Source organism: Blastocystis hominis, assembly GCF_000151665.1.
Source record: "Blastocystis hominis, Singapore isolate B (sub-type 7) whole genome shotgun sequence assembly, scaffold_11".
Lineage (NCBI taxonomy): Eukaryota > Bigyra > Opalinata > Blastocystidae > Blastocystis > Blastocystis hominis.
In genome coordinates this window covers 74,719-205,320 of record NW_013171818.1, presented here as the reverse complement: position 1 = coordinate 205,320, position 130,602 = coordinate 74,719, and the positions used below count along the sequence as shown (strand labels likewise).

Here is a 130,602-nt window from a genome sequence, read left to right as displayed (position 1 = left end):
ATGTAGAAATTTTGTTTCTTCTCTCCAAACGAAATAGTCTTAGGAATGGAAGTGGAACAAAGTGGAAAGCTGTGCGATTGAATCTCCTCTAGAAAAATCAAACGTTATCGTAATCGAAATCGGCACTTATGAGTCTCGTTTCGGTTTTGCTGGAGATGAGCAAACACAAGTTGTTTGGTAGTGGATTGCGTTAGTCTCTAGGTAAACCTTCCATCCAACATTGTAACATATACAAAAGGAAGACCCAAGTCTTCCTCGTCCGACATTCAAACAACGACAATCGCAGGAGAGTCAAGACCTTGGAGGTATTTGAATGTGCTATTTACAAGTGTTAGATATCAAGATTCCATCGTCTCTCCTCTCGTTCGCGATCTAACAAGTATTTCTAAACGTATTCTCTCTATCGACTAGTTTGCAACTGGGGAGGCGTCGAACAGCTCGTGACCCTTGCACTCCAAGATTGGCTCTGTGTGAACCCCGACGAAAACCCCGTTCTCCTCATCGAGCCTCCCATCGTCAAGCTCTCCCGTCGTCAAAAGTGCCCTTTCCTCCCTCCCCTCCCTCTCTAGATTCAGCGAACTTTTCTTTGAGAAATTCCAAATTCCCTCCCTTTTAATGTTCAAAGACGCAGCCCTCACCTGCTTCTCCCGCGGTCGCACCGTCGCCATGGTCGTCGATATTGGAGAGCATTTCACGCGTTGCTGCGGCGTTATCGATGGTTTTGTCGATCGTGAAAATGTCGTGATGCAGCGATTTGGTGCGCACCGAATTCGATCCCTCGCCCTCCAAAAGTGCATTATCCCCGCGATTCACGGTCACGAAATGAAACTCCCGGGATGTGTGCGATTTTGTGTTTTGGGGTTCAGCGTAGCCGCCGCTGTCGGAGGATGGAAAAGTTTGTTTGTTCGATTCGATTGCACGCGATGTGTGCGAAAAAATGTGCCTATTTTTGGAATTCCTATAATCGAGGTGTTTTGTGTCGGAAAATCCTTATCAATCTGCGCTGGACGTCGCTTCGGTTCCTTCGGTTTCTTCTGGTTCCACGGTTTCCACGAAATCATCAAAAGCGACCTCATTTACGCTTCCTGATGGCCATTCTGTCCATTTTCCATGCTCCTTTTCACATAGATCTCGATAGGCAGCGATCTAAACACAATTCCAGAGCTTTTATTCACTCCAACGCCTCTAGGCGATCCATCATTGAAATCTCTCCAACTGTTCGTAGCGGATCAGTAAGCGTTCTAGCGGGCTATTAGACAGGTTAACACGATGTAGCGGCGACACAACACGCGATCTAGGCAATTCTGTGTTGCTGTGTGGCGGCGTTGCAGGAATGAAAGGACTGGCGACGCGATTAAATCGAGAGTTGGAGGTGATGTCAAACGGAGTCGATTTTATTATGTGGCTTGGGACGTAGGCTGCACGGTTGGCTCCCTTGCCCGAAAACGAGAACCGATCAAGCGCTTTTTTGGGAGGTAGTTTACTAGCTTCGTTAAGTTCCTTTTCGGGTTTTTAAACGAATTTTATAATGTGAGGCGTAGAATTTACAGTATCAAAAGCGGAGTATGAGGAAGTTGGATTGGATGCAGTTGACAAAAAATGCCCTTATTTCTGTTTGTTGGATGAAACGCCCTCGTTGTCATCATGAGATTTACGACGTCGTCGTGCACTACTTTGTCAAAAAATATATTCATTTCTCTAAATTTTGAATAATGGCAAAGGAAAACTCGCCTATTTCGAATTGTTATCTTTGGGGAGTTTGCTAATCTTGTAGTCTACTTGATCCTTTACAATACTGCCTGCATGCTGGGATGGTTCTACCTCTGGGTTCTTCAGTATCAGTTCTATACCACGGGGTTTGCTTTTGACAAACACGTCATCACTAGATCGGGCGATTTCTGGGGTTTAATTGGAACTCCTTTGAAGTGGGTGCAAACTGCTGCCGTTTTAGAAATTGTTCACTCCATGCTGGGTTTGGTCCGTTCTCCTGTCATGACGACCGCTCTCCAAGGTATATTTTTATATTCTCCCCTTTTCTAATTTACAGTTTTCTCCCGTGTCATGCTTGTCTGGGGATATGCTAATCTCTGCCCTGCTGCGCAGCAAGCGTGGTCGATTCGCCTCATGGTCCTCAGGTACCTCCATAATCCTTATATAAATCACAACCAGCTGGTCTCTCGTGGAGGTGCCTCGCTACATGTTCTACCTTTTCAAGCTTCTGGGTCTGCAGATGCCGACCTGGCTTTTGTTCCTCCGCTACAATCTGTTCTATGTGTTGTACCCGACCGGAATCACGGGCGAAATGCTGACCATGTGGAAGTCGCTTCCTTTCTTGAAGCAAACGGAAGTTTGGTCTATTCGTCTGCCCAATACGTGGAACTTCGCGTTCAGCTATTACGTTTATACGATTATTCTGTTGCTGATTTATGTGCCTTGTAAGAATTTTTGGGGAAAGGAAGTGATGAATAGTGGGACCGTTCATGATTAAGAATATGATTCGACAGCGCCAAAAGAATGTAGGAGAGAGGGAAAGGAGAGTGTGATGTGTAGTGGGTGGAGGCGAGAAAGCAGAAGAGTGAATAAGCGGTTGTTTGTAAATTGTCTTTTTGCTTGTTTGTTGCTACATGAGATATTTGTTGTTACCAATATTTCGTCTAGTAGTAGGATAGGATGATTTATACTGGAGCATAATGTACTATATAATAATAAAGGAATAATAATATAAAACACAACTCCTCAGCAAAATTAACTTTGGAAGATGAACGCTCCTGATCCGTCGCTTGCTGTCCATCTTGACGTGGGCATGAAGAAGTAGAGACCATTGTGCAATCAATTATTGCGTGTAGAATCACCCAGATCGTCGAAACCAAAATGAATAATTCCTGCAAATATATTATCGAAGTTGAAGATCACACGTTGGGAAATATTATGCGAATGTACGATGGTTGTGTGTTTTCGTGAATACGTAGGGATATGATCGAAGACCCGAATGTAAAGTTTGTGGGATACCGCGTTCCTCATCCGTTGAGCACTTGCATCGAGATGAGAGTCGTTTTCGTGAAATTCGTTTCCCTTGTAGGTTCAAACAACAGGACCGAAATATCCGCCTGCAAAAGCCATGACTGAGAGTTGCAACCGCCTAATTCAACTGTGCCATGATCTGAGTAATGATATCGCAGTACGTTTCGAATTCGCTCCGTATAATCGTAGAACTACGAGCAGAAGAGCCAGAAAGAGACCGAAGACCATGTATTTTTCCCTGTTTGTTCGAGTCTCTCACAAACACAACAAACTAGCAAAGGCAACATTCGTTTCGGCACGCGATTCGTGTTCAAATGCGACATTTCCGCTTCTCGTTCCACCACTTCCTCACTTCTCCGCATCACCACACACAGCCACATGATGAGCACCACGAGACACACCACACTCAGCAACGCGAGTCCCAGCATCCACTCCTCTCGATTATTCACTAAACAGAACGTCAGTGTCAGCTTCTGCGCTCCCCCTGCGTTCCGGACCTCCACTTCCACCTCCACGACGCTTCGACTCTCTCGATACTCGCCTTCGAACACGCCGCTCTCGTTATGGAAGACGAGTCCCGCGGGAATGTCGCTGGCGGTGAAGAGGAGCTCGACGCCGAGCACGGAGGGCGCGAGCGAGACATGGCGATGGCGCGGGATGTAGAAGAGCGAGGCAGCGTAGCGGAAGCTGGCGGGCGCTTTGGGCATGCAGAGGTCGAGGGACTCGGTCCAGGCGCCCGCGTCGCAGAAGCGGAGCAGACGGCCCTCGTAGAGCGAGGGACAGCCGAAGTCCTTCCAGTGCCCGCTGGGCGTGCGAGAAGAGGATTGGGATTGGGATTGAGAATCCATCGAATTGAAGGATGATGATTTGATGGATGATTTGATGGATGATTTGGATTGTGGAGTCGTTGAAGGCTCTCTGGACCTCATCGAATTGGCTGCTGCTGCTGCTGCTGCTGGCTTCATGGATGGTTGGGACGGTCGATTCATCGCCCGCTTTCCATCCTCCTTCCCCTCGCTTTCCCCTTTTTCTTCCACCATTTCCACCATTTCCACCATTTCCACCATTTCCACACTTCTCTCCTCAGGATCCTCGCAAAACCCGTCCAGCCGCACGGCCTGGGCTTCCAGCTCGGCCACCTCCACGCTCTGCTTGAAGTCCGTCTGCTCCAGCCGGATCCGCAGCATCGAGAACACGCCATCGTTATAGAAATCGAAGCACTGCCGCTGTCCGAACGCCACCTTCTCGAACGCCACCTCCTTCGTCATCAGCAGCTCCCTCCACTCCACCGTTTCCCCGTTTCCACGATTTCCTCCCAGCACGGTCATCCAGTGAGGGTCCGCTCCCGCGTGATTGCTCGCAAACACGCACACCCTCGACACGTACTCGTACCGCTTTTCCTCCCAATCGATCTCGACCGTCACCGCCGCTTCTTCAAACCCCGCATAATCGTAGTACTCTCCGTCTACCGCCAGCGCCGCATCGTGTCCCGCCATCGCCGCCGCGCTCGCTCGCACCACGCCTCCCAGCGGTCTGAACGACTCGTCCCGCAGCAGCGTCGCCCACAGATCGAACACAGAACCGCGGGGAACCGACTCATGCACCTCCACCGCCAGAACCGCGGGGTCGGTCGAGAGCCCCACGAACTGCAGCGGGAGAACCGCGGAAACCGTCTCCGGCTGCGCGAACTCCCGCAGCGGGAGCGTGTCTTTGGAGAGGTTCCCCGCGGGGAGGCGGTGGCGCAGGAGCTCCCGACCGGCGAGATAGAGCGCGAATCCCCCGCGGACGACGATCTGGACCTCGATGGCGACGTAGGGCAGGAGGTCGAGAGCGTGGGATCCCACGTCGAGGAGGGTCTTGTAGTACTGCGTGCGCGCGGTCGGGGAGGCGGGGAAGGCGCCGGGGCGAGCGGCGGGCCAGGGCTCGTGGAGAGGGTCGAGGACGCGGAACCAGGCGGGCGGAGGCTCGGCGGAGGCGTCGAAGGAGAAGTGCCAGAGCGATCCGCGGGGGAGGAGAAGCCCAGCGTGGAAAGGAATGCGCGGAGAGGAGAAGCCTGGGTTGAAGAAGCCGTGCGCCAGGGACACGCCGTCGGTAGCGAGCGTGAAGGTGGTGGAGAGGAAGCCGGCGTTGCTGGCGTCGGCGAATTGGAGGAGGTAGTCCCCGCGGGGGAGGCAGAAGGCGCGGGAGAAGGAGGGACTGGCGGTGGTGGAGGAGACGAGCGTCTCGGAAAGGAGCTGGGCGTCCGCGGACCAGAGCGAGAAGGAGAGAAAGGCCTGCACGTTCTCGATGTGCTCTAGCGAGACGGTCACGAGGGACGACGGCGCCGCGCAGACAGACGGCACCAGCGTGATCGCTGTGGTCCAGCGAGTGGAGTCGGCGTCCGCCTGCACAACCACGCGGAACGGACGCACCGAAGCCACCGAGGAGGCCAAAGAAGAGGCCAAAGAAGAGGTCAAAGAAGAATCCTTAGAAGAATCCTTAGAAGAATCCTTAGAAGAATCCTTAGAAGAATCCACAGAAGAATCCACAGAAGAATCCCCAGAGGAAGAGAGGGGCAGCTGGGAAGTGCCGAAGAACCGGCCGTTCCCCGAGTCCAGGAAAATCCCCGCGGGTAATGGGGAGCTGGTGAGAAAGGACGTGTAGAACCCGCCGGGCGTGTCGATGCGCGGGAAGTCGACGCCCAAAACGAACTCGACGGTGTCCCGCGGGTAGGCGAAGGGCGGCCGCTCCACGCGGTCGAAGGCCAGAGTCCGCACCTGGAGCTCGGCAATGCTCACCTCGGTCTGCCAGGCATTGCCGAAAAAGAGGAACTCGATGGCGATCAGCACGCGGCTCTGCATCGCGCGGTCGGTCACCGGGAAGCAGCGCTTCTCGCCGCGGTGCGCGAACCACACGGCGCTCTGCGTCTGCAGCGCGCGCCAGGCGAGATCGGCGCTCTGCACGCGGACTTTCCACCCCGTAGGCGCGGTCTCCAGCTCGCTAGGCGACGCGGTGAGGCAGTAAGCACTGATACCCATAGCCAGAGAGGACTGGAAGCTGGCCTTGAGCACGGCGAAGCCGTTCTCCAGTTTCCCTTTCCAGAGCGTGGAGGGGTCGCCGTCGATCGCGAGAAGCGGGTAGAAGTCGGGGAGCGACGAGGACGCGCTCATCGAGACCAGCTCTCCGCCCACCCAGAGCGGCTCGCGGCTGAGCACGGCGCGGAGCAGTACACTCTGCACGGCGCTGGGCTGCGTCCAGCCTCGCACTAGCCGGAGGGCGAGAAGATTGCGACCGTCGCGCAGACGGTCGGCGGAGATCCGGACGGTGACGACGCTCTGCGGACTGCAGACGCGGTCGAAGAGGTACGCGCCGTTCAGCGCGGCCCAGACCGTGCCGGTGTGCGCTAGCAGCAGGTCGACGGCCTCGAGCTCGCGCTTGGCGACGTCGAACCAGCCGCGGAGATGGAAGGTCCCTGCGTACTCGAGGCTTTCCATGGAGACTCTGTGCCACCGCCAGTCCTCCTCGAAGTCCTCCTCGAACCAGCTGCAGTCCACCTTGCTGTCTCCGTTCAGACTCCACTCGCTCGTCCGCGACAGCAGCGGACTCGATGCGAACCGGAACGTCGCGCACTCGTCCACGCCGAACGCAGACGCCTCGCTCGACCACTCCGTCGCGCACACGTCGAACCCAAGCTGCGCCAGCGTGCTCCACGCGCGCGTCGACGTGCGGAACGCCTCATGTGAACGCACCGTCAAGCGGCCTGTCCGCGAAGCCGCGCCATCCGCGCGGAGACGACGCTGAATCGCGAACTGCCGACCCGGCGGAAGGCAGAAAAACCGCGAAACCTGGAGCGTCGAGGGACCGCAGTCCACGCCTCTGCCCTCTCCAATGACGATTTCTTCTTCGTTGATGGCGGTTTCATTGGTGGTTGGGAGGAGGACGAGTTTCCACTGTTCGGTTCCACTGTTCAGATGGCTGATCTGCGCGATCTCGAGCAGCATCGAGTCCGTCGGGCAGCGTTCGAACGTGATCGTCAGGTTCACGCGCGCGACTTCCCGCGTGATTCGGTCGCGCGCTTCGATGCGATACACCGCGCTCGACGGCTCGGAGACCACGCCTTCGATCTCTCCTGTGACGCGGTCGAGGGAGATTCCCGCGGGGAGGCCGGGTTCGACGGCGAAGTCCTGGAATCCTGGGGAGATGGGCGCGATATCGACGGTGTCGTAGAAGCAGAGGAAGGAATAGGAAGACTTGGAGTAGCGAAGAATGGGCTGAGGAGGAGAAGAAGAAGCGAAGAATTGGATCTCGGCGAGCCAGATTTCGTGGGATGCGCCGACTAGGAATGAGAGATGGGGAGAAAGAGGGACGGAAGTCGAGGCGGTAGCGCTGATAGGAGGAGGCGTGCGTGTTCATGGCGAATCGGAGAGTGTGGGTGCCGCCCTGCCACAGAGCGTCGCTCCGCTCGTCCAAGAGATCGCAGAGCCAGCCGTCATTCGAAGAAGACGACGAGGAAGTGAGGGGTGATGCATTGGATGAATGGTTCGATGAGGAATGGATGGATGAGTCTCTCAGAGAATTGCTGGAGGAAGAGTTTGATGGGTCATTCAATGGATTGCTGGATGAATTGCTAATTGAAGAGTTCGATGAATTGCTCGATGAATGATCCAATGAAGAGTTCGATGAATTGTTGGCTGAATGATTCATTGAAGAGTTCGATGAATTGCCTGATGGGTCAATGAATGGCGACTTCGCTGATTCACTCCGCAGCTTTCCGGCTGAATGATTCAAAGAAACCTTCGCCACGTCCTTCAACGAACTGCCAGAAGAACCATTCAACGCCTTCCTCCCTGCTTCCTTCCTTGTCTTCCTTCGCACACCATCCACCCCCTTCTTCTCTCCCTCCGCCTCCCTCACGCATCCTCGCACCTGCCACCGCACCGGATCGAACTCCTTCTGCCTCCCCGACGTGATCGCGTACCCGTTCACGTACTCGAATCTACGCCTCATCGCCTCGCTCCGCATCCTCTACCGATTCGCCTCGAACGTCACCACGAACTCCGTCGTGTCGCCGATCGACTTCCAGAACGACACGCGACTCCCGTCCCACGCCTTCTCCAACGGATTGCTGTAATAATCGCGGTTATGCAGACTCGACACCACGGACTCACCAAGACGGTTCGAGGTCTCGGGAATCGCCACCAGCGTCAGATCGAAGTGGTCGGCGATTGGCTGCGTCACGGCGGAATCTGATTGGACGGCGAGGGTGATCGTGGATTGCAGCCAATGGATGGGGATGGAGTACTGAAAACAACGATTGGGCGATTGGAATTGCGTTGAATTATCGTAGTTTCCTGTAGAAGAAGAAGAAGAAGAATCGGTATTGTTAGAAGAGACATGATCATCATCATGCGATCTCGTGTTGGACAGCGTGGTATTCAGACGCTCGAAGATCGCTCTCCCGTTAAGAAAGAGCGAAGAAACGTCGCGCGAGGCGACACAAAACATAGCAGAGCCAGAAGTTTGAAAGGATGAAGTATTCACTGTGACCGAAAAGCGGTAATAGCGAGACCCAGAGTACAGGGGGAACTCGGTTTGCTTGACTAGCCAGGCACGATCGTCGAAGTCTGGCTGTGTCCAGTCCGATGAAACGGGACCATCAGAAAACTTCCAGCTTTGATTCGGGAGAATAAGGATATGTGCTGCACATAAAAAATAAAAAGCAACAAAACTTACGAAAAAAATAAAAAACTTGGTTCCCCCCAAAATCGCAAGTTCCTCGCAACAGCTCTATCCTCTGCAATGTACTTATCACGAAGTAAGAACCCTCTTCCCAGCTACTTCGAAGACTAATTCGTTATCCACGCTAACACAGAATCTACCTATCACTCACAACAACGTGATAAGGTTTTGGACTCAGGCAAAGTGTTGTAACATAGTATGTATTATCTTTCCCGTATCCGTTTATAGTGAAAACAGTTTCTGCAGACTCCACTTCAAGAATTGTCAGCACCTGGGACGCTGGATTCGATTTAAATAAAATAAATAGATTGTAAGGATTCTCTCTAGGACTGCAACACAAAACAACTCCTGCAATTCAATCTCAATTCAAAAAACTCACCTAGAAAGAGAAGAAATGTGCGCACCCATTTATTCATTCACTATGATACAAAAAACAAGAAAATATGTAGCAAGAATACGCATTGTTCAAGACAAAACACATCGAGGAGTTTCAGTTTTGAAAGTCGTTGTGTAAACATCAAATAAACGCACTTTCTCAGCTTCCCAGATAGCGCATCATACACAGACAAAACGAGAGAATGAGTGAAACAAACAAAAGGTGTGAGAAGTTACTAATCTATGAGCTTTCGCAGTAAGCATGGCTTCCTTGATAAAAAACTTAAACCTGAGCTTCATAAGATTGTATGCTATCATTGCACACAGGACTCAAGTCAATAACTCGACTTTTAGAGGGATAAGCGCTTTCGACTGGCTGATAGGAGGATTGGGCCTGTGCATAAGATCCTTTGCACATCCTGTCAGAGGTAAGGATCTTAAGCGGGCTGTGTAATAACTTAGCTACGTAAATTTCACTTCCAAATGAACCAGCTTCAAACTGCTTCACTGGGATCCATACAGAGTAAGGGACAGGAAAAGCTCTGTCAGATACACTAGTATGTTCACTACTAAAGGACTGGGACACAATCTGCACTTGATACGACGACCCACTGGGCGATAGGCATGGTTTCTGAGTGGGTGATGGTGATGGTGATATGGAAGAGGGAATATTAGTAGTGTTCCTTTGTGTTTCACTACCCCTTCCTGAATTCAAAAGAAGACTTTCTTGGAGCCTCCTCTTCTTATCTACGCCCTTACAGCCTCAAACGAACACATTACCATAATAACGTTTCATTTGGTTTTCGCGACATGTACTGCAAATAATACATATCCCCATGTTATTTTTGCTAATAAAGTTACGAATGGGCTTGGTCCGATGACACTGTCGACAGACCTTAGCATTGGTGCTCGAGAGCATCGTAGAGTTAATCGGATAAATTCTCATAATTTGGGTCAACTAATTGCATAAAAAAATGAAGATTACAAATACCTCAAATATTTTCCACACTTCGTTCTTTTTGATTGGTGGTTCCCGTTGAAAGATCCAGTAGAGCGAAAAATCTTGCCTTTTAAGATAGAGAACACATTATTAAAGGTTGAGAGGGACTTCCAAATGGTGCTACGGGTAGAGAAAATTCAAAGACACTATTCTACGGCGGGTGGCCTTTCTTCCAGTAAATTCTATTTTTATTTCAATGAAAAAAACAACCCATAACCCAGAAACTAACTACGTAACCTTGCTCACGCTTTAACACTCCGACTTCATTCCCTCCTAATCGTCCAAATCAAAATCAAAATCATCAGACGCACACCCTCAAACCGCCTTCATCAACGACGACTCGTTTGCAGAACTTCCCAATTGGGAGGTGTTATGTGTGTCTGTACCGTCTGTCAAACCGAAAGAATCTGACTGGCTTTCGCCAACCACCACGATCGCAGAGCTCGTGCTGCTCAAAGCCTTATTTGTGTCGTCATTACTCATCTGCTCCGCTCCATCCGATTCTTTTTCTACTTGTTTTCTTTCGATTTCTTCACACTTTTCAATCAATTCGCTCTTGGAAGACTGCCAGGTTTCGTAGGGAATCTCATTCGACAGAATCTATCGATAAGGAGAAGGGTACGAAACTAAAAACATATTGAGCATGAGAAGGTTTCAATTGGTTGATTTCTTCTGAGGGGTAGTTCAGGTTGGCCAGCTCTTGCTTCATGCTGTTTGTAATCTATTCATGAACAGAATGCACTTCACACACCATAAAGGCAACCCGAGCAGCATCCATCACTCTTTCTCCGTTTACAAGCCGATCCCATGCATTTTGAATCTTATACTTTGACTTTGCGTAGGTAGATAGGGTCATAACATAGAAACGACTGTTTTGGCGAAGGCAACTGGAATATTGATTGAATGCCGACTAGGATCGATGGAGACCAGAGTAGCCTACACGAAACACAGAACACTCTGCAGAAGAAAACGAATGCCACAATTCACGGTCAAAAGTCGTTCGTTTCCATACAGCCACCTGTCCTTTCGCTAGTAGTTTCACCAGTTTAGCAGTGCAACGAAACATGGCAAGAAGAAAGAGAAACTATAAAGAAAACAAGCTAACGCAATTGCACAGAAACGCGCAGCGCTCCGTTTGTGAACAAACAAGCAAAAAGTAAAAGAACATTCAGGGCTCCTCGACCTTCGGACCTTCCCAGATTCTGTACTCTACACAATGACACAATTCGAGAATGCTCCACGATAATAATCCTCAATCAGCGAGAGTTCATCGTTGGCTTGTTCCACCAACTCCTCCACTTGACCACAGCCAATAATTCGCTCGATTGTCTTGATCTGGAAATGATTTTAAAAACTCAAAAAGAAAATACATCTTCATTTTGTTCAACTACGTTCTTTCTATATTTGGTAAACGCCTCCACATTCTTTCTATATTCGGTGTTCGCAGGGATCTTCTAAAAATTAGCTGCGCATTCCAAACGCCTTCCCACCTTCACATTTTCCAGTGTTTTATCATACAGTTCAATCAGCACCGATCGGGCATTGGGAATCACGGGAACTCCGACGAGTCCGGTCGTTCGCTTCAGTGTAGTACAAAGAACCCTCGAGACAAACATTCTAAAAGACATTAGATTACAAACTCGATGACCAAATCAAAAATACCTTACCCTCCAAAAATAGCAGAATAGTTAAGGAGAAAATCGATAGAAAATGAATGGCAAAAATACGATCTATTTTTGAATTAGGAATAAACATGAGTAGTTTTTGCTTATTAGTATCAACAAACGATTAAGAAGGGTATGATTGGGTAATAGGATTCGGATACGACACTAAGGATCGTACTAACAACCAAAATAACTGCAATACAATGTTATGAATTTTGTCGATTCTATTTGTGAACATTACAAGAGAGTAGATTCCATCACATAATCTTCTACCAATGAGTAGTAAACAGATTGGAGAGGTGCAAGATCAGCTATATAAAGAGATGTACGAGAAATTCGTACAGCTGATAGCCGAATTAACGAACTTGGTTGATGAGTCTCAAAGAAAGATAGTTGAATATAAATCGAATCTAGAAACGAGCGTCATTCCACAATCAGTAGAGATTCGTCTGGATAATACCGTTTAGTTAGTTGACGAGTTTCTTGAACAGCGGCGTGTGCTAATCAACGGCATTGTGAAGAAGGTGGAAGAAGCGAATTGCTTTTTCCCGATCATTGATTTTGTCGATGTGTGTCTCCCTGTGTTTCTTGTGATTTCAATAGAAAGCCTTGGACGAGGTGGAGTCTTCTCTGAACCGTTTTGAAGAGCAATGCACAACAGTATTCAATACATGTCAAGATCGTCGTCCCAAGAAGGGTTTTTCGCTCTTCGTACATCTCTCTTGCCTTTTTTCACTCCCAGAATAAGAAGGAGCAGTCGGGCACGGACGTTCCTCCCCCGATCTGGGTGCATCCGGACTACATCTTCAACGCGGACGCGATGATCACGCAAATGAAGCAAATCCGCGACATCAGCGAGGCCGGTATGCATTCCCGCCTCCACGACGCTTCGCCTGTTTGTTCGAACAAACAAATCGCGCAACAAACAACCCCTTCTTTCTTTCTTTCTTTCTTTCTTCTTTCTCGCCGCCTTCTACCCTTCCAACTCCGACATCGATCGCGATTGCGACTGTTCGTCCTCCGCCTCGCCTCCCTGCCCTTCTCTCTGCCCTTCTCTCTGCATCTCCAGCACTCTGCGCAGCGTGCAAATGATCCCCGGGCCGCTCATCCCTTCCTCCACCCACAGGAGGAACTTGGCTTGCTGCAGCGGCGTGAGCACGCTGAGAATGCCCTTCATCTGCTCGTGCATCGATTCGATGTTGTCTTTCATCTTCTTCTGCACGCTGTCCACGATGTCCAGGATCGACGAGATGTTCTCCTGCTGACGCAGCAGACCCCCGCGACTCCCCACAATCCGCTTCTTCTGCTCGTCTGAGAGCTAGATTTCAGATTTTTGGGTAGAACACGAACATGCATTACCGATGTCAGCAAGTTCCAGATTCCGCCTCCGTACTTCATCTGATTCAATTTCTCGTCGTAAAACTCGTCTTCCTGACCCATAGACCACAAACACATCTTCGTCATCTAATCATCATCATCATCCTCTCCTCCGCCTCTCTCTTCCTACCTGTGTCGGCAGCAGCAGCATCTTCAGCTGCTCCAAATACAGCTGGCACGCCGCGCTGCGCTCCTGCCCGTACTCGCTCCACAGCCGATAGTACTCCTTGATCTCGCGCAGAATGCTCGCTTCGTCGTGCGCCTCGATGCCCTGCTTCAGTCGCTGCAGAAAGGCTGCGTGCTCCTCCTCGCTCTGCTTGCTCTGGAACATTTGGCTGCTCATGTTCTCCAATTGCTGACGAAGCTTCCCGTTCTCCTCGCGCAGCTGCAGGATCTACAGAGAATCACTCGAGTTCGAATGAATTGAAAGTACTTCTTCCTGGATCGCTGCTTTCCGCTCCTTCTTGCGACGACGACAATTCTTGGCGATCTCTCGATTCTTCGCGAGGCGCCGTTGGCGCTTGGCGGACGCCTCGTCCTCGTATTCCTCGTCTACCGGCGTGGAGGTCACGGAATAATCGGGCTCTCGTTTCAGGGGGTGGATCGGCTCCAGGGATGGGAGATTCGAAAAAATATCAGATTGCCCAGCGGAAGAAGTGTCAAAAAAGCTTGGGGCACCTGACATCGAAATAGAACCCTCAGACAGCGTTTCTGGCTTTGTGGAACTATTCAAAACGGGGCTAGGCAACGCCATCAAGTCCAAGGAATCCTTTCGGAAAGGACTTTTCGATCCAACAAAAGGGGACGGCGGCAACAGATTCGGCGGAAAAAACGGAGAGCCGCTATTGAAACCAATAGCATCAAATTCAGGATTCGCTGGAAATGGAAGGGTGTCTTCCTCTATTCGATGACGCCCCGAATGTGAATGAACCTGGCTTCCCAGAATCTACTGGAAATGTCGAATCTAGATTGGATGTTTGAGGAACTAATTCTGTTGCCATCATCAACCATGACCCAACTTCTGAAACATCATCAACGAATTAACTATAATCACCTTTATCAAATAAATTTGGTCCATGGCTCCCATCTCTCCCGGACACATATGAGAGCATGGAATCAAGTTTATTCGCCCCTGCATTATTCATTGCAAAGAGAGGCGTACGGGTAAAACAATGACGTCATCACAAAAACGAAAACGTCCTGACGAAATAGATCGGATTTCTGGAATTGCAGATATTTGGGTCTAATTTGAGTTTTTTCTATTATTTGAAGTACGGATGAAATGGAAGATGGAAAGGGAATGAAAATCAGAGAGCAGTGTATTTGAAATTGAAGAGATTAGTATTTATTGTCTAAGGGTTGTATTACCTTATTTGGGGTTGTGGATCTACTGTTTTGAGTAAGTCAAAGGATACGGTTGAAATATGTGCAAAATTGGTTGTGAAGGTTATATTTGTATAGTGATGGAAATTCGAGTTTTTATGACTTGAATTGGAATGAAGAAGTATATTTGTGAAGAATAGAATTGTTTTCTATTATATAAATTTGCTATTACTTGTCTACATGGATGAACTATATTGCTCTGTATGATGTGCAATGAGCAATGCAGAGAATGGTGAATAGAAGTGTATCGAGAGTGCTTATGCTCTAATTTGAATCACAGCAATTGATTTTTATTTTTATTTGATAGCCAGGACGTGATACAGAGACACAACAGTTTGATGGTATACATAAGAAAGTGTTGTTTGTAGCTGCTATTGCAATTAAGCGCACACACCCTAAAAAATATGTATTCTTATCTTCGAGCAATAAGAAGAAAAAAGGCGGGAAACGAAATCTATTCTATAGTGGTGCAACTCTCTCATATATGTATGTTATCAGACACCTTGTAAAAGATGATTATTCGAAAGGATATTATGATTGTTGTAAAGTATAATGTGATAAAAAAAACAACAGATCAAGAGTGTTAAGTAGGGGAGCAAGCCAACAATACGAATACACGATCATTGTGAGAAAAGCAAAGCTTGAGTTACAAATGCCTCTGCATTTATCCTTCACTACATATTCAAGTTGTATAGAAATATCTATCAATAGAATAGGTTTAAAACGGATTACTCAAATAGCGTATGGATCGAACTTTCACAAAGGAGTTCGGAAGAGATAATTTGCTTAGAATTGGATCACCTATACATAGAAAATACAATTGTCTTCAAATATACTCAGGTGTGACTTTACATACATACTTCGCAAATTCATTTTAAGAAATAAAAGTTGTTTGATATGGAAGGTCTAGATTCAATTAAAAACACGATTTCATTCATACTACGCATAGTTCATCAGCATGATTCATCATAAGATCTTGCAACTCATGCCATATTACCTAAGATAATGGACTGTAATGATAAAATATCAACATCCATCATTACAGTCGAATTCATTCAATAGATTCGAATATAGTTGATGGGGAATTACAAAATACATAATCACCTATTGCTATTATGTGTAGATTTGGAAGATCTAATCATTCAAATACGCAATATCATGTTATTTCTTACCTCGGATCACAAGTGAACTAGAATAGAAATCCTAAGAGTCTTTTCCAATTGTGCCAATTTGAATGGATTGTAATTGTGGTAGATTCTTCAATACAAAGTCACCTGCAAAATCACTGAGACGGAATTCGCCCATTTGAATGAATTCCAATGATCCACAATTCAATATGTAGAAAAAGCCCGAATGATAGTATGTTAGGTTAGGATTATTCTGCAATTGTGATAATAATCTTATTCTTTATCTAATAGAGACTTAACAGAATGAGTGGATAAATTGTTTCCTATGTTGATTCTTTTCAATCGATTCAGTCCATCGATTTTTACTCTTTTTACCTTTCTAAAACAAGCATCGCCAATTTTGATCGATTTTAGCCATTCATATTTGTTCAAATTCTATGCCTTCATATCATTACAACAATTTGAACCTATTACTATCTCTTTCACTTTCAAATCCATTTCATTTAATTCAGAATGATTGTAAATTTCAATTTATATGACAATAATACGCACAATTAGCTCACTAAACATTTCAACTGGATTCTCTTTTTTCTATACATTCCGAAAATATCACTCATTCCATTCACATACCAACCTTCATACTAATCGATCCCTTCTTTGTTTTTTAACACAATTTCCCATTCACTTTCACGAATTGCTGTTCCACTGGCTTCATCAAGCAAATATCCCGTTTTCTTTTGTACATATTAACCATTCTCATCATTGTTTTCAGCATATTCGATCATTTGGTTATTATCAACATCAAATTCACAATTTCTTCGAATCAATTTGTCTTTCGACCAATATCCTTCAATCTTCTGTTTACCATCATTTTCTATATCATATTCGATTCCATAACCATCTCGATTCATTTCTTCATCAAATCCACCTCGATAGATCACCATATCATCATCATAATCATTCTCACACTTACTTCGAATTATCATGATTAATCCTTCTTTACTATTTTCGATTATTCTCCGATCTCCATCATTTCCAACAATCGAATCCCAGTTTTCTCTTTGTAATGCTTTACCATTCTCATATTCTATTATTCCACCTATTCGTTTACCATTTTTCATCAACCATGCAAGAATCAAAATTCCACGATTGAATAATTGACATCGACCTTCAACTTTACCCTCTTTCATTTCACTCAACAAATATTTATTCGAATGGTTTCCTTGATATGGGGTCGCTTCATTTTCCACTCCTTAATCGAAGTGATCTTCTTTTGAGAGGCAACGTAAGTAGTAGGGGAATGACGGGAAACACGCGAAAATCCATTTCCTACCAAATAACCGCGGCAACCCGTTTTTTGTTATTTTCGGCCATTTCCTGCCATTGCCTGCCTGGCCACCTCGATGGCCACGACGTGAAACACGCGGAAATCCATTTCCTACCAAATAACCGCGGCAACCCATTTCCACCATTTTCTGCCATTGCCTGCCTGGCTACCGTATTGTCCATAACAAGAAACACGCGGAACTCAATGGCTGCCAATTTCGGCAAATTTCTGCAATGTTAACCTGACTTCCATTGTAGGCCATGGTATCCATGGATGTCCAAAGTGAAAGATTGCTTCCTTTACTTCAGTCTATAATGCCCGAATGCAAGTGTGTGTATGTTGTCGTCCAAGATCCATCTCTTGTTGTCCGTGCAAGTCATGAGTGTCTTGGTCTGCTCCTTCGTGCTGATATTGAAGGCCTGGTTGTTGATACGCTTGAAAGTACCTTCGATCACTGCATCTTCCTTCTTCTCTGCCTCGAGGACACGCTTGTACAGCTCGATGTTCTTCACGCTCATTCTCTCACCATCGATTACCACATTGCGAGGAACTCCCTTCGCTGCGTTATGCACTACATGCTTCTCGTCAATCAAACAGTACATCTTTGGTCTAAGACCCACGAATTCAGTGATGCGATGCCCGTTATGCTCATCCTTGAATATGGGTCCCGGCAACTTCTTGTTGAAGTTGAGGAATGATTCCAATGAAGGGAACTTTCTCTTGTCCACTTCATGCTCGTAGTATTTTACGAGTTCTCCGTAGAAGTAGCTCGTATTATCGAGTTCAGAGAAGTCGAATGATTTGTACATATCGCACATTTTGTGGACGATGTTACCACGGTCGTTCAACTGCACGATGAGTGAGTCCGTGTCCTGTCCCAACAACTCTACACTGTTGAATGTCGTCTTGAGCACGTTGTAGTAGAAATCGTAGATGATGTGTTTGGACATGTCGAGAATGGCGAACCCGATGAAGAATGGCTTCTCCACTCTGCGCACCGGTGTGTTCAGCTTAATGCCGATCAGATTCTCGGAATACATGGTGGTTCCTGCGATCATGTCGTATCCATGCTTCTGAATGATTGCCTCACGTTCATTCCATGTGCTAGCGAACTTCACCTTCATTCGCTTCAGTCCAGTCTCCACGAATTTTCCATAGGTGGAGTTTGCTAACAGCTTATACAGGTTCTTCTCCACAGTAGTCTTGGACTTGGCTCGTTTTTCACTCAGCATGTTGACGTATTCGAAGATGAAGGGTGCTTGTTTGAAACGGATGATGCGGTGGATGTGCGTGACGTGATAACCCTGTTGAAGACCCAATTGATGCAGAGAGTAGTGTACGAGATATTTGCGTCGAGGTACAAGATCACAAATGAGTTTCGGTGTATTCACCTCTTTCACTTTGTCCACAATGTCGTTCTTCGCTGCGTACTTCTTGATTCCATCGGAGTACATACCCGCCTTCTGTACGGGGAAGAATGGTAAGTCATTGAATTTATCATGGAGTTCCACTGGTGCCTCGATGTCGCACTCGATGAAGAACCCATACTTGCCGAACGTATTGAGTGATTGCACCCATTCATTCGGATCACGGTTGATCCTTTCCATTACTTCTCGTCGTTCGGGTACACCCACTAATTCGTAAGGCATCATTCTGTGCATGGCTCCACCATACAGGTTGTTGGCGTCGAGGTAGTAGATGGATGATTGCTCTCCGTTGTTGGCGGTGCTGTCAAGGTCGACTTTGGCATGCCTTTTCACGATCTGTGTGATGCCTCCTCGCAGGTTTTTGAGTAGACGCATGAAGTCATCGATCTCATTTGTCTCCATCAATCGAATTCCCTTGCTCTCATAGAACTCACCCATGCGGTTCAAGAACACTTTCACGAGTTGTTTCTCCTCAAGTCCCTCATTCGCGTTGATGCGCATGATGTACTGAGCCCATTTCCTTGCGAGGGTCATGAGGCTACTCTCGCTATGATCGCCCTCCATTGTGACCTTTAAGAAGAGCGAATAGGCCATTTGTGGTGCTGTGATGTAGTGCATCGGATCAACACCGAATGCCTTCAGTGTGGTAACGCGGAAGTGCTCGAATGCATCAGCCATGAGAGTTACATCGAGTACATTGTACAACTCGTAGTACTCACCCCATGTCTTGATATCGAAGATCTTCCACAGTTTCACCATGTGATCATATTCGCCTTGGGGCATCATTTCTCCCTTCATATCATCAATGCATTGTTCACGAGAAGGAATGGTGGTATTGTTCAATGTGTCGTACGATTTGATGAGACTGTAAAACATGGGTTCTTTCCGTGTCAACAGATCGATGTACTCGTCATTCCATTGCTTACCTCGTGATTCACAGTACTTGCGTAGTTGTTGTTTGGTGTGCACGTACAAATCGAGGTTGCCTCCGAGTGTCTGTGCGACGATGGATCTGAGAGGACTGCTGATGAGCTTCAACGAGTCCTTGAATTGAATACCATTGTATTCGATCTGCATCTCCTTGTCTTCAGTGGTTGGAATGACATCCAAGGAGTCACTAGAGGTTGAATGAGCTGCGATGAGTTTCATGATGAATGTGAAGTCGTAGTGAGATCCATTGTGGAAGTATACGGGTAAACGATAGTTCTTCTTGTTGAATGAGAGTTGTAGATTGCACTTGGTACAACAGGTGCAGATGTACTGCCCTGCTTCGAAGTTGCATATCCCTCCATTCCCTGTGGTGTATTCACCTGTCACATGTGCATGATGTCGTACTTTGTCGTTATCCAGTTTCTTGTGACAGAAGGGACACACGGTTGTTGCACGAAAGTCCCTCTCGATACTCGGAGAGTTCTCGAGTGGTAATTCATCGAAGAGATACTCTTTCACTCTGCTCTGCAATTGTGTGAGATAGTCCATGAAAGGGCGAAGATCCTCTTCACTCTCATGTGGTGCATGGAAGACTCGCAGTTGGCTGTCAATGGCTGGAATGCGTGACACGGCTAGACATGATAGCATGATTGGCTTGTGTTTGTTCTTGTCATCAATGGCTGACTCGAAGTCAGCGTACACGACGACCGGTGCTGGCATTTCATATCGCTGGTTGGTGAAACGTAACCGAGTCTCATTGGTTGACAAATCGTACTGATCGCTCTCATTGACGAGTTCACGATGTACTTGTACTTCGTGATCATGAACGGCTTTGCGAGATCCGAAGAAGTCGTCACAGAACCTGCACTTCACGTTTCTCGAAAGGTTTTCATTCTTCGCATCACTTCGTCGTGTCACACGATGCTTGAAATCATTCAAGTCCTTGATGTACAAGAAATGCTTTGGGGTGCCCTCAGGTAGATTCAGATCGTTCAAGATGCAGAGGGAGAGAGGAAGCTTCGTTCCCTTACCTTTGTACACGACATCGCATGTGAATAAATCGAATTGTTCCTTCGACTTATCGATGTACCCAGGTAAGAGTGTGACCTCGAATACATTGAGCGATACTTTCAACAATGCCTCCAATGCGGCGAATTTCTCTTCACTCGCATCGAAGGGTGTATTGTCACGAATGCCCATCGTCTCCTCTACTTCGTGAATGGTCACTCCGAATACCTTGTTCTTCTCAGGGTGCTTCCACCACTTGTTGTACACGGTTGCATCGCCAATCTTGCAATTCGCGACGATCTTGTGCCCACCTTCACTGGCCAGAATGAGACACCGCTGCAGGCATCGGTTGTCATCGAAATCCGGGTTGAGCGCTGTGCGTCCGATGACGTACGGTGTGTGCTGCTTGTACCCCACGAATGTACGTAGTGGGAACATCTCAATGTGGAAGCCGATCCAACCAGCGTATACAAAACCACTTCCCTCTGTCTCTTGTTCCTCTACGGCATTTCGGTACCACTTCAGGTACTCCTCGATCCAATCATCGATGCGATCTCGTTGAACGATGCGAAGGTGTCCCAATCGATCATCGGTGAGGTTGAGGATCTTGGGATCTCCATCATGTGTCCACATGAGGTTGTATGCCATGATGGTGATGAAGCACTGATTGTACTCGCGCATACCATTGAGGATGTACTTCTTCAAGACTTCATTGAATTCATTTGTCTCATCGAATATGAGGTTGATCGGTTCCACTTCCTCATCGCTCTTCTCACCCGGTAGTCGAACCCACAACCTGTTGTCAAAATCGTTGTTGAGACGGAAGTCCTTCTTGGTTCGTTTCTCTTTCACCCATTCCTTGTACATATCTCCTTGCACGGTGTGATAATACGTGAGTGCATACCCGAGAGTTGAATCGATCACATCACTCAATCGTCCCTGTGATACCTTGCGATCGAATCGTTCATATGCCTTATTGCGTCTCATTTCACGTCTCTTCTCCACGGTGTTCAGGTAACCGGGTAAGTGACGTTGTCGCTTCTCACCGAACTTGTGCCCATCCCACTCGTACTCGAGGTACCGCTCGTTCCATGCCTTGCTTCCCACGACGAGATACTTGCGCTTTCCAGCAGGATCACGCACTCGTTTGCGTGACGGACGTTTCGGAGGCTCAGGGAAACTATCACTGTCATCATAGTGTTTCTCAACTTCACGTTTACGCAACCCACGTTTTGAGGGTGCGAAAAAGGCGATATATTCATCGGGTATATTTAATCCAAACACCTTTCTCGAGAGATAGGCTCTCGTGTCAGGAATGGTCTGATCGGTGAACGTATCGCCGATCATGTAGTACTTGGCGGCCAATCGTTTCCAGGTCGGTCCACCGATTTTGATTTGTTTTCCAGTCTCAGGGTTGATAGTATATCCTACGCGTTGTGAACTCATTTATATAAGGGTCACAAAATCTTTAAGTGGTGATACACGTATGACCAAAGTGAAATAGTTAGGAGCTTGGCTTCCTCCTTGAGCTACCGAAGGCATCCCTAGAATGGGAAAATGGCATGACCATCCGCATCGTACTCGAATTCATCGATGTCGTAGAACTCGGATTCCGATGAATCAGAATCACTAGAATTGGGGTCAGCGAATGCAATGCTAATGTCTGGATCATTATCGTATGCCTCAGCTTCTTCTTTGGTCATTTTCACCCATTGTCCTTTTACGCGTCTGTAGTTGTCATGGAGTAACTCGTAGTATGCTGTGCCACCAATAATCATGGAGCGATTGCTGGGAGAAAGCATTCTCGACTTGGGAACATATTTCGTCGTATCTGGTGGTAAAGGTGTATCGTACAAGCGATTCAATTTCTCGTCGTACTTGTATCCACGCTTGAGAAGGTTCCAGAAGCGAACTCCGTTGATTTGAATTTCTCGTCCTGTGTTGGGGTTCAAAGTGTGAGTAGGTCTATTCATTTATATATTTATATATTTATATTTTCTCTTTTAACCCTAGATGCTTCCCTAAATGAAGTACAAGAAAACAGAGAACAACACATGGTCTTCCCTGGTACGCACTTGTGAGGACGAGAATATCGAACTCGCCGACATCATCATTCACACCAAGTATCCGATCAATTCCGAGCGTCTATTCGGCTTCAGTGTTTGCACTCCGCAAGCAAATGTGAACTGTGGTTTGATATTGCACGACTATGATTGCATGGAGATGACGTTGGATGAAACTCGTCCACCCTTGTTTACCGAGGATGAATGGGAGTATCTATTGCCTCAATTGAAATCCAACGGTTTGCTCGGTGTGCCTCTGAATATTTTCGGACGGGAACAGCAAACCTATCCTTATGTCGTACCTGTGGTAACCGAGAATCGTGCTGTTTACTTCTTCTCCAACTACTATGTACGCGTGGTCTTCAAGGTGGTGGATGATGAAGTGCCTCCCGAGTTGTCCGATCTGTTCATCGATGATGGTGCGTGTCTGAAGGGTGTGTACGTTCGTGCATATCAAAGACAAAGTAAATAAAAAGTAAATGTCGTACATTTTCAGCAGCAATGGAAACAACTACACGTTCAAGAAGCTCGACAACATGCTCATCAACATGCCAGAGAAGGACGGTCATCATGTATTAATTCGAGAGACAGTGGATGGTGTTCCTCAGTACTCGTGGGGTAGTACTCCTTCCTACATCGTGAAAGCGAACGAAGCATTTGTCTTCGAGTACACACCAGAAACTACCGAATCATTCAATGGCGAATGGGGTGGTGATGGTATGCCGCCTATGCCGTCCGGATCGTACCTGATAACCACGACTGTCATAACGTACCTTCCTGAAGACATGTTCAACGATTGCACGTCAATCGAATCGGTGGTTGAAAAGGGTTATCGAGTGCTAGTCACGTTTGACAACACGCCTATCCTAGACAGACCGTACATCGATACATTGAATAGTCTTGTGTCTCATACTGGTTATGCTGTTGTGAATGTTGGGGGAAGCGTTGCTTCCCCCTACAACTCTCCTGTCCTTCGTACGTATTCGAATCTTCCTATCATGCTTCTAGGTGGTGTGAAGAGCATCACGATCGTTTTCGAACATTTAGGCGACGTTGTTTCTGACTCCTCGTAATGGGTCGATGTGACCTTGCTGCATCTCGCAATGCATTGGGTTCCTTTCGACTCTTGGATCGCGTGACTGGAGGTGCTGGCTGTGGTTTGCATTTGCTTGCCAGGAGTTCCCAATGATAGCACTTCTGCTTGCTACCGCTTTCCATATTCTTCACTTCGTACATCAATGGCATGAATCGATCGTCAATGTCAACAACTTCATACAAGTCCTGAGACCATTTGCTGGTCAATGATCGCTTTTCCAGAACGCGAGGTCTTCGTGTCACTCGAACATAATCACCCACATCGAATTGAGGTGTTGTGTCCTTCGCTGTCATGTTGGATGGTTCTGTCTTCTCCGTGTACAAGATGTTGTTGTTCCAAATGTCAGTGGGTGCATATCCGATGTCTCTGTTCTTCCTTGCATTGTGTCTACGAACGGCACCATCGATCAAGTCGAACCACACACCTTTCGATTGATTGAATGGAACCATGATGTCTTCCTTGATATCTCGAATTGCTCGTTCGGCTAGTACTGCTTTATTCGCTGAATCCATGTGATACATGGTGATATCATACTTGTCCAAGATGTTGGTACGAAAGATCGCATTGGTGAACTCGGTACCTCGATCAGAGCAAATATGCTTTGGTGGTCCGTATGTCTGAATGATGTCCTTCATCGCATGCGTGACTTCTGTGGCACTCTTGCTTTTCAATCGCCGAGCCATCAGGTATTTCGAATATCCATCAATGCACACAAGGACATACTTGTATCCACGATTCTTGTGGAATCCTGTACTCTTCTGTCTGCCCAACACTTCCTGAATCCATTTGTCTTGTTTGGAAGAGAAATCGATGAGATCGATGAAGTATATGTTTCTCTTGAATGAACTGATGATCACTCGAGTTGCACCTTTTCGCTTGGCTGGTTTCCGTAGTTCCTTGATTTCATTCATAAATGAACCGCTTTATTCAATGGCTGAAAAGTGCATGGAAATGGATGAGTGGAAGAAAGAACCACAAGCTAGTGGTTGACTCGAAATGCAAGGACAGATGTCACTGCCTATGCGTGTACAACGAGAAGAATGGATCCGATGACGACAGTGGGAGTGATATATCGATCAGTCCGACAGAGATTAAAGTGAAATGAGGGATGCCTAAATAGATTTAAATAATGTAAACATAAATAGAAATACAAATGAACTGTTGGATGAATGATGAACGTCTTGATATCACACGTAAATACGTGCATGATATGATTAATTCATTTGTTGAGGACCCAAAAGGTACAAATTATCATAATGAGTATAATCCTCCTTATATGATGATAAATTCACCCGATCTTCAACATCTTCTTGTGAAATCATGTTATGATGATAAATACATAGTGAAGTATGGGGGACAAAGTGGGGCGACAAAGTCGCCCCGGGAAGCCGAAGGCTTCCCACAAAGTCCCGCCGGGGAAGCGAAGCTTCCCCGAAACATTGCTGAACTCCGTGCTTTCAATGAGAATATCTATGATATCGAAGGTCATCGTGTGATGACATTAGGTGGTGATATAATTATCATTGATATCGATGGTGTTGCATTTGATCAACTCGAATGTGTATCGGGTAAACGATTACCGCCAAAGTAAAAGACTGGAAGCTATGGTTTCCAAGTCGCCCTTATTTCACTTTGTCCCTTAAAGTTCTACAATCGTGACTTGGAAGTTCGAGTATAAGTGCGAGATAGTTGTATCACCACTGCGTGTCACAACGAGTTGTAATCCACCATCTTTTAACGGTGAAAATATAGATGTGCCAGAGACGTTCATTGTTGGGGTCGGGTTGTCAAGTGTTGTCTTCAGCAACGTTGCTTGAGACGTAGTGATTACCAAGGTCGGCGTGTCTGTAAAGCCTACGAGTGCCTGTTCGTAGTTACCACACTTGAGACTCAAATCGATCGTGACCAGATACTTGCTGTTCGAAGATAACGTGAGATCTTCCGTCAAGTTCGAATTGTCTGATCCGAGTATCTCGGATACGACGGTGTGACCACTACCAGACCAAGAGTACGTGAACGTCTTGGAGAACTTGGTAGGCTGTGGCTCGAAGGATATTCCACTGCTAGTCACGTTCAGCAAGTACGATCCTGAGTTGGACGGGATGGTCAATTTGCTCACACCCGTTCCATAATTGATCACGATACATTGTTCTTCATTCGTACATCCAAGAATATCTTTATAGATTACATTGGAGTCAAGGATGCTCGTTGTGGGTACTTCAGTATTTGTCTCGTTCTTGAAGACGAAGTAGCCAGAAGAGTTATTCATCGCAGGCACGTTCACACCGAATGCACTATTGCCCTTGTAAGCAATGAGACACAGGTTCGTCGACTGCACGCCGAGGCAATCGTGGAATAGAGTTGAGGCGTTCATTGTCTCGAATGTGTACTGAATTCCGAAAGCCCCAGCCTCTACTCCTTTCAGGATGTACGTCCCGGACTGATCTGGCAGGAACAGATCTGTACGAGTGCTCGTTGTCGAGTTCCAGTTGGCAATCGCGTACTTGTTCGATGTGGTACCGAGACCGATAGCCGTGTTGATCGTAGTCGCACTGAATAACAAGAACGAAGGATTGCCATCTTCGTCCATGTTCAGCACGTACTTGCCACTACTCGGCAGATCGAGTTCACCGAAGGTGCTATTGCTGGTAAAGTATGGAATCGTACCTTGAGTGGCAATGGTGATTGCCTGACTGTTGCTGCCTTTGAAGTACGAATTGTCGAGCGTGGTGAACTCTTCAGGCTGCTCAGGTACTACGGCACCCGAATCAACCCAGGTGAAGTCGTTGTTGTAATTGCTGAGCACGAAGGTGCCATTCCCACTTGGTAGTGGGAAGGTCTTGAATGCTCCATTATGGTAGTACTGGAGACCATTCGTCATCTCCTTGCGTTTGAACACTCCATTCTGGAGATATACAAGTTTCTCTGCTGTGCTTGACATTTATACTAGGGAGGAAACTTCGTTTCCTCCCGGGGGAGCCGCAGGCTCCCCTTGATTACTTTGTGGAGAAAATATTTCCTCCCTGTAGTAAATGGCAACTACAATTCCTCCTGTGCATAACTACGAATCGCAGATTGTGTTCAGCAATCAGTCCAATAACATCAAGTCGACCGATGTGATCAATTGGACGATCGCACCATCCGGTGATGACGTGTACTTCAATCTGTACAAGTCTCGAATGACGTTCAAGCTCAAGATCACCGGGTTGGCAAATAATGCAACAGGTTCACCCAAGGATATCTATGTTCCAGTGAAGAAGAACATGTCGGGCATTGTGAACAACACGAAGGTCACATACACCTATTGGAATGGTGAGAACTTGGCGTCCTTGCCTCTGAGTGCAGACAATGAGAACATCGGTCAGATCCGGTCACTCTTAAATGCGCTCACGGACAACAAGCACAACAATGTGGTGAACGAGGGACTGAAGGAACTGTCCTACATCTACTACGATGACCGTGACTACGATACAACCGATAAAACCGCGAGAACTGCGGCCATCCTGGGTCGACCTTATGGCGGGAAGTTATTCTACAACATGCTCAAGTTCGTACAGCCACCTGGATCGACCACGGCGTACACGACGATCAATGTGAACTTTGCAGACATCTTCGAAGGTTGTTCTCAGGAACGATTCATCAATCTCACGCAGATGGATGCTCAGATCTATCCCACGAACGACGATGCATACTTCTACATCGATGCTGGCAAAATCAATACCGCTACAAGTCCGGACGCTGTTCCATCAGCCACGGCTTTCACCGGTGTATACTTCGATACATGCACGCTTTGGTATCACAGTTACAAGACGAGCGATGATTCGACCTTCGATCCTGAAGACACTCAGTTGGTGAAGAACCAGATCATGACCAAGACGTTCCGCATTCCTTCTGGCCAGAACTTCATCGATGATCGTGTGCTGGTCAACTTCCCCGTCAAGATGATGTTCATGATGTTCACGGACGACAATGGCGATTTCTCGACTCTCAAGGACATTCGATTCAAACGTATCTCATTGAACATCGCTGGTGAACAGAAGCGTATCATCAATGTGGACAACACGAACACACCTGATGGAATTGATCACACGTTCTTCGAATGGATGGACTATCTTTGCAATAGTCGTTCCGACGAGTACGACACGCTGTTGACGTACAAGACCTGGTTGAATCAGTTCCGCATCTTCGCCTTCCCGTTGGCCGAGTGGTTCCCGATGCGAGCATCGAATCAGATCCAGTTTGAAATCGAGTTGGAAGAGGATGTTGCAGCGACGATCCAGATGCACCTCATCATGATCCGTGCCAACACTGTGGGAGCGTAGGGGAGCCGCAGGTTTGTATGGTAACTAATATCACTTAAAGATTTCAAAACATAAATATAAATAGATATGAGCAACAAGATTCAGGTTTTCGATCTTTCCAATGCTTCCGATGTGTCTCTCACTTCGAATGGATTCAAGAAAGAAGGCGAATCGGCTAAGTATGTCTGCAAGATCACCGATGCTACCATTGTTTTCGTGGGTGACAACTCGAAGTTCGAAACAGACAAGAAGAAGCAATTCAACACTATCACCATCACACTTCCCAAGGAGCAATCGGAAGAGTTCAAAAGAATTCTTGATGAGACGAAGAGAGATAGTCGATCGTACAGTGAATACGAAGGTGAGATCCAGTTCAAAGTGAAATTGAGTCCGAACACGAAGATCGTGAATAACGACAAGAAACCGATCAAGATCGATCTACGAAATGTACCCTGTACTGATCTTCGTGAATACAAGGACGCAACGATCGATATCGTAGTAACTGGTACGAGCAATGAATTTGAGGGCAAAAATGGTGATACGAGGGGCAACGAAGTTGCCCCGGGGGAAGGCAAAGCCTCCCCCCGTCTGTTTTCGTACATATCACTCACGGCAACTCAAATCAAGATCAAGAGTATGAATAGTGTCTTCGATTGCGATTTCTTGTAAGAGGTATGTGTGATAGATTCCTTTTCACTTTGGGCATCGCGGATGTCGTGATAACCAAAGTAAATAGGGGCAACTGCGTTGCCCCGGGAAGCCTTCGGCTTCCCACGAAGTTCCTCCCTAATAAATGGAAGATAGTCCGTACATTCCCAACATAGACACTACACTACTCTCGATCAAGAACCGAATAAGACGATTTAACCATCGATGTCCGTATAACAACAAACGATTGACGAGAAGAACAGAAAATACGCTCAATCAAGCCGAAGTAATGCAGGATACCATCAAACAACGGATGGAGAATGAAACCGATGAGGAGAAGAGCAAGCAATATGCCAAAATACTGCGAGAACTAGCCGACTACATCCAACCAGAGCAAACCATTGACGAGCAGTTGCAAGACCTTCGACAAAACAAGGAGAGCATGGGCATTATGAAGTTCGATTGGGAACTTGATTGCCAGGACACATTCCTCAATCAATTCACACTCATCATTGCTCCTTCCAAGTCGGGCAAGTCGTTCCTCATCAATCAGTTGTGCTACGAGATACCTCACTCATTCGACAAGATCTGCTTCTTCATGGGAAAGGTCAGCTATGAAAACAAGTGTCCACAAGTGCTCAAACATGTCGCCAACAAAGCAGGCATCAAGACACAATGGATCAATACGGACAGCGAAGTACGCCCTGAATTCACGGATAGCGAGGACGTCGCGTACAAACAATTGAATGACGATGGATCAAGTGTGGCAATCTACAATGACACCACATACCCCTCGATCTACATCTTCGACGATTTATATACGAAGCCGAACGATCACTGGGTGGTGAACTTCATGGACACCATGGCTTGCATGAGTCGACATCGGAAGACCAGTTGTTTCATTGCATTTCAAGGATTCTCTCGATTGAGCAACAAGATCCTGGATAATGCCACTCGAATCTTCTTGTACTACGATATCCTTGGACGAGAGGATCTGTGGCGCAAAATGAAGATACCACCACCGAGTAATCTATCCGAGGTACTTCGTGATATCCAGATGGGCATGCACACACGATGGTACTACCTGGATGACGATTCGCTGGTCGAGTACGTCCCATACGAGCTGAGTAGCAAACAACAAGCAATCAACAAGATGCGATCGAAGTTACCGAAGGCATTGAGTGATGAACGAAAACGCAAAGAAGTGGAAGAGAAACAACGACAAGTGCAGCAACTCGAAGAGGAACTTGGACGCACTTCCGACAATAAGAAGACCAAAGTGAATAAGGCGCGCACGTACAATCTCTTGGACATCAAAGAAGCCGTTGAAATCAAACCACAGGACTACAGCAAAGCCATCAACACCAAGGAATTCCAGTTCGTACAGAAACCGAGAGATGGAACACAGAACTACACGAGCGACACTTCTACCAAGCAGAAGAAAGGTAAGGGACTGCGTTCCAAGTACGATTTGACATAACCGTGATGGCCAAAGTGAAAAAGGATCGACCATGTTTACTTTGGGCTAACCATCCAAGTCACTTCGCCAACCAAGGCCAACACGAGCCTGCTTTGCTTCTTTCTCTATTTCTGGAATAATGTCAAATCTCTCTTTTTCCCATACATCCATTGGAATCGTATAATGAGTCTTACGTACCTTTTTCCCACCATACTTCTTACACAAGTCTAAAAGGATTTTATCGATCTCGTCTTTGAACGTGAAACCATTCGGTATGTCTTTCACTCTATACACACATACACGTCCCTCTCTATCCATTTTGGAACATGTACTCTTCCATTTATCTGATTTAACATGTTGTGAATAGATGTGCACATTATCATCATTTTCAACGATAATGTACGTTATGAAAAAGTACCATTGTTGACCTACTTTATTTGGCACACGGCGATCCTTCAATTCCTTGTTCTCATGGGTCAGCTCTTCGTTTGCCTTTCGAAGGTAGTCATTGTCCTCCTGTCGAAGACGTGTTAGGAATCTAAGCACATCGCAGGCAAATGCAGGATCTGCCCACATAAGGCAAGCATGGAGCAGTTCCTCGCATACTATGTAACCCTTGTTTGTACCGACAGACGATGATGTCGTGATGTATTGAATCACGTCGCAAATGTCAAACTTGTCGTTTTGGGTGCCATTTGACGGTAGGTCGGAATTCCGACCTACTGTAGATTGACCGTTTTTGGCACTATTTTCACCTTCAGACCGTAGGCTGGAATTCCAGCCTACGCTTTTTGCCATATGTTCGATCAGTTCTTGGGTCTGCTTGTTTTGTAGGTAATTCTTGAATAGCTTGTTTGTACCGTGCTTCTCGTTGTACTGTCTCAACAGATCAGAGACAAGGTACATGCGAATACCATTATCAAGACACATTCGAATCTTGTAGTCGTAGAAGTCAATCTCTTCGAATTTCATTTCTATTTGTATTTATGTATTGAACTCTTTTAAGTACAATAGTTACAGTAAGGGACACTACGTGCCCCCGGGGAAGCGAAGCTTCCCCTTACACCCTCTGGATAGCTGGGTCAACAGCGTCGTGCGTGTACAAGTGAAGGAGTGCCAGGTAGCCACAGTTGTTGGCAAAGATCGACTGGTATTTCACTTTGTTCACACGGAATACACGGTTCGTACCTGTCAACGGGAAGTCATTCATCTCGCCAAAGCTGTCCTGGTAGTTCAGTGTTCCGTCGTCTTCACGGAAGCAAGAAACAAAGTGACCGAGCTTACCACCGTCTTCAAAGGGTATCCAGATGATGCAATTCGCAGGTTCTTTGTACTCTTTGGCCAGTCTCTTGTACTTGTCCAATTCCATCACATCGAAGTCGGGTATCTCGAGTTGCTTGGCCAGTTTTCGAACTTCATCGAAAGTCATTGGTTCAGCATCCACATTCATGTAGCCGTGGGTGTAGAGCTTCCTCAGTACGGAGGAAGCTTTGCTGTCCCTCAGTACACTCTCCTTCGGATCACTGACTTCTCTATCTTGTTCTCGTTCTGTGGAAGGGCTGTGAGGATGCGATTCTTTTTTTTCGTCTGGACTTCAATTGCTTGTGTCTCGTTATCCAGGTCAGAAATATCGTAGCCAGTGCCAGCTTTGCTTTCCTTTCCCTGAATCTGGTTTGCCACATCGCTCACCGTACCCTTCGCCATGTCACCTATCACATTCGCGAGCTGCCTCACGGTGTCCGATCCTGTCTTGTTGCTCACATAGTTCACACCCTTGTTGATCGCGTTATTCGCAGCATTCGTGCCAGCATTGACCAGAATATCGGTGATGGGTTTTAACTTGTCGGCATTGTTGTCGTACCAACCTTTGATCTTGTTCCAGGCATTCTTGAAGAACGTGCCAACACGACTTGAACCGGCGTACAAGGCTCCACCTCGGACTTCGATGTTTTTACTTTGTCGTTCGATGGCTTTCATGGTCTTCAACACGTCGTCGTAATCGCTAGGGTTGATTCCATTGAGGAACACAGCAGAAGCACCGCCGAATTTCAGCGCGCCACCCTCCTTACCCTTCACTAGCTCTTTGAGACTCGAGATGATCTGTGGAGCCATCTGAATGAGCGCTGGGATGATCGTGGCAGCGATGGTACCAAGTGCTCCGCCTTTCTTGAGTCCGGTTAGCTCGTTCATCAATTGTGCTTCATTGAAGGCTAGTGCTCCAGCGGATTTAGAGTCTGTCTGACATGCACCACCTTCCTTGAAAGCAATGGCTCCACCGGTGTCCTTGGTCGCCCCATTGAAAGCAATAGCACCAGCTGTTTTCGTCTTACTAGCTCGTTTTGGTGTTCGCTTTCGTGATCGCTTTGATTGCACTGGTGCTTCGAGTTCCTTGTGTAGATTCAATGTCTTGCGTCGATCCACAATCGTTCCACTATCCTGTTCTCGGAAATCGGGTTCGCCATAAAAGGCAGATATATCAACAGTGAATGGAATTGCCATTTATGTATGGGGAAATCGTAGATTTCCCCGGGGGCACGAAGTGCCCCATGCCTACAAAGTGAAAAGAAGATCAAAGATATATTCATTAGCCATTGAAACCTTGTGTAACGAACATATCCTTGATCGTATTATATGTATTTTGCAGATATTGCTCGAATTGTTGATCCACATTGACAGCAAACCGTTTGATCTTGTTTTTCATGTAGTCCAAATAATCAGGAGTTAGGTCCTTACTATTAGCTACTCGTATGAAGAAACTCATCAGTTCGGGGTCTTCATTTCGATCACGATAAGCCCTGAAGAGACGTGAGAATCCAAGGTCATTTGCGAATTGAGCGAAAACAGGATTGTTGAAATTGCGAGCAAGCAAACTTGAGAAAGCAATGAAATCTTCGCGAGTATCATCGCTTTCCCAACTATCCTTGGTGGAATTAGAATCTTTACTTTCATACGCGTCAATCAAGGCTGCAGCTCGATTCACTTGATCGATTGCTTGAGGTGTGAAACTAGCATTTACACTTTCAGATTGACGACCGTCCAGTACAATCACAGGTTGAATTTGTGGCTGATTCCGGAAATATTCATATGATTGCCAAATGGCATCCATTAAGTTCTGGATTCCTCTCATATTCTGCTGATACAATTGTTGATATAATTGTTCCCGGGACAGCTGAGTATCAGCAAAATGATTACTCATTGTAGTAATCAGCTGACCAGTTTGAGCATGTCCATCAACAACTGCATTACCAACATTTGTCAACAGGTTGTTAGTTTGAGTCTGATTGTCAGTGAGTTGGCTACTCATGGAATTGAATCCATTTGTCAACAGGTTACCAGTTTTAGTCTGTCCGTTTTCAAGTTGATTAACAATTGCACCCGTAGAATCTTTGATTAACTTGGTTGTTAGAGCTTGTCCTTGTTCATATTGGTTGCCCAGAGCATTCGTGCCATCCAATAGTTGTTTCCTAGTTGCCTTTCCCTCTTCTGCAACCGCATTACCAAGAGCTATCAGATTCTGATTCGTAGTCTGCAATTCATTGGACACGTTTTGAATCAAAGGTGTGAATGTATTGAATGATTCAACCAACCGTTTGTTGATTTTATCATATGCTTTTGCCAACTCAGCAGATACAAATTGCTGAATGAAGCTGTTTCGCTCTAGCCATTGTTTCAAGAAATCATTGTACTGCGCCTTCATGAACTCTGTCAATCCATCGATTCGCATTTCACTTTGGGTTGGAATCAATGCTTGGATATCAGCAATTGCAGGAGGATCAGGTTTGTTTTCAATTCCTTGGAGACGAGCTTCGACTCCTTGCAGATATCTATTACTCTCCTCAATCACAGACTTCTGTTGATTTACCAAGTCACCAATTTTCTGGATCAACTTGTCGTCTCCTGTTGCAATGCTTGTTGCCACTTCAGCATACTTATCACTCAACGACTTGATTCCATCGTTCGTATTTGTCAATTTAGAATTAACCTCTGCCAACAAGTACACCATCATAGGATAACCTGTCTTCTTATCTTCTAAGAAGTTGATTCGTTGTGCTACTTTGTTGATTGCTCCATGAATGTTAACAAGGTTCACCTGGATATCGAAGCTGTTCATCACAGTAATCACTTCATCCAACTTGGCGATAATGGGCGACACATCCATCTGTTGTACGATTTCACTCGTTACATTCAGAGGTTGTACTTCGGGTTTGACCATCCATCGACCACGTTCAACACGACCTTCAGCTACCAAGTCTTTGTATTTCGGGCCACCTCGTTTCGCAGAGTGTGTCACACCTTTAACATAAACTGTACTATTGTCGTCATTCCACAGCAGTGACTGCTCGATCTGGATCACCTTGTGCTGTCACATCGTCTCGCAAGCCAGCAAAATCATTGATAATCGTTGCATTCTGTTGAGCAAATGTGTTAATGCTTTCTCCCATTTGTTGAGCTGCATTCGATATGGTTTCAGCAGCATTCTTCATTTCGTTGATGCTGGTTCCAAGATCACCAGTTATATTCACGATTTGTGCATCGCCAACCTGTGATCTCTGGTAGCGGATACGATAGGGTGATACTGGCTCATATCCAAATGGATTATCAAAGATAGCTCGTTTCTCCATATCAGATAACTCGTGATTCACAGACTGGACAATGATCTTGTTGAACTTATTGTCAATTTTAGCATTGTAGACCACGTTGTCCTCGAATGAGTACAACAGCATGTTCTCATTATCAATTCGCTGCATTTGATATCCACGCATGTCCGAGACGGATACACGACGACGTTCAGCAGGTGAGAGATTCATGTATGAATCAAACAAGGTTCGCTTCTGTCGCCATTGTTCGCTTCTCATTCGTTGTTGATTGAATTCACTTTCAACGACTTTATCGAAATATCGATTCAACATCTTGTCCATCATGTTTCTCGATTTCACTTTGTGTGGTTTGAATCGAATGATTGGAATTGTAGCAACGTATTCATCCATTTACTATGGGAGGAACAAAGTTCCTCCCGGGGAGACCAACAGTCTCCCCTACTTTACTTTGGTGTAACAAGATATCGTGAATGAGATGTAGACATTCGAATTCAATGAGATCGGACGGTCATTCGCATCTGTCAGCACCCAATCAATGTAGTCCAGGTTCGATTGTTCAATCACATCGATTGATAGGTTGTCCCAGGTGATCATGTTGTTCAGTCCCATCGATACATGAATCAGGTTATCGATCAACGGACTCTTCAGACCGAATGTTTGAGCATTGATACTACTGTACACTCGGATCACACTCATGCTGTTCGTGATGTCGTAGGGTTCACTCGCTACCATACCTGCCTCAACGATACCTTCCAACTTGAGGATACTCGTGTAATCAGATGCGCCACTAAGGTCAACAGCGGTCGCCACATCACTGTTCAAGTGTGCTCGGTTGACATCGTCTACCTGGATGGAATCGGCTATCGCACGGCATAACTCGGTAATCGAGTAGTAACCAGGACCGACGTTGTACACCATTTCAAACCCTGACAACATTTGAACCTTCACGACATTTATTGCACGAATGTTCCAGAGAGACGTTGTATCGATCTTGCACGTAATCGAAGTGATCTTGTACACAAGGTCACGGGGCATGATCACTGTGTTGAACGTTTCATGGTATCGTTCGTTGTTCTTCGGAATTACTGTATTGTGGTTAATCACACTTACCGGTAGTGCACGATTATGACTCATTTACTTTGGAGAACATGGAAGTGAATGCACACCGTAATCGGCATTGGTAAGGCAATCGTTGCACCGGTCTTATCGGTCAACGAGAATGACCATTTGCGACTTTTGGGTACCACGACATTCATGTGTGCATTCTCTGTGTACTCCTCGTTCAGTATAACCAACGGAGACTGTCGTCGTTCTTGCATGTTGTTCACTCGATCAAGGACAAGACAGGTGCCAGTCGAGACACTCGATCGATTACCATGTCACTTCGAATCAGGTAGTTACTCGTGAATTCATGTTCGTACGTTCGAGCAATGTTGAACACTAGATTCATTTATTGACTACGGTAAAACCGATTAGCAGGTACACGTTCCCAATGAACGATAGCGGGTCACCATTTTCGTCCTTCAATTCGTACACGATGCGATCAAGCAATTCAGAACATGGTACCAACATGCGATTCTTGTAGAAGTAATTCTTGTACAAGCTGTCTATCGGGACATTCGCAAGCAGTGGTATCGTCTTGCTTTTCACGATGTTGCAATACAGCTGTATGTTCGATAGACCGTTCGTGATATCGACAGGATACTCGGCAACCATTGGACCATAGTTGGCATAGTACACACCATCGTCGAAAGGGATACGCCATGTATGCGATTGCGATCCTGAAGCGGGAACTATGGTTCCCAGGTTACCACTCAACGAGAACACGTAGTCCGCGTGAATGTAGTACCCATCTGACTCAGCTTTCCATCGTATGTCCAGTGCAGCCGAGTCAAAACACTGGTTCAAGCGCCATATCATGTCAGCCTGTGTCAGTCGTGATGGTATGGTCCACTTGTGCTTCACCGTGTCATCCGTGTACGCGATATCTGTCTCAGCAACACTATCGTCTAGTGTCATCATTCCGTACGGGAAGCGAATCGTCTTGATAGTCGTGTATGACTGAGGTTGTTCCCAGTCAAGGAAGGTAGTCGACGTGAACGAAGGAGATGCGACAAATTGGGACGACTTCATTGTCCCTGGGAATCTTTGATTTCCCACATATGCAACGCGTGTCGGCTGTATGAATGCTATAGTCATTTCACGATTCGTGAACGTATACCCATTGATCATATTCGCCGCCGTCAGTCCGTCGATGTTTGCCATCGCAAACTCGTATGGCGATGTCAACTCGGGCATCTTGACGTACCAATTTCTATAAAATGTGAATTCGATTCTACGAGTTATACCTGGAGTCACTGGAATGATTGGATTGTCATTGGATATCACTACCATCGAAGGATGTTCATTACTTCGATGTGCTAAGACTATAAGACCTCCATTTTCCTCTTGATCAAAGATTCGATATCCATCGATTGCATTGAAACCTTTAGCAATCATCTGCTCAATTGCTAAAGCAGTTTATACACCTCGTGGTATTGTCACATCCACTGTCTTGTCGTAACCTTCGAATTTAACGACGAGATGTGTGGTGTCTACGAATACCCTGCTGTGATGTACACAATCCTTGGAATACCAGGGACCGATCGAGGAGCCATTAATTACCAACTCGGGCGTATTACCAGATGTGATACTCAATTCCAGTTCTGGTGCGTAATTCTTCGCAGTCCATGACATAGTATCTCCGTTGTTTTTCACTGTCTATACAATTGCTTCTTGATGAGATGGTGGGATGTCACGAATCTCAGCATATCGAGCACTGAATTAATGAAACATGAGGTCATCAAGGAATTCATGTTGAGCGATGTAGTCGTGTCCTCAGTAATGTAGAAGGTTCCAGAATCGAACAATGAACCATCGCTATTCGTCATCGTGTATGTCGCGAGAAGTTTGATCACGAATCGATAGTTCGAGGTACGCAATTTCCAGTCATACACAACATGTGATGGATCGAGGTATGCATGACCACCAAGACCTTGATCATTCGTCGCATCGGGTGGGGAATCACTGTTCGCAGGATCGAATTGAGACTCCACGGGACGTTCGATGCACAAATTGTGAGTCGATGGAGACAGTTTGAACCATGGAGTCCAACCAAAACCATCGATCGTCGTGTCAACACTGGATCGATCGAAATACCAACTGTTGGATTGATCATTGAAGCGAACATGATCATCCTCGATCGTCATGGATATGAGTGGAAGCACTTTCACCATATCGACACCGACAGCCTCGATATACTCAAAGAACGTGTAGTATCCAGTAGGCATTGTTAGCACGTGCGAGTCCCTGCTGTCAGTAACAACCACGTGATTACACGAGGACGACAGGTAGTAGCGCTTCGGGTTATCCACTCCTTTCACCAAGATGTCCGATTCGAATCCGAGGATCGACCTGATCTCTGGTGCATTCGTGAAATCAATCATGTAGAAGTGATCTACCGTGATGTGGAACGCATTCTCACCGCTATACACCAATTCGAACAGGGCATCACTTGCATTCAGCTTTGCAATGATCGTTTCGATGTCGTATGCACCGCGTGGTATCGCGATCTCTTGAATCATAGCGCCAGCATTGATTAGCACCACTTGATCAGTCGGCACATTGTGCAACACGAAGTCCGTATACAACGACACAGACGAGATGTAGCACTGGTCGAACGAGAGAGAATTGTCCAGCTTCACTTCCTTCTTCGTGGTATTACCGAACACTTCGATCATGGAGAACTGGTTTGCAGAGGCAATCGATGAAGGCACTTCCTCCATCACGTCCTCAATCGTCAACTGGAGTTCGAATTCGCCGTTCAGTCGCATCATCTTGCCATCCATATCGCGGAACACGAACATCAATTGATCAAACCGAGTGATCATTGGAATGCACACGTCTTCCACACTTCGCACGTAGTCAACCGTTGGATCGTCAATGATCATCGTGGTGAGCAGGTTGTTGTTCTGGTTCGCAATCTTCAGGTCCGATGATCGCACGATCGTCGAGTAGACCTGGATCACTTGTCGATTTCGCGTGATATCAATCACGTTCGATCCACTGAACGAAGCAGGTAGAATGACAGTTCGTCCATCGAAGCCGAGGATCTCACGAATGTCAGGTGCATCTGTGAAATCAATTGTGTGTGGAGACTGAATCCAGATACAACCGAACGACGAGGCATTCGTGGATATCGAGAATGTAGTATCGGTCATGGTATTAAGGATGGCAATGATCTCACTGATCGTGTAAAAACCAGCAAAGATTGTTACCTTCTCATTCTTCGAATTCGTGACAATGTTCGTCGTGTCCACGTTGTTGAACATAGCCTGGGCATCCTTGGGTCGAAACAGGACAGTCATAGAAGTGATGTAAGGATTCTTGTACTTGTAAGGGTTGATCCAAGTGAATGAGCCGTTGGTAGGTGAGCCTTGAATAAGCATGGAGTAGTGAATGGCCTTTCTTTACCATAGACAACAGGGCAGAAAATAGCAGCTATCGGCTTGCGTGCGTTTTGTTCAGAAAGATAGGAAATTTCTTATGAAAGGCAATAAAGCTAAGTTGTCAAAGACACCCCTCTGACCCCGACTTCAGGGCTTTTTCGTCATGGATCCGAACTAAAAAGAATCGGAAATGGTCTTAAAATAGCCGAAAATGGGTTCACGCGTTTTGCGTCATTTACCTACTTCTAATATCATTGTTTGTACTCAATATGGATGATCATTGCGACAGAAGAGAATCGAAGTATCAACAGAGAATCAATACAATAAACCACTTGTCAAATAGAAATGATGGATTTTGCATTCTACATACCAGTGCCATACTCTCTATTACGAATCTAACCATTCCAACAGGATTCACTACTGTGAGTTCGATTGTTCCAAAACAAGATCAACTACCACATAATTGATATATTTTGAAGAACATATATATCCATTATAGACTTAATAGAACAGCCATTCTGACATGAGAGCGCAAAGGTGATAAAAATGTGTAATAATTTACAATTATTACTAGATGTAACTAAAAATAATACAAAAATAAATGAATAGATGGATATGCACCGAAATAAAGAAAAATAGGAATGGGTGGAGAAAATGAGATTTAATCATGTGTATTCTAGTTTGTAACACACCAGCATATCACAGCCATACACAATAATCCATGACGTGTGTCCTATCGAGAAATAATGAAAGATTATAATCAAAAACCGTTGTACCATATTTCTATTCATTTCCATGCAAAAGTTTGCTGATTTTGTCAATTCTGTTATTAGTGATTATCATATTGATAGTTCCATTATTCAAAATGTGCAGGGATGCTTGAATCAAGAAATGAAACTGGATGGCTGGATTTTTTATATAATGAGTGCTAGAGAATGTGTAGTGTTGCAATTCGATAATGGAGTATTCATGAATCAAGGATTTATGGTCAATGAACAGAAAGTGTTAAAAGTGTTTGGAAATCATCAAATTGGAACTATTTCACATAATGAACAACAATACATTGGAGAAGGAATAGTAGACTTGGATCATGGAAGTCGATTTGAAGGATTGGTATTGACAGGAAAAGAAAAAGAAAAAGAAAAAGAAAAAGAAAAAGAAGGTAAAATTGGAATTCCATTTGGATATGGTGAAATGTATGATGATGATGGAATATTGGTGTACAAGGGCATAATGATCAATTGGAAACGATTTGGATATGGAACGAGTTATCATAATAATGGATGTATTGAGTATGAAGGATATTGGTGTGATGATAATCGATTTGGAATTGGAAAAGTGTATGATCGCAAAGAAAGACAAATAATAGAATGTGAATGGTATAATGGAATTGAATGTGATATTGAAGGAAATTATGCAGGAGATAAAAGCAAACCACTGAATATTGGAGTGAAACACTTGAAACTGATTGACAATTGTGTATTGGTTGATTGGGATGTTTCATTGTTGGATAATTTGGAATCAATCGAAATCGGCGATGAATGTTTTGTCTCAGTGCAAACATTCAAAATTGATGGATTGAATCGATTGAAAACTATCAAAATCGGAAGCAATTCATTTACTCAAGTAAATCAAACCAAGTGGGGTAAAATTAGTTATTCAGAAGCTGTCAAACGATGCAGCAATTTGAAATCATTTCACATATTGAATTGTGAATCATTGGAATCCATTCAAATTGGTGAATGTAGTTACGTTGATTTTGGAGGCGACCTTGAATTGAAGAATCTACCGCAATTACAATCCATTCAAATTGGTACAATTGGAAGTAGATCATGGAATTTCTGGTATAGTTCGTTTGTAATTCGAGGTATTGATATGATATTGAATATTTGAATGATGCATAGATCTTCCAAATCTACAATCCATTACATTAGGTGATTATGCATTTCAAGAATCCTTCTCAACAATAATTGAAAGTATTGAATGAATTCGAATGAAATGATTGATATAGATCTTCCATCATTACAATCCATTACACTCGGTGAATATGCACTTTATGGAAAAAGGGATGATGATTCACCTTCATTAACACTTCGAAGTAATAATGAATTGATTGGTTATGATTTGTTTTGTAGATCTTCCAAATCTAACATCAATAACTTCTGTACGATTTAGTTTTAATGAAACTCGTTCAGTGATATTGGAAAGTATTTCTGAATATTGAATATTGATAGTATTTAGATATTCCAAATCTTCAAAATGTCGAGCTACCTTATCCATTCCTGTTTGTTCGATGGGCATCAATTTCGAGTATAGTTTGATTGATTTGATTTGATTCATAGATGTTTCTTCCATTCTCGCTAATCTTGTCAATATCAAGCATTAAATCTATAATTTTGATTTGATTTGATTTGTTCAGTGATTCGTCATTGTTTAGGAACATTTCCATTGATTGTTTGAATGATTGATTGTTTGTTTCAAACCGATTCTTGATCACAATTCATGATTCTATAATTATCAAAATATCAATCCTGCCTGATTATTATGATGATCTTCTTTACCAATTGAACAATGATACTCAATTATGATTGTTGTTTCAATCAATCAATCAATCAATCAATCATTGTTTTCGATCATCATTATCATTATTATTATTATTACCAATGACCCAATGATCACATATTGAACATTTACAAATGATGAATCCAATCTACCAATAATAATAATAATAATAATAATAATATACAAATGATGGTTTGAATAGGTTTGAACTAGGATTTGTTCAATATTGATAGGAAACTGCTTGCTTCGAATAATCATAATCATAATAATCATAATGAATAATAATAAGATTGGATTTGATAGTGACACAATGGAATGGTTGGAATCGATTGATATTGGATGATTATTCACATTTGTGAATCCATTGTTAAATCGGTAGATAATACAATACAATACAATACAATACAATGATTGATATTGAATTTGGATATTGATATTGACTTATTGAATAGGAATAGATCACTGTATACGTAAAATAGAATAGAATCAAATAGAGGTGAAATGGATAAAACAAGGCAATGAAACTAGAATAGAATAGAATAGAATAGAATAGAATAGAATCCGATTGAATAGCATTGGAAATCATATTGGATTCACCATTCAATCAATCCAACTATCATTTCTTTGTTTGTTTGTTTGTTTGTTTATCAATGAGTCACAAAACATGGATTTATCAATTTGATAATAATGGAATCAAATCGGATGTGTTTGATACTTGATAGTTGTAGTTCGTAGTAATATCAGTCGTGGTTTCACAATTCGATATTTGGATGGAATGTCGTATTCTTCAATATCACACAAACCATTCACTCACTCATTTTGTGAATTGATTTGTTGATAATAGAAGAAGAATAGAAATGAAAAGAATTGAGTGTAATAGAAATGGGGTGTGAGTGAATGATGATAAGAATGTGATATTTAAATAGGCAATTGAATAATAGTAAAATGAGAACGGCCATATCTGATGGAAAGCGCCCTAACCCGTCCGATCTAGGAAGCTAAGTCATCACGAGTCGAGTTAGTACCAGTGTGGGTGACTCGCTGAGAAGTCTCGATGCTGTTCTTTTACTATTCTCTTTTTATTCTAACACTATTCTCTTTTTCCCTCTTCATCAATGCTTCCTGCTACACTTCATCATCAATCCCTATTCACTCCCCTTCCTTTCATTCAACAAACACTTCAATCCGTTTCAAATTTTACTATATACACACTTCCCTTTTCTTCAAATACCGCGCAGCAAGGCAAATCTCCGTAAAACCCCGTCAAATCGAATACTGCCGTCGCGATTGCTCCCTTTCGATTGATCACATCGTTCCTCCAGAAATCCGGCATGGGTACGAAGCAAACACAGTCGTTCTAGTTTAAAAAATACTCATCGAATTCTACCACGTTGTATCGATAGGAATGCACCACCAATGGGTTTCGCCCCTGCAAATTACAAAAGCAGCCGGCGTAACACTGCAATGTTTTCTATGCTTGATCCTTCCCGCGGGAATCACCTGTGTGTACGATTTCACCATCATTTTATCCGCCAGATCGAAAACCGCGGTTTCGGACGATTTCGCGATAGCGGCAACGAGTTCTTTTCCGTCGTGCCGAAAAACCGCCAAATTCTACCAATCAAATCGATCATCCAATCATTCGATGATGTCCGTTAAATGGGTGGAGATGGTTTCCTCGGTTCCACGATTCACATCCAGAACGATGATGGTCCCGCGGGTCGTGGATACCACTATACTGCATGATGCATGATTATCAAGAATCACTATTCGCTGGTCACGGTACTGCAGCAAATCTCCCCGGGGACCGACTGCGTGGAGAGAATCTTCCACATTTCCCCATTGGAACCGATGTACGTAATTGTGCCCTTTTTATCGATGGTAACAAAGTCGCAATCGTAGTTGCAGAAAGGGTGAATGCCGATGATCTCGGTGCTGCAGTGAAGTATGGTGGATTTTCGTCCGGAAAGAAGAGAAAGCGAGGATAAGCAATAACCGGTATCTTCCTTGGTGAATGTGATGATGTGCATGTTCTAGCGTGTTACGAAAACGATTTATTGGATACAAGCAAGCAAATGCAAAGTACTGGAGTCGGGTTTGTCATCATTGCAATTACCTTTAGTGTGTTATCGAACAACTACCAGTCAATCCACTACCATACGCAAAAACAAGAATTTCATTATTATCAAAATACGCACAAGCCAAATTTTTCTCATAATTCACACTCAAACCTCGACAATTGCCATTCGAAAGAGTCATACTTTCATATTTTATAAAACTTATAGGAGTACGGTTAGCAATTTGTTTTGTTTGGTATTTATCAATCTTATATCTACTTAGTGGCATCCACTCTCTATTCAGCTTACTTTTTATAGGAACCTCCTCCATTATGCGGTGAACAAAAAGAATGTTGGTTTATCATCATATTACCGTTACGGTTGTGATTCCACTGCGGATAATCGACCTACAAATAAAATCATCTTATAATATGTGAACTAAGTATGTTCGTCGATCCATTTCGATTCCTCTCTATATGATACAAACTTTTTGTAATTTTTGCACGATGGATTTATCAGTCTGTGTAACCATCCGGGATGATGATGAAACTGTGTTTGAAAAGGAAATCTCAGCTCAGCAAATGCGAGATTCGAATTACCAACAAGAACAACTAAATACGGATAATGAACCTCTGCCCAAGTTAAAGGAAGGGGAATTGTTTTATCTTGCTGCAGCTGTTAATGTGGAAACTGAGATGTGTGAATTATTGTGTAGAAAATGAAAGCTGAGGTAAATGATTATATGTCGCAACGATTAGCAAGTGAGTCTACGGATAATCACGAGAAGAGTAGTAAAAAGGTGAAAATCGATGAGGATTCAAATTAAATTAACAATTTTTATACACATTGGTTTGTTGAACACTTGATATCGATGAAACAGGTAGATCCACTATCTAAACGTTTCTCTGTGAATATCCATCACTCTTTAGTTTTCGCTACACAGGAATCGTAAAAAGACCTCACTCTTGACAAGCACTACCGCGGAATTTGGGACTTTTTTGGGATACTTTCACTTTTTCCCAAAATGAACCGAAGAAGCTCCGGATACGATCGTAATATCACTGTGTTCTCTCCTGAAGGGAGACTCTATCAGATTGAGTATGCGTTTAATGCCGTCAAATCGTTTGGGCAGTTGATTGTGGGAATGAAGGGAAAGAACATTTCTGTTGCAATTTCACAAAAGAAGGTCACCGATAATTCCATTGATATATCAAGCGTCACAAGTATCTATAGAATTACTGATCACATTGGCTGTGTGATGACAGGTCTTCAGGCGGATTGCATGACATTGGTGGATCGTGCTAGAGAGAAGGCAGTGAACTATAAAGCGAAGTATGGATATGAGATCCCAATTAGCGTTTTGGCAAGACGCGTGGCAGACAAATGTCAGCTCTATACACAGAGAGCCGAAATGCGTGTTATGGGAAGTATCATGGTACTTTTTGGGTAGTGAAGTTTTGTACAGTTCATTCTGTAGAGTGGATGATGAAGACGGTCCTGAGATATATAGAATTGATCCTGCTGGAAACTGTTGGAGTTATAAGGTAGGGATGTCGGTTTGTTGAATCTGAGTAAATAGGGCGTCGCTGCAGGTCCGAAATCACAGGAAGCGATAAATTATCTGGAGAAGAAGATTGGAAAGGAGCCGCTGATGGAGGATAATGATGAAGTGATCAAAACGGCGCTGCAAGTATTTCAGAATGTTTTGTCGACGGACGTCGCGCCTAAAGACATTGAAGTGGGAATTGTTCCGAAGGGTGGAGTGTACACGATTCTGACGAACGAGGCTGTGGATAACTACCTTACGGCAATTAACGAAAGAGATTGAGGTGTTTGCTGTGTTTGTTGCATGAAATGTGTAATATAGAAGGAGGATTGTTCGATTGTTCTACTTGTTTTTTGGAAAGGAATTGGAGAATATGCAGAGGCTTGTGTTCGCTCTGGGAAGACAGGCTCGAGTCTGTGCAAGTCTAGGAAGGGTTTACACTCCTCGATTGGCCACGCCGGCTTGTTTATTCAGTACGTGTGCTGAGAAAGATTCCCAGTGTGGGAAAGCTTGTGGCCAGATGTGTGGAAGCTGTCACAGTAGAGTCGTGTGGAATTAGTGTAAGTTGCAGAGAAAACGATGTGCTGGAATTGCCACCATTTTACGGATTGCCAGTCACGTTTTTGCCCCACTTGCCATAAGATTCAACCTGTTTACTCGGAAGAAGAGGGAGGTGGTAACTATTTCCAATTGTTCGGACTGTGGGGTTTCGTTTGGGAGAGAATAAACGGTAGGCATGAGACCTACGACATTAATCCAGCCGAGTTGGAAGCAAACTTTAAGAATCTCCAGAAAGTGGTCCATCCAGACCTATTTTCCACCAAATCTCCTGTATTTCGTCTACATGGGGTTGCATGATCGTTAGGAGGAGAAAAAGGTATCGGAGAAGGTGTCTACGACGCTGAACATCGCTCACAACAAATTGAAAGACCCTGTGACGCGCGCTGCATATCTAGCAGGTTAATGTGTGCGTAGTGACGAGTAGGTGAAGCTCCGAACTGGAAAAGATGTTTTAGGGGAGGATAAGAACTATAAGGTGCCCGTGGAGCTGCTAATGGAGGTGATGGAGCTGAGGTCGGTGTAATGAGATGGATTGAGCCGCAGAGAGCGCGTGAGCGAAGCGAAGAGTTCGAAGGAGGAAAAGGCGAAGGACTCTGTGCGGAAGGAAGCAGTGGCGTGTTTCAAAAAACATGAGAATGAGTTTCGTTGCAGTTTGTGTCAAAGTACAAAAGTAAAAACCCGATCGAAAGTAGACAAAGCGGAGAAGCTCTGTGACGAGGCCGTGGCGCTGAAGTACTACGACAGCGTGCTGCGTGAGATCGATGGGGATGCGTGTGTTTGTTTGTTTGGAAACACGAGGAAGAGCAGGAAGAAGAGAGCGGAGCTTTGAATGAGAGGAAATGAAAACAGAAACAGAGAAAGAATCGGAGCGAAGTAGATGAGGGAGAGGGAAACCGGGTTGTAGAGACGATGGGAAGTGTTTTGAAGGCTCCATCCCAGTGAAGAGGAAGCAGAGAGAGTGGAAGAATTTGAAGAACTTGAAGAACTTGAAGAATTGGAAGAACTTGAAGAATTGTTTGAATTGGAAGGTTTGGAAGAACCCAAAGTACTAGAAGAACTCGTTGTATAATAAGAACTCGAGGAATTCCCAAGTTTTTCAAGTTTGGAGGGAAAATTGGTTGACTTCAAATTTGCGTTTTTTGATTTTGACTGCGCTGGTGAGTACTGGGACTGGGAGGAAGGCAGAACGGGCGGTGTTGGCTCTGCGATGGATTCGAAGAGACGGTGGAAGTCGCCGCTTTCCCATTTCATAAAACACGCAAATTGGTCAGAAACCAGCGAAAAGGATCGAGGATTGGACTGAAGAGGAGACGGAAGCTCGATCGAATCGAGAGGCGAGAGAAGACTCCATTGGAACGATTCGGAACCCCATCGAAGAAGAAGATTCGAACAGGCACGAAAGCCCACGTTCTATGGTGAAAACGAAGCGCGAAATGAATACGGTGATTCTGAAAACAAGTGCATTGTCGTGTCTGTTTCGATTTTCATTTTCGTGTTTTTCGTCTTCTCTCAAATTCATTTTCGATTTTGGTTTCTCATATCGTTGATTCTGATTATTCTCGATAACAAGATCACAGCCTGAAAGTTTCAACGCGTTCCACAAAAGCAAGTTTGCTTCTTGAACGTGGTCTTGGCGAGGCGGCCAAAACGATAAATACTCGTTTTTGGGCGGATAATCGGGCGGCAACTCCACATTGAACGATAGAATGGAGTGAGCATGGAACAAATAATCCGCTGCGTCACCGTTCACCGAGTACAAACCCGGGATTTCCCACGCCTGTCCTGTGGTGTATTTGTGTGGAATGTTCGAAAGAATCGATCGAGTGCCGTGTTTGAACAAGTGAAGCATTGTGGAATTGAGCGTGGAAGCGAGGGATTGGCACGAGAAGGGATGAAGGACAGACCGTCCGAACGCGTGGAGAGACAGAGCCAACGTGGGCGGGAAGGGAAGAAGGCGAAGAAAGGCGGGGATGGCCTGGGTTTCGGGCTCTGAAAGGGGCTTCGGTCCCTGTGTTTCAATGGGATGTTGTTGGTACTCGGTAGATTTCGCTGCAGACGTCCGGACTGCTGCCCTCCTTGTCAATCGCAAAGCAGACGGGGAAGTTCCGGTTTAGATCGACGCCGTTATCCATATAAAGACTGCAGATAAGACACACAATGATACAGAGAACATGGATTTGGAGCAAACCGGATGCTGGTTCTTTCGCCTCATCCCATAGCGTTGAGTCTTCTCGAACTGCAGGACGTTCCGATCGTATGTGTCTGGATTCAGAGAGGGAATCACCCACACCATAGAATGCGATAGAACCACTTCCACGTGATGCTCTTGTGCTTGTAGCTTGGTGAACAGGAGAGATACGAAATCGAGAGGAGCGACCACGCTGCTTCCCTCTCTTCCATGAATCCCACCAAACACAAAAAACTAAACATCATACCGAATAGACAGATAAACGATCGATGAACCCGACTCACAATTTCCAAAGCAAAAAGCATCAATGCTTCGATTTTGCATACTCTTTCCCACATGCAACTCTTTCGAAGAGATATTGGGTATATGTAGATTGTTATAGGAAACGACGTAGGACCGCATTGTTTGTGTCAGCTCCTCAAAGGAAGGATACTTGCATTCCCCAAATTCCAAAATGACACAGAAAAGGAAAAGACAGAGAAAACGCATCAACTTTAATCACTGATAGATAGAACAAGCTTTCTTTCCAATTCTCAAGTATTTTCCAAATTCGAAAAAAACTATAAAGTTCAGAAATGTCTTCCGATATCGGTATTTATGGACTCACGAGTCAGGGTATTTCGTTCGCCCTGAATATTGCATCAAAAGGATACAATGTCACCGTGGGAAACAAATCCTCCGACAAGGTACTATCCTATCAAATATAAGTTGATTTGTTTGTAGATTAAGGAGTGTATTGAATTGGCAGAGAAAGAGGATCTGGAAGAGAAGGTTCGCGGAATCAAGGATGTACGTGGCTTTGTGAGGATCGTTGTTTATCCATAGCCCGAGGACTTTGTAAAAAACCTAAAAACGCCTCGCAAAGTCTTGTTCCTCGCTCGCCCAGGTTCTAACATAGATCGCAACATGCAAAAGGTTCTTCCCTTCCTTGAGGTACTTCTTTCGAGCTCCTCTCAACGTCCAGTCCGGCGACGTTATCATCGACGGCAGCTGCGACAATGTGGACGAATGCCTGCGCCGCAGCGCGGAAGCGCAAGAAAAGGGCGTCGAGCTGCTCTCTCTGGCCATCCTCGGCACGGACAGCGACGCTCGCCAAGGCCCTGCCTTGCTGTGCTCTGGCTCGAAGTCGCTTTACGACGCCATCGAGCCTCTGCTCAACAAAGTGGCCTGCGAAGTCGACCACCGACCCTGCCTCGCCCACGTCGGCACCGCCGCCGCTGCCGTGGCCGCCAAGCACGCCGTGGCCGCTCTGGAGACCGCGGAGCTGCAGCTTTTAGCGGAGATGGTGGACGTGATGAAGCAGGGCAAGCTGAACTTGACCGAAATCGCCTCGATTTTGGGAGACTGGGACAAACAGGACGGCAGTTTCCTTCTGCAGAGCCTCACCGCGGTTCTGAAGAAGAAGGACTGCGACGTGGAGGGCTGCAAGCCGTCCGACAATTCATTGGTCGACCGCATCAGCGATTTCCCGCCCAACCCCAAAAATACCGCGGATCTGACGGCTCTTGCCGCGGATATTCAGGCCAGCATGAGCATTCCCGCGGGAGCGTGGGAGGCGCGCAACGCGTCATCGGAGAGGGAGGTCCGCGTGAAACGTATCCATGGATGAAACGCCCGATGTGTAGTTTCCCGCCAAATTTCGGCGCCGAAATTTGATTGGTCGAAGGTGGATCTGCAGGAGATTTCCCGCGATTTGCACGACGCCCACGACTGCGCACGAGATATTCTGTGCGCACAAGTTTTCGGTGCGCTGGTCGCCGTCGCGAAGACGCGCGAGTGGGAGTTTCATTTGCCCGAGTTGGCGGGAGTTTTGCGCGGGGGCTGCGAGATTCGGTGCGATCGGATGGAGAAGTGGGTGTTTTTTTGGCAGGAGTGATGGGCAGACTGTCGGCAATGCTGGAGAAGAGCTCGGAATTGCCGAGTTTGCTGCTGGAGCCGGCGTTCAGCGAGGAGGTCGAGAAAAAACAGAAGGCGTGGAGACGCGTGCTGTCGCTCGGCGTGGCGGCGGGCGTGGCGATGCCGGTGAGTCTGGCGGCAGTGGCGTATCTGGACAGTTATCGCAGCGGGAGATTGCCGGGAAGCGTGGTGCAGAGCATGCGCGATGCGCTGGAGGATGAGGGGTTCGAGAGATTGGATAAGGAGAGAGGAGAGCTGTTCCACTGCAAGTGGTCGAAGTAAAGAGAGGAGGAAGAAAGGAAGGAAGGAAGGAAGGAAGGAAAAAGGAGGAATTAGAGGATTTTTGCTGATGGGTTGTTTGTTGGAAAATGCGTTGAGTAGTCGAGAGTAGAGTTCATTTTGAAACGGTTCTACCAATAGTAGCCCACAATACTTTTAATACTCTACTATTTTCAAACCCATAATGATAAAAATGAAGAGTCGATGGAGCTTTATATAGCGCGGAATCGCTATTTCAATTGTGTACGTTGAGCCGAGAGAAGGTTAGCATCTCCCTCGATAAGGACGAGAAAAGGGATTTTCCCTTCCATTTACTTGAGGTTAAAGTCGTGTTCTTCGGAACATAAGCCATTTTTTTGGCTCTTTGAGTTTTTGATATATATATGGTGGAAATGCTCAGAGAAGTGTAGTTGAATGAGCTTGCTATACACATGTTGCTTTTCAATTTGTGTACTCCTTTGACATTTTCATCATCATCATCATTTTTGCATTTTTTCATACGTTTTATCACTTTTCAGTTCACCACAACGATTACCCCACAATTCCCTCTCCTTATTCAAACAAACACGCAAAAACTGCATAGGCTGCCTCTGATTACCCCCGGAAACACCATCTTCAAAATGATGGATTTCCTCATCTAAACTAATCCAACTCTGGTTAAATAATGGTCCAGAAATGACTCTCTTGGCCATATCCAACTTGGGCTCCTTGTGCATCGGGTTATTACACAAATCAATCGTTTTCGCCTTTTCCTTCGTTTCCATGCTACACCAACTTTCACACCAAAGCCATTCCTGTGGTAACGAATAGATCGGCACCTGTTCTTGAATGAAGTTCGGCAAATCTTGGTCCAGATTCGACAACGAGTTCGGATCGGGTGCCAACTGATTGTACACACGCCTCAGAATATCGCCCACGCCTCGTTTTCGGAGCAACTACACATCATCCCACTTCATCACCATCCACCTCGAGATCCACCTTATACAAAGCGCTGATGTGATACGGCTTTCCTTGCAGATGTTCCTTCCAGAATCCCTGGGTCCAGAACTACGCTTCACTTTTCCCTCCTTCTGCTTCTACCATAAATCCTTTTGTTTCTTGATTGGATGTGCAGAGCGGCGTGTAGGCGTAGACGCAGTCGTGAATATCCATATCCCACAGCTCCGAGAGGTCGACACGACTTACTTGGTCCGCATCCACGTAAATAATCTGGATTGAAAATTCCAAAAATAGGGACTTTTTTGACGCGAAGAGGGAAAAGCGTGTCGAGGAAAAGGATTTTGTAGGCCCAAATAATGCGCTGCTTCTCGGTTTGGGGATATACCCAGCGTGGCCATTTGTAGGAAACGTAAGAAACCTTATATCCAAAATGGCGGCAAAGCTCGGGAACAATATCCTGTGTGTGAAACACGAAAAGAAAAAATGCTTTGAATTGGGGAGAAAGGAAGTTTTCGATGAGCCAAAAGTGGAGTTTTTTGGAAGAACTTCGACTGACGGAAAGCATCATGATTTTTAAGAAACGTTCGTAGAGATGTCCAGAAGCAAGCGAAAACACGTTAATTCTATGGAAAAAAAAACAAACGAAGAGAGTTTTACTCTTCATCATCATCATCATCATCATCATCATCATTGGCTTCGGCTTCGGAATCGATGACTTTATTCAATTCATTCATTTCATTGTGGGATGCAAAGGAAAACAATTTCGATTTGAGATTCTTGAAGAGTTTTTTCGCTGCGTCTCCCGCGTGTTCGCTATTTTCATTCCTTGTTTGTTCATTCATTGAATCTTTCGAGTCTACTGAGTCTATTGTATCTACTGTATCTGCAGAACCCCTGGAAGGCTTCGCTGCATGTGATCGGGTTTCGATCGGCGATTGGCTGCGATCGACCTCCAAGGACACGATTTCGTCCAGATTCGAATAGATCCGCATCTACCACTCATTGTGTTTCTTTGTGTTCCTACCGGAACCGACTCAATCGCGCGTCCCTCGGCGTCCAGCAGCTTCACGTTCGGGTTTTCTTCGCTCACCGCGATCTCGAACAATCCCGTGTTTCCCCGCAACTGCCAATAACCGCGGTCATTCATCACGACCGTATCACTCTCCATCGCACCATCTCCGAAATGGCTCATTTTCAGCATGACCCTGGAAGCCGGTTCGTGCGTTTCACGGTCGAAACACGATCCCTCAATGATCAACGCGTCCACGAAATATTGTGCCAAAATGTATGTCGTATCGTCCAAAACCCGCAAGTTATCCAGGTCACACTCCGCGTAGTACGCGATTGTGTTCCACTTGAAGGGCGTTTCGATCGACATGGTGTACAAATAGTGCGAAGGCAGGTTGAACCACGTCGCCTGCTCCCCGTCGCTCCCCACGAACCGGTAGAACCGCTTCAACGGCAGCTCCGAATAATCGCGGGACGGCACCAGAAGCAATTGGTACGAAATCGGGACGATCTTGCGGAATTCTAAAAGAACGCCGAGAATTCGCTGCGCGTCCACCGACAGCGGGTCCATAACCGCGGTTATGTCCAGAAATGACGCGTCGGCAGTGTGCGACACCACGAACGGCGAATTGGCGGGAAACGAAGGCGCCACGTCCCCGAAATCCCCGAAATAACCGCGGATCAGCGACATCAGCCGCGAAACCGGCTGCGCGAACCGGCCGTGTAACGCCCGGACGAAACGCCCCTCCAGACGGACGAGGGACCGGAGAAATGAATCGTGGAAACGGAGGCGTTCGAGGATGCGTCCGTTCAGTACGAGGGTGGTTTTGGAGGCGGAGAACCCGCAGGGAATCGCGGCGTGCGCGGTCTTCCAGGCGTCTCCGAGGCGGCTGCGCTCGTCCTCCTCGAGGTAAATCGCCAGACAGGCCTCCACGGCTTCCGGCGAGGGCGAATCTGCGCACCGCAGCGCGTCGTTCAGCGCTTCGAGTAAGTTCTGCGCCGCTGCGCGCTGGGTGAGATGGAGAAGAGGGAGAAGAGAAGGGGAAGAAGCCGCGAAAAACACGGAATAACCGCGGAAAATGGGGAGTTGGGGGAGGAGAGAGCGGAGAGAGGAGAGAGAAGGGAGGACGAAGCAGGCGTCGCCGAGGTCTCCCGCGGTGATCTGGAGGAAGGAGGGGAGAGAAGGGAGGTCGTCGGAGAGGAAGCGCTGCGCGGCGAAGGGCTGGAGAAGCTCGGGGTCGAAGAGGTCGATGACGGTGCTGTGGGCGTAGAGGAAGTCGAGGAGAGCCGAAAGAGAAGTGAGCTCGCCGGCCTCGATGCCGCGCATGATGTGATGGATGTCCGAAAACGAGGATTGGAGGAGGGAGTTCACCGAGAACTCGCTGCTTAACTTCCCGTTGAGGACGTTGAGGCCTTCGCGCAGACCCGAATTCTGCACGAATTGGGCCATCTGGGACACTTCCGTCAAATAGGCCCCTTTCTCCAAGATGGAAGCCACGTCCAATTCGTTGCTGATTTCCTGGATCACATCCATCACCGCGCCCGTTTTCCACGTTTCTTTCTGCAGCAGCGACAGCAGAACCATCGGAATGGCGGTTTTCGGGCCTTTTTTGTACAGCGCGAGGAGCAAACCGACGAGTTGCACGGGGTGGATGGGCTGGTCTTCCCGCAGAGGAATGCTCGCAGGCGCGTCGTCCTCGAAAAAAGCGCGGATTTCGGGCGAGTCGAATAGAATTCCAAGACGAATAGGGACGCCCTGGTGCAGAATTTGGAGCATAACTCTGTAAAAGTCCCCGTTTTGCGCCATGGGGTCGAGAATCATCACGAAGTTGAGATAGTTGGCTCGCACCATGGGCAATTGAAAGGCTCCCATGAAGAACCGATTCAAGCTGCGCGAGTAGCGCGCGTACATCGCGTCCTTCTCCAAATCGTTGATGTACAGCACCTGCTCGCTCTCCAAAAAGCGGCGAGAGAGCCGGACCTCCTCCGACCCGTCCGCGATGAATTCATTCGCCATGCGTCGCAGCTCGTCCGCGTCGCTCCGCGATAAATTCAGCCGCTTCAGCTCTTTCTTCATTCGGAACGAGGCGCGAATGTCCTCCAAGAACTGAAACACATTCAGATTGTCGCGAAGATTCGAAACCAGCTTCCCGTTCATTATCATAAAACCACTTTTCGCGTCGAATTCCGTCGAAATCTGCGACCACGCCGCCTCCAAATCCTCCGAAACCGGCACGTGCGCGATCGACGCGGCCACCGCGGGGAACTGCATCACGCTCTCCCCCAGAATCCGCAGCGGATCCTGCGAATGCACCACGCGCTGCACCAGCTTCAGTCCCAAATCTTTCATTTGAATGGGGGCAATTGTCTCCGCAGGCTCCGATTGGCTGCGCTGCAGACTCGCTCGGAAGCTATCCAGCTTCGAAGCCAGCTCCGGGTACCGCGTCTGCAACGTGGAAAAGTAGAAACCTTCGATGTCAACCAGCGGCTCCGCCCAAATCTGGTCGTTTTCGGTCAAAACGGCGCCGTGGCTGCTGCGGTCATCGATCACTTTGTACTCCGTGTTCTTGATATCCAGCGCGACTCCGTACCCCCCAACCCGGGAGTTACTTCGTGGAAACGTGGAAACACTGTGGAAGGGGCGAAGAAGGAGGAGAGAATTAGAGAAAGAGGATTGGCGGGCGCGAAGAAAGGAGAACCAGGGAAGGAGATCGGGTTGAAACGTGGAAACGAGGATCATGGGTTCGATGGAATTCGATGGGGTGGAAGAAGGGTCGGATTCGATGGAATTCGATGGGGAGATCACGTGATCGACGTCGATGGGGCGAAGAATCTCGCGGATCTGCGAAGCGGAGAGATTGAATGAGGAGGGGTAGGGAGAAAGGGAGAGAGAATCGAGGAGAGAGCACTGATAACCGGAAGGACTCAGAAGGAATGTTTCGGAGGAAGGACAGAGGGAGATGAAGGGGGATGCGAGATCTTGGAACATCTGGATCTTTGGAAGGTACTCTCTGCGAATTCAGCGGATTTGTGTTGGATTTACCGAGTGCTGAGCGAGAGCTGAAGCAATTGACACTCGTCCGGCTCGAAGTGGGAAGAACAAAACTGCAGAATCCACGCTTTCTTTTCCTCGTAAGAAGCGTCCAGTTTCACTTCTTGACTCGCTTTTGTTACATACACCAGATAGCTTTCACTCGAGAGGGCCGAAAAATACTCTCTAACCCTAACGATGCAGTGAAATTCAGTACCCAGCCTCGAAAATGGGAGATTGCGAGGAAGTCGTCCAGGGAGCGAAGAGAGATGCATCTACGCGCGAAGAAGAAGCGAGCGTAAATAGCAAGGAAAATAGCAACATCAAATAAAAAATCATTATTGTTTTCGGAATGGTCTTGGCGTTTATAGTTTCCATTGTTGTCTTCATAGGTCTCATCGTTTGGAATACCAGTAGGTCCTATGCCGTGTTTTTAACAAACAGTCCCTAATGAAAACAGGAATGGAATAACGCCATATTATATAATCAGATGGTCCGCACCCAAAGCTGAGGCGATGAACATTAGGTCTAAATCAGTTTCAGGTTCTTCATTGTCCAATGGTTCTTTTCCAAGTATTCACACACAAAGTGTTGATATCCGAACTAATCTTCTTACTGAACAACAGAGCCTCTACACCCCATCAACGGAAACTGTGTTTTCTTCGATTGTGAATGCCACTGCTCAACCTACTATGGCTGTCAAGTCGTTTTTTACCCCTAGCATGTCTTCAGTAAAAGAAGACACTCCATCTTCTGTTCCGTTTACTGACTTGGCTGAAAAAGACAAAATTAAAAAAATAAAAGAGATAGAAGAAGAAAACGCAACTTCAAAATCCTCTCTAGACGGTGCACCATCGGACATTCCGTTAGCTGAGGAAGACGCAGAAGCAGAAGCGCAAGCGGAAGCAGAAGCGCAAGAAGAAGAAGAAGAAGAAGAAGAAGAGCAGAGTCCGACCGAGGTTTCCCCATCTGCCTCGACTCCGTTCCTCTCGAACCACTCCTTCATCTACCGCCCTCCTACCGACTACCAAACGCGTCTCCAGCGCTACGTCGCCGCCCACCCCTCCAACCGCTACAACTACCTCACGAACACGCCCGTCCTCCTCGACAACCTGCTCCGCCGCCGCAATTCCTCACTTTTCTTCCGCCAGAACGGCACGCTCGCCTCCGTCCTCTCCCAATTCGGCGCCTCGCTCTACCACCGCTGCGCCAAGCACGCCGTCGAGTACTCCTTCTGCCAGTACCACTGGCTCGTCGCCTGGGACTCCGACTCCCGCCAGTTCTACCCCTTCCGCGAGCAAAAACGTCCCGATTTTTGGACTCCTCAAATCCAGCGCTTCCCGATTCGGCGGAGCCGGACTTCACGTATGTGACGCACACGACGTACCCGCGGGGAGGAGCGGTGAGGCGTAGGGTGGACCGTCTGCGGTACTTCAAGGTGCTGAGGGAGCTGTGGAAGGGACCGTTCTCCATCGCGATTTTTCTGCGGAGGTGGGACGTGAACACGGTCGACCGGTGGGTTCGATCGAATTCGGACGTGCCGCACCTGCGTCTGCTGTTCTACGTGGTGCCGTCGAACCTGCACTTCCCGAAAACGGACTACTCGCTGTGGTTCGATCGAAGTTCCATGCGGAAGATCACGGAGGGCGCGTTTCTCTATCCAATCAATTTGCTCCGCGACATCGCCATCATGAACGTCGTCACCACGCATTACATCAATCTCGACATGGATCTCTGGCCCTCCTGTACTCCAGAAATCCCCCTTTTTTTTTACTATCATAGACTCCACCTATCAGAATCTGCATCGAATCCCGCGGGAACTGCTGGATCCGTGGAAAAACGTGTTCATTCTGCCGGCGTTTCAGCTCACGGAGCGGTTCCGCAACCGGATTCTGCAGAGTGGAAACCCGGTAGGCGCGTACAGTGGTCGATGATGATCAAGAACATCGGGATGAAGTACGTGTGTCACACGAAGGAGGAATTGCGGCGGTGCATCAATCAACATCGTTGCACCTACGCGAACCCCAACCAAAATCGGCACGTTTTCTGCCATTCCCGAATTCGATGTAGAACTGCGTGAGCAAGTATTGGTACGGAATGACGCAGCCGGTGGTGGTGAAGATCCCGTGCTTGAACTTCACGCACATGGAGCCGTACTTGGTGCTGCGTCGCGACCTTCGGACGCCGCTGTATCATCCGTTCTACGTGAATTACGGGTTTAATAAAGTGTCGTTTGTGGAGAACTTGCGGTTTGAAAGTGGGGAAACGGGGAAGAAGGGAGGTGACGCGTAGATTATCAGTTCCATCTGATCGTGACGGACTTCGGGTTCGATTATCCGCATCCGATGTAGGGAGTGGGGGGAGCGATGAAGCGAAGGTCGGCGTTCGTGCACTCGTTTGCGCGGGATTTGAGGCACAGGCGGAGTGCGAAGATTACGCTGAACAAGAATGTGATGGGGTATTTCGCGGATCCCGAGCACTTGTCCTTTAAAACGTGTTCGAAACGATATTGGGCGTGTTTGTTGAATAAAAGGAGGAAGGAAGGGCGATTTGAAATTGGGAATAATTATTGGAATAATAAAAGGAGGAGGAAGAGAAGGCAGAGACAGTGGTGGATTTGAAGACTACGAGATTGTGAAGAGAAGGATGCATAGATCATAGGGAGCAAAGGTAGATAGAGATTGATACAAATCGATGGGTAAATCAAATCAATTCAAATCAATTCATTTCAATTCATTTCAATTCATTCATTCATTCATTCATTCATTCATTCAAAGTCGCTTCACTACCTCCTCTTGTTTTAAAACAAACAAGTCATTCTACATTTGTTTCATTTGCTTGCATCGTTTCAATTAGCCCATCGATATCAAACACTCTTCTTCGAGCCTTTCCAGACACCATCTTTGCCTTTCTTTCTACACAAATCAATTCGTAGCAACGATTCTTCCTACTATTACCACTACTCGTACTAGTTCCATTCGACTTCGTTCCTCTCTTTTCTCTCTCTGGATTCCCCTCAAACACCAAAATGCGACTGCAATACGGACACTCTCCATTATAAACGTGTAGCATCTCATTCACCGAGCAGCGCCATTTATGATCCCGCTTTGAATGGTCTGTTTCTCCTTCTGGACAGCGCCAATACAGCGCCTTTCGACTGTGAATGGAGAATTGGGAAGGATTCAAATCTACTGTTTCATGATTCACTCAAATTACCTCCGTTTTTGGTCATATCAAGAAAGGGAAGCAACTGCTGGCAGCGAGCCAGACTGGTTTCTTCGCTCACCTTTCTTCCTAAACAAATCGGACAACCCGTATTGTGCGTGCTTCCTCGATTGTAAACCGTGCTTTGGTAATGATGGCCATTCTCACACACCCACCAAACACGTTTTGAACTACTCTTTGTAACCATAAACGGAGTCAATTCTCCGTTCAGCGCGTAGTCCCATTCTTTTGCTAAATCAGGTCTGCAAATCGCCAAGCTTTGAGAATGAAGATCCACTCGCTGGCAGAATGGGCACTTCCCCTCATTTGGAGAACGTGGAAACACACGGTGAGACACTACGCGTCTCCATTCATGATCCTCTCCATTCGAACACTTCCACCAAGCGTTGAAGCTCGAATTGGGAAGGATTTTAGAGGGTTGCACATCTCCATTCTTTGTCGGATGCCACTGCGATGCGATATCGGGGTATAGAGTCGCCAACGAGTTTGTCACCGAAACCATGCGGTTCCCACAAAATGGACAACCCAGTATCTTGTGAGTGGACATATCATACAGTTTCCGGGGAGAGGAAAGCCATTCGTGATCAGGACCTTTTGAACACTTCCACCAGATTTTTTTCACCGACCGAACTGACACATCCGAAGGGCGCAAATCTCCATTCTTTGTCGGATGCCAAAACTTGGTCAACTCTGGACATATTACTTCAATATTGTAACGGTCAAGGTCTCTTGATTTTCCAATATTTATCTGGGAAGAAGAAGCAACATAGGCACGTAGCATGAAACTAATACCAGTTTGAAACGCTAAACTCTGCCTTTCAAGTGCTGCTACATTCCTTATCCTAAGAAATGCATACATTTCCTATTCCAATTTGAAAAGCAGTAGATTACTCAACAATTACTTGGTTTGACTATAAGCACACTATTTCGCCACCACTTCCTATAAGAATTAATTTCAGACCCTTTTTATTCCAACGCCAAACGATCTTTATTGGTAACAACAATCGACTCGAGTTTTCCTTGTGATGATTTTACACACAAACAAACCTATTCTAAAAACTAGTTTATTCAAAAATGAGATCACTTGTTTGGACAACTCTGAAATGGTTACTTTTCTATCACATTGACATAAGATACACTGTGGTGTATTCATTTGATTCATTTAAGTAGCAACAATCGGATGCTGACAATTCTCGGAATTATATGATTCATATATTTGTGAGTCCTGAAGTAAATCAAGATTTTGCACTATTTTCTCATAGTGAAGTGAAATACTCAACACAACAAGAAATACCATAAAAACTGTATCTGAAAGCAAAACCAACGTTATACATCTATCGCAGACCGCATCAAATTCATTACAAATGCTAACAACACAGAATCCAGAAAAGAATGTGATGTTCTTTCCATAAATCACCAAGGCTAATTATGCTATTTTATTATTCGATTGATATGAATAGGACAGATTAATTAAACTGAATACTGTGAAGTGGTTTATAATAATAAACAACTACATTGTTAACCTTAGAATTGTATTATGAGTAAGGTAAAACCTGAGGACTGCATTGCCATTGATTTTGGAACATCAAATACAGCAGTCTATGTGTATAAAGATAAGAAGTTTGATAATCCTGTATGTACTGCTGACACTAACTATTGTATTCCATCTGTTGCAGTGATTGATAAAAGTGGAATAACTGTTAGTGATAAAGTGATCAAATCTCAACCTTCAAAAGGATATATATATAGTGTCAAACGAATACTGGGAAAAAATAAGCATCAATTTGAAGAGAGTGAAATTGGTGAAGAAGTGTTCCACAGTCCACTCAATTTCGATGATCCCCAAAATCCGTATTTTGAAGTATCATATGGAGCTGGAAATTTGGCAGGATCTCGAAACGTATATCCTATTGAAGTAGCAACAGAGATTCTCAAGAAATGCAAAGAGGTGGCTGAAACAAGGCTAGACAGTCATCTTGATGTCCGCAATTGTGTAATGACAATTCCTAATAATTTCTTTGATACCAGTAAGAAAGTTTTAAGAGAAGCAGCGAAACGAGCTGGTTTGAATGTTTTGTATTTTTTGAAAGAACCTACTGCTGCTGGAATTTGTTGTTTAGAAGATAAAGAGAAAATAAAGAATGAAAAAGGGGAGAAAGTAATAGACTTAGGTATAAAAGAAGGTGAAATGGTAATGGTATTTGATTTTGGAGGAGGTACCTTGGATTTAACGTTAATGGTTCGTAATGGTGACGATTTTGATGTGAAAGCTCAAGGTGGTGATCCGAGCTTGGGTGGAGATAAGATTGATGAAATCTTTTGTAAATATGTATTACAAATATACCAAAATAAAAATGGTGAAGAGTTATTAGGAGATAACGTTGGTTCAAAAAGATACAAGAAAAAGTATACAAAGTTGTTGGATTTGTGTCGTGAAGGTAAAGAGCAACTATCTGCCAGTGTGAAGTTTGATATTCCTTTAGGTGATTTTAATGTGGAACATGATGATATGCTCATTACAGTTGAAGAATTCAATGGCAATGTAATGAAGATAATTCAGTCTCGTATTGATACAGCACTGGAGAATGATATCTTTAAGAGAAATATCGATCAGATAAAGCATGTTATTTTGGTGGGTGGTTCTTCTAAGATTCCCTTTATTCACAACTATATAAGACAGTGGATTCCAAATGCCAAAGTTCACAGGAGTCATAGTCCTCACACAGTCGTTGTCGAAGGAGCCATGCGTCATTTAGTGAATGAATATAATGTTGAAGAAGTATTCGAAGATTCACTTGGATTCGAGGTCAACAAAGAAATGAGCGAGCACTTCTATCCCGGAATCCGTCTTCCTTGTTCAACGATCAGGTATTTCACATTCTATAATAATAGGGATGATAACAAAATAAAGGTTCATCGCAAGGTCAATGGAAAATGGCGTATAGAAGGTGTAATCGATCTACAAGCCGCTTATGAAATGGGAATAAGAACAGGTCAAACAGTTCAAATCAGAGTGACGTGTACAAACGATACAAGTGTTACTTATACTGTGTTGGGTCGTGGACGAAAAGCAATCGGAACTTTAGATTTATCTTTAGTCTTTTCTGTTTGTTCCAACCCTTTGAAAATGGTATACACGAATTGTTAAGGTCCATAAAACTATAACAGAACTATAACCAGTTTATAGCATGTATAGTTGTTTTATGATTATCTATTTTTCTTAGTTAAACCTCAAAAATAATATATATGGATTCCATTAAAACGGAAGAATGTATTGCCATTGATTTTGGTACATCAAATACAGCAGTGTATACATATAAAAATGGGAAGTATCTCAATCCTGTTTACACTGTTGAGAATTATTATTGCATTCCCTCCGTTGCTGTAGTTGACAAACATAGTATTATTATTCCTGACATAGTAAATCAAACGCAAGTAAAGAACGGATTTGTTTATAACGTCAAACGAATATTAGGAAAAGTGGAATCGCAATTTGAAGATAGTGAAATTGATGAGAGAATGTTCAATAGTCCACTCAAGTTTGATGAACATCAAAATCCGTATTTTGAAGTATCATATAGAGTTAAGAAGAGTAAGGAAACTCGAAATGTGTATCCTATTGAAGTAGTTACAGAGATTCTCAAAAGGTGTAAAGAGGAAGCTGATAATTTGTTGGACACTAGCCCTGAGTTTCGTGATTGTGTAATGACAATTCCTAACTATTTCTTTGATCCCAGTAAGAAAGCTTTAAAAGAAGCAGCAAAACGAGCTGGTTTGAATGTTTTGTATTTTTTGAAAGAACCTACTGCTGCTGGAATTCGTTTCATTTCAGACTCAAATGAAATACGAGAAGGTGAAATGGTGATGGTATTTGATTTTGGAGGAGGTACCTTGGATTTAACGTTAATGGTTCGTAATGGTAATGATTTTGATGTGAAAGCTCAAGGTGGTGATCCAAACTTGGGTGGTACCAAAATCGATGAAATCTTTTGTAAATATGTATTACAAAAGTACAAAAATCAATATGGTGAAGATTTATTAGGAAATGACGTTGATTCAAAGAAATATAAGAGATGTTATCCTAAACTATTGGAATTCTGCCGTCAAGCCAAAGAACAGTTGTCTACTCAAAATAAAGCTACTATTTTCATTTCCGACTTTATAGATAATGACGATGTAGAAACAAACAAGGATATCGAAATAACTGTCGAAGAATTCAATGCCTGTATACTAGAAGATGGTGAAATAATCAGACGCATTGATAGAGCGATCAATAATTTATTCTTTGAGAATCACTATGATAAAGAGCACATTTCTTATGTTATTTTGATTGGAGGTTCTTCAAAGATTCCTCACATCCAAAACCATTTGAAGGATTTGTTTAAATCAGTCCCCGTGAGTAATACCAGAGACTATAATCCTCACACAACTGTTGTTGAAGGAGCCATGCGCGTCAAAGTGAACAATTGGTATCATGAAGTCTCCGAATCACTTGAGTGTTGCTTAGGATTCAAAGTGAGCGATGGACATAGCAATTCCGAGATTCGGATCGATTTATATCCAGGTCTGAGAATTCCTTTTACTATAGAAGATTACTTCAATTTGAGCGGAAGTGATATTGATGTATATCGATCATTCAACGGAAAAGAGAGAATTGAAGGCACGATAAAGGTCAAAGAAGCACTAGAAGAATTTGGTCAGCAAAAGATTAGGGTGAAAATTACTTGTAACAAAGATACGAGTATCGTATATTCTGTATATTCCGACGATGACCGAGAAATTGGTAGATTGGAATTAAGTCCGAAAATATAAAGATTCTTGGTTTGGATGTTGTTAGTATTGCTTTGTATTTTTGAAGTTTGTATTTGTTGTAAGAATCGAGTTTGACTAGTTTCCTTTTAGTTTGTACTGAATATAAACGTGATTGCACTGCTTGGAATCATTGTAGCTCTATTCCTTCCCGTTCATTAGTAGACAAGGCAACGGTTGATTTAACAATATCAAAGAAGCTGCCTACAAGTTATCGGCTAATTCAAGATGAATATGATTCTAGTTGTAAAACAATCGTTTCTAGGTCAGACCGCAAGTAGGATAGTGCATTATTCTACATAAAGAATAGATATTCAGTAGATGGATGTATTTCTTCCATTTCTGGATGTACTTGAATTGTTGTATAGTTTCGAATTAGTTATAAAGTGTAATGTCACGCTAAGTTCTGCTTCCGTTTATCTTCCTTCTTTGTCTGCTTCTGAAAAAGGGATATCGTGTAGCAGTAGACAGTATGATAGTTGGCAGCGTGTTGAGTACGATTTCGAGCGGTATCATGTTGTAGGAACATGCTTTGTCAGAAAAATGAGAAGGATGCATTCGCATCCTTGAAGGCTCATCTAGGCCGCTCCATTACCCAAAAGTTTCTATTAGAGTCGTACTATATCGTGATCGATGAAACACGATATAATCAAGAAGGCAGTATTTTTAAATTGTTCTTTTTGTTTGTTTAGGCTGTGCAGCGAATTGGTGGTACGTTCTCTATGTGCTTGTTGGTCTGCTAATTCTCTTCGTTTTTGTGTATGTTCTCTATAAGCTCTACTGGTACTGCAAAGGCATTCGCCACGCTCGCGCCTATGCATCCAAGTCCAAAGAAATGTGCGTTTTTTGTTACAAACAGACCATTTTATCAAATACTGCAATCGAAGATAAGGGATCGAGTCCCCATTCTTCAAATAGCACTCACACAGCAGCTGCTTGATTTCGACTGGAACGTCTCGATCCAAACTTTCGCCCAGAATTTGAATCGCTTCTTCGTAGCGTCGCTGTCGATAAAACAACAACCCCAGCAAATGCGCCGTTTCGATGTGTTTCGGATTCAGAGCGTGGCAGCGAACCAAAATCGACTCCACTTTCTCCTTCTCCGATTCGTCCTCCAGAAAAACCTTCGCGTAGAGCAGCGCCGCATGGAAAGAACCGCGGTTATGCTCGTAGAGTTGGCGAGCCAGCGTCCCCGCGCGCAGCGGCTGGTTTCGATCCTGGTAATACCGAAGAAGCACTACGATCGAATTGGGGAAACGTGGAAACGGGAATAGGAGAAATAGGAGGGGAAATAGTTCACCAAATCCCAATGTTTCTGCTCTAAAGAGCTGGCTCCCCGCGGTTCCTCGCTCACACACGCTTCCACCATTCGAACCAGCGAAAATGGAATCGTGGAAACCGTGGAAACCCGTGAGTTTCGGTTTTGTCCAATCAAATGGGGAGTTACGGCGAGGGAAAGACGCGCGATGTCGTCGAATTGATGGGCGGAGTCGACGGTTTGGAGCTACGAAGAGGGTGAGCATCGCGGATTCGATGCAAGAAACAGAGAAACAAACAAAGAGAAACAGAAAAAAAGAGAATTACAAGTTCGGACCAGCGCGTAAAGCGGTCAAAACGGAGGGAAAACAGATTTGACAAGGCCAGTTGGCGGGAAAGCAGGGCAGAGGGCTGGAGCTGGTCGCTGATGGCGCGGAAGCGAGCTTCGGAGTCTTGGAGTGGGTAGAAACGGGGAAAGGTACCGTGGGGATCGGAGAGAAGATTCAGTTCCGCGGTTTCGATGGTGTGCTCGGGAGAAGGCAGGTCAGGGAGGGTGAAAGTGGAGGCGATTTTCATTCTGCGAGAAATAAACGAAGCAAACAAATCAATTGTACTCTTTGAAGTCTGAAATGCGCGCAAGAATTTGAATGGCTTCGATAGCATAAGGTTCCTTTCTAAAGTTCATTGAGTATGTGTTCAATCCACTCTAAAACGCAGTTTGCACTCATAGCAGCGTTTCTAGAGTCAATTACATAAATGATATCTACTGATAATCGTTGCAGCACCAGTAAAGAGTTGATAACTTCATCCACACGTTGCTGGTTCGTCTGGATGAGGGAATTGCCTCCAACTACCAATCAACCCATCTTCCTTCCAATTCTTACAAATAAGATGCAATTTCGAATCATCACCTTGTCTTCTTTGTCACTGGCAGATTTATATTCACATTCACAGAGTTGGTAATGTAAAGTGTCTTCTTGTTCCTCCTTCTCTTTCGAATCATTTAGACATGAGAGCAAGGATAACGATAATTGATAATAATACTAAAAATACTCACGAGAAACCAAACCTTACCGCAGCTTGTTTATACTTCTCATTTCGAAATAAGCAATCGGCGTAGAGTATTGTTCGAGCCACATTCTCAACAGTGTCGAGATTCTTTTCAGAAAGCAGTAACGCGCACCAATACTCTGCTGAATCATACAATTTTTCATCGAGTAGGTGCAATATCGTGTTCCTATCAATGTTGAACACACCCATTGCAAAAGAATGCAGACTCTGCACCAAAGACTTTATGGAAGGTTTAAAGTTTGTTTCAAACAAATAATTGAGCAAGTTATCCAATCCACTTATGTTTACAATGAATGCACATGAAAATCAACGCCATCGCTTCGTCTCCATCACCGTGAGCCTGGAAAAACACACAGCCCTTTTCATGGCACTCTTCACATTCCTTGTTCTCGTCACGACTGAGAGTGGGGTCCTCTACAATATCGTTGTTCACGAGGTTAAGAATTGATCTAAAATGAACCACACTACGAATGCCTACCTTGACTCGGCTTTATAGGAAATTCTATATATGCACGGCTCTCCAGCATCTTCCATATAGCCGCAGTTGTCACATTTGTAAATTAGTCTCGATCTGTGTACTCCCGAATTCTCTTCTTTCGGAAACATAAGGTTGTTGCTATATAGAATTAGGTGAAGACATTGAGAGTGTACCATTGCTTGCAAAAGTGCATTTTCACAGATGTTCCTATATCCGCCCTATGGAATCAATAGAAGGAAGAGAAAAGCAATACATGTTGTTCCAGCACGATGACAAACACACAAACAAAAGTCTTTTGACCCAAGAGACAAAAAAAGTTGCTATGGGAATGGACTTTGTATCTGGAATTGATACAAGTGAGTGCTTGATTCCGTGGATTATTCTTTTAGCATCGTTTACCGAAAAGGGAACAACCATCACAAGTCAAGTAAAAAAGCAAATCACGATTTCTACAAAGTTGGACGAGTACGTGTAGAGGATTTTTGCTATTTTTAGATGGAGTCGAGAGTGGAAGATGAAGTTACCTGAAATGGTGTATGGAGATAATTGTCTAACTGTATCCTTTGATCATTCTCCATTCAAACTGATCGTAGGAACTTTGTTTTGGATGATAGACAGTTTTCGCCCTTGTATGTTCTTCAAAATCGCTGCCGTGAAAACGAATTCGATCCTCTGCAGATCTCTTTTGATACGGTTCACGTCGATGGCACATTGAAGGTTTTTTCGGATGGATATCATTGGGCATTTCCTTCCTTGTAGGAACAAAAGGACTTTTTTTTAAGAATCAGAGCAGGTGCTGGCGGTTTTGATCCTTCCTGCGAAGAGGATTGTGAGGGGAGTTTGCCTTACGATCTCTTGCAGGAGCGCGCAGAGATTCGTTGGTACAGCCAAATGCTGTTGTTTGAAGATGATCTGGCGGATTTTGGCTATGTGATGATGGAGTGTCGATGTGTAGAGATCACTTGTTCTATCGAGAGTGTAGAGAGTCATGAAGGACTATTATTACATTCTGCAGCAGCAGTATCTTCGGATTGATCGTCGCTGCGTGTATGTGATCAGTCATCGCTACTTTCAAGTGACTGCTTCTTTTTTGGGTTTGATTCGTAGACGTTCGGGGATTCGTGCGTGTTGCACGATTTTTCCGTGCAGAAACTGGAGTGGGATGCGCTTTCGCCTACGGAGAATCGGCTTCTCTTTGAGGATGTTCGCAATGCGAATCGGTTTCAGGATCGCATGCAGTCGATCCAGCACCGTTTTTCTCGAATTCACATTTCCTTTCTTTGTTCCAACACACACCACGAAACAGAATACAAAGTACAAGTTACAATCATTCTTTGCTCGGCTTCGGCGGCCGCACTGCTTTGATGTGCACTCTCTCCACAGGTTCGCCGCTTCCCTTTCCTTCCATCGCTTCCTTCGTCGCAGGCAACGTCGAATCCGTGGCTTCACTGCTACTCGTACCACTGTTTCCACCATTTCCACTGTTTCCACCATTTCCACTGTTTCCATTGGCTCCGGCCATGCGGATGGTGGGTTCGATCTCCGGTTCCGCGGGGGATCTGGCTTCCGCGGGGACGGGGATGGTAATGGGAGAGGCGTTTTGCTGGCCTTTTGCAGTGAAGGAAGCAGGCACCAAAGCGGAAACCGAAGCAGGAGCGGGAGGAGGCGGATTGGCGGCATCGGTGGACCCTCTGGAGTAGGAAACCCTTCCGTTCTTGGTGGACTGCGCGACGACGCGGACGGGAAGGCGCTTGGCGCGGCAGCAGGAGCATCTACGTGGAACCAGCCGCCCATCCGCACTCCTGGCAGCAGCAGGCGCAGAGGCAGAGCGCGAGGATAACCGCGAAAAAGGTCTCCATGAAGTACTCCAAGAAGAAAAAGCGGAGACGAAGCCAGAAGTCCAGATCGGCCTCGGGCTCGATGTCGGTTCCGTTGAAGTTCTCGTTGGTGCGCGGATCGAAGTCGTTAATCACCGCGTAGTTCGAGACTGCTCGTCATTCTCTCCTTTCATTCCCACCGAAACAGAACGAGGACGGAACGCCCAGACCCACGCGGTCGTTCTCTCGGTCGTGGAATACTGTTACGCCGCGCAGGAACGCGTCGCCTAGCAGAATGTACTACACGTGACGCGTCGAATTGGCTGGCTACGGAGGCTTCCACGGGGTACACGCCGAGATACCAGTACGAGAAAAAGCCTTGTTTGATTTTGGTGAAATACACGGAGGGCGGAACACGCACGTCGATGTCTCCGAAGTGCAGATGCAGGTCCGGCCATGAGGACGTCGGATCGATATTGAGCGCCTGGCCGTCGAAGAAGCTGGGCCGCGAGGAAACGCCGGGCAGACTTGGGTATTGCTGAGTGACGACGGTGTAAAAAATGGTGTAGAGGGCGGTGGGGAGGAGAAGAAGCGTGGTTCCGGAGTCGAGAATGGCTTGGTAGCGGCTCTGCGGCTCAGCGGAGGATTGAAGAAAGCACGGAAGTGATTTCGACGGAGCCGAATCGGAATTTCGTGAGGGAGATCGAATAGAACGCGGGGTCCTGGACGTCGATCCAGTAGATTTCCCCCGCGACTAACTGGGAATCGAGCGCTCCGAGGGAGAGAATGCCCTTCTCCTCGCTCAGACAGAGCCCAAAGACGTCTTGGTAGCCGTCTTTGGCGTAGCGAGCGTAGAGGTCGTCGAGAATCGTGTTGTGGCACGTGGGCGAGCAGTACAGATTCGAATAGGCCAAGCCAAGAAGACCGTCCGTGTTGCCGTCCCACGTGCCTTGCTCGCGGCTAGGAGTTAAAGGGAGAAGAAAGGGAGGGCTACGCGACCACGCCGAAGGTGGTGGTTACGGGGGGACTGGAAGTGTCGTTGTAGCCAAGAAGCGAAGAAGAATCTTGGTAGAGACCGCCTTCGGCACTGGGAGAGAGAAAGAGAGGAATCGAGAGAGTACGTGCTGCCATCTCCGTAGGATAAGTAGAAGGCGCAGAGAGTGCTGTTGGTACGGGAACAGCACTTGGAGGAGGAACAAACATTCCGGTCGACACATCTGGCATTGCATGAATCTGTATGTCATAGAGAGAAAGAGGAACTGCTTTCAGAACACAGAGACGAGGTACAGCCGATTGGGAAAGATGTCGAGCTACTATCAGGAGAATATCCACTGTAGTACTATAAATGTGACAAGGAATTTGTTGGAATACATGAGTACACGCAGAACAAGATACACTTTCCAGCAACAACAAATTCGACCCAGTATCCTGAGAATTGATTTTACTCAAGAGTCCCTACAATATGCAAACGCACTTTTTGCTCATTGGATCCAACAACCATATCACACCAATACATTCCACTAATAGGTTTCCCTTCGACAACAACACGAATTGGATCGAATCCCTATATGAAAATTAGAACTACGAAGATACCAATCCTATCGCCACGATTGATAAAAATGCGATGTAAAAATACATAAAACGAGGAAAGCTATTAGCAGAGAATCAGACCCACAAGGAATATATTTTCTTTGTTAAACACACTTTGACGGAACACTCATTTCTCTGTTTGTACTTGGCTCGGAAGATGGTGATTCATGATATTGGGATTGTAATAGATATATATGTGTGCATTCTGCTACCATTAATATATGCAATTTACAATTCTGTGAGTTCCCCTCAATTTGATTGCAGTAATGTTTGAAAAATAGTGAAGAATAATTAGAAACATTCATTTATTTCAAAATGTGAGTGTTGCTTGTCCTGTGAGTATTCTCTTCTACAATACACAAAAATGTGTTTATATATACATATACATATTTTTATCCAGATAGTTAAGATGCCATATTTTCAGCTTTTCCTATAACACAACATCGAGCAATAGAAAAATATAAAAATTTCATCATCAATTAGTATTTCACAATGTATGAAATCAACGAATATGATATTTACGGAAATATCTGGATACAAAGAATTTTGCCTCCATTTTCCTCTCGTTCCCGAAAATGGCAGAATTGGATATTCCTGTAATCGTAAAGCGATTTAAGGAATACGTTCTTTCGGAATGCAGAGAACAACTGATGACAGTAATGGCGCATCCAGACTCTACGAAACACTTTGGAATCTATGTGAGGTATGCATACATGCGGTTTTGGTCTAACTCCAAAGCATTCAAGCACTACTCGCATATGACTCTGAGTTAGGCAATACTGTTTTAAATCGATCTTTGCAAACAACATCTTTAATGGATATTTCACTTCGTGAAGCACAGGAAACGATTTTCAATATCATTCAAGGAGAAGAGCAGCGATCTTTGCTTTCTATTAAGGAACTTTGTCACTGCCGTTTTTACGATCTCCCCCCAGTTCCAGAATTCCACAAGCCTAGTGTTGGCATGATTCGCAGTGATGATTTGGGTCGATTGGTTCAATTCAGCGGTACTGTGATCCGTACTGGGATGGTATGATTACTAGTCTGTATTAATTGCAGATCAAGATGTTGGAGGCAGAGAAGGAATACGAGTGTCAGAATCCTCGCTGTCGCTGTCGATTTAAAGTGAAAGCGGATATCGAGCAAGGCGGCATCATGGAGGTTCCTGTATTTTTCTCTTCGAATAAATGATGGTTTTAGACTCGCTGTCCATCGAACCAAAACGCGGGGAAGTGTAAATCTGTGCAGTTCAAACCGATCGAAGTGCGTCGTTTTTAATCGACTTTTATTCAGGGCAGCGTGGTGTGTTGCGATTACGAAGAGATTCTCGTGCAGGAGCGAATCCAGATGCTCGAAGTGGGCACCATGCCTCGTTCCATCACGATCATTCTATTAAACGACCTGGTTGATTGCTGCAAAGTTTGTTTTCTGCGCTACCCAATGAGAAATAGGCTGGAGATGATATAGTGATCACGGGAATCGTGCGACAGCGCTGGAAGCCGCTGACACGCGACCAGAAATGCGAAGTGTTTATGATCGTTGTGGGCTTGTCGGTGCGATTGGTGGGCGATAAGGACAATGATCGGTTTTTGACGGATGGTAGGCGATGAGGGAGCGAACTCGATGGCAGAGATGATTCAGAAGTTCCAGAAATACTGGGAATACTATTACACGATCCAGAAACGCCCGTTTCTGGGCCGAAACATCCTGGTGAGCAGTTTCTGTCCCTCCCTCTACGGCCTCTACCTCGTTTTCCTTTTTTTTTGATTGAGTGAATCAAGGTGAAGCTCAGCATGCTGCTCATCCTCATCGGCGGCGTCTCCGATCGGTCCTCCGAGAAGAATCCGGTGCGCGGCCAGAGCCACATCCTCATCGTCGGCGACAGTTCCACGGGGAAGAGCCAGCTCCTTCTCTTCGCGAACCGCGTGGCGATTCGGAGCGTGATGACGACGGGATTGGGCACGACGAGGTAAGCGAAGAGAAGGCGCTGGGACGTAGCGCGGGCCTGACGTGCTCCGCGGTGAAGGACAGCGGAGAATGGATGCTGGAGGGAGGAGCGTTGGTGCTGGGCGATCGCGGCGTGTGCTGCATCGACGACTTCAATTCGATCCGCGAACACGACCGAGCGACCATCCACGAAGTGGGAGCTGGGAAATGCCGAGACGTCTAGGCAATGGAGCAGCAGCGACTCTCGGTGGCGAAGGCCGGGATTGTGACCACGCTCAATACGCGAACCGTGGTTATCGCGACGTGCAACCCGCGGGGAAAGTACGACGTCTCGCAGGATTTGTCGGTGAACACGTCGATCGCCTCGCCGCTGCTGAGCCGATTCGATTTGATTCTGCTGCTGCTGGACAATTCGAACAAGAGCGTAGGGAACCCGCGGGGATGGCAGCGTAGTGGGACAACAGCGCGGTGAACTACATTCTGAACATGAACGTGAACGCGCAGTCGTCGCTGACGAGCAGCTATTCCGCGCGGTATCAATGTAGGATCGCGTCGCTTCTCGCCGAATAGCCGCGTTGTGGTCGGTCGAGGAGCTGAAGGGCTACGTGCTCTTCGTCCAGCGCCAATTCCAGCCGCGTCTCTCCTCGTCTGCGCAGAAGATCCTCACGCATTACTACCAGTACGTGCGTGGGCACAACAACAGCGTCGCGCAGGCCACCGTGCGGCTGCTGGAGTCGCTGATCCGCTTGGCGCAGGCGCACGCGCGGCTGATGATGCGAAGCCGCGTGGAGACGATGGACGCGGTGGTGGTCGTGCTGCTGATGGAGGCGTCGGTGCTGGGGACGGGACTGCTGGGTAGGAGCGAGGCGTGGCTGCGAGGTAGACATCAACAACCTGCTGTACGTGGACTTCCCGACGGACTGCGAGGCGGAGTACGCGAATCTGGAGAGCTTTGTGCTGTCGAAGCTGGGGTTGGAGTGGGGATTGGACGGCGGAGTGAGCGGCAGAGACGAGATTCCGCCCACCGATTTCGCTGCGATGGGAGTCTCCGAGTTGGCTCAGCGAGGCGAGGGGGAGAAGGCCGGGGAAGCGGGGAGGGAGGGCGTGGGCGATGCTCTCTTCTCGCAGAGCGGATCGCCCGCAAAGCCCAGCGCGGGCAATGCCGAGTTGCTTTTCCCGACCCCCACAAAGGAAGCAAAGGAACCAAAGGAACCAAAGGAATCTTCGAATTCGATGGAACCAAAGGAATCTTCGAATTCGATGGAACCAAAGGAATCTTCGAATTCGATGGAACCAAAGGAACCTTCGAATTCGATGGAACCTTGCCCGCCTTTGTCGAACTTCCAAAGACGAAACGCTTCGTTGCCGGTGTCTCCCCACAAACCCACTCCCCCTTCCTCCCTCCCCCCGGTTTCCCCGGTTTCCCCGGTTTCCCCGAAGCCCTCAGCCCCGGTGGCGTCCTCCGTGCCCGGCGAAATCCCTTCCATCCCCGCGGGGAACGCCCTGGAAGGCGCGCTGAACGACGAAGATTTGCTGCAGCTGCTGGAAATCGAAGAGCAAAAGGCGGCGGAGGGGAAGGCGGCGCTGAGCAACGAGGTGGATCAGATCTTTGCCTCCATGGAGAACGAGGCGAGCGGGGAAAACGCGGGCGGCGCGGCGGAGGGCGGAGGGAAAGCGGTGGAAAGCAGTCTGCGCGAAGAGCAGTTCCGACTGTCGCAGGAGGTGTCGGGGCACTGGAGCGAGCTCAGTCAGCTCAATAATAGCGTGCTGCAGTCGGTTGCGCCGAAGGGGGTGAACCAGACGTTGTCGCTGGATGATATGGAGGATTTGATGAGTGAAGACATGAAACAGTTTTTTATGTAATACCTTATATGTTTCGATGTTTTTCATAACAATTATTTTTGTAGGGTATTTAACAGCTATATTGGCAGCTTTGGGATGGGGTACGTTGAACAATGTCGTGCTATTTACGCACTCGGCTCCTGGAGTTTATCACTTCCATTTCATGGGGACCCGATTCTTGTGGGCACTTATCTTTGCCATCATCTTCGGTAACTCTGCCATGCCACCAAGCAAGGGAGAATCTGTACTAAAGAACCTGAGCGAGTTGTTCCATGCCCCAGGGAGTGTGATAATGTCGAAAATTGGAGTTACCTTTGTTGCAGGGTTTACGGACATGTTGTTTCAAATTTTCATTCTTGGAGGGGTTGGTGCAGCGGGACTGTCGAATTCCGTCCCTCTTTTAATCGGAATGGCAACCATTATCGGTTCTTTCACAACATATGTCATTGAAAGGAGGGCGAACCTTTGGTTTTTTGTTCCCGGAGTGTGCTTCAACGCCCTCTCCGTCCTTTTCAACACAGTGACCTATCAATCTCTCGGTCGGGACCAGAGAGCTAGCGAGGACAAAGAGAGCCTATTGGAGGAAGGAAAGAAATCTTCCAGTGAAGTAGAATCATCTAGTTGGTGAATGTGATTCTAGGTGAGAGCAAAGATAAGCACATGGAAATTGTTTTTGATCTGCGTTTTTGGAGGTGGGCACAGTGAACGTCTGTAATATTATCTAGGAGTCCTGGCTGCTTTCTGGAGTCCCATGTCTACAATTGCTGAGAATGATCCTTATGCACTGAATCCTTATGTAGGCAGCTCTTTTCATTATCTCTCTCTCTCTTGACACGCAGACTTATCTTGTCGTTGCGTCCTTTTGGAGCTTTGTCACGGCTCTTCCCTTTTCTTAGTTTTCTCTCTCTTTATCTTGATTCGAATCTAGTCTGTCTCTTCGCCATCCTTTTTCAGGCCCACCGAATTGTTTAAAGGACCTGTTTATCGTACGCTGGAAAGATCTTATCCCAGGTAGTGGAAGGGGGAGTCAGGTTGATTGTAGCATTTTGTGGAGGATTCTTCTGGGTTTTGGGGGCGATCGGGTTCTGTTTGGGCGCTCCGCTGATTGGATTTGCGATCGCGTTGGAGGTGCGGGAAGGGCGTGAGGAGTAGATATGTGATTGGGCAGTCCGCGCCCTTCATCTCCTCGCTCTATGCGATCTTCTACTGGAAGGAGTTCAAGAAGGCGTCAAGAAAAACGTGGTTCTACGAGATTTGCATGCTGAGCTCGCTCGCCATCTCCGTGATTTTCCTGTGTTTCGCTCAGTAACAAACACTTGACTCTTTTTTGTTTGAGAAAAACTGAACCACATCTCCAGAGCTCTCCAGCATGGGGAGATCGGAGGACATCACTTCTTTCAGAGCCTTGCGCAGACGCGGCGGAGGCGTCGCGATGGCCACAAACTCCTCGTCGCTCAATGCTTCCATCAGACGCATGTCGTCCCCCACGCGGCTTCGCACTTGCTTCATCCAGTCCTCGACGTCTTTTTGGAGCGATGGATCGCGCGCTATGACTGTTTGGATGCTCTTCATTAATTCAGAGGCGGAGGATTCGGACTCGGGGAATAGACTGCGAATATCGATTTCCGCCAAACTGGCTTCCGCTTGGTTGACCATTTCATCCAGTTCGGCTTGAAGAGCACGCTTTGTTTCGGGTTTCAGATCTAATACATCCATGAGCTGCTCCGGAGACATATTCTCGTAGTCTGGATGACGTCTGAGAATGCCTTCGAACTCCTGTATGTCCTTTTCCTCTTCCTCACTTTCAATTTCTTCTTCAGATAAAATGGAGTATGCTTTGAGGAGAGAGGCGCGCGCTTTTGGGTCGAGATGGTCAAAGTCCAGTGTGATGTTTCCCCGACCGTCGTTAGGACCGAAAGATGTATTTAGGTTAGAATCACTTTCAAATGGGCTCGTTTGGGCAGTGGATGGTTGAGAGAAGGGATTTCCATGAGAATTCATTTCATTTGTTTCGTCTGCAAAGGTGCTGGTATCTTCAATAATCCCTATCGTTCATTTTTCTTCTCAACATGTACGTTTTGGTAATGACCTGGTAAACGAACGAAAATACACAGGAAGGAACCTCCTTGATGCCCTGCAAAGTGAACTAGCACTTTTCAACATGTGTTCAAACAAGAAGTGAGATTCAAATCGTTTGAGGTTTAACATCGACATAGTACATAAAGCTACAAACTCTACTTCTCCAAATCACTGCTATCGACCCAATCGCTTTCATCTGAAGAACAGTCCGAACTTGATTCTCCAAACTCATGTGGCTTGTGGTAAATGCAACATTCTATCCGAAAATGCATAAAAAGGCAACTACTTTTTGATCGTTTTCGATTCATATGTTCGTTGTCAACAGTGTCCTCTGTCCAACGTACGTGAGGTCGCAGACGCAGTTCATAGATCGTAGATGGACTTCGTCGTTCCACATTCGTTTCTAACCAAAGTGAGAGGAGCAAATCACCTTCTACGTGCCTGTCTGCAAACAACTTCCCTAGACATTTTCTAGCAAAATAAAAATAATGGTTCAAAGAAAGAGTTGGCATTTCTATGGAACGAACTGTTGATAATGAATCGTTTTTTTATTATTATTTTGTGAATAGAATAAAATAAAATAAAAATATGGAACACGGGAAATAGAATCTAGACAAGTGTGATATTGAATTATTGTTCTTGTCAAGTCTGTAATCTGTGCCATAATTCCTGGACTACATTCCTATTCCATGTCTTTCTGTGTCTCTGAACGATTGATCCAAACAAACCATGCAAAACGCGCAAAATCTAGAATGAACACTGTTTCTCCCGTTTCTTCGTTTCTTCAACCGTCTCTAAAAACCGCGGTAACGTCTCCATCACATTGACCGGCATGAGTGGATATCGTTCCTCATCATACGATTCCTCTTTGCAAATAATGCGAACCAACGTGTGCAATGGGATGGAGTAATACGGGATCTTCTCCTTGGCCGTATCGATGAAGTACGAGATCAGACATCGCAGCACGGCCTGATGCGAGACCACGATCACGGGTTTCGTGGTCCGTTCCAGCTCGAAAATCACCGGCTGCAGCCGCTCAATGATGTCGCAGTAGCTCTCTCCCCTCCGTGTGACCCATCTCTCCCACGCCTACTGCGGGTACCGGAAGTTGAGCTTATCGCGTTTGCGCTGCGCGGCGAGCTCGGGGAACTGCTGGCCCATCTCTTTGTAGGTCAGGTTCTCGCACACGCCCGCGTCGATCTCGTTGAGCGCGGCCCAGCGCACGCGGCTGTTGCAGTCGATGTACATGGCGGTCTGCACGGTGCGGCGCTTGCAGCTGGTCCACACGGCGAGGCGCTTCACGTCCACCTTCTCGAGCGACGCGACGAATCTACGAGGGAGCCAGCGCGCGGACTGCGACTTGCCGAGGTGCTTCGCGTATTGCCGGCCGAAGTCGGTGAGGTTGGGGTCGCCGCCGATGCGGTCCTCGAGGTTGTACTCGGATTGGCCGTGGCGAGTGAAGTAGATGGGCTTCGGCTCGGGGTGCAGGTTCATCACGAAGGAAACGATCGTCGTGGGGAGGTAGCCGCGCACGTTGTTGGTGATGTAGCGCTTCCGGTTGTCCTTATTGATCTCCACGATGCAATAGACAGGGTCCTCCTCCTCCTCCAGATCGTCGTAGCTAGCGATTAACAACAGCGACACGCGCTAAAGAACCAACCTGCTCATCTGGAACTGCACACGGTTTTCGTAGTCCTTCATGGCTTGCTGGGAGTCGTATCCCATGTACTCGATCGAAAAAAGCTTTTCTCGCTGCACGCGGCGAAGACGGATCGAAGTGTCGTTGACTCTCATTTCGATCCATAAAGGAAGGTGGACGTTTGGCTACAGTGGTTATACACATACACATGAAACGCAATACCTCATTAGAGATAAGCTTGGTGATGTGCTCTCGCATCGAGCGCGACAGATTTGAACCATCAAATAAGCCGACCTGGCCTCCTTCACGGAGGTAAGCAAACAATTCCTGAAGTGTGTCTGTAATCACGTTGAGGCGCAATTTCTTCATTTCTTCATTTTCTTCATTCCAGTACTCAGCAGGAGGCGATGCATACTCGGGATAGCGATGCTTGCGCACATCACTACAAGAAAAGACGCGCGCATTGTATCCCTTCCATTTTAAGAAACGGCTGATTTTATTGGCCACATACCTAAGAATGAATACACAAACCAGGAAGAAGAGGATACGTCTTGCCACAGCCCGAAATTCCAACCATACAAATAACAAGCTTTACTCCATCCCCGAGTTGCATCAATCCTCCAAGTCCAGGAACGCCATGAACACATGCATCACACTCTAACGTACGACCAGGTAAAACTTCTATACATAATTTGTCGGAGGCAGTGCTACGGTCCTCTGCTGTGTTATCCATTTTTTATATCTTATAATAGGATTACTTCCACCTGGTACACCATTTGCCAAATGGCCCAGAACCTAATTATGAATGATGAGTTTGATTAAAAATCAAACATGAGTCAATCAGTAAGGAACTAAAGACACCGCTGCACGCTTCGCCTTTTTCTTCTTTTTCGGAACAACTTGCAATCCGTTGTTTCCTTTGTTGTTTGAAGGAACCTGGGAACTAGGCTTGGAAAACAGGTTCTTTAGACGTTCGTCCTCTCTTTTGAGAGCTTCTTCTTGTTTTTGCCTGATAGCTTCTTCCAATTCTTTGTCATCTTCCTCATCTTTCTCCACTTTCACTTCCTGCTCTAACTTTGTCTGTTTTTCTTCACGACTCCGAACAATTGACAAGGCTTCCTCAGGATCTAAATTCATAGTTTTTCGCTGTTGCGCCTGGATCGTGTCCAGAGCATCATATGCATCCATTTCATTTTTTGATTCTTCTATTCGATTCTCAAGTGCCTTCATTGCGTCCATCTTTTCGGCTTCTTCCTTCTGTGCCTTTTCTTCTAGCTCTAATTGTCTTTCGTTCATCCACAAGCACGAGTTTTGTGTAGCTCCGTACTCTACAACATAACTACTGTTCTTTGGATCGGTTTTTATTGCAAACTCGGAACCGCAGTTTACACACTTAAAATAGAATCGGGTAATCGCAATTCCCAGATAATCTTCTCCATTCGCATTCTCTTTTCTTGTATTGAACTTCTTGCCGGCATACATGAATTCTCCACAGGCGTTACACCTCACTGTGAAGGGCAGCATCATACGGACGCTGAATTGTCCGATATTCGACAGCTTGATTTTGCCTGCCTTTTCCGGATCAAAGTTCCACGGAATGAACTTGTTTACGACTTTTCGTTCACCCATTCGAAAAAAGAATGAAGTTTGTTTTTTTAAACGGGAGGAGTGAGATTTATGAGAGTATGTGTTGCATAATGGAATAGAAAATATGTGTGAGGTGATTGGTAGTTGTGGTTGTTCGTGTAGTTGTAGATCCTACTCTTTTTGTTAAGTAGTTATGTGGTTCCTCCTATTATTTTTCAGGTAGTAGTAGTAGTATTTAGCAATCCAATTTCGATTTCTAGGTTATCTATCTATCTATCTATCTATTTATCGATTGATTGATCGATCGATTGTACCAAAACATGCACCTAACAAACAATAACTATCCCTCGTCTTCAATCAACCATCGTAGAAATAACCATCGCCTCAATAGCGTCGTACATGGCGTATTTTACACAAACACCCTCACTTAGGACCGATAATCACACTTTCATAGGCCCTTTGGGACCTTTCAAATACTGTACAAGGTAACTTGGAATCTCCCTGAACAAAATCGAGCAAGTTCACCGAAGAGTTTCGATTCGACTGCAACTGCGCGGCCAAGAGTCCAAACGAGCTGTCCTTCGTGATGGCCAAGAAATCCGCGCGCTGCAGGACCAAGAGGTCGATGATGGCGCGCTTCGTAAACAGCTCTCCATTCCCCTTGAACACACTTTTCGCTCGCGCAGAGTGTCCGATTTGGAACTCGCTGGTGGTGACAATGCTCCCCGGATATCGCTTCTCAAAGAGAGCAATCACGCTCGGTGTGTCGGTGGACACAAAGACGTGGAAGTCGCGCGGCTGGAGGGAAGAGCGTCGGGCGAATCCATCGATCGCATCGAAGAAGAGCGAGACGTTTTCCATGTGCAGGAATCGCCGGTCTTCTTTCAAGTAGCGCTGGCCGCCGATGCGCACCTGCACGCCGATGAAAACTTTGCGGAGGAGACGGGAAATGTACGAGTTCGCGAGGCTGCACAGCGGCTCGCGGGGATACAAAAACAACTCGTTCAACAAGTTCCGAAGTTGGCGCAAATGCGGCGATTGCTCGTGCCAGAGATTGAGATCTCGAAGGGTCGATTCATAGCGTTTGTTCAGCAGGAAATGAGGGGTCACGTCCGTAAAGCAATCGACGATGATCGCTGGTTTGCGGACAAGTGAATCCAAGTGGTTTCTTCGAAGGGCACGACCCTGAGCCAAAGTAGCAAAGAAAAAGTAGTTCTGCGTCAATGAAGAATTAACCGAGTTGCTCTTATAGTAAAAATTGGGTAAAAAAGAATAGAAGTATGGAGAATAGTACATGTACCACATCACTACGAGTAACGAATCAAAGAAAAGAAAAGAAAATACTTTGAATTCCACGGTTTGAAGCTACCGCTGCAACAAAAGAAGATACCAAACCAACAATTACATTTCCCAGACCCGATTCGTTGTTCACTTTGTAGATGATAACTTTATTGGTAGTTGCAATTTGATTCTGCAACTTCGAAACATGTTCCAGCAACTCCCCAAATAATTTTTCTTGGATATCACTATTATTATTTGTAGTTGTGATGGGAATAATGCTTTGCATGGAAGACACAAAACCTGGACTTGTTTTCACGGCAAATCCATTCAGAAAGGGGTATTTCCATATAAGCAGCCCATTTGCCAAATAAAACTTGATGTAAAATACAAAGTAGAGACATGCAAGTAAAAAGGACACGACTTTCTACACAATGACCATACACACTAAAAACGACTTTCCATGAACTTACTGTCATTTGCTCTCTCAGTGGTATTGATAGGAACAAACAGAGCAAGAATAACTTTATTCCGAAAAAAAGTCTTGGATGTACATCTGTATCTCGTTTCGACTGGCTCCTTTGTAATTCGGATTGCCACAAATCGACTGGAAGCACCCCACGAGCGTGCTCCAACTCTCTCCTGCATCGTGTCGACATGAGTTCTTGGCCAGAGAGCAAATGCAGCCCAGCTGTTGCTTCCAAAAGGGGATGTCTCCGCTCCATTCTCGCTTCTCGAGATAGAGAGCGATGGCCTGCAAAGCGAGGCAGTGGTTCTTGAGCGAATAGCAGGGACTTCGCAGGTCCATAACCTCGTTCAAAGGGATCAAAATGGCATCAAAATCGATGAGTTTGGGAAGGCAAAACACGCGAAACAAGCTCTGCAAGAGGATTTCCGTTTGCCGGACATCGTGTCGAAGCACCGCGATGAGAGAGGGGAGAAGCTCATAATACTGAATTCGATCAATCTCGCTGCACTGCATCCAATTTTCGAAATAGATCTGCACAATCATCGACTGCACCAGCGTGGAATCCGACGAAAGCAGGGAGGAAACGAACGGAGCGATCTCTTCCATCTTCAGAAGCCTTTTGCGAAACAGAGAGCACACCAACCTCGCCTTCGTTTCGTCATCCAGCGACTTTTTAGGGAGTAAATCCAGAATATCCTTCGCGGATACAAAACCTCTCGAGCAAGCGATTTCGAGGAGTTGGAACAGCGGACTCGGCACCGTGGACACATCGAAACCGGCGAAAAGAGCGTTCTGCGTGGGGACCAGCGAGGGAGAATTCAGCGAGGCGAGGAACAGAGTGTATTCCAGACTGGTGGAATAGGAAGAGAAGGGTGCTCGCTGCAAAAGGACCGGGAGTTTGGCCAGCAATAGATCTGTGGAGGCATATTTCAAGGCGAGGAGTAAAAAGGAAGTCAAGGAAGGGAAGGAGGCAGGAAGCAAATCGCACGCGACGTCGATGAAGAGGGAGAAGCAAGAGGATTTCTGCGTAAAGTGCAACAACTCACCCAAAAAAGGAAGCAGCAAGACGAGAGACGCTTCAGACAAACTGGGAGATTGCCGCAAGAGATTCGCAACGACATTGTCAACGACACCACGGATATCCTCGTTTGGAAGAAGTCGCGTAAGGCTTTGAATCGCATCTGCAACCAGGGGACTCTCCCACAGGGAAGAGTTCGACAGTTGGCAAATCAGTTCCACGCTTTTTAAATGGATCGAACGTCCCTCCTTTTCGCTATTTGTCGACTTGTGGGAAGCAGAGTCTCTGAGCAGCGTGATGGTTTCTGTAAAGTCATAGCGAGAGAAACAGTCTGTGGAGTATAAGTAGAGAATGAATAATGTTTCCATGTCGATCAGAGGCTGGAATTGAAGGCTCGAGAGCTTGCTCATCTGCAAGAAAATGATAGTGACTTGTGAGATTGTGAGCTAGAGATGAGAAACCAGGAAAAAATTAAAAAAACAGGAATGAAACGAGAGAGGCCAATGAAAATAGATATAAGAAGAATCAACTCCCTTTCATAATAGACAGACAATAAGGTAGATAATGTTGATAGATGAATACTGATCATTTCGGCTATGTCATGCTCATAGATTTGAAGTAGCAAATCAATAAAATGTGTGGACAGGTGCGACTTGACAAAGCCCTCCGCGAAATAGAGATCCTAGATAATAATATTACACAGGGAGGATACCTCATGATGGAGAATCGCAGAGAGGATTCTGAGAAGAGCGTGTCTCTCAGAAAAGTACTTGGCTAATGCGAATTCAAGGGACGAGGCTTTCCAGTGAACATGTAAATCGAATCGTCTTGCCAAGTCTTCATCTCTCTTCAAAAAATCGGAAAAGAAAGCGCTTTCTATTCCAAGAGAACGACAAACTTGCTCTATTCCAGCAGCTGGAGAATCAGCAGACTTTGATTCGAAAGAAAAACTGGCTCGGTATTTGTGAATAGGGGAATGCCTACAATTTCAAGTCAGGTCAAGGAAACAACGTAATATGCACTAATTTATATAGGAAATCCTTTGGATATTTCAAAAATAGAGAAAAGCTCTCTTGACTCACTACTCCTTCTAAAATTGCCGATCCCGTCTCTCCATTTTCCCTGGCTTCTTGATAAAGAAGTAAGATCTTTTCAAAGGGAAAGTAGAATTCGTTTGCAGATTGATCAAGCATTTTCTAATACAGCGAATACTTGTAGTATGAAATGGAAAAGAAGGATTGGCATTTTTAGTTATCCTATACATAGCATGAATGAGGTAAAAATGGAATGGAGATATGTGTAATTCGTCTATTCTTTGAAAATGCAAATAAGAAGAAGTGGAATGTTTGCGTGGCTTGTTACAATCAATAGACAACAGAGACATACCATGTCGCCTAAAAGTGGGAATTCACGTATCCAAGATAGAGTCTTGATGAAAATGAAAATAGGTAGTGGGAAATAGAATGAATTATACCTTCTTCGGTCACATCGATAGATTCTCTTTCCAAACTGACAGAATATAGTTTTCTATAACATTCTACAATTTCTCAAAACTAATATTCGTTCAAACAAACAAACATATATACAACAATCTACCTCCCTTATTCATGGAAATACAGTAATACTCTCTACCTTTTCACATCATAATTATCAATTTGCTCATATTCTGTATTATTTTGAATTATGTCCAACTCAAAACCGCAGGAGGTGGTGCTGCAGTGCGATGCAGAATATAAAACGGTAAAGTAGCTGACTTCACTTAAGGCTAGGCTAGTGTGTTTAATAAATGGGATCGTTGCGTCTTACTCCTGAGTAAGCGCTATTTAGAATTGCGTACACAAGATTACACTCGTTGCATTAAGCACATTCCCATTCCCGAGATTGTGAACGTATCGGAACATCAGGAGAGCAAGAGCTGCGCGTTTTGCTTAAAGATCACGGTATACATAGGAGCCGATGGTAATCGTCCTAGCTTACCTCTCTACAGTTTATTCTAAATTTAATGGATGGGCACAACTGGAAGATGTTTGAGTCGTTTCTATTAGAGATTATGAAGACTTCTGCTTTAGTTCGGAATAATATGCAAGACATGATATTTGCCCAAGCAAACATGGACGTATGGTGTGAAATGGCTGTTCTATTTAGGAAGATTGTGTCGATCCAGCCTTTATGAACATTTTGACTAATTTGAATGAATGTAGAGATCCTAGCAAGCTGAAGCATTTGCTTGGAACGATTAGTACCTATCTGAACGATACGGACCCCTCAATTCTTGCTCTCCAAAAGCCATAGTGAATCGAACGTTATTGCTTGTGACTGTAGTTATCTTAATTTTGTGGAATGCCTTCAGTATCTGTCCGAGGACTTGGTAACGCCGGAATTGATGCGATACGCCTCGGATTTGATTCGATTATTTGATGACAATGTGAGCGAGCCCATCGTCGCCTCCGAGTTGCATCCCACGTTCGTGGATCTAAACAAAATGGTGCGCGTGAACAGAGTCATTGGCCGAGGTAGGGAAGCGGAGCGGCTCCCATGCAGGGAAATACGGGATCGTGTACGAGGCTACCATGATGGACTCGAGCAACAAGCGTGTGGCTCTGAAACGAATCGAAAAGCGAACTGTGACGCAGCAGGACGTGAAGAACGTGATGGTGGTGAAGGGAGGGTTCTGTGAGGTGTAGCGCGAAGCCGCCATTCTGTATCGTCTTCGCCGCCATCCCCACATCGTGGGACTTCAGCATTTCTGGGAGGATAACGCGAACTTCTTCTTGGTTCAAGACTTAATGCTCGGCGGCGAGCTTTTCCACGCGATCATCAACGCCCATTCCTTCAGCGAGGCGCAGGCGCAGCGTTGCGTGATGACTTTGCTTTACACGCTCCACTATTGCCACCAGCGAGGAATCGTCCATCGCGATTTGAAGCCCGAGAACTTGCTGCTGGCCGAGCAGAATAATCTGGACTCGATCCGCATTGCCGACTTTGGTCTGGCGAACGAGATTACGATCGCCAACACGCTGAAGTCCTACTGCGGCACTCCGGGCTACATGGCTCCGGAAGTGCTGACCAACCAGGCGTACGGCCCCGCGGTAGACATGTGGTCGCTGGGCGTCATAGCCTTTATCTTGTACCGCTGGGAGGGAGGCTTGAAGTGTGTAGGCTGTGCGGCTATCACCCGTTCCCGCAGGGCGACGACAAGCGGATGTACTACAACATCACGCATGGCGTGTTCAACTTTGACCAGGACGCCTGGGCGGACAAGAGCGAGGACGCGAAGGACTTTATCTCGCGGCTGTTGACCGTGGACCCGAAGAAGAGAATGACGGCTCCCGAGGCGATCAACCATCGCTGGATGATGTTCGCCTCGAAGTCTACGATGAACATGAATCGCGCCGTGCAGGAGTTGGAGCGGTATAACATCTGGACCAAGGCGAACGCGACCGGTAGGGGAAGGAGGGAGGAGCTCTGAGCCGCAGATCCTCGCCAGGCTGCGCAGACGGGCATTCAAGTGGTGAATTACATCGCGCTGGCGGATTGCCGTAGGCGTGGAGCGGCGGATATGAGCGATAGTCGTGTATATGAACCCGACGACGTTGCAGCAGCCCCTGTTTTCTCTGCCTCGCCAGACGATTCTGGGTTGTGACAATATGATCAATGCTGCGGACGGTGTGTGGATCCATGTCTACAGCGAGAACCAGCGGATGGTTTCCCCGAAGGATGCGAAAGGAAGTAGTGGCGGGAGGAAGAGTCGAGCGTAGAGTGGGTTCTGGCGGGACGACTGAATGACAACCCCATCTGTGTGCCTGTTGGGGCCTCAGTTTTTATGAGTCGGTTTAAGAAGGGCAAGGCGTACCATCTGGTGAAGAAGAGCCCGGCATGTCAAGAGACCCAGAAGGAGCAGATTCCTGGGGGATTTGCTGTGATTGCGGACCGCGTGCTGACGAATAGTGAAGGAACTTGGCTGGAGCTGAATCGGCAGACCTTGTATCAGTTTAAGGTCACGTTAAGTCCTCCGATCTATGTGTGCGCCATATTAGGTGGGCAGAGCACATTGTTTGATAAAATATATGGTGATATGTGTATTGTTTGTTGGAGACTCGTATTGAAAGTGGGAGGTGAAGGAGGTGGATCCAAAGGAAGTTCAGCTGCCGTCACCTATGAGGTACCAGGAAGAATTGAGAGTGGTTGAAAGTATAAATAATCGATCAACGATTTTACAAAGAGAGAGAGTGTATATGTGAAGAGTAAAGAAGGCACATATTGTCATAGGTAATCAGGGAATCTTAGAGCAGCGTTGGAATGCAAAAAAGAAAAAAGAAATAATTAGTAGTATTTAATCATCGCAGTGAAAGAGTTCACGCGCTATGCATGCCGATTGCACTCTATAGCATTTGATGGGTAAACTCCATTATCGATAGACGCAAGAAGGATGAATGCAGCAAAAAAAACAAATCATAAACAATACAAAGCAAAAAGAAATCACAAATCATAAACAATACAAAGCAAAAAGAAATCACAAATCATAATAAATGCAAGGCAAAAATGGAGGAGAGGGGCATCGATCCCCTTACCTCTCGCATGCTAAGCGAGCGCTCTACCATCTGAGCTACACCCCCTCGAAACTCTACTCTACTAGAGACCTATTTCAAAAAATTGAGGAAATGAGGTTTTCAGAAACTATCTGTCATCATGCTGTATGGAAAAACGATTGAGTATAACATCGTCATGGATTTAACTCTGTAGAACCGAAATGGTGAAATTCGAGCCCGAGGCAATGCGAGCTTTAGTCAAGTATAAACTGCTAAAAAAGCAGATTGCGCAATGTATTGATCGCCGTGAGAAGCCGCACATTCCAGATCGTGAGATTACTCCACCGACCGAGGAAGAGATCAAGGCCAATGTGACAGCAATGCAAACGTCGGCTCTGTGAATGCTGAATGATATTTAGATTTATTGAGATTTTAATCGATGATGTGGTAGCTGCGAATCAGTATTATAACAAGAAATTTGAATCCATTAAACAGGAGTATGAGAAATTAAACACTTTAGTTCAAGCGGACTTTAAAAAGGTAGATAGAGAATAGTGGTGTGTAATATCACAGAGACGAGGTTTATTTCACAGTCGGAAATGGGACCCTATGCTCTCATCAAAGATTAGTGAGCTTTTGGGTGAAATGCTACTTTTGCAGTATTTCAGCTCCACGAATTATACAGGTATTCGAAAAGTATGCATGGCTGGAGAGTGCGATCTGTTCTAGATCATTAAGAAGTTTCATAAGGTGACAAAGAGTTCAGCCGTGGACAGCATGATGACAATTCTGTCGAGCTCTCCTTCAAACGATGTGAGAACACAGAACGACTTTATTTCGGACATAATCAAACTCTATTATATCCGAAAGCTTTTTGAAAATAGACGTAAGAGTGAGCGGTTGTGTAGACCGAGCACTGCCATGAACTATTCTGAGTTGGAAAAGGAGTCGGAACTCTTGCTCAGGTCCGCAGATGTGATAACGTTGCGTGAACAGAGCATGCAGACGATCATTGAGCGAAATATCGGTTTTTGTTTCCAGTGAGATGAAATGATATCGTAGCGGCTCCTGGCAAAGACGCTTTGCGAGACATGGTATTCCGAGGGAATCGAATTCTCCGCAGTGAGTTGTCGGGTATTTTTTGCGAAATAGGTCGAATGCCGAAGCGATTGAAGCCGGAAGAGTCAAACGGTGATGTCAAGGAAGAAACGTTTGCCGACAGCATGCAGATTCAAATGGCCTTCTACGCAATCCCTGCTCAACTTTATCAGAATACAGATGGCGAATTGCTCGATAGTAGCGAGCTGATTCTTTGGGAGGGAAATCTTATGCGACGTGTAGTGGACGGAAGGAGCGAGTGAGACGTAGTTTTCAGCACTGAACCAGTGGAAGCAACGGTATATTATCCTGAGCAACAAGCGGATTTGCTTTTTCCGGACGAAATTTGGGGCATTGAAAAAGACGGTGGTGCTGTGCAGCATAATCTCATTGTTCAATGGCCAGTCCTACCGATATCCTCGCTGTCTGATAATCAATACTGTTTGGGGCATCGATTACCTGTTCTTACGCGTAGGGAGATAATGGAACCATTTGGCTGGCCGAGTCTTCTGGAAATTCAGAGCAATTCAGCCAATTCTTATCGACCCTGAGCGAGTTGTATTCTCATTTGCTTCTGCACTTTTGGAAAACCGATCACTCTGCCACACGGGACTCTCCAGAACAGGCCAATACAAATAGTGTTTCCTTGCGAACATTGTCTCGTTCCACCTATGCTTCTATAACGAACTTGTTCCAGATCACTCCTTCGAACACGGTGAAAGACAATGATCCATCGTCCTCCATCAAGATGTCGATTCCTGAAGGTGAGACCCCGAAATTACCAGAAAACATGTCGAAAGTGCTGGTAACCCCTCTCGAAGAACGAGCCATGCAGCGTCGTGCCTTATCGCAAGAGATATCCAGCGCATTTTATGGAAGCGAGACAGTCACGGATGTTTGGCTGGCTCTTCAAAAGTTTGATCGGTTCGTAAATGGCGAGTCCACTCCTGCGAAAGATGACTTCTCCGAAGAGAGAGATCAGACCACTCGTATTCGCGAGATTAGCCGGTATCTCTCTGCGGATGATTCTCTATGCATAGAATTACGGAGTGCATTCAAGAATGCCAGGCGGAAAATGCAAAGATATGGCAGCCGTGGCTCTGCTTCTTGGCGATCAGCATTCTCAAATGGTCTTTTCCGGAGATCGCCTCCATGCTGCAGGGGAAAAAAGAGTATCATGAAGAAGACATTCAGCCCTCGGAATTGAATATCAACAAGCTCTTTCGTTACGAACGACAGATTGGAGAAGGGCACTACTCGTCTGTCTGGATCGTCGAGAACAAGAAGGACCATATCTTCTATGCGCTCAAGAAAGTCGACGTTTGGAATTTATCCAAATATGAGAAGTTAGCGCTCTCTGTGGGTGCAAGCATTTGGAATCACTTTGTAGAGAGAAGTCCGAAGTATGATGTTGCTTCGCGGCCATCCCAACGTTGTGAAGTTTTACGGGTTTTTTGCGGACGATACATACACATACATTGTGATGGTGGATTGAGATGCCTCGGGTTTATTCAATAGGAATTGGAGCCAGGCGGTCGGCTATTCGATTATATCAAAAATCGTCAGCAATTTACAGAGAATGATGCCAAGTTGATTGTGCAATGTGTGCTCTCTGCCATTGAATACTGCCACGAGAATGGAATTGTGCATCGTGACTTGAAGCCCCAAAACATTTTGCTGACCAAGTAAATCGCTCGAACTTTCCTCTCATGGTTCAAGATCGGATGATTTAACTTCGCTGAAACTTACAGATTTTGGCTTCTCTGCTTCAGTATCTTCAGGGTTATTAAAGACATCGCTCGGAACTCCGGGATATACGGCCCCTGAGGTGCTTCGAAACCAACTCTATGATGCGAGTGTGGACTTATGGAGTTTGGGCGTGATTACTTACATTCTGTGAATCCGTTCGCTGCTTCTCATGAAGTAGACTGTGCGGATATCCGCCATTTCCCTCGAATAATGACGCGGAGCGATTACGAGCGATCACGACAGGAAGATATCAGTTTTATCCGAATGAGTGGGATTCGGTAAGTGACGAAGCAAAGGATTTCATTCGCCACTTGATCGTCGTAGACCCAGCTCAGCGTATGTCGGCGTCCCAAGTACTTTTAAAGAGTTTCACTAGGTGATGTGCATAGTGTTTCGCCCATCCTTGGCTGGTCAACGCGAATACGTCCACTGTGAATCTTCCTGGAGTCATTTCGGGAATTCAAAACATTCAGAGCTGTATTCGTTCGAAAGCAAATTCTATCAAATAGACACACTGCAAGTCGCTTCGAAGCCTGTGCATAGCGGAATTCGAACTCATTTCTGTCGAACTTTGATGGATATCAGTACGCAAAGGAGTGGATCGTGAAGAATAGAAGTGTATGCTTCGTGCGACGAGTCATCTTCTGTGATAGCGACGATATCGAAAGGTTTGCGCTTTGAAGAAGAAAAAATAACATGTAGATAGCCCACTGGAAGTGGATCGAGACGTGTGGAATAACGGGAACCAGTATGGTTATTTGACTGATTATTGTTGTGATTATTACAACATTCGAAAAGGAGGATGCGTCTTAATTCAAAGCAAAACGCAAATGTTCTGTGTCCATGCCTTAACATATGTTTACCGAAAGATTGCAGAAAGAATGATATTATTGCGTTATCTTCATATGTAGAGACGCCTTTAATATTCGCTACACCACTCAACACGACAGAGATTGTGGGGAAATTTACCCAAAGTTACTTGGTGTGTGATACTCTTTTGTGTATCAATAACGTTCGTTGGGCAATTTTGCACCACATGATGTATACTCCCCTGGAATTATCGGGAATTCCCCAAGCTTGGGTGATTTTGGAAGACGAGAATGCGAAGTATTTTGAAGAGATACGCGTGAGCAATGAGTTCGAAAAGAGACTTACAGAGTTTCGAACGGGAAAGAAGGAAAGAGAAGTGGAATGTGAGTAGAATGTTTGTTCAAATAAGAAGAAACCGAGAGTGGCCAGAGAAGACACACAATACGTCATGCAAGCACTACATAATGCAGTGTTTTTAAAAGATAGGCTCAAAACGGCTCTATTTGTTTTTTAAGTGATAGGTTTTTTTACAATAAGTCTTTAGTCCTGAATATTTAGTAATCACAGTATTAACGGGCGAAATAATATTTAGAATTACAATCATACCTCGGTTCAACAACCTTAGGGAGTCATGATATTGTTTGGTTATATTTTGTATATACTACTTTACTACTCATTATTTGTATATACATATCATAGTTCTGAAGAGAATTATCGAATGTACACTACAAATGAAAAATTAAAACTTCAATCGTTAACTCTCTGTAAAAGAATTAAAGGCGAAACATATATGGCTTCAAGTTCAGCTAAACCAAATCATTCCATTCCGATCTCTTCCATACCACCCAGGATGGATACATACATGAGAACTGCCTATAATATTACAGGAGATAACGAAAAGTATGAACTTCTAATGAATGTTATTCCTTCTTCAATATTATTTGACATTCATGTGAATTTTCAACTTGATTCAATATACGTGGTAATATCCAAGCGTATTCCTGAAGAAGATCTGTGGTATAAGGCTGCATTCACTTATCAGCGAGAGGCCTGGTTTGATTAGGGTTGAATCTTTATCATAGGGAGCAGCCCTTTGCAGAATTGTTGAAAAAAGTCAGAGATGTGTATAACAAATCGTAGTTACAAGAATGGCGTTTACTGGTAGAGAGAATAATCGAGCCCTATCGAATTCCCAATTTCGACAAGACAAGTATTCTACTGCCACAATTCGCTTTGTTAACAAAACAGACAGTCCTTTTTTGGATGCTCATAATATATGTATGGACAAATCGTTCATTTGGAAAGTATATCTTGAGTCAGGGTCAATAGACATTCACTATCCAGACAAACAAAGTATCGAGCTCTGAAAAACGAGGTGATACACTAGGTTTTCGATATAGTCACAAGATAGAATCTGTCAACAAAGAGTTTCCTAGAAAAGGAAATTGGATCGAAGACGGTCACTATTACGTTATTCAGCCTTTTAAAACACGTCATATAGGTCATTTCGCAGAATCCATAAATCACCTTTTGCTCAAGCTCCGATATCCTTCTTTCTATCCTCCTATCACTGATATATATCTTCCCATGTTTTCTGAAAAAGAATTTGAATGGTCAAAAATATATCTGCAGTTGGTATTGAGCTTATTTCCACAGAATCTCAGACCTTCTGTTCATTTAGCGAACAGTATTTCAACATCTCGTTCCGTCTGCTTCCGATCGGCTGTAACTCAATCATTTGAGTAACAACATTAGATATTGGTAGATCGCGTTCGATTCCACATGGATGGAGCCTTGTTTGCTGGCTATTTCCCTCATGATTTTGTGAGAGCAACTGCGTGGCGGTTCGCTAATGTTAAATCAAGACACAACGAACCACGTCAGATCTCTTTACTGTTAGTGGATCGCAAGAAAAAGCGAGGTTTTACAAGGCGTAAAGCGTGGGTTGGCATTATTCGTTCGCATTTTAAAGTAAGGCGAAGTGTCAATATTGATTGGTAGGAACTTGCAGTTTCTTATACACTAATGGATGGATTATCGTTTAAGGACCAATTGCAACTCTTCTATGAAGCGGATATTGTGGTTTCTCCGCATAGCGCCAGCTTTATTAATCTCATTTTTTCGGTTCCTCATACAGCGGTAGTTGAGTGTTATCCACCTTACTTCTATGAACCGTGGTACTCAAACACTGTGATGATTTCCCGTTTGCATTACATCATGGTTTCCAGCTTTGAAGAAAAAAACAAGGCGAAGAGAGTTTGGAAGGGGGTAGAGAGGGCCTATGAGAATGGGATGTTCTTTTTGATTCGAAGACATTATTCTGATAATAAAGTGAATCCTCCTCGATTCAAAATGCTTTCTGCGATACGGGATGCGATGGAGTATTCGAAGCGGTGGAGATTTGTTTATGAAGTGAATGACAAGTGGTCTCCAATATTTATTTAATGCGGACTCAATATTATTTTGTGAGCGTGTGAAGGGTTTAAACAAATTACTTGTTTGACAAAACAAATAAGAGTCAAGAAAAGAATTAGTAATACAATCTATGTACAATACTCGTTAGGTATCAGGACTATATTAGTCCTGATTTGTGTCATATTCATATTTTATACCATAATACTCAAGAGATCAGAGGAATTCAAAATAGAATATATAAAATTATATAATATAAATAATAGGACTTTTCAATAATGTGAGATCGTTATTCCTAGAATGACAACGATTTCCGATATAACAAAAAATGTATAACGCATAATTGTCATTCATTCCATGGTGAGATAATTATAGTTATGGTCCACTTTTCAATTCAAACTCTCAAGCATAATTACTATAACTCTGGTAACCCACTAAAATAGATTCCCATGATTCACAATTTAATATGATAAATGATTTCGATTTATCATTGCAATAACTATCTCTTATCAGAGGAAATGTATTTTCGAAAAATTCAATTATAATTACTCAATCAGAAAGTAGTATACATTTCGAATCGATTATATCTTCAATGCGACACATTGATATTCATGATCAAAAAGACTATTCTTACTCGCAACTTCCGGTTCAAAGTGTTTTGTCACAAAGCTCATCTAATTTAAACTGTTACAAATAAAACCATACAGAACTAATCTAAACTGTAACACTGTACAAATAAATAGTCATCGCAAGGATACTTGTAATGGTGAAATGAATTTCATTATAAAAACGCATAATCCTTATATAACAGAAATACCTCCAGATAACAGTATGAGCGATAATATTGGTATGCCTTTCACCATTCTTTATCACAATCTAATTTATTGTAGTAAATACATGCTGTTCCTAATCCATGTCGTTTTCCATTCAAAAACACCTTAATAACTCAAATTCTTGCTTTCCATATCATATTCCTTTTCATAGATTCGATAATTTCCTTTCTCTATTGAGCCACTATATAATCCTTCATATTATTTCCATTATCTCTGTATTCTATCATCATACCATTTTCAAATCGATAAACAATCGCTTTTTCTTCATTGTTTTCCCAAATACTATTATTATGTCGTAGTAGTTGGTCGATGGAACTGGAGTATACAATTGATCACACACATCTTCAATAGTCAATTGGAGTTCGAATTCACCATTCATATTTATGATATTACTATTCATATCCTTGATCACAAACATCAATCGATCAAATCGGTGAATGATCGGTATACATATTTCTTTTACAGTATTGATATCATTGATTTCAGAATCATCAATGATCATTGTGGTGAGTGAATTGTTGTTCTGATTAGCGATTTCAAATCAGATGATCGTACCAACGATGAATACACTTGAATCACTTCACAATTTCGAGTGATATCAATCACATTCGATCCATAGAACGAAGCAAGGAATACAGTCATATGATTTCCTAACCCAAATATCTCTAGTACATCTGGAGCAATCGTGGAATCGATAGAGTATGGAGAGTGGATCCAAATACACTCATAACTTGTATCCATTGTGGAAATTGAGAATGTAGTATTAATCATGGTGTTCAGAATGGCAATGATTTCACTCAGTGTATAATAACCAGGCGAGATCGTTATCTCTTCACCATTGATGTTTGTCACCACATTGATTGAGCCCACAGTATTGAACATGACTTGATTGGGTTTGGATAGAACAGTCATGGAAGTGATAAATGGATTTCTGAACTTGAAAGGATTGATTGAATCGAATAAACCATTGATAGGTGAATCTTGTATGAGAATGGAATAATGCATGTTCTCTCTTTACCAAAGACACTTATGACCTGCATAGACAACAATAGATGGATTTGTGATGACAATGTACACATATTGGGTTTCGGTCATTACAAATAAGCAAACAAACATGTAAATACGAGAGAAATAACAATAATTCACATTAGCTAGGTATGTCTACTGCTTTCTCGCATCCAAGTATAACTGATGTAACAAACAAAAAAATAGAAACGAGCACTAGGTTGATAGTAGATAGGAATTGGTGTAAGAAAGCACGAAACCTGGTTCCTGACCGATGATTGTCGACCAGACAGCCTAGGAACGATAGTCGAGGACTCAGAATCGGTTGGTTAATTACAACGACAGACAAAGGATCGCAATTGTGGTCATGGAGCAAAATAGCATATAAAGAAAACTGCCACCGGTTTCACGCAAATAGTGACATTTTCTTACTACTATTGTTCCATATTAATGGTGTTTAAGATGGCTACAAGTTGATAAATCATATTATTATTGATCGAAAGAGCTTCTGTTATTATGAAAATAGGATCATTTTGTTATGTGACATGTATCAAATATGGATGAACTCATCAATAGAAATAGGAAGGATGAATCAGTCATTTACCACAAGTATTGTTGTATTTCCTTGATATATGACTAATCTGTATAATATAGTCTCGAGATACTTTGAATCAATACTTGGAAAATGAATATCTGCAATAGAATAACAACAAATGTGTATTGTTTCATTTTGGTGCATATTGTGTGATATGAATTGTATCAAAGCCCATAATGAATTCACATTCTAAATGTGACAACTAATAATGTTGTTAGTTCGTGTTATAAGCTGAGAGAAGGAATAAGCAGTATTAACAAACAAGAGTCTTCACAATAGTTATTCTCAATAGTATTGATTGTGAATAGTTGATGTTTTGTCATCATCATCATCATCATTATCATTATTATTCTGTATGGGAAGATAGAATAATGTGTATTTGTGATTGATTGTATATTTTGGCTTATTAGTATATTCCATGGAATAGAATACTGTGAAAATAAGATAGGTAAGTGTAGAATAATCAGAAATGGCCAATATGAATGAAAACAACAACAATACTAGAATGTAATAGAATAGTAGAAAATAACATATGTATGAAGTAGCAATGGAAATGAAGTCATTTTCACAAATTATGACGAACAATAGCTGAAATGATGATATTTCACAGGGATCTGTTTTAGCACATCCTGATACGAATTACATAGATCATGCATAGTTTTGCTTCTAAACAATCAAAATCCAAACAAACACGATTCTGTCATTTCATTGGTTTAACACAATGTTTGATTCTGTTAAATCCATTTTCATAAAATAACTAATTCTGAGTAGCAGGAACAATACTGTTGATACTTAGTACTGGAATAACCAATCGATGAATGAATGATTGGAGTTTGTAGTAAATTCCGTTATTGTTAGTTGGAATGCACAATGATTGGTATATAGTGGTTGGAACTGAATGATTCCTAGATATTATCACAGATTGTATGCTATATGTGAATAGAATAGTACTAGAATGATTTGTGTAATTGGTCACAATCTATTGAATGAATATGAGTTGGATGTACAAAGATTGCATAGCATGGAGATGGTTTGTACCATGAATGGATGAAAGAAGAAAAGAAGAAATAGTATTCATTGCTTAAGATCTTAATCCATTCAATTATATGTATTAGTTAGTTATTAATGTAATACGTGATAATGATAATGAAGAGTGAATGAGAGAGAATCGAAATGAATGGGAATGTGATTGGTTGTGATATTGGAGTTGGATTCGATTCGATTTCAGCAATTCAACACTAAAATGAAAACAAACAAACAAATGAATGAATGAATGAATGAATGAATGAATGAATGAATGAATGAATGAATGAATGAATGAATGATATCTTATCTAAGAATTGATTGACAATCTCAAGACACTACTCACAACCAATGATCTGTAAATCAGTAACAAGGATGTTATTCATTCATTCACATTCATTCAATCCATTCTATTCTATATTCATTCATATAATCATATTTGATTCACTTTGGTTTGGATGGCTGATTGAATGATTGAATCAACCAACAAATCATTGAATGAATGAACGAAAGATTCTCTCTCTGTGGGGTGATTTACAAAACAACAAAGACCTTTATCACAACCAATGAACTGTAATTCTACATCAATAATGTCATCGATTCAATCATTCATTCAATCATTTGTTCATGCTTTTAGAACTGTTTAACGCATGATTGATTGATTGATTGAAAGAAACAACAATCATAATTCAGTATCATTGTTAAAATGGTGAAGAAGAACATCATAATATTTAGACAAGATTGATATTTTGATAATTATAGAATCATGAATTGTGATCAAGAATCGGTTTCAAACAAACAAACAATCAATCAATCAATGGAAATGTTCCTAAACAATGACGAATCACTGAACTAATCAAATCAAATCAAAATTATAGATTTAATACTTGATTTAGTGAACAAGATCAGCGAGAATGGAAGAAACATCTATGAATCAAATCAAATCAATCAAACTATACTCGAAATTGATTTCGATCGAACATGTAGGAATGAACCAAGTAGATAGACATTTCGAAGATTTGGAATATCTAAATACTATCAATATTCAATATTCAGAAATACTTGCCAATGTCACTACACGAGGATAAAAAAAACTAAATCCTACAGAAGTTATTGATGTTAGATTTGGAAGATCTACAAAACAAATCATAACCAATCAATTCATTATTACTTCGAAGTCTCAATGAACATGAATCATCCCATCTTCCTTGAAGTGCAGATTCACCGAGTTGAATGGATTGTAATGATAGAAGATCTACATCAATCATTTCATTCGAATTCATTCAATACTTTCAATTATTGCTGATAAAAAATAAAAGAATGCACGATCACCTAATGTAATGGATTGTAGATTTGGAAGATCTAGGCATCATTCAAATATTCAATATCATATCAATACCTTCAATGACTAGTGAACTACAATAGAAATTGTATGAATCAATTCCAATTGTCCCAATTTGAATGGATTGTAATTGTGGTAGATTCTTCAATTCAAAGTCTCCAGCAAAATCACTGAAACTGTATTCACCAATTTGAATGGATTCCAATGATTCACAATTCAATATAAGGAATGATTTTGATTCATTTTCCCCCCATCCATTCCTTTCCTGAGTAAATGAATTGTCTCCGATTTTGATCGTTTTCAATCGATTCAATCCATCGATTTGAAATGTTTTCACTGACCCAAAACATTCATCGCCGACTTCGATTGATTCCAAATTATACAACAATGAAACATCCCAATCAACCAATACACAATTGTCAATCAGTTTCAAATGTTTCATTCCGATATTCAGTGGTTTGCTTCCATCGCCTTCATATTTTTCATCAATAATACTTTCAATTCCATTATACCATTCACATTCTTTTACAAACTCACCTTTTCGATCATACACTTTTCCAATTCCAAATCGATTATCATCACACCAATATCCTTCATATTCAATACATCCATTATTATGATAACTCGTTCCATATCCATATCGTTTCCAATTGATCATTATGCCCTTGTACACCAAGAATCCATCATCATCATACATTTCACCATATCCAAATGGAGTTCCTATTTTACCTTCTTTTACTTTTTCCTTTTCTGTCAATATCAATCCTTCAAATCGACTTCCATGATCCAAATCCACGATTCCTTCTACTTCTATGGCTTGTTCTTCATTATACGAAATAGCACCAATTTGATGATTTCCAAACACTTTCAACACTTTCTGCTCATTGAGTACAAATCCTTGATTCATGAATACTCCATTATTGAATTGCAATACTACACATTCTCCATTAATCAAAATGAGTGAAATCCAGCCATTTGGTTTCATTTCTTTACCCAAGCATATTAGCACATTTTGAATAATGGAACTATCAATGTGATAGTTACTAATAATAGAATTGACAAAATCAGCAAACTTTTGCATGGAAATGAAAAGAAATATGGTAAAACGTTTTTTTGGAAACAAGATCTGTTTCATTATTTCTCGATAGAACACAGGTCATGGATTATTGTGTATGGCTTTGATATGCTGGTGTGCTACAAACTAGAATACATATAATAAAATCTCATTTTCTCCACCCATTTCTATTTTTCTTTATTTTGGTGCATTTCCATCTATTCATTTATGTTTGTGTTATTTTCAGATACTAGTAGTAGGAAAATGGCGCATAAAGCGCGAAAAATTTTTCGGCCTTTTTTCTGCCATTTTATTCCTGGCTGCCTTTTTAGGCCATTTTCTACCTGGTCACCTCGAGTACCATGGCGCATAAAGCGCGAAAATTTTTTCGGCCCTTTTTCTGCCATTTTTATTCAAGGCCTCCTTTTTCAACCTGGCTGCCTATTTCTACCTGGTCTCCTTTTTTAGACCATTTTCTACCTGGCAACCTTGATGGCCATGGCGCATAAAGCGCGAATAATTTTTCGGCCCTTTTTCTGCCAATGTGGTAATTGGGGGAGCTTTGCTCCCCCGGGGAAGCTTCGCTTCCCCCATTGTCTGCCCTTTATACACTGTTTGATAAAGAAAACAAAGTAAAAACAACATTTCCTTTACATGTCCTTCAATCGGTAATGTCCAAACGCCAGTGTGTGCACGTTGTCGTCCAAGATCCAACGTTTGTTATCTGTGCAAGTCATGAGTGTCTTGGTTTGTTCTTTCGTGCTGATGTTGAATGCTTGATTGTTGATACGCTTGAAGCTGCCTTCGATCACTGCATCTTCCTTCTTCTCTGCCTCGAGGACACGCTTGTATAAATCGATGTTCTTCACGCTCATCCTCTCACCGTCAATCACAACATTGCGAGGTACTCCCTTCGCTGCGTTGTGTATCACATGCTTCTCATCAACCAAGCAGTACATCTTCGGTCTCAGACCCACGAACTCAGTGATACGATGTCCGTTGTGCTCGTCCTTGAAGATAGGACCAGGCAACTTCTTGTTGAAATTGAGGAACGAGTCCAATGAAGGGAACTTGCTCTTGTCCACTTCGTGATCGTAATACTTCACGAGTTCTCCATAGAAGTAGCTAGTGTTATCCAATTCCGAGAAGTCGAATGATTTGTACATGTCACACATCTTGTGAACGATGTTAGCGCGATCGTGCAGTTGCACGATGAGTGAATCCGTGTCCTGTCCCAACAGCTCCACGGTGTCGAATGTCGTCTTGAGCACGTTGTAGTAGAAATCGTAGATGATGTGTTTGGACATGTCGAGAATGGCGAACCCGATGAAGAATGGCTTCTCTACCTTGCGCACCGGTGTGTTCAGCTTGATGCCGATCAGATTCTCGGAATACATGGTTGTCCCAGCGATCATATCGTACCCATGCTTCTGGATGATTGCCTCACGTTCATTCCACGTGTTAGCGAACTTCACTTTCATTCGTTTCAGCCCAGTCTCAACGAATTTGCCATAGGTCGAGTTTGCCAACAGTTTGTACAGGTTCTTCTCCACAGTGGTCTTGGATTTGGCTCGTTTCTCACTCAGCATGTTCACATACTCGAAGATGAACGGTGCCTGCTTGAATCGAATGATGTAGTGAATGTGTGTGACACGATATCCCTGTTGAATGTCCAGTTGCAACAGAGAGTAATGCACGAGATACTTTCGACGAGGCACAAGATCGCAGATGAGCTTCGGTGTATTCACCTCTTTCACTTTGTCCACAATGTCGTTCTTCTCTGCGTACTTCTTGATTCCATCAGAGTACATACCCGCCTTCTGTACGGGGAAGAATGGCAGGTCATTGAACTTGTCGTGCAGCTCCACTGGCGCCTCGATATCACACTCGACGAAGAATCCATACTTACCGAACGTCTTAAGTGATTGCACCCACCCATTCGGGTCACGATTGATCCTCTCCATCACTTCTCGTCGCTCAGGTACACCCACCAACTCATAAGGCATCATTCGATGCATGGCTCCACCGTACAGGTTGTTGGCGTCCAGGTAGTAGATGCCTTGGGACGACGTTGCTTGCTCCTTGTTGTCAATGTCAACCTTGGCATGCCGTTTCACGATCTGTGTGATTCCTCCTCGCAGGTTCTTCAACAATCGCATGAAGTCATCGATATCATTTGTCTCCATCAATCGAATGCCCTTGCTCTCATAGAATTCACTCATGCGATTCAAGAACACTTTCACCAGTTGTTTCTCGGCAAGTCCCTCGTTGGCGTTGATGCGCATGATGTACTGAGCCCATTTCCTTGCGAGGGTCATGAGGTTACTCTCACTATGATCGCCCTCCATTGTGACCTTCAAGAATAGCGAATAGGCCATTTGTGGTGCTGTGATGTAATGCATGGGATCAACACCGAATGCATTCAGTGTGGTGTTTCGGAAGTGTTCGAAAGCATCAGCCATGAGAGTCACATCGAGTACATTGTACAATTCGTAGTATTCACCCCATGTCTTGATATCGAAGGTCTTCCACAGCTTCACCATGTGATCATATTCGTCTTGTGGCATCATTTCACCTTTCATATCATCAATGCATTGCTCACGAGAAGGAATGGTGGTGTTATTCAATGTGTCGTACGATTTGATGAGACTGTAGAACATGGGTTCTTTCCGTGTCAACAGATCGATGTATTCATCATCCCATTGCTTGCCTCGAGACTCGCAGTACTTGCGTAGTTGTTGTTTGGTGTGCACGTACAAATCGAGGTTGCCTCCAAGTGTCTGTTTCACGATCGAACGCAGTGGACTACTGATGAGTTTCAACGAGTCCTTGAATTGAATGCCATTGTACTCGATCTGCATCTCCTTGTCTTCAGTGGTTGGAATGACTTCGAGATTCCCGCCAGGCATCGTCGCGATGAGCTTCATGATGAATGTGAAGTCGTAGTGCGATCCATTGTGGAAGTAAACTGGCAGACGATAGTTCTTCTTGTTGAATGAGAGTTGTAGGTTACACTTGGTACAACAGGTGCAGATGTACTGTCCGGCTTTGAAGTGGCGTACTTCTCCCTTTCCTATCGTGTATTCACCTGCCACATGTGCGTGATGTCGTACCTTGTCGTCCTCCAGTTTCTTGCGACAGAAGGGACACACGGTTGCTGAACGAAAGTCCTTCTCGATGCTCGGAGAGTTCTCGAGGGGCAATTCATCGAAGAGGTATTCTTTCACTCTCTCGTGCAATTGCACGAGATAGTCCATGAAAGGACGAAGGTCTACTTCGCTTTCGTGTGGTGCATGGAAGACTCGTAGCTGCGTATCAATGGCTGGAATGCGTGACACGGCCAAACAGGACAACATGATGGGCTTGTGTCTGTTCTTGTCATCAATGGCTGACTCGAAGTCAGCGTACACGACGACCGGTGCTGGCATTTCGTATCGCTGGTTGGTGAATCGCAACCGAGTCTCCTCGTTCGCCAACTCGTACTCTTCGCTTTCATTGACGAGTTCACGATGTACTTGTACTTCGTGAGCATGAACGGCTTTGCGAGATCCGAAGAAGTCGTCACAGAACCTGCACTTCACGTTTCTTGCTGTATGTCTATTCTTCACATCACTCTGACGAAAGATACGATGTTTGAAATCGCTCAAGTCCTTGATGTACAAGAAATGCTTGGGAATTTCTTCCCCCTCCCGTGTATCATTCACGATGCAAAGTGACACACATGGGGCAACTTCGTGGCGGAACTTCGTTCCGCCGGGGGAGCGTAGCTCCCCCACTTCTTTGCTCTCCACATCCACCCTTCCTTTTCGGCTTGTACACTTGATAACACGTGAATAGATCGTATTTATCCTCGGAGTTGTCATCGTATCCAGGCAAGAGTGTGACCTCGAATACATTGAGAGAGACTTTCAACAGTTCTTCCAATCTCGCAAAATTCTCTTCACTCGCGTTGAAGGGTGCATTGTCGCGAATGTTCATCGCCTCCTCCACCTCGTGAATGGCCACTCCGAACACCTTGTTCTTGTCGGGTTGCTTCCACCACTTGTTGTACACACTCGCATCGCCCATCTTGCGATTTGCAATAATCTTGTGCCCGCCTTCACTTGCCAGGATGAGACACCGTTGTAGGCATCGGTTGTCATCGATATTCGGGTTGACCGCCGTCTGTCCAATGATAAAAGGTGTGTGGTGCTTGTAGCCCACGAATGTCCGTAGTGGGAACATCTCGACATGGAAGCCGATCCACCCATGGTACGCGAACCCACTTCCCTCTGTCTCCTGTTCCTCTACACCATTTCGGTACCATTTCAAATAGTCCTTGATCCACTCATCGATACGATCTCGGCGAACGATGCGGAGGTGTCCCAATCGATCATCGGTGAGGTTGAGGATCTTGGGATCTCCGTCATGTGTCAACATGAGGTTGTATGCCATGATGGTGACGAAACACTGGTTGTACTCGCGCATACCAGTCATGATAAACTTCTTCACGATCTCATTGAACTCCTCGCTTTCATCGAATACGAGGTTGATCGGTTCCACTTCCTCATCGCCCTTTTCACCCGGTAGTCGAACCCACAGTCTCTTGTCATCATCGTTATTGAGCCGGAAGTCCTTCTTGGTGCGCTTCTCATTCATCCATTCCTTGTACATATCTCCTTCCACAGTGTGATAGTACGTGAGTGCATACCCGAGTGACGAGTTGATCACGTCCGACAAGCGTCCTTCGGCCACTTTGCGATCGAACCGAGCGAATGCCTTATTGCGACGTGCTTCACGTCTCTTCTCCACCGTGTTCATGAACTCAGGCAACGGACGACCTCGCTTGTCACCGAATTCATGTCCATTCCATTCATACTCAAGAAATCGCTCGTTCCATGTCTTGCTTCCAACAATCAGATACTTATGCTCTCCTTTGGGATCACTGACGCGCCTATGTGTCACTCGTCTGTTAGGTGTTACTTGTTTCAGCCCGAATACCTTGTTCGACAGATACGCTCGTGAATCAGGAATGGTCTGATCGGTGAACTTCCCATCGATCATATAGTACTTGGCTGCTAATCGTTTCCAGATTTGTCTCCCAACCTTAATCTTTCGTCCAGTCTCAGGGTTAATAGTATATTCGTCGCGAAAAGAATCCATTTATATATAGGCGACAAATTCTTTAAGTGACCAAAGTGAAAATGGCGTGACTTGGAAAACAGTTATGGAATTTCCAGCCTAGAAGAGGGGCAACGTACGTTGCCCCGGGATGCCTTCGGCATCCCTAGAATGGGAAAATCGCATGGCCATCTTCGTCATATTCGAATTCATCGATGTCGACATACTCAGACTCGGACGACGAATCGTCTGAATCGTCGTTTGCGAATATCTTGTTGATGTCAGGATCATTATCGTATGCTTTGGCTTCTTCTTTGGTCATCTTCACCCATTTGCCACCTCGTGGTCTATAGTTGTCATGGAGTAACTCGTAGTATGCTGTGCCACCAATAATCATGGAGCGATTGCTGGGAGAAAGCATTCTCGACTTGGGAACGTACTTCGTCGTATCCGGTGGTAATGGTTTGTCGTACAAGCGATTCAATTTCTCGTCGTACTTGTATCCACGCTTGAGAAGGTTCCAGAAGCGAACTCCGTTGATTTGAATTTCTCGTCCTGTGTTGGGGTTCAAAGTGTGAGTAGGTCTATTCATTTATATATTTATATATTTATATTTTCTCTTTTAACCCTAGATGCTTCCCTAAATGAAGTACAAGAAAACAGAAAACAACACATGGTCTTCCCTGGTACGCACTTGTGAGGACGAGAATATCCAACTCGCCGACATCATCATCCATACCAAGTATCCGATCAATTCCGAGCGTCTATTCGGCTTCAGTGTTTGCTCCCCGCAAGCAAATGTGAACTGTGGTTTAATATTGCACGACTATGATTGCATGGAGATGACATTGGATGAAACTCGTCCACCTTTGTTTACCGAGGATGAATGGGAGTATCTATTGCCTCAATTGAAATCCAGCGGTCTGCTCGGTGTGCCTCTGAACGTGTTTTGGAGGGGCAACTCACTGCCTCCTCACATCATCGGTGTAATGACTGAGAATCGTGCTGTTTACTTCTTCTCCAACTACTATGTTCGCGTGGTCTTCAAAGTGGTGGATGATAAAGTGCCTCCCGAGTTGTCCGATCTGTTCATCGATGATGGTGCGTGTCTGAAGGGTGTGTACGTTCGTGCATATCAACGAAATCATCCAAAGTAAAAAGTAAATGTCGTACATTTTCAGCAGCAATGGAAACAACTACACGTTCAAGAAGCTCGACAACATGCTCATCAACATGCCAGAGAAGGACGGTCATCATGTGCTAATTCGAGAGACAGTGGATGGCGTTCCTCAATACTCGTGGGGGAGTGCGGCTTGTATCGTGAAAGCGAATGAAGCATTTGTCTTCGAGTACACGCCAGAAACTACCGAATCATTCAATGGCGAATGGGGTGGTGATGGTATGCCGCCTATGCCGTCCGGATCGTACCTGATAACCACGACTGTCATAACGTACCTTCCTGACAATGGGGGAAGCTCTGCTTCCCCCGGGGGAGGCCATGCCTCCCCCTACGACGTGTTCAACGATTGCACGTCAATCGAATCCGTGGTTGAAAAGGGTTATCGAGTGCTAGTCACGTTTGACAATACGCCTATCCTAGACAGACCGTACATCGATACATTGAATAGTCTTGTGTCTCATACTGGTTATGCTGTTGTGAATATTGGGGGCAACTCTCCTGTCCTTCGTACGTATTCGAATCTTCCTCTCATGCTTCTAGGTGGTGTGAAGAGCATTACGATCGTTTTCGAACATTTAGGCGACGTTGTTTCTGTGGCGGAACAAAGTTCCGCCGGGACGACAAAGTCGTCCCATTCTGGCTCCTCGTAATGGGTCGATGTGACCTTGCTACCTCTCTCAATGCATTGGGTTCCTTTCGACTCTTGGATCGCGTGACTGGTGGTGCTGGCTGTGGTTTGCATTTGCTTGCCAGCAGTTCCCAATGATAGCACTTCTGCTTGCTACCGCTTTCCATATTCTTCACTTCGTACATTAATGGCATGAATCGATCGTCAATATCAACAACTTCATACAAGTCCTGAGACCATTTGCTCGTCAATGATCGCTTTTCCAGAACGCGAGGTCTTCGTGTCACTCGAACATAATCACCCACATCGAATTGAGGCGTCGTGTCCTTCGCTGTCATGTTGGATGGTTCTGTCTTCTCCGTGTACAAGATGTTGTTGTTCCAAATGTCAGTGGGTGCATATCCGGTGTCTCTGTTCTTCCTTGCATTGTGTCTACGAACGGCACCATCGATCAAGTCGAACCACACACCTTTCGATTGATTGAATGGAACCATGATGTCTTCCTTGATATCTCGAATTGCTCGTTCGGCTAGTACTGCTTTATTCGCTGAATCCATGTGATACATGGTGATGTCATACTTGTTCAAGATGTTGGTACGAAAGATGGCATTGGTGAACTCGGTACCTCGATCAGAGCAAATATGCTTTGGTGGTCCGTATGTCTGAATGATATCCTTCATTGCATGCGTGACTTCTGTGGCACTCTTGCTTTTCAGTCGCCGAGCCATCAGGTATTTCGAATATCCATCAATACATACAAGGACATACTTGTATCCACGATTCTTGTGGAATCCTGTACTCTTCTGTCTGCCCAACACTTCCTGAATCCATTTGTCTTGTTTGGAAGAGAAATCGATGAGATCGATGAAGTATATGTTTCTCTTGAATGAACTGATGATCACTCGAGTTGCACCTTTTCGCTTGGCTGGTTTCCGTAGTTCCTTGATTTCATTCATAAATGAACCGCTTTATTCAATGGCTGAAAAGTGCATGGAAATGGATGAGTGGAAGAAAGAACCACAAACTGGTGGTTGTAATGGGACAGCGAAGCTGTCCCGGGGAGAGCGAAGCTCTCCCCATTGATTCGAAATGCAAGAACAGATGGCACTGCCTGTGCGTGTACAATGAGAAGAATGGATCCGATGACGACAGTGGGAGTGATATATCGATCAGTCCGACAGAGATTAAAGTGAAATGAGGGATGCCTAAATAGATTTAAATAATGTAAACATAAATAGAAATACAAATGAACTGTTGGATGAATGATGAACGTCTTGATATCACACGTAAATACGTGCATGATATGATTAATTCATTTGTTGAGGACCCAAAAGGTACAAATTATCATAATGAGTATAATCCTCCATATATGTTGATAAATTCACCTGATCTTCAACATCTTCTTGTGAAATCATGTTATGATGATAAATACATAGTGAAGTATGGGGGACAAAGTGGGGCGACAAAGTCGCCCCGGGAAGCCGAAGGCTTCCCACAAAGTCCCGCCGGGGAAGCGAAGCTTCCCCGAAACATTGCTGAACTCCGTGCTTTCAATGAGAATATCTATGATATCGAAGGTCATCGTGTGATGACATTAGGTGGTGATATAATTATCATTGATATCGATGGTGTTGCATTTGATCAACTCGAATGTGTATCGGGTAAACGATTACCGCCAAAGTAAAAGACTGGAAGCTATGGTTTCCAAGTCGCCCCACTTTGTCCCTCACAGTAGGGACGACGAAGTCGTCCGACGGGACGAAGTCCCGTCACAGTTCTACAATCGTGACTTGGAAGTTCGAGTATAAGTGCGAGATAGTTGTATCACCACCGCGTGTCACAACGAGTTGTAATCCACCATCTTTTAACGGTGAAAATATAGATGTGCCAGAGACGTTCATTGTTGGGGTTGGGTTGTCAAGTGTTGTCTTCAGCAACGTTGCTTGAGACGTAGTGATTACCAAGCTCGGCGTGTCTGTAAAGCCTACGAGTGCCTGCTCGTAGTTACCACACTTGAGACTCAAATCGATCGTGACCAGGTACTTGCTGTTCGAAGATAACGTGAGATCTTCCGTCAAGTTCGAATTGTCCGATCCGAGTATCTCGGATACGACGGTGTGACCACTACCAGACCAAGAGTACGTGAACGTCTTGGAGAACTTGGTAGGCTGTGGCTCGAAGGATATTCCACTGCTAGTCACGTTCAGCAAGTACGATCCTGAGTTGGACGGGATGGTCAATTTGCTCACACCCGTTCCATAATTGATCACGATACATTGTTCTTCATTCGTACATCCAAGAATATCTTTATAGATTACATTGGAGTCAAGGATGCTCGTTGTGGGTACTTCAGTATTTGTCTCGTTCTTGAAGACGAAGTAGCCAGAAGAGTTATTCATCGCAGGCACGTTCACACCGAATGCACTATTGCCCTTGTAAGCAATGAGACACAGGTTCGTCGACTGCACGCCGAGGCAATCGTGGAATAGAGTTGAGGCGTTCATTGTCTCGAATGTGTACTGAATTCCGAAAGCTCCAGCCTCTACTCCTTTCAGGATGTACGTCCCGGACTGATCTGGCAGGAACAGATCTTTACGAGTGCTCGTTGTCGAGTTCCAGTTGGCAATCGCGTACTTGTTCGATGTGGTACCGAGACCGATAGCCGTGTTGATCGTAGTCGCACTGAATAACAGGAACGAAGGATTGCCATCTTCGTCCATGTTCAGCACGTACTTACCGCTACTAGGCAGATCGAGCTCTCCGAATGTGCTATTGTTGATAAAGTACGGAATCGTGCCTTTGGAATCAATGGTAATCGCCTGGTTGTCACTGCCTTTGAAGTACGAATTGTCGAGCGTGGTGAACTCTTCAGGCTGCTCAGGTACTACGGCACCCGAATCAACCCAGGTGAAGTCGTTGTTGTAATTGCTGAGCACGAAGGTGCCATTCCCACTTGGTAGTGGGAAGGTCTTGAATGCTCCATTATGGTAGTACTGGAGACCATTCGTCATCTCCTTGCGTTTGAACACTCCATTCTGGAGATATACAAGTTTCTCTGCTGTGCTTGACATTTATTATATAGCGAGAACGATTTTTCTCCCCTATAGTAAATGGCTACTACAATTCCTCCTGTGCATAACTACGAATCGCAGATTGTGTTCAGCAATCAGTCCAATAACATCAAGTCGACCGATGTGATCAATTGGACGATCGCACCATCCGGTGATGACGTGTACTTCAATCTGTACAAGTCTCGAATGACGTTCAAGCTCAAGATCACCGGATTGGCAAATAACGCAACAGGTTCACCCAAGGTATTCTATGTTCCGGTGAAGAAGAACATGTCGGGCATCGTGAACAACACGAAGGTCACGTACACCTATTGGAATGGTGAGAACCTGGCGTCCTTGCCTCTGAGTGCAGACAATGAAAACATCGGTCAGATCCGGTCACTCTTGAATGCGCTCACGGACAACAAGCACAACAATGTGGTGAATGAAGGATTGAAGGAACTGTCCTACATCTACTACGATGCATTGGACTACGATACTGACGATGAAACCGAGAGAGCTGCGGCCATCCTGGGTCGACCTTATGGTGGGAAGTTATTCTACAACATGCTCAAGTTCGTACAGCCCAACAATTCGACCACGGCGTACACGACGATCAATGTGAACTTTGCAGACATCTTCGAAGGTTGTTCTCAGGAACGATTCATCAATCTCACGCAGATGGATGCTCAGATCTATCCCACGAACGACGATGCATACTTCTACATCGATGCTGGCAAAATCAATACCGCTACAAGTCCGGACGCTGTTCCATCAGCCACGGCTTTCACCGGTGTGTACTTCGATACATGCACGCTTTGGTATCACAGTTACAAGACGAGTGATGATTCGACCTTCGATCCTGAAGACACTCAGTTGGTGAAGAACCAGATCATGACCAAGACGTTCCGCATTCCAAGTGGACAGGGATTCATCGATGATCGTGTGTTGGTTAACTTCCCCGTCAAGATGATGTTCATGATGTTCACGGACGACAATGGCGATTTCTCGACTCTCAAGGACATTCGATTCAAGCGTATCTCATTGAATATCGCTGGTGAACAGAAGCGCATCAGTCAATGTGGACAACACGAACACACCTGATGGTATTGATCACACGTTCTTCGAATGGATGGACTATCTTTGCAATAGTCGTTCCGACGAGTACGACACGCTGTTGACGTACAAGACGTGGTTGAATCAGTTCCGAATCTTTGCCTTCCCGTTGGCCGAGTGGTTCCCGATGCGAGCATCGAATCAGATCCAGTTCGAAATCGAGTTGGAAGAGGATGTTGCAGCGACGATCCAGATGCACCTCATCATGATCCGTGCCAACACTGTGGGAGCGTAGGGGAGCCGCAGGTTTGTATGGTAACTAATATCACTTAAAGATTTCAAAACATAAATATAAATAGATATGAGCAACAAGATTCAGGTTTTCGATCTTTCCAATGCTTCCAATGTGTCTCTCACTTCGAATGGATTCAAGAAAGAAGGCGAATCGGCTAAGTATGTCTGCAAGATCACCGATGCTACCATTGTTTTCGTGGGTGACAACTCGAAGTTCGAAACAGACAAGAAGAAACTGTTCAACACTTTCTCCATCACACTGCCCAAGGAGCAATCGGAAGAGTTCAAAAGAATCCTCGATGAGACGAAGAGAGAGAATCAGCCGTACAGTGAATACGAAGGTGAGATCCAGTTCAAAGTGAAATTGAGTCCGAGCACGAAGATCGTGAATAACGACAAGAAACCGATCAAGATCGATCTACGAAATGTACCCTGTACTGATCTTCGTGAATACAAGGACGCAACGATCGATATCGTAGTAACTGGTACGAGCAATGAATTTGAGGGCAAAAATGGTGATATGTTTTCGTACATATCACTCACGGCAACTCAAATCAAGATCAAGAGTATGAATAGTGTCTTCGATTGCGATTTCTTGTAAGAGGTATGTGTGATAGATTCCTTTTTCACTTTGGGCATCGCGGATGTCGTGATAACCAAAGTAAATAGGGGCAACTGCGTTGCCCCGGGAAGCCGAAGGCTTCCCACGAAGTTCCTCCCTAATAAATGGAAGATAGTCCGTACATTCCCAACATTGATACAACATTGCTCGCTATCAAGAACCGAATAAGACGATTTAACCATCGATGTCCGTACAACCACAAACGATTGACGAGAAGAACAGAAAATACGCTCAATCAAGCCGAAGTAATGCAGGATACCATCAAACAACGGATGGAGAATGAAACCGATGAAGAAAAGAGCAAGCAATATGCCAAAATACTGAAAGAATTAGCCGACTATATCCAGCCAGAGCAAACCATTGACGAGCAATTGCAGGATCTTCGACAAAACAAGGAGAGCATGGGCATTATGAAGTTCGATTGGGAACTTGATTGCCAGGACACATTCCTCAATCAATTCACACTCATCATTGCTCCTTCCAAGTCGGGTAAGTCGTTCCTCATCAATCAGTTGTGCTACGAGATACCTCACTCATTCGACAAGATCTGCTTCTTCATGGGAAAGGTCAGCTATGAAAACAAGTGTCCACAAGTGCTCAAACATGTCGCCAACAAAGCAGGCATCAAGACGCAATGGATCAACACTGACAACGAAGTACGTCCTGACTTTACCGATAGTGAGGACATCGCGTACAAACAATTGAATGACGATGGATCAAGTGTGGCGATCTACAACGACACCACGTATCCGTCCATCTACATCTTCGACGATTTATATACGAAGCCGAACGATCATTGGGTGGTGAACTTCATGGACACCATGGCTTGCATGAGTCGACATCGGAAGACCAGTTGCTTCATTGCCTTCCAAGGATTCACTCACTTGAGCAACAAGATCCTGGACAACGCCACTCGAATCTTCTTGTACTACGATATCCTTGGACGAGAGGATCTGTGGCGCAAAATGAAGATACCACCACCGAGTAATCTATCCGAGGTACTTCGTGATATCCAGATGGGCATGCACACACGATGGTACTACCTGGATGACGATTCGCTGGTCGAGTACGTCCCATACGAGCTGAGTAGCAAACAACAAGCAATCAACAAGATGCGATCGAAGTTACCGAAGGCATTGAGTGATGAACGAAAACGCAAAGAAGTGGAAGAGAAGCAACGACAAGTGCAGCAACTCGAAGAGGAACTTGGACGCACTTCCGACAATAAGAAGACCAAAGTGAATAAGGGACGCACGTACAATCTCTTGGACATCAAAGAAGCCGTTGAAATCAAACCACAGGACTACAGCAAAGCCATCAACACCAAGGAATTCCAGTTCGTACAAAAGCCGAGAGATGGCGTGGCAAACTATGAGGGGCAACTTCGTTGCCCCGGGGGAGGCAAAGCCTTTCCCCACTACACAAGCGACACTTCTACCAAGCAGAAGAAAGGCAAAGGATTGCGTTCCAAGTACGACTTGGCATAACCAAAGAGGGAGGAAGCTTCGCTTCCTCCCGGGAGACCGATGGTCTCCCCAAAGTAAAAAAGGTCGCCATGTTTACTTTGGGCTAACCATCCAAGTCACTTCGCCAACCAAGGCCAACACGAGCCTGCTTTGCTTCTTTCTCTATTTCTGGAATAATGTCAAATCTCTCTTTTTCCCATACATCCATTGGAATCGTATAATGAGTCTTACGTACCTTTTTCCCACCATACTTCTTACACAAGTCTAAAAGGATTTTATCGATCTCGTCTTTGAACGTGAAACCATTTGGTATGTCTTTCACTCTATACACACATACACGTCCCTCTCTATCCATTTTGGAACATGTACTCTTCCATTTATCTGATTTAACATGTTGTGAATAGATGTGCACATTATCATAATTTTCAACGATGTACGTTATGAAAAAGTACCATTGTTGTCCTGCTTTATTTGGCACACGGCGATTCTTCAATTCCTTGTTCTCATGGGTCAGCTCTTCATTCGCACGTCTCAGCTCTTCGTTTGCCTTTCGAAGGTAGTCATTGTCCTCCTGTCGAAGACGTGTTAGGAATCTATACACATCGCAGGCAAATGCAGGATCGGCCCACATAAGGCAAGCATGGAGCAGTTCCTCGCATACTATGTAACCCTTGTTTGTACCGACAGACGATGATGTCGTGATGTATTGAATCACGTCGCAAATATCAAACTTGTCGTTTTGACCCTGTTGACCACCTTCAGACCGTACGGGAGAATTCTCACGTACACTTTTTGCCATGTGTTCGATCAATTCTTGGGTTTGTTGGTTTCGTAAGTAATCAGTAAATCGCTTGTTTGTTCCGTGCTTCTCGTTGTACTGTCTCAACAAATCAGAGACAAGGTACATTCGAATACCATTATCAAGACACATGCGGATCTTGTAGTCGTAGAAGTCAATCTCTTCGAATTTCATTTATATTTGTATTTATGTTTTGAATTCTTTAAGTACAATAGTTATCCCCTCACACCCTCTGGATAGCCGGGTCAACAGCGTCGTGCGTGTACAAGTGAAGGAGTGCCAGGTAGCCACAGTTGTTGGCAAAGATCGACTGGTATTTCACTTTGTTCACACGGAACACACGGTTCGTACCTGCCAACGGGAAGTCATTCATCTCGCCAAAGCTGTCCTGGTAGTTCAGTGTGCCATCGTCTTCACGGAAGCAAGAAACGAAATGACCAAGCTTACCATTATCCTCGAATGGTATCCAGATGATGCAATTCATCGGTTCTTTGTACTTCTTTGCCAAGGACTTGTACTTGTCCAATTCCATCACATCAAAATCGGGTATCTCGAGTTGCTTGGCCAGTTTTCGAACTTCATCGAAAGTCATTGGTTCAGCATCCATATTCATGTAGCCGTGCATATACAATTTCTTCAATACACTCTCCTTCGAATCACTGACTTCTCTATCTTGTTCTCGTTCTGTGGAAGGGCTGTGAGGATGCGATTCTTTTTTTTCGTCGGGACTTCAATTGCTTGTGTCTCGTTGTCCAGGTCAGAAATATCGTAACCAGTGCCGGCTTTGCTTTCCTTGCCCTGAATCTGGTTTACCACATCGCTCACCGTACCCTTTGCCATGTCACCTATCACATTCGCGAGCTGCTTCACGGTGTCCGATCCTGTCTTGTTGCTCACATAGTTCACACCCTTGTTGATCGCGTTATTCGCAGCATTCGTGCCAGCATTGACCAGGATATCGGTGATGGGTTTCAACTTCTCGGCATTGTTGTCGTACCAACCTTTGATCTTGTTCCAGGCATTCTTGAAGAACGTGCCAACACGACTGGAACCGGCGTACATTGCTCCACCTCGGACTTCGATGTTTTTACTTTGTCGCTCGATGGCTTTCATGGTCTTCAACACGTCGTCATAATCGCCAGGGTTGATTCCATTGAGGAACACAGCAGAAGCTCCTCCGAATTTGAGTGCACCTCCCTCCTTACCACTAATCAAACTTTTGAGACTCGAGATGATCTGTGGAGCCATCTGAATGAGCGCTGGGATGATCGTGGCAGCAAGAGTACCAAGTGCTCCGCCTTTCTTTAGTCCGGTCAGCTCGTTCATCAATTGCGCTTCATTGAAGGCCAGTGCTCCTCCGGGTTTACAACTTCCCCCTGCTGCTCCACCTTCCTTGAAGCCAATGGCTCCACCGGTGTCCTTGAAGCCAATGGCACCAGCACTTTTCGCTGGAGCTCGCTTCGTTGGAAGCCTTCGGCTTCCCGGGAGAGCTTCGCTCTCCCTCGTCGCCCCTCGTTTCTTGGCTCTCTTTGGTGTGTTGTTTACTGGTGTTTCGAGTTCCTTGTGAAGATTCAATGTCTTGCGTCGATCCACGATCGTTCCACTATCCTGCTCTCGGAAATCGGGTTCGCCATAAAAGGCAGATATATCAACAGTGAATGGAATTGCCATTTATGAAGTCAAAGTGAAAAGCGAATTGTCCGTCTTCATTTAGCCATTGAAACCCTGTGTAATGAACATATCCTTAATCGTGTTATACGTATTTTGCAGATATTGCTCGAATTGTTGATCTACATTGACAGCAAACCGTTTGATCTTGTTTTTCATGTAGTCCAAATAATCAGGAGTTAGATCCTTACTATTAGCTACTCGTATGAAGAAACTCATCAGTTCGGGGTCTTCATTTCGATCACGATAAGCCCTGAAGAGACGTGAGAATCCAAGGTCATTTGCGAATTGAGCGAAAACAGGATTATTGAAATTGCGAGCAAGCAAACTTGAGAAAGCAATGAAATCTTCGCGAGTATCATCGCTTTCCCAACTTTCCTTGGTGTCATTAGAATCTTTACTTTCATACGCGTCAATCAAGGCTGCAGCTCGATTCACTTGATCGATTGCTTGAGGTGTGAAACTAGCATTTACACTTTCAGATTGACGACCGTCCAGTACAATCACAGGTTGAATTTGTGGCTGATTCCGGAAATATTCATATGATTGCCAAATGGCATCCATTAAGTTCTGGATTCCTCTCATATTCTGCTGATACAATTGTTGATATAATTGTTCCCGGGACAGCTGAGTATCAGCAAAATGATTACTCATTGTAGTAAGCAGCTGACCAGTTTGAGCATGTCCATCAACAACTGCATTACCAACATTTGTCAATAGGTTGTTAGTTTGAGTCTGATTGTCAGTGAGTTGGCTACTCATGGAATTGAATCCATTTGTCAACAGGTTACCAGTTTTAGTCTGATTGTCAGCAAGTTGATTAACAATTGCACCCGTAGAATCTTTGATTAACTTGGTTGTTTGAGCTTGTCCTTGTTCATATTGGTTGCCCAGAGCATTCGTGCCATCCAATAGTTGTTTCCTAGTTGCCTTTCCCTCTTCTGCAACCGCATTACCAAGAGCTATCAGATTCTGATTCGTAGTCTGCAATTCATTGGACACGTTTTGAATCAAAGGTGTGAATGTATTGAATGATTCAACCAACCGTTTGTTGATTTCATCATATGCTTTTGCCAACTCAGCAGATACAAATTGCTGAATGAAGCTGTTTCGCTCTAGCCATTGTTGCAAGAAATCATTGTACTGCGCCTTCATGAACTCTGTCAATCCATCGATTCGCATTTCACTTTGTGTTGGAATCAATGCTTGGATATCAGCAATTGCAGGAGGATCAGGTTTGTTTTCAATTCCTTGGAGACGAGCTTCGACTCCTTGCAGATATCTATTACTCTCCTCAATCACAGCCTTCTGTTGATTTACCAAGTCACCAATTTTCTGGATCAAATTGTCGTCTCCTGTTGCAATGCTTGTTGCCACTTCAGCATACTTATCACTCAACGACTTGATTCCATCGTTCGTATTTGTCAATTTTGTTTGTACACCTTCCAACAATTCTAACATCTTAGGATAACCCTTGTCCTTATCTTCCAGGAAATTGATTCGTTGTGCTACATAAGCTATTGCATTATAAATATTGCCAAGGTTCACCTGGATATCAAAGCTGTTCATCACAGCAATCACTTCATCCAACTTGGTGATAATGGACGACACATCCATCTGTTGTACGATCTGATTCGTCACATTCAGAGGTTGTTGTTCAGGTTTGATCAACCACCGATCACGTTCAACGCGACCTTCAGCTACCAAATCTCTATATTTCGTACTACCTCGTTTCGTAGTGTGTGTCACACCTCTTTTATATGCCGTAGTATTATCGTCATTCCACAGCAGGACATCTCGATTTGGATCACCTTGTTCTGTCACATCGTCTCGCAACCCAGCAAAATCATTGATAATCGCTGCATTCTGTTGAGTAACTGTGTTGATACTATCTCCCATCTGTTGAGCTGCAACCGTTATGGCATCAGCAGCATTCTTCATTTCGTTGATGCTAGTTCCAAGATCACCAGGCAAATTCACGATTTGTGCATCGCCAACCTGTGATCTCTGGTAGCGGATACGATAGGGTGATACTGGCTCATATCCAAATGGATTATCAAAGATAGCTCGTTTCTCCATGTCAGACAACTTGTGATTCACAGACTGGACAATGATCTTGTTGAATTGTTTGTCAATTTTAGCATTGTAGACCACATTGTCCTCGAATGAGTACAACAGTACGTTCTCATCGTCAATTCGCTGCATTTGATATCCACGCATGTCAGAGACGGATACACGGCGACGTTCAGCGGGTGAGAGATTCATGTACGAATCAAACAAGGTTCGCTTCTGTCGCCATTGTTCGCTCCTCATTCGCTGTTGATTGAATTCACTTTCAACGACTTTATCGAAATAACGATTCAACATCTTGTCCATCATGTTTCTCGACTTCACTTTGTGTGGCTTGTATCGAATGATTGGAATTGTAGCAACGTATTCATCCATTTACTATGGGAGGAACAATGTGGGGCGACTTTGCCGTCTCCCCTACTTTACTTTGGTGTAACACGAAATCGTGAATGAGATGTACACATTCGAATTCAAGGAGATCGGACGGTCATTCGCGTCTGTCAGTACCCAATCAATGTAGTCCAGGTTCGATTGTTCAATCACATCGATTGATAGGTTGTCCCAGGTGATCATGTTGTTCAGTCCCATCGATACATGAATCAGGTTATCGATCAACGGACTCTTCAGACCGAATGTTTGAGCATTGATACTACTGTAGACTCGGATCACACTCATGCCATTCGTGATGTCGTAGGGTTCACTCGCTACCATACCTGCCTCAACGATACCTTCCAACTTGAGGATACTCGTGTAATCAGGTGCGCCACTAAGGTCAACAGCGGTCGCCACATCACTGTTCAAGTATGCTCGGTTAACATCGTCTACCTGGATGGAATCGGCTATCGCACGGCATAACTCGGTAATCGAGTAGTAGCCAGGACCGACGTTGTAGACCATTTCAAACCCTGACAGCATTTGAACCTTCACCACATTCATTGCACGAATGTTCCAGAGAGAAGTGGTATCGATCTTGCATGTAATCGAAGTGATCTTGTACACAAGGTCACGAGGCATGATCACTGTATTGAACGTTTCATGGTATCGTTCGTTGTTCTTCGGAATTACTGTATTGTGGTTAATCACACTCACCGGTAGTGCACGATTATGACTCATTTATTGTGTGGAAGTGAATGCACACTGTAATCGGCATTGGCAGGGCAATCGTTGCACCGGTCTTATCGGTCAACGAGAATGACCATTTGCGACTTTTGGGTACCACGACGTTCATGTGTGCATTCTCCGTAAACTCCTCGTTCAATACAACCAACGGAGACTGTCGTCGTTCTTGCATGTTGTTCACTCGATCAAGGACAAGGCAGGTGCCAGGCGATTCTCCCTTCATAGTCACTCTGTCGATTACCATGTCGCTTTTGATGAGATTGTTACTTGTGAATTCATGTTCGTATGTTCGAGCAATGTTGAACACTAGATTCATTTATTATTTCCTCCTGAAACAGTGAAGCCGATTAGCAGGTACATGTTCCCAATGAACGATAGCGGGTCACCATTTTCGTCCTTCAATTCGTACACGATGCGATCAAGCAATTCAGAACATGGTACCAACATGCGATTCTTGTAGAAGTAATTCTTGTACAAGCTGTCCATCGGCACATTCGCAAGCAGTGGTATCGTCTTGCTTTTCACGATGTTGCAATACAGCTGTATGTTCGATAGACCGTTCGTGATATCGACAGGATACTCGGCAACCATCGGACCATAGTTGGCATAGTACACACCATCGTCGAAAGGGATACGCCATGTATGCGATTGCGATCCTGAAGCGGGAACGATGGTTCCCAGGTTACCACTCAACGAGAACACGTAGTCTGCGTGAATGTAGTACCCATCTGTCTCAGCTTTCCATCGTATGTTCAGTGCAGCCGAGTCAAAACACTGGTTCATGTGCCATATCATGTCAGCCTGTGTCAACCGTGATGGTATGGTCCACGTGAATGTCTGAATGTCATCCGTGTATGTAATGACAGTCTCAGCAGCACTATCGTCCAGTGTCATCATTCCGTACGGGAAGCGAATCGTCGTGTTAGCCGTGTACGACTCAGATTGTTCCCAGTCAACGAAGGTAGCCAATGATGGAACAACAACTTCATCATTCCTCACATACGTAACACGTGTCGGTTGTATGAATTCGATCGACACAGCACGATCGGAATACGTACTACCTTTGATCATATTCGTCACATTCAGACCATCGATGTTTGCCATCGCAAACTCGTAAGGTGATGTCAACTCGGGCATCCTGATGTAGTAATTGCGATAAAACTCGAAATAACAAGACAGATACACACCACCTGGTTCAGCGTATGGTCCGGGTATAATCTTGAAACATGGATTATCACAAAACAATATGAATCGTGGTTCTGTACCATTTCGACATCCCATTCGTACTCGACCACCATTATCTGCAATGACATATACCAAGTACCCTCCGAGAGACGCATCTACATATATCTTATTGATCACATTAGCGATCATATTCACGATATCAATAGCGCTATAATGACCTCGTTGGATTGTGAGAGGTCTTTCGCCATATCCACGTATTCCAAGTATAAAATTCGTCGTATCGATAAACACTCTCGTGTGATATATACTATCCTTGGAATACCAAGGTCCGATCGAAGAACCATTCGATGACACCAAGTCACCTGTATTTTCCGATGTGATATGCAATTCCAATTCTGGTGCATAGTCCTTCGCAGTCCATGACATGCTTTCTCTATTGTCATTCACCGTCCACGCAATCGCATTCTGGTGAGATGGAGGTAGTTCCATAGCACTCGCATATCGAGCATTGAGTTCATTAAAACATGTGGTTGTAAGAGTATTCATCTTGATCGGGGTAGACGTATCTTCCGTTATGTAGAATTCACCACTATCGAGTACTGAGCCATCAGCTAAACGCATCGTGTATGTCGCGAGAGGCTTTAGCAGGAACCGATTATCAGTCGTACGCATTTTCCAGTCATACGCAATAAAGGTGTTTGATCCTATGTACGCATGACCACCAATACCTTGATCATTCGTCATATCAGGTGGTGAATCGCTTTCAGGGTTGAACGAAGTTTCCACTGGTCGTTCGATGCACAGATTGCGTACCGTTGATGCCAATTTGAACCATGGAGTCCAACCAAAACCATCGATCGTCGTGTCAATACTGGATCGATCGAAATACCATCCGTCTGCTTGGACATTGAAACGAACATAGTCATCCTCGATCGTCATGGATATGAGTGGAAGCACTTTCACCATTTCAGCACCGACAGCCTCGATGAACTCGGAGAACGTGTAGTAACCGACAGGCAATGTCAACATGTGCGATTCCCTGCTGTCAGTAACAACCACGTGATTACACGAGGAAGACAGGTAGTAGCGCTTCGGGTTATCCACTCCTTTCACCAAGATGTCCGATTCGAAACCAAGGATCGATTTGATCTCTGGTGCATTCGTGAAATCAATCATGTAGAAGTGATCTACCGTGATGTGGAACGCATTCTCACCGCTATACACCAATTCGAACAGGGCATCACTTGCATTCAGCTTTGCAATGATCGTTTCGATGTCATATGCACCGCGTGGTATCGCGATCTCTTGAATCGTACTGCCAGCATTGATTAGCACCACTTGATCAGTCGGCACGTTGTGCAACACGAAGTCCGTATACAACGACACAGACGAGATGTAGCACTGGTCGAACGAGAGAGGATTGTCCAGCTTCACTTCCTTCTTGGTGGTATTACCGAACACTTCAATCATGGAGAACTGATTAGCGGAAGTGACGCTATTTTCACTTTGCTCGTACACGTCATCAATCGTCAACTGGAGTTCGAATTCGCCGTTCAGTCGCATCATCTTGCCATCCATATCGCGGAACACGAACATCAATTGATCAAACCGAGTGATCATTGGTATACGCACGTCTTCCACACTTCGCACGTAGTCAGCCGTTGGATCGTCAATGATCATCGTGGTAAGCAGGTTGTTGTTCTGGTTGGCAATCTTCAGGTCCGATGATCGCACGATCGTCGAGTAGACCTGGATCACTTGTCGATTTCGAGTGATATCAATCACGTTCGATCCACTGAACGAAGTAGGTAGAATGATCGTTCGTCCATCGAAGCCGAGGATCTCACGAATATCAGGTGCATCTGTGAAATCAATGGTGTGTGGAGACTGAATCCAGATACAGCCGAACGACGAGGCATTCGTAGATATGGAGAACAGCGTGTCAGACATTGTATTGAGCAAGGCAATGATCTCACTGATCGTGTAATAACCAGCAGGGATCGTTACAGTCTCATCATTGCTGTTAGTAATCACATTCGTCGTGTCCACGTTGTTGAACATCGAACCATTAGGATGAAACAGGACAGTCATGGAAGTGATATAGGGATTCTTGTACTTGTACGGATTAACCCATGTAAATGAGCCGTTGGTAGGTGAGCCTTGAATAAGCATGGAGTAGTGCATGGTCTTTCTCTCTTTACCTTAGTCAACAAGACAATGGGGAGGAATCGAAGATTCCTCCCGGGGCAACGTACGTTGTCCCCATCACACCCATGGATACCATGGCCTACAATGGAAGTCAGGTTAACATTGCAGAAATTTGCCGAAATTGGCAGCCATGGGTTTCCGCGCGTTTCACGTCGTGGTCATCGAGGTGGCCAGGCAGGCAATGGCAGAAAATGGCAGAAATGGTCGAAAATGATCACATTGACCAGCAATAACAACCATAATAGTCATGGATATCGCACATTTCAGCACTCGTGTTTTACTCATGAGTGCTGAAATTCTTATGAAACGCAAAAATCAAGGTACCAGTTGAGGGGGTCTGAGGGGTGACTTTGGGGGATTTTTTGTGTTCTGACGGGAATACGCGAAAACAAAGATGGGGTCAGAGGGGCGACTTTGAGCCGCGCACTCTCGTAGATGAGGTCGGAGGGGCGACTTTGGGTTCCGCGTTTTTCCCGTCATTCCCCTACTACTCCTTGTATCCCTTATCCACAACCGATTCGATGGAATCACAATATTTGAATAGGGCATCATTCTCATTGTAACATGGAATCGATGTGATTATGAGATATAAACCCGAAGATAATTCGAATTGGTATTGATTATTGAATGGTTGAGTGGATGTGTGTGTATGTTCAAACAATGTGGCATTATTGACTTTCACAAAACACCCAGAAGGTATATCGTCCATGAATATTGAGGAACGCCATCCACTGTCTCACACACGATGACATGTTGGCCGTCGTTCTCTGGCATATTGATGAGCATGTTATCGAGCTTCTTGAACGTGTAGTTGTTTCCATTGCTGCTGAATATGATCGACATTGATTCATTCAATTTACTCTGGTTGATTTGGTTCGTATGGTTTGACATACACACCCTTCAGACACGCGCCATCATCAATGAACAGATCGGACAACTCGGGCGGGTATTCATCATTCACGACCTTGTAGACCACGCGTACATAGTAGTTGGAGAAGAAATAGATCGCACGATTCTCGGTCATTACACCGATGATGTGAGGAGGCAGTGAATCGCTCCTCCAAAACACATTTAGAGGCACACCGAGCAGACCATTGGATTCCAATTGAGGCAATAGATACTCCCATTCATCCTCGGTAAACAAGGGCGGACGAGTTTCATCCAACGTCATCTCGATGCAATCGTAATCGTGCAGGATCAAACCACAGTCCACATTTGCCTGCGGGGTGCGAACACTGAAGCCGAATAGTCTCTCTGAATTGATCGGATACTTGGTATGAATGATGATATCGGCGAGTTCGATATTCTCGTCCTCACAGGTGCGTACCAGGGATGACCATGTGTTGTTCTCTGTTTTCTTGTATTTCATTTTTATCAAAGTGTTAACTAGGGGAAAAGAGAAAATATAAATATATAAATATATATAAATGAATAGACCTACTCACGCATTGAATCCCAATACAGGACGAGAAATCCAAATCAACGGAGTTCGCTTCTGGAACCTTCTCAAGCGTGGATTCAAGTACGATGAGAAATTGAATCGCTTGTACGTCACACCCTTACTCCCGGATACGACGAAGTACGTTCCCAAATCGAGTTTGACTTCTCCCAACAATCGTTCCATGATTATTGGAGGGTCAGCCTACTACCAGTTTCTCCGTGACAACTATAGACCACGAGGCGTCAATAGGGTGTTGATCACGAAAGAAGAAGCTAAAGCGTACGATAATGATCGGAACATCAAGAAGATATTCGTGGACGACCAGGGCGATGATCAGGATGACTCATCGTCCTACCCGGACGATATTGATGAATTCGAGTCCAACGAAGACGGACATGCAATATTCCCATATTAAATCTGAGATTCACTATTTCCAATTCCTACATTTAACACTTTGAGGTTAATGAATTTGTCACCTATATTTTAATAGATACTCATCGCGACGAATATACTATCAACCCTGAGACTGGACGAATGATCAAGATTGGCACTCAAACCTGGAAACGATTGGTAGCTAAGTATAATATGATCGATGGGCAGTTCACCAAATAGCTCATTCCTGATTCACGATCATAAGTGTTAAATAAGGTATGGGATGAGAATACGAGGTCAATGAAGGCAGTAAGGAAACAAAACATGCAACTTCTTGTAAACAAGTTGGTGATCCTAAAGGAGAGTTTAAGTATCTGATTGTGGGAAGCAAGGCATGGAACGAGCGATATCTCGAGTATGAGTGGAATGGACATGAATTCGGTGAGACGCGAAGTCGTCCGTTGCCTGAGTTCATGAACACGATGGAAAAGAGACGTCAAGCACGACAAAACAAGTTCTTCGCTATGTTCGATCGCAAAGTCGCGGAGGGACGCTTGAGCGACATGATCGATTCAACTCTTGGATGGCACTCACGTATTATCACACCCTGGAAGGAGATATGTTCAAGGAATGGATGAATGAGAAACGAACCAAGAAGGACTTTCGCTCAAGAACGATGATGACAAGAGACTATGGGTTCGATTACCGGATGGAAAGAGTGAAGAGGAAGTGGAACCGATCAACTCGATGATGAACGAGACAGACGAGTTCAATGAGGTAGCAAAGATATACATCTTGGATGGGATGCGTGATTATCCACAGTGTCTCATCACTATTTTGGCATACAACCTCATGTGGGAACATGCCAGAGAACTCAAAATACTCAATTTCACCGATGATCGTATGCGACACCTTTGCATCATTCACAAGGATCGCATCGACGAGTGGTTCGAGGATTATCTGAAGTGGTACAGAAATGTTGTGGAGGAACAAGAGACGGGAGAAAGTGGTTTTGTTTACCGTGGGTGGATGGGCTTCCATGTCGAGATGTTCCCACTTCGCACATACGTGAATTACAAACACCACACACCTTTGATCCTTGGACACACGGTGGTTAACCCGAATATCGATGACAACCGATGCCTGCAACGGTGTCTCATTTTGGCAAGTGAAGGCGGACACAAGATCATCACGAATCGCAAGATGGGTGATGCAAGCGTGTACAACAAGTGGTGGAAGCAACCCGACAAGAACAAGGTATTCGGAGTAACGATTCATAAGGTGGAGGAAGCAATGGACATTTGTGATAACAAACCCTTCGATCAAAATGAAGAGAAATTCGCGAGATTGGAAGAATTGTTGAAAGTCTCTTTCAATGTCTTCGAATTTACTCTGTTACCTAGATACGATGACAACTCCAAGGACAAGTATGATCTATTCACGAGCTCTCAGGTATACAAGCCGAAGGTGGATGGAGCTGCCCTCTCTCTTTACATCGTGAATGACACACGAGGGGAATAGGAGAACGAAATTCCCAATCACTTCTTGTACATCAAGGATTTGAGCCATTTCAAACATCGCATCTTTCGTCAGAGCGATGCAAGAATAATCATCTCGCAAGAATCGCGAAGTGCAGATTCTATGACGACTTCTTCGGATCACAAAGAGCTGTCCAATACCATAAAGTACAAGCACATCGAGAACAGATGGATGATCGTGATCAATACGAGTTGTCGAGTGAAGTAACACGTCTACAATGCACAAACCAGCGATACGAAATGTTAGCACCGGTAGTCATGTACGCTGACTTCGAGTCAGCCATTGATGACAAGAACAGACACAAGCCAATCATGTTGTCCTCTCTAGCCGTTTCACGCATTCCAGACATTGATACCCAACTGAAAGTCTTTCATGCACCACACGAGGAAGAGAGTGATCTTTTTCCTTTCATGGAATACTTGGTTCGATTCCAAGAAAACGTGAAGAAGTACCTCTTCGATGGATTTCCCCTCAAGAACACTCCTGAGATCGAGAGATTATCAATCTACATTTGTGTGTCCATTCTGTCGCAAGAAACTGGAGAACGACAAAGTGAGACATCACGCACATGTGGCAGGTGAGTATTCGAATGACACAAAGACCCTTTTCTACGAGGCTGGGCAGTACATCTGCACCTGTTGCACCAAATGCAATCTCCAAATCTCGTTCAACAAGAAGAACTATCGTTTGTTAGTCTACTTCCACAATGGATCGCACTACGATTTCACATTTATCATGAAACTTATAGCAATAATGCCTGAAGATTTGGGATTTATTCCAACCACTGAAGACAAGGAAATGCAGATCGAATACAACGGCATTCAATTCAAGGACTCGTTGAAGCTCATCAGCAGTCCTCTCAGATCGATCGTTGCACAGACATTGGGAGGGAACTTAGATCTCTATGTGCACACCAAGATTCAACTCAGAAAGAATTACGAGTCGCGGAGCAAGCAATGGAGTGACGAGTACATCGATTTGTTGACATGGAAAGAACCCATGTTCTACAGTCTCATCAAATCGTACGAGTCATTGAACAACGCCATCATTCCACCTCGCAAGCAATGCATTGATGATATGAAGGGAGAGATGATCCCACAAGACGAATATGATCACATGGTGAAGCTGTGGAAGACCTTCGATATCAAGACATGGGATGAATACTACGAATTGTACAATGTACTCGATGTGACTCTCATGGCTGATGCATTCGAGCATTTCCGAAACACCACATTGAATGCATTCGGTGTTGATCCAATGCATTATTACATCACAGCACCACAAATGACCAATTCGCTCTTCTTTAAGGTCACGATGGAGGGTGATCATGGCAAGAGTAACCTAACGTTCCTTGGTGAGAAGTGGGTACAGTACATCATACGAATCAGTACCGACGAGGGCATGAGTGAAGAGCATTTAAATAAGATGTTCATGGATCACATTGGTGGGTTTGTCAGAACAAAGGCATTCGGTTGATGGAAACAAATGATATCGATGACTTCATGCGATTGTTGAAGAACATGCGAGGAGGTATCACACAGATCGTGAAACGACATGCCAAGGTTGACATTGACAACCATGACAACACAGAGCAAACAACGTCGTCCCAGGGCATTTACTACCTGGACGCCAACAACCTGTATGGAGGAGCCATGCATCGAATGATGCCTTATGAGTTGGTGGGTGTACCTGAGCGACGAGAAGTGATGGAGAAGATCAATCGTGACCCGAATGGGTGGGTGCAATCACTCAAGACGTTCGGTAAGTATGGATTCTTCGTCGAGTGTGACATCGAGGCACCAGTGGAACTGCACGACAAGTTCAATGATCTGCCATTCTTCCCCGTACAGAAGGCGGGCATGTACTCCGATGGAATCAAGAAATACGCTGAGAAGAATGACATCGTGGACAAAGTGAAAGAGGTGAATACACCGAAGCTCATCTGCGATCTTGTGCCTCGGCGCAAATATCTCGTGCATTACTCTCTGTTGCAACTGGGCATTCAACAGGGTTATCGCATCACTCACATATATCACCTCACTCGATTCAAGCAGGCACCGTTCATCTTCGAGTATGTGAACATGCTGAGTGAGAAACGAGCCAAGTCCAAGACCACTGTGGAGAAAAACCTGTACAAGCTGTTGGCATATTCAAAATATGGCAAGGTCGTGGAGACTGGATTGAAACGGATGAAACTGAAGTTCGCTAACACATGACATGAACGTGAAGCCATCATTCAGAAGCATGGGTACGACATGATCGCCGGGACTACCATGTATTCCGAGAATCTCATCGGCATCAAGCTGAATACACCGGTGAGAAAGGTGGTGAAGCCATTCTTCATCGGGTTCGCCATTCTTGACATGTCCAAACACATCATCTACGATTTCTACTACAATGTGCTCAAGAACACATTTGATAACGTTAAGTTATTGGGACAGGACACGGACTCACTCATCGTGCAGTTGCACGATCGCGCTAACATCGTCCACAAGATGTGCGACATGTACAAGTCGCTCGACTTCTCAGAATTGGATAACACGAGCTACTTCTATGGAGAACTCGTGAACTACTACGAGCATGAAGTGGACAAGAGCAAGTTCCTTTCGCTGGAATCATTTCTCATTTTCAACAAGAAGTTGCCTGGACCCATCTTCAAGAAAGAGCACAACATGCATCGTATCACGGAGTTCGTGGGACTCAGACCCAAGATGTAATGTCTGGTAAATGAGAAGCATGTTGTACGTGATGCAGCAAAGGGAGTTCCACAGAATCTCGTGATCGATGGGAGACAACGAGTGTGAAGAATATCGATGTGTACAAGCGTGTCCTTGAGGCAGACAAGAAGAGAAATGCAATCATTAAGGGCTCCTTCAAGCGAATTAATAGCCAAGTGTTCGATATCATTACGAAGGAACAAACCAATACATTTATAACACCCACGGACAACAAGAGATGGATTTGTAATGATAATGTACGTACACTCGCGTTCGGGCATTACCGATTGGCTGATAAGTATAGATAAGCTAACAGATTATCACTTTGGCTATCGGTCAATAATTATTGCGCAAAACACGCCGTCGATGTCTGAGTAAGAAAAATAAACTAAGGATAATATTCGGCACCATTTTTCTTGAGAAAAACAAAATATACAAGTTGTTTGGAGTCACATTACGTGAACTTCAATAACCATCAGTTGACGGGGGTTTGAAGGCAACTATGGTCAAAGTAGCAGTAAAATGACACCATAAATATACGCTCAAAACACATCAATACCAAACTACTTGCCTTCTAGTAAAAATATACTTACTCTCAACTTCTCAACAATAAGAACAGACAACATTGTTAAAAGAAACAGTGCATGACTAATGAGTTATTATTATTTATATTTCACACCAAATCGATCATCTCTCACCTATCCATTATTTGTGGAGACTTATGGAAATGCTAAAAATCGAACTATTGCATTTTTGTTATTTTGTATGTTTATTTATTTTCTGGATATGAGAGCGATTCTTGTATTATCAGTCATCTTACAGCTAATCTATGCCTCTGCGACTTATTCATGCGATCCAACTGGCTATTTTGACTACTTAAGTGCTTATCCTTCCAAGTACGGATCGGTGACTTCGGAATTTCCAATGTAATACTATTCAGTAATTACAATACATAGGGATCATTTCAATGACTGGAAACAAGCCTGTTTGGATATCGAGAGAAAGGCTGAATATAGAAACTATCCCATGAATTTCTCTATTCTGTCTGATTTTAGTGATGAAGACTTGAACCAGATGATGAATCTCGGCATGAAGTATTCTGGAGAAGGTTCTTATGCTGATCCTGACGATGATGTGCCTGTACCTTGGACAGGATCTATTGTTAATCGTGACTTGTGTTCTGGAGCTGAGAAATATTCGACTTCCAACTCGAAGGCTACTTCATGGGCAAGTGCGTTGATCTTTGCTGCAGAAACTGTTTTGAAGAAAAGAGGATATGATGAACCGTTGTCCTTGTCGTATGTTCTCCAGTGCCTTCCATACAGCCAAGAAATTGAACCGAACGATGTTACTCCTTCTGATATCATTGCATTTGTGACAGAGAAAGGACTGATGAGCGAAGCCGTTGCTGGATTGCTTGATGAAAACGAGCTATGTTCAGCGAATACTCCCAAGTTCTATTTTGAAGTGACGAAGAACGATATTCCGAACAAGAGTGGATTGATGAAGTTTATTGCTGAGGGCAATCCTGTGATTGTGCTGATGGCTCTCGACCTGGTTCGAATGAAGACTGTGAACGATGTGACAGGCGATGACATTTACACGGGAGCTACGAAGCAGCCTTCTTTGTATGGTGTGATGAAGGGATTCGATGAAAAGAAATGGACTGTGACATTCAACGTGGTGCCTTGCGAGAATATCGAGATGAATCTCCCTGTTGTGGATAATGATACAAACGCGAACTATGCTGGAATTGCTGGATATGCGATATCGATGAAACTACTGTCGGTACCTCCAGAAGTCATTTGCTTTGATGTGAAGAAGGACATCAGAGAAATACCTGATATAGTATCCAAATTGAGATTCAAGCACTTTAATCCTAGCGATGTTGAAGAACTGACACTTGCTTATCAATATCTAAGAGATCTGATTATCGAAGACAATGCATTCCCTATTATGTCTTCCTTCAATATTTCTTGTCCCATTCTGAATAGTTTCTTAATTGCTGATAGCACTATGTCTGGCCTAGCATCCTCACGTCGCTTGATGGAAATGAATGGATACTTCATACTGAATACTCCGAATCTGATGCTTATGAATGTCGGAATACAATCTCTGTTGAACTTTATGGCGATGTCTGTGACTCAGATCAGTTCGAATTTCACACTGGAATTGGGAGATTATTCCATGAGCAATGTGGAGAGAGTTGAGTATATGGTGGAAATTCCGATGGATATTGTGACCCATATCCAGACAACGATTGAGAATAACGTAGGACATGAGAACCCTGTGGTTGTTGTACCAATCAATCCTGTTGTGACTCCTACTCCCACGCCCACTCCTCTTCCCACTACACTTCCTCCACCAACTACTGCAGCTCCGACGACTCCAGTACCAACTACTCAGCCTCCTACAACTCAGCCTCCTACTCCTACTCCTACACCCACACCTACTCCTACTCCAACGCCCACTCCTACTCCCAAGCCAACTACCCAGCCTCCTACTCCTACTCCTACTCCTACGCCTACACCTACACCAACACCCACACCTACACCTACACCTAAGCCCACAACGCCTACACCTACACCTACTCCCACTCCCACTCCCACTCCCACTCCTACACCCAAGCCTACAACGCCTACACCCACTCCCACTCCTACTCCCACGCCTACGCCTACACCAACGACCAAGCCTACAACGCCTACTCCTACTCCTACACCAACACCTACACCTACACCCACGCCCACTCCTACACCCAAGCCTACAACGCCTACACCAACACCCACGCCCACTCCTACTCCTACTCCCACTCCTTCCATTACTCAACCTGTTTCATATTCCATCGAAAGACATTATGGTGATACTCCAGACAACTATGAAAATATGATTATCTATTATGGATATAGTGATTCTGAGTTCCTTTCTCTTTCCTATAACTCGACTTCAACAGAAATTATCAATGGAACAGCAATTCCGCAACTACTAAGAATCTATTTGGAAGGAATCAACAATGGATGGAAAAACGATTCCTATGTTATTATCCGCAGTGAATTTGGAACTACTGAAAGAATTTCGCTCAATGGAAAACTCTCGACGAACCTATTTATCCACTTTTCGTATGGATTGATTCCAGAAACATTAGTAACAAGCTGTGATGAGTATTCCAATGTGGATTCATCAACTAAAATACTTCACATCGCAAGTAACGCCTGTAACGACGATAAACTAACAACATTTACTACAGAAAGATTTAGTGAATTGATCCAGTTGGAGATTGATAGTTGGAATTTCAAAACAGTCAACACATTTGATATTGACAACAATTACAAACTAGAATATGTGAATATCAGGTCCAACTCCTTTGTAGAAAGAAAAACACAATATGATACTGAATTTGATAATGATGAATCTGCATCATTCCGTATTGCGAATTGTGATTCACTTAAATCAATTGAAATCGGAGATTTTTGCTTTGCTAGCTATGGAGGTGTATTTGAATTAAAGAATTTACCATTATTGGAGTCTATCGCCATTGGTAGTAATGTGGAATATTCACAAAACTTTTACTGGTCTTCATTTGATATTCGAGGTAATAGTTTATTATTATACACATATAATGATAGATCTTCCAAGTCTCAAGTCCATTGAATTAGGTGCTTATGCGTTTGCTGATTCCCATAGAATAGTAATAGAAGGTTAGGACATATAGTAGCCGGATAAGACAATAGATCTCCCTTCATTACAATCAATTTCAGTTCGTCAGTGGGCTCTTGCTGGTAATTCCAATGATACTTCATGTTCCTTAACAATGAGAAGTACAAATTATATATATTCACTAGTTTATAGATCTTCCTATACTGGAAACCGTTACTTTTGATTGGGGAGTGTTTACACATCCTCGTATTATACAATTGGAAAGTATCTACAATGTCTTAACTTATAATATTATAGATATTCCTAATTTAGAAAACGTAACATATGATGTAGATTTCACTAGTGTAATGCTCTTTACTGTTGATAGTAATCGAATTTACTATTTCATTCACATTCTTAGATGTTCATCCTGCATTTGCTCAATATCTCGCTGAAACGACTTATTCTTGTGATTATATTCAATCTATTCCTTCTACTAACACCACCATTATCCTACCAAATTGGACTTGTAATGAGGTAAACTATACAACATTTGATTTCTCTCGATTCACTGATCTTGAATATTTGGAAATCGGAAGTGATAGTTTTGGTTTTGTAGAAACATTTAATATGGATGATATGCATAAATTGACAACATTGATAATAGGCAGTTCCTCGTTTACTGAAAGCAAATATGCTGAAGATAATCGTGTACATAAATCATTCCACGTAAAGAATTGTGAACTATTGGCATCCATTGAGATTGCGGGTAATGCTTTTTCAGATTATGCAGGTGAATTTGAATTAGCAAATCTTCCTACAT

The 130,602-nt window shown here is 44.6% G+C and overlaps 26 protein-coding genes; 13 read left to right on the top strand and 13 right to left on the bottom strand.

The window, feature by feature from the left end:
- GSBLH_T00001454001 (C2 calcium-dependent membrane targeting) overlaps positions 1–92 on the top strand; it is a gene marked incomplete at both ends in the record, with an annotated part of 5,766 nt that extends 5,674 nt beyond the window's left edge. Inside the window, one exon of the mRNA XM_013039863.1 lies at positions 1–92. This exon is cut by the window's left edge and continues 388 nt beyond it. Coding sequence (XP_012895317.1) covers positions 1–92 — 92 coding nt within the window.
- Positions 93–128: 36 nt separating this feature from the next.
- On the top strand, positions 129–1,089 carry GSBLH_T00006274001 (uncharacterized protein; the record flags this gene model as incomplete). The annotated part of the gene is made up of 5 exons (XM_013039862.1): positions 129–143; positions 202–379; positions 412–538; positions 570–838; positions 872–1,089. The coding sequence occupies 5 exons, from the start codon at positions 129–131 to the stop codon at positions 1,087–1,089; spliced, it is 807 nt and encodes a 268-aa protein (XP_012895316.1).
- Positions 1,090–1,774: 685 nt separating this feature from the next.
- Positions 1,775–2,608, top strand: GSBLH_T00001453001 (uncharacterized protein). XM_013039861.1 has 5 exons: positions 1,775–1,856; positions 1,887–2,011; positions 2,048–2,135; positions 2,170–2,435; positions 2,470–2,608. The coding sequence occupies exons 1-5, from the start codon at positions 1,804–1,806 to the stop codon at positions 2,541–2,543; spliced, it is 606 nt and encodes a 201-aa protein (XP_012895315.1). The 5' UTR covers positions 1,775–1,803; the 3' UTR covers positions 2,544–2,608.
- A 150-nt stretch (positions 2,609–2,758) lies between these two features.
- On the top strand, positions 2,759–3,126 carry GSBLH_T00006273001 (uncharacterized protein; the record flags this gene model as incomplete). Its single annotated transcript, XM_013039860.1, has 3 exons — positions 2,759–2,811; positions 2,847–2,936; positions 2,970–3,126. The coding sequence occupies 3 exons, from the start codon at positions 2,759–2,761 to the stop codon at positions 3,124–3,126; spliced, it is 300 nt and encodes a 99-aa protein (XP_012895314.1).
- An 86-nt stretch (positions 3,127–3,212) lies between these two features.
- On the bottom strand, positions 3,213–5,861 carry GSBLH_T00001452001 (uncharacterized protein; the record flags this gene model as incomplete). Its single annotated transcript, XM_013039859.1, has 1 exon — positions 3,213–5,861. One exon carries the CDS (start codon positions 5,859–5,861, stop codon positions 3,213–3,215), a length of 2,649 nt encoding a protein of 882 aa, XP_012895313.1.
- A 5,405-nt stretch (positions 5,862–11,266) lies between these two features.
- Positions 11,267–11,730, bottom strand: GSBLH_T00001450001 (subunit NDUFA5; the record flags this gene model as incomplete). XM_013039858.1 has 4 exons in its annotated part: positions 11,267–11,323; positions 11,356–11,449; positions 11,485–11,568; positions 11,605–11,730. 4 exons carry the CDS (start codon positions 11,728–11,730, stop codon positions 11,283–11,285), a joined length of 345 nt encoding a protein of 114 aa, XP_012895312.1. The 3' UTR covers positions 11,267–11,282.
- Positions 11,731–12,053: 323 nt separating this feature from the next.
- GSBLH_T00001449001 (uncharacterized protein) lies at positions 12,054–13,093 on the top strand (the record flags this gene model as incomplete). Its single annotated transcript, XM_013039857.1, has 4 exons — positions 12,054–12,215; positions 12,246–12,347; positions 12,382–12,489; positions 12,521–13,093. 4 exons carry the CDS (start codon positions 12,054–12,056, stop codon positions 13,091–13,093), a joined length of 945 nt encoding a protein of 314 aa, XP_012895311.1.
- Positions 13,094–13,255: 162 nt separating this feature from the next.
- GSBLH_T00001448001 (uncharacterized protein) lies at positions 13,256–14,309 on the bottom strand (the record flags this gene model as incomplete). XM_013039856.1 has 4 exons in its annotated part: positions 14,210–14,309; positions 14,087–14,176; positions 13,589–14,055; positions 13,256–13,549 (listed from the first exon to the last, which is right to left on the bottom strand). Exons 2-4 carry the CDS (start codon positions 14,157–14,159, stop codon positions 13,256–13,258), a joined length of 834 nt encoding a protein of 277 aa, XP_012895310.1. The 5' UTR covers positions 14,160–14,176; positions 14,210–14,309.
- Positions 14,310–17,291: 2,982 nt separating this feature from the next.
- GSBLH_T00001447001 (uncharacterized protein) lies at positions 17,292–19,898 on the bottom strand (the record flags this gene model as incomplete). The annotated part of the gene is made up of 2 exons (XM_013039855.1): positions 17,292–19,687; positions 19,730–19,898. 2 exons carry the CDS (start codon positions 19,896–19,898, stop codon positions 17,292–17,294), a joined length of 2,565 nt encoding a protein of 854 aa, XP_012895309.1.
- Positions 19,899–44,652: 24,754 nt separating this feature from the next.
- On the top strand, positions 44,653–45,463 carry GSBLH_T00001444001 (uncharacterized protein; the record flags this gene model as incomplete). XM_013039854.1 has 3 exons in its annotated part: positions 44,653–45,074; positions 45,106–45,172; positions 45,208–45,463. 3 exons carry the CDS (start codon positions 44,653–44,655, stop codon positions 45,454–45,456), a joined length of 738 nt encoding a protein of 245 aa, XP_012895308.1. The 3' UTR covers positions 45,457–45,463.
- A 762-nt stretch (positions 45,464–46,225) lies between these two features.
- Positions 46,226–46,669, bottom strand: GSBLH_T00001443001 (uncharacterized protein; the record flags this gene model as incomplete). The annotated part of the gene is made up of 2 exons (XM_013039853.1): positions 46,226–46,558; positions 46,589–46,669. The coding sequence occupies 2 exons, from the start codon at positions 46,667–46,669 to the stop codon at positions 46,226–46,228; spliced, it is 414 nt and encodes a 137-aa protein (XP_012895307.1).
- Positions 46,670–47,002: 333 nt separating this feature from the next.
- Positions 47,003–48,028, bottom strand: GSBLH_T00001442001 (uncharacterized protein; the record flags this gene model as incomplete). Its single annotated transcript, XM_013039852.1, has 3 exons — positions 47,003–47,743; positions 47,772–47,874; positions 47,907–48,028. The coding sequence occupies 3 exons, from the start codon at positions 48,026–48,028 to the stop codon at positions 47,003–47,005; spliced, it is 966 nt and encodes a 321-aa protein (XP_012895306.1).
- Positions 48,029–48,498: 470 nt separating this feature from the next.
- On the top strand, positions 48,499–50,101 carry GSBLH_T00001441001 (uncharacterized protein; the record flags this gene model as incomplete). Its single annotated transcript, XM_013039851.1, has 6 exons — positions 48,499–48,609; positions 48,647–48,712; positions 48,749–48,856; positions 48,888–49,518; positions 49,549–49,774; positions 49,807–50,101. 6 exons carry the CDS (start codon positions 48,499–48,501, stop codon positions 50,099–50,101), a joined length of 1,437 nt encoding a protein of 478 aa, XP_012895305.1.
- A 476-nt stretch (positions 50,102–50,577) lies between these two features.
- GSBLH_T00001440001 (uncharacterized protein) lies at positions 50,578–52,736 on the bottom strand (the record flags this gene model as incomplete). Its single annotated transcript, XM_013039850.1, has 6 exons — positions 50,578–51,033; positions 51,065–51,145; positions 51,179–51,307; positions 51,336–51,660; positions 51,695–51,939; positions 52,128–52,736. 6 exons carry the CDS (start codon positions 52,734–52,736, stop codon positions 50,578–50,580), a joined length of 1,845 nt encoding a protein of 614 aa, XP_012895304.1.
- Positions 52,737–55,428: 2,692 nt separating this feature from the next.
- Positions 55,429–57,330, top strand: GSBLH_T00001439001 (uncharacterized protein; the record flags this gene model as incomplete). XM_013039849.1 has 8 exons in its annotated part: positions 55,429–55,489; positions 55,521–55,569; positions 55,603–55,666; positions 55,703–56,381; positions 56,411–56,459; positions 56,490–56,821; positions 56,859–56,986; positions 57,019–57,330. The coding sequence occupies 8 exons, from the start codon at positions 55,429–55,431 to the stop codon at positions 57,154–57,156; spliced, it is 1,500 nt and encodes a 499-aa protein (XP_012895303.1). The 3' UTR covers positions 57,157–57,330.
- A 560-nt stretch (positions 57,331–57,890) lies between these two features.
- GSBLH_T00001438001 (uncharacterized protein) lies at positions 57,891–58,855 on the bottom strand (the record flags this gene model as incomplete). XM_013039848.1 has 2 exons in its annotated part: positions 58,293–58,855; positions 57,891–58,264 (listed from the first exon to the last, which is right to left on the bottom strand). The coding sequence occupies exons 1-2, from the start codon at positions 58,486–58,488 to the stop codon at positions 57,891–57,893; spliced, it is 570 nt and encodes a 189-aa protein (XP_012895302.1). The 5' UTR covers positions 58,489–58,855.
- A 983-nt stretch (positions 58,856–59,838) lies between these two features.
- On the top strand, positions 59,839–61,449 carry GSBLH_T00001437001 (uncharacterized protein; the record flags this gene model as incomplete). Its single annotated transcript, XM_013039847.1, has 1 exon — positions 59,839–61,449. The coding sequence occupies one exon, from the start codon at positions 59,839–59,841 to the stop codon at positions 61,447–61,449; it is 1,611 nt and encodes a 536-aa protein (XP_012895301.1).
- Positions 61,450–61,547: 98 nt separating this feature from the next.
- Positions 61,548–63,159, top strand: GSBLH_T00001436001 (uncharacterized protein; the record flags this gene model as incomplete). XM_013039846.1 has 1 exon in its annotated part: positions 61,548–63,159. The coding sequence occupies one exon, from the start codon at positions 61,548–61,550 to the stop codon at positions 63,111–63,113; it is 1,566 nt and encodes a 521-aa protein (XP_012895300.1). The 3' UTR covers positions 63,114–63,159.
- Positions 63,160–65,697: 2,538 nt separating this feature from the next.
- Positions 65,698–66,333, bottom strand: GSBLH_T00001435001 (uncharacterized protein; the record flags this gene model as incomplete). XM_013039845.1 has 4 exons in its annotated part: positions 65,698–65,887; positions 65,917–66,054; positions 66,090–66,134; positions 66,170–66,333. 4 exons carry the CDS (start codon positions 66,331–66,333, stop codon positions 65,704–65,706), a joined length of 531 nt encoding a protein of 176 aa, XP_012895299.1. The 3' UTR covers positions 65,698–65,703.
- Positions 66,334–67,688: 1,355 nt separating this feature from the next.
- Positions 67,689–68,957, bottom strand: GSBLH_T00007015001 (uncharacterized protein; the record flags this gene model as incomplete). The annotated part of the gene is given in 5 exon segments (XM_013039844.1): positions 67,689–67,903; positions 67,934–68,033; positions 68,038–68,361; positions 68,393–68,693; positions 68,728–68,957. Coding segments are annotated over 5 exon segments (1,170 nt in total).
- Positions 68,958–70,137: 1,180 nt separating this feature from the next.
- Positions 70,138–73,030, top strand: GSBLH_T00001434001 (uncharacterized protein; the record flags this gene model as incomplete). The annotated part of the gene is made up of 11 exons (XM_013039843.1): positions 70,138–70,353; positions 70,383–70,490; positions 70,524–70,586; positions 70,617–70,742; positions 70,775–70,922; positions 70,954–71,072; positions 71,105–71,292; positions 71,322–71,463; positions 71,494–71,694; positions 71,724–71,811; positions 71,841–73,030. The coding sequence occupies 11 exons, from the start codon at positions 70,138–70,140 to the stop codon at positions 73,028–73,030; spliced, it is 2,589 nt and encodes an 862-aa protein (XP_012895297.1).
- Positions 73,031–75,346: 2,316 nt separating this feature from the next.
- Positions 75,347–75,703, bottom strand: GSBLH_T00001433001 (uncharacterized protein; the record flags this gene model as incomplete). The annotated part of the gene is made up of 2 exons (XM_013039842.1): positions 75,347–75,447; positions 75,478–75,703. The coding sequence occupies 2 exons, from the start codon at positions 75,701–75,703 to the stop codon at positions 75,347–75,349; spliced, it is 327 nt and encodes a 108-aa protein (XP_012895296.1).
- A 221-nt stretch (positions 75,704–75,924) lies between these two features.
- GSBLH_T00001432001 (uncharacterized protein) lies at positions 75,925–77,511 on the bottom strand. XM_013039841.1 has 6 exons: positions 77,379–77,511; positions 77,053–77,341; positions 76,852–77,015; positions 76,552–76,812; positions 76,285–76,521; positions 75,925–76,254 (listed from the first exon to the last, which is right to left on the bottom strand). The coding sequence occupies exons 1-6, from the start codon at positions 77,441–77,443 to the stop codon at positions 75,939–75,941; spliced, it is 1,332 nt and encodes a 443-aa protein (XP_012895295.1). The 5' UTR covers positions 77,444–77,511; the 3' UTR covers positions 75,925–75,938.
- Positions 77,512–77,670: 159 nt separating this feature from the next.
- On the bottom strand, positions 77,671–78,459 carry GSBLH_T00001431001 (uncharacterized protein; the record flags this gene model as incomplete). The annotated part of the gene is made up of 1 exon (XM_013039840.1): positions 77,671–78,459. The coding sequence occupies one exon, from the start codon at positions 78,457–78,459 to the stop codon at positions 77,671–77,673; it is 789 nt and encodes a 262-aa protein (XP_012895294.1).
- Positions 78,460–83,565: 5,106 nt separating this feature from the next.
- GSBLH_T00001430001 (uncharacterized protein) lies at positions 83,566–88,938 on the top strand (the record flags this gene model as incomplete). The annotated part of the gene is made up of 9 exons (XM_013039839.1): positions 83,566–83,839; positions 83,874–84,309; positions 84,342–84,625; positions 84,659–84,721; positions 84,753–84,911; positions 84,941–85,344; positions 88,328–88,494; positions 88,529–88,705; positions 88,737–88,938. The coding sequence occupies 9 exons, from the start codon at positions 83,566–83,568 to the stop codon at positions 88,936–88,938; spliced, it is 2,166 nt and encodes a 721-aa protein (XP_012895293.1).
- Positions 88,939–90,086: 1,148 nt separating this feature from the next.
- GSBLH_T00006272001 (uncharacterized protein) lies at positions 90,087–91,813 on the top strand (the record flags this gene model as incomplete). The annotated part of the gene is made up of 6 exons (XM_013039838.1): positions 90,087–90,421; positions 90,451–90,504; positions 90,534–90,721; positions 90,780–91,055; positions 91,134–91,339; positions 91,370–91,813. 6 exons carry the CDS (start codon positions 90,087–90,089, stop codon positions 91,811–91,813), a joined length of 1,503 nt encoding a protein of 500 aa, XP_012895292.1.
- Between the last annotated feature and the right edge of the window lie 38,789 nt (positions 91,814–130,602).

Bases quoted from the DNA above. Each gene is read 5' to 3' on its own strand.
- GSBLH_T00001453001 (XM_013039861.1), top strand. From the start codon at position 1,804: ATGCTGGGATGGTTCTACCTCTGGGTTCTTCAGTATCAGTTCTATACC. The intron at 2,012-2,047 runs GTATATTTTTAT...TCTAATTTACAG, and splicing joins CATGACGACCGCTCTCCAAG to TTTTCTCCCGTGTCATGCTT. The intron at 2,136-2,169 runs GTACCTCCATAA...AATCACAACCAG, and splicing joins ATTCGCCTCATGGTCCTCAG to CTGGTCTCTCGTGGAGGTGC.
- GSBLH_T00001432001 (XM_013039841.1), bottom strand. From the start codon at position 77,443: ATGCAACTCGGGGATGGAGTAAAGCTTGTTATTTGTATGGTTGGAATT. The intron at 77,342-77,378 runs GTATCCTCTTCT...ATTCATTCTTAG, and splicing joins ATTTCGGGCTGTGGCAAGAC to GTATGTGGCCAATAAAATCA. The intron at 76,255-76,284 runs GTAGGCGTGGGA...GGTCACACGGAG, and splicing joins CTCAACTTCCGGTACCCGCA to GGGAGAGAGCTACTGCGACA.